The sequence below is a fragment of the Chanodichthys erythropterus genome, chromosome 21 (genome assembly GCF_024489055.1).
Source record: "Chanodichthys erythropterus isolate Z2021 chromosome 21, ASM2448905v1, whole genome shotgun sequence".
In the NCBI taxonomy this organism is placed as follows: Eukaryota; Metazoa; Chordata; class Actinopteri; order Cypriniformes; family Xenocyprididae; genus Chanodichthys; species Chanodichthys erythropterus.
The window spans coordinates 37,290,959-37,434,092 of NC_090241.1; the positions used below are offsets into that span (position 1 = coordinate 37,290,959).

The 143,134-nt window shown below is 37.5% G+C and overlaps 11 protein-coding genes and 1 long non-coding RNA gene across 16 annotated transcripts in view; 4 read left to right on the forward strand and 8 right to left on the reverse strand.

Annotated features, from left to right (window-relative positions):
- Positions 1-9,731, forward strand: part of kif5ab (kinesin family member 5A, b) — a 26,037-nt gene extending 16,306 nt beyond the window's left edge. The window contains exons 14-28 of the mRNA XM_067372641.1: positions 229-435; positions 743-889; positions 2,979-3,167; positions 3,261-3,378; positions 3,656-3,705; positions 3,793-3,887; positions 3,979-4,080; positions 4,166-4,226; positions 4,772-4,843; positions 7,438-7,542; positions 7,729-7,945; positions 9,160-9,304; positions 9,360-9,457; positions 9,546-9,573; positions 9,644-9,731. Of these exons, the coding sequence (XP_067228742.1) occupies positions 229-435; positions 743-889; positions 2,979-3,167; positions 3,261-3,378; positions 3,656-3,705; positions 3,793-3,887; positions 3,979-4,080; positions 4,166-4,226; positions 4,772-4,843; positions 7,438-7,542; positions 7,729-7,945; positions 9,160-9,304; positions 9,360-9,457; positions 9,546-9,573; positions 9,644-9,731 (1,722 nt within the window). The remainder of the gene's footprint in view (positions 1-228; positions 436-742; positions 890-2,978; positions 3,168-3,260; positions 3,379-3,655; positions 3,706-3,792; positions 3,888-3,978; positions 4,081-4,165; positions 4,227-4,771; positions 4,844-7,437; positions 7,543-7,728; positions 7,946-9,159; positions 9,305-9,359; positions 9,458-9,545; positions 9,574-9,643) is intronic.
- A 3,061-nt stretch (positions 9,732-12,792) lies between these two features.
- soat2 (sterol O-acyltransferase 2) lies at positions 12,793-25,489 on the forward strand. 2 transcript variants are annotated; one of them, XM_067373674.1, is made up of 16 exons: positions 12,793-12,844; positions 14,121-14,279; positions 14,355-14,407; positions 16,452-16,585; positions 16,683-16,733; positions 18,879-18,986; positions 19,062-19,344; positions 19,938-20,013; positions 20,117-20,201; positions 20,290-20,335; positions 20,918-21,047; positions 21,359-21,456; positions 21,627-21,725; positions 21,811-21,946; positions 22,072-22,217; positions 24,398-25,489. In XM_067373674.1, the coding sequence occupies exons 2-16, from the start codon at positions 14,186-14,188 to the stop codon at positions 24,443-24,445; spliced, it is 1,587 nt and encodes a 528-aa protein (XP_067229775.1). In that variant the 5' UTR covers positions 12,793-12,844; positions 14,121-14,185; the 3' UTR covers positions 24,446-25,489. The 2 variants fall into 2 exon arrangements, with proteins under 2 accessions (XP_067229775.1, XP_067229774.1); XM_067373673.1 differs by having other exon boundaries at positions 12,811-12,844; positions 14,149-14,279.
- Positions 25,490-26,795: 1,306 nt separating this feature from the next.
- On the reverse strand, positions 26,796-41,022 carry igsf8 (immunoglobulin superfamily, member 8). The gene is made up of 6 exons (XM_067373694.1): positions 40,676-41,022; positions 36,250-36,630; positions 33,947-34,399; positions 33,169-33,579; positions 29,896-30,321; positions 26,796-29,798 (listed from the first exon to the last, which is right to left on the reverse strand). Exons 1-6 carry the CDS (start codon positions 40,713-40,715, stop codon positions 29,665-29,667), a joined length of 1,845 nt encoding a protein of 614 aa, XP_067229795.1. The 5' UTR covers positions 40,716-41,022; the 3' UTR covers positions 26,796-29,664.
- An 11,248-nt stretch (positions 41,023-52,270) lies between these two features.
- sp7 (Sp7 transcription factor) lies at positions 52,271-55,859 on the reverse strand. The gene is made up of 2 exons (XM_067374282.1): positions 55,784-55,859; positions 52,271-54,169 (listed from the first exon to the last, which is right to left on the reverse strand). The coding sequence occupies exons 1-2, from the start codon at positions 55,802-55,804 to the stop codon at positions 52,847-52,849; spliced, it is 1,344 nt and encodes a 447-aa protein (XP_067230383.1). The 5' UTR covers positions 55,805-55,859; the 3' UTR covers positions 52,271-52,846.
- A 16,739-nt stretch (positions 55,860-72,598) lies between these two features.
- Positions 72,599-87,168, reverse strand: helz2a (helicase with zinc finger 2a). Its single transcript, XM_067374391.1, has 21 exons — positions 87,021-87,168; positions 85,839-86,440; positions 85,572-85,755; positions 85,310-85,420; positions 84,306-84,432; positions 83,796-84,186; positions 83,057-83,698; positions 81,859-82,654; positions 81,663-81,738; positions 78,101-81,548; positions 77,845-77,933; positions 77,568-77,711; positions 77,334-77,474; positions 76,937-77,081; positions 76,695-76,811; positions 76,363-76,555; positions 76,138-76,272; positions 75,676-75,885; positions 74,279-74,432; positions 73,844-74,011; positions 72,599-73,574 (listed from the first exon to the last, which is right to left on the reverse strand). The coding sequence occupies exons 2-21, from the start codon at positions 86,417-86,419 to the stop codon at positions 73,453-73,455; spliced, it is 7,974 nt and encodes a 2,657-aa protein (XP_067230492.1). The 5' UTR covers positions 86,420-86,440; positions 87,021-87,168; the 3' UTR covers positions 72,599-73,452.
- LOC137011502 (uncharacterized) lies at positions 74,451-94,526 on the forward strand. The gene is made up of 3 exons (XR_010893480.1): positions 74,451-75,058; positions 92,500-92,587; positions 94,398-94,526. It is a non-coding gene; the product is annotated as an uncharacterized lncRNA (long non-coding RNA).
- Positions 87,922-96,662, reverse strand: stmn3 (stathmin-like 3). Of its 2 annotated transcripts, XM_067374394.1 has the most exons (6): positions 96,620-96,662; positions 94,525-94,621; positions 93,584-93,679; positions 92,483-92,661; positions 91,350-91,541; positions 87,922-89,735 (listed from the first exon to the last, which is right to left on the reverse strand). In XM_067374394.1, the coding sequence occupies exons 2-6, from the start codon at positions 94,541-94,543 to the stop codon at positions 89,676-89,678; spliced, it is 546 nt and encodes a 181-aa protein (XP_067230495.1). In that variant the 5' UTR covers positions 94,544-94,621; positions 96,620-96,662; the 3' UTR covers positions 87,922-89,675. The 2 variants fall into 2 exon arrangements, with proteins under 2 accessions (XP_067230495.1, XP_067230494.1); XM_067374393.1 differs by lacking the exon at positions 96,620-96,662 and having other exon boundaries at positions 94,525-94,659.
- arfrp1 (ADP-ribosylation factor related protein 1) lies at positions 94,596-100,465 on the reverse strand. 2 transcript variants are annotated; one of them, XR_010893479.1, is made up of 8 exons: positions 100,094-100,465; positions 99,694-99,781; positions 99,531-99,613; positions 99,370-99,451; positions 97,771-97,841; positions 97,578-97,678; positions 96,620-96,791; positions 94,596-94,735 (listed from the first exon to the last, which is right to left on the reverse strand). XR_010893479.1 is itself a non-coding variant. In XM_067374392.1 (7 exons), exons 1-7 carry the CDS (start codon positions 100,184-100,186, stop codon positions 96,704-96,706), a joined length of 606 nt encoding a protein of 201 aa, XP_067230493.1. In that variant the 5' UTR covers positions 100,187-100,464; the 3' UTR covers positions 94,742-96,703. The 2 variants fall into 2 exon arrangements, 1 of the variants encoding a protein (XP_067230493.1); XM_067374392.1 differs by lacking the exon at positions 94,596-94,735 and having other exon boundaries at positions 94,742-96,791; positions 100,094-100,464.
- Positions 100,466-108,845: 8,380 nt separating this feature from the next.
- pck1 (phosphoenolpyruvate carboxykinase 1 (soluble)) lies at positions 108,846-115,308 on the reverse strand. Its single transcript, XM_067373103.1, has 9 exons — positions 115,176-115,308; positions 114,387-114,635; positions 113,916-114,100; positions 112,304-112,507; positions 112,041-112,228; positions 110,964-111,126; positions 110,529-110,753; positions 110,221-110,448; positions 108,846-110,111 (listed from the first exon to the last, which is right to left on the reverse strand). The coding sequence occupies exons 2-9, from the start codon at positions 114,608-114,610 to the stop codon at positions 109,660-109,662; spliced, it is 1,869 nt and encodes a 622-aa protein (XP_067229204.1). The 5' UTR covers positions 114,611-114,635; positions 115,176-115,308; the 3' UTR covers positions 108,846-109,659.
- A 4,201-nt stretch (positions 115,309-119,509) lies between these two features.
- Positions 119,510-127,807, forward strand: ccndbp1 (cyclin D-type binding-protein 1). Its single transcript, XM_067372785.1, has 11 exons — positions 119,510-119,652; positions 119,888-119,947; positions 120,025-120,104; positions 120,191-120,272; positions 120,345-120,441; positions 121,404-121,477; positions 121,716-121,792; positions 121,877-122,145; positions 125,113-125,173; positions 125,491-125,537; positions 125,737-127,807. Exons 1-11 carry the CDS (start codon positions 119,565-119,567, stop codon positions 125,846-125,848), a joined length of 1,047 nt encoding a protein of 348 aa, XP_067228886.1. The 5' UTR covers positions 119,510-119,564; the 3' UTR covers positions 125,849-127,807.
- Positions 127,808-127,942: 135 nt separating this feature from the next.
- On the reverse strand, positions 127,943-137,627 carry tgm8 (transglutaminase 8). 2 transcript variants are annotated; one of them, XM_067372781.1, is made up of 14 exons: positions 137,609-137,627; positions 135,597-135,700; positions 135,329-135,493; positions 133,957-134,196; positions 133,755-133,873; positions 133,531-133,659; positions 131,988-132,165; positions 131,744-131,879; positions 131,558-131,667; positions 129,958-130,200; positions 129,606-129,878; positions 128,463-128,626; positions 128,210-128,343; positions 127,943-128,129 (listed from the first exon to the last, which is right to left on the reverse strand). In XM_067372781.1, the coding sequence occupies exons 2-14, from the start codon at positions 135,655-135,657 to the stop codon at positions 127,946-127,948; spliced, it is 2,136 nt and encodes a 711-aa protein (XP_067228882.1). In that variant the 5' UTR covers positions 135,658-135,700; positions 137,609-137,627; the 3' UTR covers positions 127,943-127,945. The 2 variants fall into 2 exon arrangements, with proteins under 2 accessions (XP_067228882.1, XP_067228883.1); XM_067372782.1 differs by lacking the exon at positions 133,531-133,659.
- Positions 137,628-138,339: 712 nt separating this feature from the next.
- gpr180 (G protein-coupled receptor 180) overlaps positions 138,340-143,134 on the reverse strand; it is a 5,761-nt gene continuing 966 nt past the window's right edge. The window contains exons 3-9 of the mRNA XM_067372783.1: positions 141,726-141,926; positions 141,465-141,645; positions 141,337-141,386; positions 141,106-141,263; positions 139,986-140,177; positions 139,285-139,362; positions 138,340-139,210 (exon numbers count right to left, since the gene is read on the reverse strand). Coding sequence (XP_067228884.1) covers positions 139,064-139,210; positions 139,285-139,362; positions 139,986-140,177; positions 141,106-141,263; positions 141,337-141,386; positions 141,465-141,645; positions 141,726-141,926 — 1,007 coding nt within the window. The 3' untranslated portion in view covers positions 138,340-139,063. The remainder of the gene's footprint in view (positions 139,211-139,284; positions 139,363-139,985; positions 140,178-141,105; positions 141,264-141,336; positions 141,387-141,464; positions 141,646-141,725; positions 141,927-143,134) is intronic.

The window sequence follows — 143,134 nt, forward strand, 5'->3', positions numbered from 1 at the left end:
AAAAGCATAATGTGGTAATGCTTTATATTGATGCTCCCCGAGAGACTGTTGCTGCGTCTTAATTCACCTGCTCATACTGCGCTCTGTTTTACTGAAGAAAAAGTACATACTTTTGAGTCTGCAGCAGAACAGCTGACAAGCTTTGAGACAAACTACTTCAGCATAGAGGATGATCTGAGTTCAGTCTTGTTGTGTAAAATAGATGTGTGTGTGTGTGTGTGTGTGTAGCTGCTGGCGTCGTCGCGTGGAGACAGTGAGCGTGTGACGAGCGAGTTGAGTCGTCTGCAGACGGAGAGCGACAGCGCGAAGGCCGAGGTGAAGGAGGTTCTGCAGGCGCTGGAGGAACTCGCTCTGAACTACGACCAGAAGAGTCAGGAGGCCGAAGACAAGAGCCTTCACAACAGACGGCTGACCGAGGAGCTGGCGCACAGAACCGTACGGCAAACACTGGATCTCTTAACAGCCGTTCACAACAACAACTATACAGATGACTATAAGCATAACTGTATTAGTGTCCACACCAGCGCACTGCAGTTCTGTTGTCAAATGATTTTATTCTTGCTGCATAGTATTATTTGAGCAGCAAAAGTCTGATTTATAGTACAGTATAAACATCAGCTGTAATGTTAGCCGTAACTGCTTTCCTTGAGCTTGTAATTATATCGCCAGTGCTCCAACACACACACAGTGAATATTTAATCACGCTGATCATTTCAGATGTAATTCTCTGTCTTCCTCTCAGTCGGATCTCATGTGTTTGGAGGCGGAGTTTTCCCGGCTACAGGAAGTGAGCGGCCAGCAGAGGAAACGCATCACTGAGGTGTTAAACACCCTCATGAAGGATCTAAACGACTTCAGCTTCATTCTGGGAAACGGTGACCTCAGACTGGTGAGAGAGTGTGTGTGAACGCATGAGGTTTTCTGAAGAAAAGCCATATAAAAATCATATAAAAAGACTAAAAAGAAAAAAAGTGACAAGTAAAATCAGAATTAAAAAATCTGGAATTTTAACAAAAGGAATCAATTACAAAGCAATTACATTATTGAACGTTACTTCTGAATGTTACTTCTGAACGTTACTTTTGAACATTACTTCTGAACGTTACTTTTGAATGTTTTGAACGTTACTTTTGAACGTTATTTTTGAACGTTATTTTTGAATGTTTTGAATGTTACTTTTGAACGTTACTTTTGAACGTCACTTTTGAACGTCACTTTTGAACGTTACTTCTGAACGTTACTTTTGAACGTCACTTTTGAACGTTACTTCTGAACGTTACTTGATTGTTACTTTTGAATGTTACTTTTGAACGCTACATTTGAACATTATTTTTGAATGTTTTGAACGTTACTTTTGAATGTCACTTTTGAATGTTACTTTTGAATGTTATTTTTGAACATTACTTGATTGTTACTTTTGAACGCTACTTTTGAACATTACTTTTGAACGTTACTTTAGAACGCTACTTTTGAATGTTACTTTTGAATGTTTTGAATGTTACTTTTTATCATTATTTTTGAAAGTTACTTTTGAACTTTACTTGACTTTTGAAAGTTACTTTTGAACGTTACTTTTGAACGTTACTTTTGAACGTTACTTTTGAACGTTATTTTTGAATGTTTTGAATGTTACTTTTGAACGTTACTTTTGAACGTCACTTTTGAACGTCACTTTTGAACGTTACTTCTGAACGTTACTTTTGAACGTCACTTTTGAACGTTACTTCTGAACGTTACTTCTGAACGTTACTTGATTGTTACTTTTGAATGTTACTTTTGAACGCTACATTTGAACATTATTTTTGAATGTTTTGAACGTTACTTTTGAACGTAATTTTTGAATGTTTTGAACGTTACTTTTGAATGTCACTTTTGAACGTTACTTCTGAACGTTACTTTTGAACGTCACTTTTGAACGTTACTTCTGAACGTTACTTGATTGTTACTTTTGAATGTTATTTTTGAACGCTACATTTGAACATTATTTTTGAATGTTTTGAACGTTACTTTTGAACGTTATTTTTGAATGTTTTGAACGTTACTTTTGAATGTCACTTTTGAACGTTACTTCTGAACGTTACTTTTGAACGTCACTTTTGAACGTTACTTCTGAACGTTACTTGATTGTTACTTTTGAATGTTACTTTTGAACGCTACATTTGAACATTATTTTTGAATGTTTTGAACATTACTTTTGAACGTTATTTTTGAATGTTTTGAACGTTACTTTTGAATGTCACTTTTGAATGTTACTTTTGAATGTTATTTTTGAACATTACTTGATTGTTACTTTTGAACGCTACTTTTGAACATTACTTTTGAACATTACTTTTGAACGTTACTTTAGAATGCTACTTTTGAATGTTACTTTTGAATGTTTTGAATGTTACTTTTTATCATTATTTTTGAAAGTTACTTTTGAACTTTACTTGACTTTTGAAAGTTACTTTTGAACGTTACTTTTGAACGTTACTTTTGAACGTTACTTTTGAACATTCTCTGAATGGTTTGAAACACGTAGAAACATTTAAAAAATGTCAGACAAACATCCAACTGAAACGTTTCAGAAAAACATTCCATGAACAATATATAAATAATGTTTTTGTGCTAATGTTTTGAGAACATTATTAAAGACCAGATAACTTTAAATGAATGTTCTATTAATGTTACTGGAAGAATGTATGTTCATAACATTGACAGAACGTTGCCAGAACCTTCTGAGAACATTCCCTGTTAGCTGGATATTATCTATGTCTGTCAATATAAACAAAAGCACCATAAAATATTATTAAAGCACCATAACAGTCATCAACTTCTGAAAAGTGATTTTGAATGATCAGAATGCTGCTGGTTTATTTATGAATGAGATTTGAAGGGAAGATGAATAATGACAGAATTTTAATCTCTCTGTGAACCTATTCTTTAATAAAACAAAAGTTATTGGAAAGTATAAAGTAAGTGTGAAGTGTCTCCGGCAGCCGTGTGACCTGTCGGGTGTGTTGGAGGAGGAATACGCCGTGGTGCGAGTGTATGTGAGCAAAGTCAAGTCGGAGCTGAAGTCGGTGGTGAAGCGCTGCAGACAGCTGGAGGCGTTACAGTCCGACTGTCACCGCAAGATGGAGGAGACCGGCCGAGAGCTGTCGTCCTGTCAGCTGCTCATATCACAGGTCAGGACACACACACACACACACACACACACAAATACACATGCATGTTCAGATGCCAAAGTCTCTGTGTGTGTGTGTGTGTGTGTTTTCCAGCATGAAGCGAAGATCCGCTCTCTGACTGAATACATGCAGAACGTGGAACTCAAGAAAAGACAACTGGAAGAAAACTATGACTGTCTGAGCGAAGAACTCGCTAAACTACAGACCGCAGGTACACACACTATCATCAAAAATGTACCCTAGTAATACCATGGTATATAAGGTACAACAGGAGGCTAAATTGAGTTTTATTGTCATCTAAACCACTAGATGGCAGAAAAATGGTTGGATTCAAATGGAAAATACTTTTAAAAAGTTGAGATAATGGGTGTCTGTCATAGAGATAGTCATCATATGTATATATATTATTATCTATGTGTATATATATTTGTCATATTATAATATTATATATAATTCAGATTGTACAGTTATTGTCTGTATGTTTGCAGACAGCGGTCAGGATAATCCACTGGACACGGACGAGTCTGGAAACATGAAGGTAGTTTTGATTTATTGCTGGTGTGGGCGATCTGTTGCTGCTGTGAAGATGTTTATTTCTATTTTTGTGTCTCAGAAAGCGGAGCAGAAAGCAGACGTTCACCGCGAGCCGCAGCACAAGCAGCTGGGCCGTCTGCGCGACGACATCAACCACAAACAGAAGATCATCGACGAGCTCAAAGAGTCAGACGCGTCTCCAACCCTCTCAATGATTGGCTGTCCGTCTCTGAGCGCCGTCACGCGTGTAACCGTGTGTTTGTGTGTTTGTGTTCAGTGATAATCAGAGGCTGAAGCTGCAGCTGGAGCAGATGAGCGTCGAGTTCAGCGTTCTGAAGAAACGCGAACACGAGAAATCCAGACAGCTGGAGGAGCTCAGGTGAGACTCCAGCGAGAAAGACTGAAATCATGAGGACACGTTCATAAACACTGCTGTAGCTGATGCTGAGGGATTGTGTCTGCAGATATCTTCATGAACGACAGGAGCAAACCAAGCAGGACATGAAGGGTTTGGAGGAGACCGTTGTGAGTATCTGCCCTTGTGACGTTTAACACAACATGAATGTAATGTTTTTGGACACTTAATTGAATGTTATTTACAATTCAATAAAAAAAGTAGTATAATTTAAATACTAAATGCAGTTAGTTCAACTAAACAGTGCTTAACGAGGACTTTAGTACATCTTTATACACTAGTTTGGGGTTGGCAAAGTTTTTTTAATGTTTTGAAGCAAGTCGAAAATACAGTAAAAATTGTGAAATATTTTTACTATTTAAATCAGTTGGTTTCTATGTGAATATATAGTAAAGTGTAATTTATTCCTGTGATCAAAGCTGAATTTTCAGCATCATTACTCCAGTCTTCAGTGTCACATGATCCTTCAGAAATCATTCTGATATGATGAAACATTTATGATTATTATCAATGTTGAAAACAGTTCAGATTTTTGTGGAAAACGTGATACATTTTATTTTTCAGGGTTCTTTCATGAATAGAAAGTTTAAAAGCACTGTTTCTTATAAGAATATGAAATATAATGGCATGTTTGACACACAGTTTCTCTTTAAAGGCTCGTGAACTGCAGACGCTCCACAATCTGAGGAAGCTGTTCGTTCAGGACCTCACGGCTCGAGTTAAACGGGTGCGTTCGTCCACACCTGAAACACGAGAGACTCATGAATCATCTGAGATTAAAGAGGAACGATGAAAACATGCTGAGTTGCTGGAAAATGTCATGAAACATTAAATTATGGCTGATTTTAGCACACAAAAACTTAAAGAGACACGGTGAAGGAAAATGCATTGAAATATAATTTTTCCATTGCCATGTCCCTTTAAGGGCTCCGTAAGGTCACATTAGTTAATTCATTAACTAAAACATTACACTAAAAATGCTGGGTTAAAAATAACCTAAGTTTGGTTAAACCCAGTGGTTGGGTTAAATGTTTGACCCAACCTGCTGGGTAGTTTTATTTAACTCAACTATTGTTTAAAAAATACTGTATTTCTTGCTTAAAATAAACCCAAAGTATGTTGGAAATTAACATTTATTAATCCCAATCGCTGGGTTAAAACATCCCAATCGCTGGGTTAAAACATCCCAATCGCTGGGTTAAAACATCCCATTCGCTGGGTTAAAACATCCCAATCGCTGGGTTAAAACATCCCATTCGCTGGGTTAAAACATCCCATTCACTGGGTTAAAACATCCCAATCGCTGGGTTAAAACATCCCATTCACTGGGTTAAAACATCCCAATCGCTGGGTTAAAACATCCCATTCGCTGGGTTAAAACATCCCATTCACTGGGTTAAAACATCCCAATCGCTGGGTTAAAACATCCCATTCGCTGGGTTAAAACATCCCATTCGCTGGGTTAAAACATCCCAATCGCTGGGTTAAAACATCCCATTCACTGGGTTAAAACATCCCAATCGCTGGGTTAAAACATCCCATTCGCTGGGTTAAAACATCCCATTCGCTGGGTTAAAACATCCCAATCGCTGGGTTAAAACATCCCAATCGCTGGGTTAAAACATCCCATTCACTGGGTTAAAACATCCCAATCGCTGGGTTAAAACATCCCATTCGCTGGGTTAAAACATCCCATTCGCTGGGTTAAAACATCCCAATCGCTGGGTTAAAACATCCCATTCACTGGGTTAAAACATCCCAATTGCTGGGTTAAAACATCCCATTCGCTGGGTTAAAACATCCCAATCGCTGGGTTAAAACATCCCATTCGCTGGGTTAAAACATCCCAATCGCTGGGTTACAACATCCCAATCGCTGGGTTAAAACATCCCAATCGCTGGGTTAAAACATCCCATTCACTGGGTTAAAACATCCCATTCGCTGGGTCAAAACAACCCATCCCATTCGCTGGGTAAAAACAACCCATTCGCTGGGTTAAAACATCCCATTCGCTGGGTTAAAACATCCCATTCGCTGGGTAAAAACAACCCATTCGCTGGGTAAAAACATCCGATTCGCTGGGTAAAAACATCCCATTCGCTGGGTTAAAACATCCCAATCGCTGGGTTAAAACATCCCAATCGCTGGGTTAAAACATCCCATTCGCTGGGTTAAAACATCCCAATCGCTGGGTTAAAACATCCCATTCGCTGGGTTAAAACATCCCAATCGCTGGGTTAAAACAACCCATTCGCTGGGTTAAAACATCCCATTCGCTGGGTTAAAACATCCCATTCGCTGGGTTAAAACATCCCATTCGCTGGGTAAAAACAACCCATTCGCTGGGTCAAAACATCCCATTCGCTGGGTTAAAACATCCCATTCGCTGGGTTAAAACATCCCATTCGCTGGGTTAAAACATCCCATTCGCTGGGTTAAAACATCCCATTCGCTGGGTTAAAACATCCCAATCGCTGGGTTAAAACATCCCATTCGCTGGGTTAAAACATCCCAATCGCTGGGTTAAAACATCCCAATCGCTGGGTTAAAACATCCCAATCGCTGGGTTAAAACATCCCAATTGCTGGGTTAAAACATCCCATTCGCTGGGTTAAAACATCCCATTCGCTGGGTTAAAACATCCCATTCGCTGGGTTAAAACAACCCATTCGCTGGGTAAAAACATCCGATTCGCTGGGTAAAAACATCCGATTCGCTGGGTTAAAACATCCCATTCGCTGGGTAAAAACAACCCATTCGCTGGGTCAAAACATCCCATTCGCTGGGTTAAAACATCCCATTCGCTGGGTTAAAACATCCCATTCGCTGGGTTAAAACATCCCATTCGCTGGGTTAAAACATCCCAATCGCTGGGTTAAAACATCCCATTCGCTGGGTTAAAACATCCCAATCGCTGGGTAAAAACATCCCATTCGCTGGGTTAAAACATCCCAATCGCTGGGTTACAACATCCCAATCGCTGGGTTAAAACATCCCAATCGCTGGGTTAAAACATCCCATTCGCTGGGTTAAAACATCCCATTCGCTGGGTTAAAACATCCCATTCGCTGGGTTAAAACATCCCATTCGCTGGGTTAAAACATCCCATTCGCTGGGTTAAAACATCCCATTCGCTGGGTCAACTCAGCTTTTTTTTTGAGTGTGTGAAGCATGTTTTAAAAATACTGTAATATATAATGAAAGGTGTGTTTGATTTTATTTCCCTCTAAACCACCAGATGTCACAAAACTGCATTGGATTCGAACAGTCGATGCGTTTCTGAATGTGTTTTGTATGAAGCTGTGTTTGTGTGTGTTTCAGAGCTCTGAGCTGGAGCCGGATGAGAGCGGGGGGTGTTCAACACAGAAACAGAAGATCTCCTTTCTCGAGAACAACCTGGAACAGCTTACAAAAGTTCACAAACAGGTTAGTTAAATATGTTGACTCTTGTTCTTCACCTTGACTACAGTTACATTTTTTACATCTTGTTTTCTCGTTATTAATTGTATCATAATAGCCTCATTTACATATCTGAAGGATGTGGGAGACATGAATGTAACGGTTTCCACTGCAGGATTGTGTTTTGTTTGATTGTGCTTCTCTCTCGCTCAGCTGGTTCGTGATAACGCAGATTTGCGCTGCGAGCTTCCGAAGCTGGAGAAGCGTCTGCGCTCGACGGCCGAGAGGGTTCGGGCGCTGGAGGACGCGCTGACCGAGGCTAAAGAAGGAGCCATGAAGGACCGGCGCCGCTACCAACAGGAAGTAGAGCGCATCAAAGACGTCATGAGGGCCAGAAACCCATTCCGACGGCCTCATGCTGCTCTTATCGGTCAGTCCAACTCCCAAGATGCACTGCATGGCTATTTCTGGGTTGGTGACCGGCCATTAGTCTCTTCTGGGCAGTTAAACCAAATGAATCTCAAGCAGCGTCTGAGATCGTTCATTTGTGAAGTACTTTATTCACTGAATTAGCCTTTTTAGTGCACATTCAGTTCAATTAAGTGCACTTCTTTTACACAAGGGTGTCTGAGTTTCTAAAGAGGGATCATACTGGAGTAGAATAATATGATAATAATATTTTATTCAATTTTATTCACTGTATAAGCCAAAAATAGCCATTATCACATGATTTTTTTTTTTAAATTTCAGCACAAATTAACTGTATCATGATGTATAATGTTACTGATATATTGATGATTCCTCAAATCATGAAAAGAATGATAATAAATATTAAGATTTAAATATAAGAACATATTTAAAAATTACTTTATTAAATTACTGTTATAAACTATTATGATTATAATACATTATATTTAATAATACATAAATATTATAGTTATATTATTAAATATTTAAAAAATATATATTAAATTACTAAATATAATAAGTAATAAATATATTTCATGTATAACATTTTATTATGATAAATATATAATATTCTAAATATAATATTATGATTGTATAAATTACAATACTAAAAATATTATTAAATATGACAATACATTAAATATATTTAATAACATTTATATGATAAATAAATGTTATATTCTAAATTATATTAGTTTTATAAATAATTGATTCAATTTCTAAAAAATATTAAATGTGAATATAAATATAATAACTGCATTTTAAAATTATAATAAATCATACATTATATATTTAACATTTTATTATAAATATATATTATGATTGTATAAATTATTACATTACTAGAAATATTATTAAATATGATAAGTAATACATCAAATATATTTAATAACATGTATATTATAAATAAATGTTATATTATAAATATATTATACAATTTTATAAATTACTAAAAATATTTTAAATATGATAATGCATTAAATATAGTTAATAACATTTATATTATAAATATAAATATAATATTACTAAATATTAAAATGTTATAAATTAAATCACAAAAGATATTATTTAACAGATAAGTAATGCATTAAATGTTTAATAATGTGTATAATATGTAAAATAAATATAAATATTATAATATTATTACAGTTATAACTGTATTTTTTTTGCCCTCAGCCAAACCGATTCGTCCAGGACATTACCCCGCCTCCTTACCTGTCAATCACATGTTCATGCGCAGCAGAGATGAGCCAATCACATTCAGCAATGTGATGTTCAACAGCGCCAGGGAAAAACCCAAAGTAACTTCAGCCAGAGCCGAGTCCAGCGAGTGAGTAACAGAGTTTATGGATCACGTCTGACTGTGTTTTTACTAGCGCTGATGTCAGACGTGTGTGTGTTCCTCATGTGAACAGGACGCCGTCAGCGGACGACACACACCTGAACTCCACACACAAACTCAACGCCACCAACGGTGAAGACGCTTCACGCATCTTTACTTTTATCATTATTTTTGTTCTCATTATCAGTATAGTAATACATATTCATACTTATTTCAACAGGAAATGGCAGAGATGTGAATGATAACAGGTAAGCATGCAGGTGTGTGACAGTAAAGCTCATACTGTGCTGTAATAACTGCCTCTGATGATGTTTCCAGTGTGTGTCGCTCTGCGTCCGTCACTGATGAGCGCTCAGATGACCTCCAGCACAAACACACGGGTCAAGAGCTGCCCGCCGCCAGCTAAACACCAGCGGTACAGCGACACGAACAGGTGATCTGACCCAGAACTACTGCAGAACTGGACCAGCTCTGATCAAATAGCAGAACTGTCCTATTTTTCTGGTAATACCATGGTATTTTCAAAAAAAAAAAAAAACATGGTATTGCTGTTATCGTTTCAAATGAACAGTATTTGTATATCAAGAAATAGTTTATTAAATTACTTATTACTTACTAGTATTACTTATTAAATTGTATAAATAATTTATTAGATTATTAAAATATTATTAAATATATGACCTTTATTATAATACATTTAATTATTTTTGTGTAATTTAATCAATTATGAAATAAAATGTAATATATGTACTATATTTTTATAATATAACTGTTATATTATAAAATAAAAATACAGTAAATATATATTTATTATATACAAATATATATTACATTATAAATAATATTATTAAATATTGTAATTAATTAATATTTAATTACAAAAACATTTAATATTTTTAGTAATTTCATTATTTATGAAATTACAAAAACAAATTAATATATTTATTATATGTTATTAATTAATTAACAATATTAATTAACAATACTGTCCTTTTTTTCTATATACCATGGTATTTTGTATTTATATACCATGTATTTGTATATTAAAAAATATTTTATTAAATTACTAAAAACTATATAATACATTAAATATTCAATAATATTACATTATAAATATAATTATGATTTATAAATAATTTATTAAATTATTATTACATTAAACATTTAATATATTAATATGTATTACATTATAAATAAGTATAATATTAATAAATATTGTAGTTTTATAAATAATTAAAATACAAGTATTAGTATAAGTATTAAGTTACAAAAAACTAAAAGTACAAAAGCTTTAATATTTTATAATATATTTATTGTTATTAAATATATTTAATTATCATATATTTTAATACATTTATAAAAATATATTTATAATTTATTTATATTATGTGTTATTAAATATCATTATAATACATTGAATATATTTAATAATATCAACATATATTACATTATGTATATAATTAAAATATGTTATTATATGAATAAAATATGATAATACAATAAATATATTTAAATCACGATATTAAATATTTGTTATATTATAAATATAATTTAGAAATAATTAATTAAATTACTAAAATGTTATTAAATATGGCAAGTGATATTTACAGTGTTGTTTTTGTTTCTCTCCAGGCGACCTGTACTTCTGAATTCTCCTCTGTATATATATACATATATATATATTTATATTTGTGCATGTTGCCTGCAGTTCCAGTGATGAATATGAACCGTCAGCTCACTCGAATCCATCACATGACATCAAATTCAGCTTTCAAACTCTGACACAAGCGCTCGGGCTGCATGTAGTCCAGAGATGAAGAGCTTCTGCTGCGAAAACCGTGAGATGGAGGAGGTGGAGCGGTCATCAGCAGACGGGTCGCTCTCAGAAAACATTAATGTGGGTTTTCAATGGCTGATTTACCCACAATCCTACAGGCTTTCTACATATTAGTACCAACAGTCATTCATCTTTTCCAGTAGCATCACAGTAATCATTATTACTAGAGAAAATGCAGAATCAAAATTCAGTGATAAATGAGGACATGCAGATATTCTAATGAAAAAAGCATGTGATCTGAGATAAATGCGTTTCCTGAGAACGACCCAGAATCCGTCTGATGCGGAATCGTCTACATTAGTGTGTTATGATCAAATTCTGTAGCTATTTTTCTGTAGCTGTAACTATTTTTATACTCATATTTAAAGGACAGAGTAGCTTTTGTTGCGATTTGTATGCATTATTTATGTTATCAGTATCGTTGGATAAAGAAAATAACTTTATTATTACCTGTAATAACGAACTCTACAGAGAACTGAAGCTCGTTTCTGCCACAGAATAAAATATAAAAAGGTAATAGCGACTGTTTCTCTCGCATTTCTGAGAAAAAGCTGCAATTACCCTTTTCATTTTTGTAATTTGTGGCAGAAACGAGCTTCCATAAGAGACATTCGATAATAAAAGATTAAAAATATTACGAATTCTACTCAGTAGATCAGATTGTTCCTAGAATCAGGATTTTATACATCATAAATGGAGTTGACATTTTATAAATTTAGATGTGTGAGAAACACACACACACACACGTGATCAGACACGTCACATCAGTTAGTGTGAACTCTGATCAGATACTGAGACATTCTTTTGTGTGTGTGTGTGGTCTGACCTTTGACCTGTCCACATCTTGATCTGTCAGTCAGGATAAGCGAGTCAGGTTACGAGAAGAATATATATTTTTGGTAACACTTTAAAGGTTCTGTAAGTGATTTCAGTCGTTCTGCAGCGTTCACTGAGGCTCGTCCAGTAACTCGTGAGCAGGAACAGGTTGATTAGATAACGCATTCATAAAGATATAATACATGTGGGCGTTTCTAACCTTAAAAAATACCGTTATTTAATATCTCATGAGGTTTCTGAACTAATTTTAAAGAGATTCTGTGCATCATCTTATTAAATGTGAATAATGGCACATGTGTGGTGAAGATCTATATGAAGGACTGGAGGATTTGTGTTATAATTTGCCTTTTTGTGTTTGGTTTTTGTCATGCATGATGGACAAACGGGCCTGTAGCAGAACTTTCCATTGAAAACGTTTCAATAAAGAGAATCCAGTTGATGAACATCAGTGTTTTCTGAATCTACACTCTTAAAAATTGATGTTTCCATAAAGAATCTTTTACGTTCACAGGGGAAAAAGTTAAAATGTTCTTCACACTAAAAAAACTATGATTCTTTGGGGAACCAAAAATGGTTCTTTGCTGTGAAAACCACCGTTTAGAGTAGAGAAATATGAAAAAAGTCCAAAAATATAAGATGAAAAATCTACAATGGAAAACATTCAAATAAAGGTAAGAAGAAATTCTGTACATACAGTAGAGTGACTGACAGCGAACAGAGGGTCAGCAGGGCAGATTCAGGGTAAACAGATCGATAACGGTGTGTAGAAGAACTGTGATCAAAGCTCACGTATAAACACTCGTACAGACGACAGAAACACTGAAGCTGAGGAGAGACCAGCGGAGGTGAGTCCATGATCAAGACTCATTTTCAGTCGTTAAAATCTTTATTACTTTAAATATATATAAGGGTGAATCTCATGAAATCAGTCAGGACATATTTCACTTCAAAAATAAATAATACGATAAATGAGGAAAACTTGTATTGTTCACAGAAAGCAAGTTTTAATATTACATGACAATCGTTTTTCCCTCCCAAATTCTTATTCAACAGAATTATGCCATATTTAATTGTACTGTTTAAACATCATGGTGCTACTTTCAGCATTGCTTTTAATTTGTGATAAGAAGTAATTTTACTGCAGAATAATACCATATTATAGTAATATTACAGTATATATATAATTGTTTTTCTTTGATTTTTGGTTGAAATATGATCATGAAGTCTTGTTAGGAACACTTTGCTTGATTGATTTGCTTTCTAATTGAAAACAAATTAAGATATTTTTGATGAAATCCATTGGCTCAGTGAGGCCTGCATAGCCAGCAATGACATTTCCTCTCTCAAGATCCATTAATGTACTAAAAACATATTTAAATCAGTTCATGTGAGTACAGTGGTTCAATATTAATATTATAAAGCCACAAACACAAAATGACGGCTTATTTAGTAATTGCCGGTTTCAAAACACTGCTTCAGGAAGCTTTGGAGCGTTATGAATCAGCATGTTGAATCAGCGGTTCGGACAAATATATAGTGGTTCATCAAAAATATCTTAATTTGTGTTCTGAAGATGAATGAAGATCTTACGGGTGTGGAACGACATTATTAATGACTTTATTTTCATTTTTGGGTGAAGAAGTAACTTCTGAATTATCTCCGGTTTCATCTCCAACATCATTTATTAGCCGTGAACATGAATTCGATTCATTATATCTGCTCCTGACTCTGATGCGTCTGTGAGACGAGCAGCGCTTCTCTCGGTTCAGTGAGTCTGAAGGTTACTGTCGGTCGTGAAGTGAACAGACCCTCCCCAGCCAAAGATCAGCTCTGTTTACATGCAGTGTTAGAGATCAGGGAATACAGCACAGGTAACTTCAGGTCATTTCTGCAGGGTTCAAAAGGTCATATGATGCATTAGAATGAAACATCAAGAGCTTGTTTCATCTCCACAGAACCAGAAACATAAAACATCATAATCCCAATAGATCAGCAGTTTCTGAAATACAACCACGTCACATTCAAAGCCACTTAAATCAGCTTTCCTCCACATTCTGATCGTCTTCAGTGTCTATATGCCTAAATGTAATGAAACATCAAGAGCTTGTTTCATCTCCACAGACAGAAGATGTGTTTGTTTCTATCTCAGACACTTCTGATCGATTAAACCCCTCAGCGACGTCACGATGTCATCACATGACAGCAGCGCGGTGCGCCGCACCGGTGGCCGGACAGCCGGTGGAAACCAGCGTCCCTCCGAGAACGGCTCGATCAGACAGCGTGAGTCTGCGCTGATCACATGATGCTTTGTTCTGCTCAGACAATGTACATGAATACTGTATTCTGTGTCTGCAGATGATAATCACACAAACATGAGAGAGAGGACACAGAGAGAGGAAGACATGCAGGTGAAAAACAACAGGATAATCCAGATTAAAAAAGACTGGAAAAAACCATTAGGTTTTTTTTTTTGTTTTTTAATTATTCAAAAAAATGTTATGGCAGTATATATATATATATATTGAAATTTATTTAAAAATTAGCAATTAAAATAATATATCCACATTTTTTAGGAGAGTTTGTGAGAGAATCTGATTGTTATGAAAATAAAAATAAATAAAGAAATAAATAAAGTCCCTACATATATATATATTATAAATTACTTACTATTAATAATTTTTATTTTAATTTTTTTTTTTAAATCAAGAAATATACACTGCCTGGCCAAAATAATAATAATAAAAAAAATAATAATAAAAACAATTTGGATTCAAGTATACTCAAAAAATAACTAAAAAAAAAAAAAAAAAATGAATAAAATTTACAATTTTCCATTGAAACCATAATATACTATAAAAACAATACATACTGGGTAATATTTGTTACAACAGGATAATCCAGTTTAAAAAAAGACTGGAAAAAATGTTTTGTTAAAAGAAAATTGATACCATTAGTATTTTTTTTTTTTTTTTTTGTCTTTTAATTATTCAAAAAATGTTATGGCAGTATATCATTTTATTTCAAAATTTGCAATTAAAATAATATATCCACATTTTTCAGGAGAATTTGTGAGAGAATAAATAAAATAATTAAAAAAATAAAGTCCCTACATATATATACACGTATATAAAACTTACTATTAATAATTTTTTTAAAAATCTTAGATATAATTGAAGTATTTTTATGAAGAAATAAAAACTGCCTGGCCAAAAAGTAAAAAAATAATAAATAAATAATAAAAAAAAAAAGTATCACTGTTTGGATTCAAGTATACTCTAAAAAATAACTGTAAAAAAATGAATAAAGTTTACAATTTTCCATTGAAACCATAATATATTATATATTATTATATATTATATATATTATTTGTTGTTTTAGAGCAAGTTACCTACAGGCTACTTTCTTGAAAATGACAAATATTACCCAAAATGCATTGTTTTTATGGTATATTAGTGTTTCGATGGAAAACTGTATTTTACTATGTAAGTGTTATTCATTTTTTTACAGTTATAACTGCTTAAGAAGGATTAGATCATTATTATGGCCCCGGTATACTTTCAAACGAAATCGAAGAAGAACTGATGTGACGTCATTTCGAACAAAATCAGGCCAAAGCGAAGTTCGTTTTGTGTTCTTTTTGGAAGTTCGAAACGGCTTGCCAAAGTGAACTATCAGGAAAAGTTCGCTCCAGCTGCAAAACACCTTCGTACTGCCATTGGTCAGTGACGATAACGTATCAGGAGGCGTGCGCTGAGGCTCCGCCTTCTCTCGCGTGGGACGCATCTTTGACTTTGACAAGTTCGTCGAGGTAAGATCTCTGCGGGTGAAAACATGAACACACTGGATAGCCGCTTTATAGTACAAAATGAAGTTGTGCTTGTAAAAAAATGAGGCACTGACACTGTTTCTCATGTTTGATGCTGTAAAGCTGCTTGATTTTAATCAATCTATTGAATAAAGTGCGATATGAAGACGTCACGTGACTGGAGCGCTAATTTGCAGAGCTCATGCTAACATACCCATGTTCGTTTACAGTATATCGCTGGTCACGCTTTTCGAACTTCGTTTTACCCCTAAAAGAAGAACGAAAAAGAACTTCGTTTGAAGTATACCGGGGCCTTTACTGTGATTATGTTTCTAGCATGGAGGACACTTTACAGTGTTCAACTCTTGCATCGTCATACAAGATCTTGACCAAAAACTGATGCACCTCCTGATGGAAGTAACTTCACAGCATTTATGACAATGCAAGAGGTGAGCACTGTGTAAAGTCTCCTCCAGCACAACCCTTTGACTGACACAGTCTGAGGTCTAAGATCAGCTTGACTAGAGCTCCTCCAGCAGGGTTTAATGGAGCAGGTATTGCTGTAGCTGATGTTCTGATCATGTGACACTGCTCCATCACATGATCTGATCATGTGACACTGCTCCGTCACGTCTGTTTCCGAGCAGAGGATGAAAGCGGCGGTGATCAGACACGTTCAGACTCAGGTGAATGAGGCGTTGGAGCGAGCGCTCACAGACTCGATGCAGTCTCTGTCCACAAACACACAAACACACACGGATGAGACAGGAACCGACAACAGGTGAGAGCTGCTGTGATGTCACATCCTGCCAATCAGTTGTCATGCAGAAGGTGTTACGCTCTGGAAAATGTTTCTGCTCATATATTTTGATTTTCAGGCACAAACTGGAGCAGGGGAAGGTGTTTATAGCCAGATGCTCACTGCTGGAGTAAGTACTATTAGTGCCGATTATGAAGTCGATCGATGATAAAAGAGGTGAAAAAATCCAGCCACCTTATCAATCACATAGCAACACCCTAGCAACCACCCAGAGACTCAGCCTATTATTATTATTACATCATTATATTAATATAATTCTATGATTATAGCTACTATCAGTATAGATTTGTCAAACTGTTCTTGACTAACGTGCGATCAAATTTTACGTAGCGTTCACAAAAATGGACATTAGGCTGTATCTCGACAATGCTTTATCGTATTTAGACCAAACTTGGTATGTGTCATCACAAACATGACCTGAGGCTACATGCGCCACCTACTGGCCGATAAGAAAAATAGCTATTTTTGCTTTAACTTCTGAACGGCTTGCCCAAAAATCATAAAATTGGTCACATGCCGAGTGAATTGATATCCAATTTTCCATGGCAATGTAAAATGTTGTACTTTATTAACGCATCGTTACGGAACTCGGTATGGATCATCAGCACGATGCCCTGAAGGACCCTGAGACGTTTAGGACCAGCACCACCTAGTGGTGAATACAAAAATATGTACATGCAACCCTAACTTTGATGACTCACGAGAGTCATCTCCTTAGATTCCTGAATCTTTCCCGAGTCCAATGATACCAAACGTGCAAAGTTTTGCTTTATGGTTAGTGCAACGTTGCGATTTAACATTTAAACAACTTTCATCGCCTCATTTTTTGTGCGCTCATAAATGTAAATGTCTATAATTGAGATATTTTCACCGAAATTGACACTTATGTATGGGCTGAAGACACATTAAAAAATTGGCGTGATTGCATCACTTGGTGGCGCTATAATTGAACAAAACATGATTTTGCCGCTAACTTCAATACAGTATTATGATATAAAATGCTATACTTTACGAATTCATTGGTGTATCATTACGAAACTCGGTATGTGCCATCAGCACCAGGCCCTGAAGGTACTCAAAAGTTTCAAGACAGCGCCACCTTGTGGTCAAAAGTGAGGCTGTATCTCCGCAACGCTTTATCATATTCAGACCAAACTTGGTATGTGTTATCACAAACATGACCTGACGCTACATGCACCACCTACTGGTCCGGAGATACGAAAATTGTTATTTTTGCTTATAACTTCTGAACGGTTTGCCCAAAAATCATAAAATTGGTTATATTCGGGGCCGCATGCAGAGTCAAATGATATCCAATTTTCCCATATCAGCCATGTAAAATGTTTTTTATGTTATTTTATTAACGCATCTTTACGGAGCTCGGTATGGGTCATCAGCATGATGCGCTGAAGGACCCTGAGAAGTTTAGGACCAGTGCCACCTAGTGGTGAAAACAAAAATATGTTCATGCTAACCTTAACTTTAAAGACTCACGGGAGTCATCTGCTTAGATTCCTGAATCTTTCCAGAGTCCAACGATACCAAACGCTTTGCTTTATGGTTAGTGAAACGTTGCGATTTAACATTTAAACAACTTTCGTCGCCCATGGGTCATTTTTTGTGCGCTCATAAATGTAAATGTCTATAATTGAGATATTTTCACCGAAATTGACACTTATGTATGGGCTGAAGACACATAGAAAAAATTGGCGTGATTGCATCACTTGGTGGCGCTATAATTGAACAAAACATGATTTTGCCGCTAACTTCAATACAGTATTATGATATAAAATGCTATACTTTATGAATTCATTGGTGTATCATTACGAAACTCGGTATGTGCCATCAGCACCAGGCCCTGAAGGTACTCAAAGTTTCAAGACAGCGCCACCTTGTGGTCAAAAGTGAGGCTGTATCTCCGCAACGCTTTATCATATTCAGACCGAACTTTCTGTGCATCATTGACACCTTACTGTGACCACGCCACAACAGTTTGGACACAGTGCCACCTATTGGTCGAATGTGATAAACCATTAAATAATATTACTAGTCATTGTATTTATACTTTTTCAGCCTACAATCATCTTAAAATGTCTTTAATTGCTCAATGCTGCAGTTGGTCTGACTTTCCCAGCCAGGGTGGCGTGAATTATCGTGCCTTCTTTGCGCTTGGCCACTTAATTGCTGCTTGCAGCTATATTTATTATCATTATTAATATTTTAACCAAAGGACAACCTGTTCTTCTCTCTCCAGTGAGTTATTTGAGATCAGTCACATCAGGACCATCTACCACATGTTCATCGCTGCTCTATTCCTGTTTGTCATGAGCACTTTAGCAGTGGACTACATCGACCATGGCAGGTGAGTGTGCATATAGCATCAAAAACAGACAATTACACTGAAATATTCCTGACAGCGAGTGTTTGTATATTTCAGGCTGGTTCTGGACTTTGATCTGTTTTATTACGCGTTCGGTCAGTTGAATACGGTCATCTGGGCCTGGACGCTCATGTTCGGCTACACTCTGCTCGGGCCGTACCACGTTCTGCGCGTTTGGGGCGGACTGTATCACAGCAGCCGCTGGAGGACGTGTGTGTCAGCGGGGTCAGCGCTCGTACTGTGTGCGGCTCAGATGAGCATGCTGGGAATATTTCCAGTGTATGTCATCCTGCATTATCAGCTGCCACCCGCATCACGATTCATCATCATATTAGAACAGGTACTGTATACTCAAAATACTTCAATTATGAAATTACATATACAGTTGCAATAAAAAGTATGCGATATCTTACTCAGGACAGTACTAAATAAAAAATAACATGCATTTTGTATGATCTCTCTTATTTTATTAAAATTATTCACATTTTCACAGATTCTGCAAGTGGTTCACATACTTTTCATGCAATTGTATATGCAATATATATAAATGTATATACATGTAATTTAATAAATTATATCATATAATATTTAATGCGTCATTACATCAAATACTGTAAAGATAGACATTTAATATATTAATGGATAACTAACCGGGTTTTAATAATATTGTGCCAGAATCAAAGCAGTGGTTTGTGCCAACGATGACCAAAGTCTGCTGCCCTTTGCCAAATTAAATAAATCACAAAATTATTGGCAGCATATCATGCATATCAAAACAGTAACACTCAAATAGAGCAGAGGTCAGGGAAGAGGTCAGCGGCCTAACGGACAAAACTGGGCAGATACATTTTGACTAACAGAGAACTGAACCCGTAGTTTGTGAGTCGAGATGTTTTCTCATGTCTGTGTGCAAATCCTGCTTTTACTCCACAGATCAGATTTTTAATGAAGAGTTACTCGTTTATCCGTGAAACCACACCAGCCGTCCTCAAACACACGCCACAGAAGGGTAAAGCTGTGAAAACCTACTGACACGCTTCAGATTCTGACTGCAGAAAGAAAAAGTTTTATATACTGAAACACAGCTGATCTCCACGTCTGTTTTTCCCCAGATGAATCGCTACGGTATCCGTCCCTGTCCAGCTATCTGTACTTCCTGTTTTGCCCGACTCTGATCTACCGTGAGGTCTACCCGCGGTAAACGCCTCTTGTTGTGCCGTACAACTGTATTACATCTTGACAGACTTAAAAATCAATATCCTCACTGTTTGTTGTTCCCTTTCAGAAACCCGTACATCAGATGGAACTACGTTGGCATGAACTGTCTAAAGGTGGGATTGACTAACACATGCCTGGGTCATATTTCACCCAAAAAAATGTAATCAAAAATAAGAAATCGTATTTTGCACAAAGAAAAAAAAGTTTGTTTTGAATTGTAATATTTTCATGGTAATGACACACATTCCCCCCTCAGTCAGTCAAAATCAACAATTTATATTTTTTAAATAGCACAAATTAAATTTAGCGGATAGGTGTCAGGACCAAAATATAAATAAACTAAGAAATAAAAAATAAAATTAAAAAAGGTCTGCAGATGGTTTTATACTCAATCTGTCAGTATTATCAGGTGTTTAATTGTCTAATTAAAAATAATAATAAAAAAAAAATTATATATATATATATATATTGAAACAAAATTAATATTTAGTGTATATTTAACATAAAAAAAAAAAAATATATATATATATATATATATATATATATATATATATATATATATATATACATATTGGTGTCAAATGTGCCACAATACAAAATATAACTGTATAATTTGTAAATTGTATAACTGTCAGAAAAGCAGTGTTAGTTTCATGAGATTCGCCCACCTCTCGTGTTCCTCTGTCTCCTCACAGATCTTGGCCAGTCTGTTCTATCTGTACTTCATCCTGGTGCGCTTGTGCATCCCTGTGTTTAGGAACAAGAGCAACCAGCCGTTCAGCACACGCACGCTCATCCTGGCGCTCTTCCACGCCGCTTTCCCAGGTACGGTGTAAGGCTTCTGCAAGAGTTTCACACACACACACACACACACACACACACACACACACACACACACACACACACACACACACACAGAGTCAACAAGAAATAAAAATGTACTTTCTTACTACATGTTTCTGATCCAATTCATCAGTACAAACTATTCATTAACTTTAATCAAAATGCAATAATTCACCTCTGGAACAACTTTCCATTTCGGATGATGTCACCTGGGATGTGCAGACTATTAGTTAATATTAAGAAATAACTTTAGCATTGAATTTCTCAGGCGGTGTGTGTGATTTTATGTTCAGGGATGCTCATATTCATGTTGGGCTTCTACGCATTTCTGCACTGTTGGCTCAACACTTTCGCTGAGATTCTGCGTTTCGCTGACCGGATGTTTTACAAAGTAAGTGAACTCTAGTAGTTTTCTACTATATTCTATTTAATATTTTCTCCATATAAACATAGAAAAGTTGGAAACGCTTCACAATAAGGTTCCATTTGTTAACATTAGTTCACATGAACAATGAAAAATCATTCTAAAGCATTTAGGGAGTGTCTCACGTCTCTCATCAGGACTGGTGGAACTCGACTTCCTTTTCCAATTATTACCGCACATGGAACATCGTTGTCCACGACTGGCTTTATTACTACGGCTACAGAGACTTCCTCTGGGTGAGAACGGACACTCCTAAATCTCTCCTGAAATGCGTGTCGTGTTTTAATATCTCTGACCATGAATCTCTGCTGAACCCCTCAGCTGTCAGGCTCTAAACTCCGCTCGCTGGCCACACTCTCTGTTTTTGGCGTCTCTGCACTAGTTCATGAGTACGCCTTCACCATGGGCTTCGGATTCTTCTATCCGGTGATGTTCTGTACATTCGCGGGTATCGGTGGTAAGAGAGCAAGAGAACCTGTTGCTGAACATACAGAACTGAATTATGAAAATTCTGATCTCAGTCAATGCATTTCTAAAACTTTCACAAACAGTCATGCAGAGTTTACCTTTTCACCTTTCCAGTGGTGTTTAACTTCGCCATGAACGACAAACGGAAGAGTCCGGTGTGGAACATCATCATGTGGACGTGTCTGTTCATCGGTCAGGGCATCCATGTCTGTCTGTACTGTCTGGAGTGGTACGCGCAGATTCACTGCCCGCGAACTGGGGTAAGAACTGAACAGTACGGAAGCTTGCTTCCGCCAAGGTATAAAAAATTATAAATTTTTTTTTTTAATTAAAAAAAAAAAAGAAAGAAAAAAAAAAGATAACCGCAGCTTTTCTCTCAAAATTCTTTTTCCCTCCATTTTGTTTACATCTCGCAATTTCGAATTTTTCTTTTCATAATCCCAAGTTTACATCTCGCAATTCCAATTTTTTTCCTCGTAATCCAGCGTTACCATCTCACAATTCCGGCCTTTTTCCTCGTAATCCAGAGTTAACATTTTGCAATTCCGACTTTTTTCTCGCAATCCCGAGTTTACATCTCGCAATTCCAACTTTTTTTCTTGTAATCCCGAGTTTACACTTCGCAATTCCGACTTTTTTTCCTTGTAATCCCGAGTTCACAGCTCACAATTCAGACTTTTTCTTGTAATCCAGAGTTAACATTTTGCAATTCCGACTTTTTTCTCGCAATCCCGAGTTTACATCTCGCAATTCCAACTTTTTTCCTTGTAATCCCGAGTTCACAGCTCACAATTCAGACTTTTTCTTGTAATCCAGAGTTAACATTTTGCAATTCAGACTTTTTCTTGTAATCCAGAGTTAACATTTTGCAATTCAGACTTTTTTCTTGTAAACCCGAGTTTACATCTCGCAATTCCAACTTTTTTTCAAGTAATTCCGAGTTTACATATCACAATTCCGACTTTTTCTTGTAATCCTAAATTTACATCTCGCAATTCCGACTTTTTTCAAGTAATCCCGAGTTTACATCTCGCAATTCCAACTTTTTTTCTCGTAATCCAGAGTAAACATTTTGCAATTCAGACTTTTTTCCTCACAATCCCAAGTTTACATCTCACAATTCAGACTTTTTTCTTGTAATCCAGAGTTAACATTTTGCAATTCAGACTTTTTTCTTGTAATCCCGAGTTTACATCTCGCAATTCAGACTTTTTTCTTGTAATCCAGAGTTAACATTTTGCAATTCAGACTTTTTTCTAGTAATCCTGAGTTTACATCTCGCAATTCCAACTTTTTTTCTCGTAATCCAGAGTAAACATTTTGCAATTCAGACTTTTTTCCTCACAATCCCAAGTTTACATCTCACAATTCAGACTTTTTTCTTGTAATCCAGAGTTAACATTTTGCAATTCAGACTTTTTTCTTGTAATCCCGAGTTTACATCTCGCAATTCAGACTTTTTTCTTGTAATCCCGAGTTTACATCTCGCAATTCCAACTTTTTTTCTAGTAATTACGAATTTACATATCACAATTCCGACTTTTTCTTGTAATCCTAAATTTACATCTCGCAATTCCGACTTTTTTCTAGTAATCCCGAGTTCACATCTCGCAATTCTGACTTTTTTCCTAGTAATCCCGAGTTTACATCTCGCAATTCCGACTTTTTTTCTCGTAATCCAGAGTAAACATTTTGCAATTCCAACTTTTTTCCTCACAATCCCGAGTTTACATCTCACAATTCAGACTTTTCCCCCCTAGGTTTACAGAGTTTACACATCAAAGTTGACGTTTTTTCTCTCGTAATTGTTTTTTGTTGTTTCCTCCAATTGCAATTACCTTTTTTTATTTTTTTATTCTGTGGCAGAAATAAGTTTCCACACGCCAGAACCCACTTCACTGTATCACTGCAGGATTCCCCGGTCCTCTTTAATCGCTGCACAAGGCCAAAGTTCCCAAGCGCACAATAAAAACTTTGATTAATGGATCACTGTTTGATCACGAAGGCTCAAAGTGCAGATGCCTCACGATTGACAGTGACGATTAAGTTCTGTGTCCAGGATTAGGTCACAAGAGCAGCAAAGCTAACTGAAAAACACAGACAGATGGTGTACGATGTGGTAACAGCTCAGAAATAAAGCAGAACAATTTTGAAAGCTATATAAAGTTATGAAATAAGAGATAGCAGAATAGAGGTGGCAAAAAACGTTATAGAACTGTACAAATGGTATTTTAAAAAAATTAAACAACATCCACTTGGTGGCACTGCAGGGTCACTTTGAGCAAATCACCCTTTCAATGCAAGTCAAAAGAGTTTGGTAAAAAAAAAATAGTTGGTAACAATTTACTATAAGGTTGTTAAATATTGTGTTTGCTCTCTCTTCAGAGTACAGTAATGCCATAAATCATATTTAACAAGTGTTTGCATTTTCTCAAAACAGACAAGCTTCTGGGAGCTAGTGACGCCACGATCATGGACGTGTAGTTAGCAGTGACATCTGAACGCTCTCAGTGACCGACATCAGCCTCTTCAGCAGCATCAATATTTGCCTCTGTTAATTACCATGTGTGCTTTGTGGGGGATCAGGCATGACACACTGTGCTATTTGAGACGCATTATGAAATGTGTTACATAACATACTTGAAATGACATTCACATGCTTAATGAAGCACTTCAGCTTCTCTGTAAATGCTGCTTACTTTAATTGAATGTTCTTAACTTCATGAGTGTTTATATTTTAATGAATGTAATAATGCACATTATTACAAAAAAGTTATACATTCATAGTACTTTAAGCTTATGGAACATAGCACATGCAATCATTTTATATCCTCAATTTATATTGTGTTCTGAAAATACAAAACCTATAAAATCATATATATATGGTAACTTTACAATAAGGTCTATTAGTTAATGTTACTTAAAGCATTAACTAACAATGAGCAATACATTTGTTGCAGTATGTACAGTATTAATCTTTGTTAATGTTAGTTAATAAAAACAACTGTTCATTGTTAGTTTTAACAATGCATGCAAGTAACAGTGCATGTTACTGAGGCTACAAAGAGATTAATCGTCCTGAAACGCACTTTAAGCATTTATGGCTGTCAGTGTTCGTGCATCTCATGTGCAGACCCATTAATGTCTGGTTTCTCTTGCATTATCATGTTTAATCATAATTAAATATATCTGCAAGCAGCAAATAAGGGGCCAAGCACAACAGAAGCAAACAAGGAAGCTAGTAGCAGACCAACAATGTCATAATGGACTGTAATAGCAACTGAGACAAAGACACTGCATGTCAATTTTGAAGTCAGTAAGACCAACAGTACTGTAGTTACAGCCAGTTTCATATTTTGTTCAATTATAGCGCCACCAAGAGGCGCAGTCCACCACTTTTTTGCGTGTGTCCTCAGAGTGCCCCCATACATAAGTGTGCCAAATTTGGTGAAAATATCTCATTTCATTTAGGAGTTATAGACATTTATATGTATGAACACATAAAAAATTACCCACACCTGACTTTGAGTGCATTTTTTTGCCACTTACTATCAAAATTTCGAAGATATTCACAAATGTTGTTTAAATGCTAAATCACAACGTTTCACTAACCATAAGGCGAAACCTATCATGTTTGGTATCGATGGACTCGGCAAAGATTCAGGAAACCAAGGAGATGAAAATAACATGAAAATAAGTCAGCCACACTCAAAGATATTTGATTTTACCACTAGGTGGCTCTGATCCGAAACTTATCAGACACCTTCAGGGCATCGACGACCCATACAGAGATTCGTAATGATCAGATCATTTTCAGACCACGATGACAAAAAGTTGTGGAATTCAAGTTGCGCGCAAACACATTTTAAGTAATGCATGAATGTATCATGCATTACTTAAAATGTGTTTGCGCGCAACTTGAATTCCACAACTTTTTGTCATCGTGGTCTGAAAATGATCTGGTTCAATTTTCGTGAAAATCAGAACAACGGCCTAGGAGGAGTTCGAAAAAGTAGGTTTTTCAGAAAATTCTAAATGGCAGGAAAATCTTTATGACAGAAAATAACGTCACACGGTGCAGTTGAGCCAGTGAATTTTGTTCCTAACACTTATGGTTCAAAAGTTATTAGCAAAACATGAGTGAAATTTTGAACAGGTGGTGGCGCTACAGGCATTGATTTAAAGACTCCAAAATCGGTTTGATTAATGTTGGGACTGAGCTCCATCAGTGTGCCAAATTTCATAACTTTCCCCCAAACGCTCTGGAAGAAGAACGCCAACAGATACAATAAGTGCCCCTAATAAACATGTGTGACCTTCTGTATAGTTCTAAACTGATACATATTGTTACATTTTTGTTTCGACACGATATATAGTTACACCCCTAACACTTTTAATCTTTTAGCAGAAGCTGACTAAAATGAGGAACAATCACATAAAGAAATAAAACTTGAGATACTAAAAAGGCAGTTTCAAGAATAAACCAGACTAATGCAGAAGCTAAAATGCAGAAAAAGACAGAACTTTTTTGAACAATGTATTTAAAAGGAGGAAGAAGTGCTTTGTTCCTCAGGAACGTGGGGTTTTTGAGACGTGACAATTTCAGGAGCTCATTTAAGAGAGGCCGTTCAGAACGTGCGAATGGTCAATATGTTCCCGCTGTTTGACTTTAGCAGTTTCTATGGAGAGGTTGCCAGGTGATGATGTCACCACACACCACCGCATCAGAATACGATGCAAATTAATGAGTGCAAAACACACGGAAAACGACGTAGCACTAGATCACATGCAACTTTCTGACTGTGTGTCAAACAATAATCTGAAACTCTTATCAGGGCATGTTTTATTCAGGAACCTCAAAACAGAAGCAGACAATGAAAACCACCGACTACAAAACGCAGTGCAAGAAAACAGTGTTACAGCTTCAAAACCAAACATGAGCACCGCATTACTGCATATTATGTAATGCACACAAAAAGGTAAGACAACAAACGTTGGTGTTTCAGCATGATCATTTCCAGCTAAAAACATTTAATCCAGCCTACAACTCTGAGCCAAATTCACACAGTCGGGGTCAAAAACGCAAATCTTGAGCATTTCATGCACAATTTATCACGGCATAAATGCTGTAATTATTGAAATCATGTTACATCACAACTGAGGAAAGAGAACAAGATGGCTACTGTCTGAAACAGTCGGCATGACACGAGATGTTTCGGACCGTAAACAAGAGGATTAATATCCAGAGAATATTCTGTTGACTGTCATTCAGCGTTTAGTCACGTGGCATAAGAGGATAAATCAGATTTCAGCGTCTGAACGCTGTAAATAAGTACAGAAACACAGAATCCCTGATGTTAATGTGGCTTTCACATTAGTACAATCCCAGAGAGACCAGCTGCAGAAATCACATCAGCCGAACGATTCTGAGACTCAAAAACCACAAACATCTCTAGTCCATCTATCTAACCTACTGTCTAACCCATGTTTCGGTGAATGCATGGAGAAAATGAAGTAAAAACAGTTCTTCTATCATCCATTCCTTCAAAAAAACAAACAAACACTATTTTAACAAATGGGTCATTCTATGAAACGGGTGGTTTCGATTTCAAAATCTGATTCTCAAGCTAAATAATAAATGTTGGGACATTACGATGCCTTTAAAACAGGCACAACATGTAAGTGGGTCATGTTTCTAAAAACATAATTTTTCAAAAACACTTACTATATAAAATAGATTACAGTCACAAGTTTTAGATCATCTTCTAAAAAAGCTAAGATATTGATTAAAGAGGAGACTGTACGCCAAGTTCACTTATAGAACAGCACAATATTGTTGCCTGGAAACACTTTATTTCATTCCTGAAGTCATTATTCACACGTTAATGATGGACACAAAAGGCACCTGTTTTGTAGAATGACCCAGATGCACAAAACGGTACAATTACAGTAATGCCGAAGAGCGGTTTAACATTAGGACGATTTTCAAATGTACAAGATTTGGTCCTTGTCCCACTTTGGTCCTTTAAGTGCAGTTGGAAATCCTGGCAGCCTGAACGGCATTTCAAGTAACTCTCGGCTCAGAGCTCACGTCGCGTTTACATGAGCGACTCCATTTATCATCATGTGAGGAGAGCCGTCTCGCTTCAGAGCTTCTCTCCTCTCAGTTCTGTGTCTTTTTAAGGTAACGTGGTTGTGTTTCAGTAAATTCTCCAAGTGGTTGTTTGATTTTTGGAAGTACCTTTAGGTAACATGGTAAACTAGCTTATTCGGCCCTTGTTTCTCAGTGGTTCTGATCACTGACATCATTCATTTATTGTATTCTGGTGAATTTCACAAAAATGACAAGAATTGTCTGGGACGTATTTCACCCAAAAAACAAAAAACATTCTTCACATTATTTCAATATTTTTCAGTATTGTAATGCGAAAAATATATATACATTTACAAAATTATTTATATTTTTCTTACAATTATATATATATTTTTAGTACATAAATCACTGCATTTGCACTGAATTTATGGGGGAAAAATATTGGTTGTAAATTGTTTTGTTAAATTTCCATGAAAATTTTATGCAAACTGCGAAAAAAAAAAAAAAAATAATAATCTTACGACCGAAAATATAATTTAAAAATGATTTCTTTTAAAGATTTTCTTCACAATTTTTCATCCACAATTTTTATTACTGTAATGCAAAAATTATACATTTACAAAATTAGATTATTGTATACTTTCTTAAATACAATTATTAAGTACAATAATAGGTTTTTAGTGCAATCACTGCAATTATTGCACTGGAAAAAAAGAGATGTATTTTATTAGATGTAAAATTAGATGTGTGTGTGAGAGTATATATATATATATATATATATATATACACACACACACACACATTAAAAAATAAATAAATCACAATGTCTAGACCAGATGCATTACAAAAATAGAAAAGAGAAATTTAAATATAGGTTGCAAATTGGTTTTATATTTGTTAAATTTCCATGAAAATATTATGCAAACTGTGCAAAAAGAAACAAACTTATGACCACCTTTTCTTTAGATTTGAGTTAAAATATGACCCGGACATTTCTTAATCTTGTAAAATTCACCATTCACAATGTAGAACAAAAGAACCGTTTAACATCGAACTATAAGAACATGTCACTGTGAAACAAACGTGCACGAGGCAGGAACTGCTCAGTATATTCAATATATCTCACACACTTTTTGAATACAAAAAGTGAAAAATTATGGCATGCCGTAAAGTGCCATAAAAGTATTTTATACGAACATGTATTCTGTTTATCTGACACTGAATTATGAGCACATTTTATATCACCGTAAAACAGTAAGTGATTTCAGTGCTGGACATCTGTGGGTTTACTTTAGTGGTTCTGCTAGTTCTCCAAAACAACTGCATTCAGGTTCTAGTGGGAGAGAGAGAGAGAGAGTGGTTTATATCCACCATGTGACGCACTTTCCTTCATTCTGAGCAAAGCGAACAGAAACGGTACAGATCACAGTGTCACAGCTTGAAGTGAATCTACATGCGTTTGTGTCCACATCCACATAAACGTGACGCTCCATTACATCATCAGGATCGTTATGATGCCGTTTCCAATTGCGAGTACGTCAAAATACCTGCTTAAAACCCGTTTATTGTTCTTTGTTCTCACTGGTTTTCCATGAAAGTCTCTTTCATACTTCCTACTTCCTGATGTGAGAGCGCTGTCTAGCCAGTCTCTTCATGAAGCAGCACGTCACCGTCGCAATAATCAACACACCCACAAACAGCGCCGACGACACGCCGACCACCAGGGGAATGAGCAGCAGATCCGCAACTGGGGAGAAATACATCAAATCTCTTTCAGTTCAAACGCCGCACACTCCGTCACACTATTTCCTGTATGGAAACAGATCTGATATAATCAGACTCACCTCGTGCGTACAGGTACAGGTGTGCGGTCACCGACTCTGCTCTCGCACCTGTGTTGTACCATCCGCCGCGCGGATCCTGCGACCAAACCTCCGCCTGACACTGATAGTGTCCCTGATCCTCCTCACTGGCCGAGAAGATTCGTAACCTGTAGCTGGCGGCGGACACGCGGTCGACGCTCAGATCGCTGCCGTTGCTGTAGATCCGCGTGAGCCCGTCGTAGGTCAGGGTCGCTATCAGGCGGCCTTTGCTGTCCTCAGAAAACGTGACGTCTTTCTTCGCTGGTTCCTCCGGCTTCTGAAGCCACTGCACCTCCACCTGTGAAGAAGCGGTCGTCTCCACAGAGATGTTGCAGAGCAGAGTGACCGTACTGCCGCGCCTCAGGAGCGGCCGGCGAGGGAGATCGATGGAGGCAGAAACACTCACGTCTGAACGGGCACATGAATCAATAGATGTGAATTAAACAGATGAAGCTCATGAAAATAAGTTTGGGTCATAAGTCACTCTAAATAATTTTATCATTAAAGACTATTTTATTTATTAAATTAAGATTTTTTTTTTGCATTTTGTTTAAAATTATGTATCAATAGCTCTCTTCTGCTCACCAAGACTGCGTTTATTTGATCGAAAATACAGTAAAAATTCTGAAATATTATTACAATGTAAATCAGCTGTTTTCTATGTGAATATATAGTAAAGTGTAATTTATTCCTGTGATCAAAGCTGAATTTTCAGCATTATTACTCCAGTCTTCAGTGTCACATGATCCTTCAGAAATCATTCTGATATGATGAAACATTTATGATTATTATCAGTGTTAGAAACAGTTCATATTTTTGTGAAAAACATGATTTTTTTGGATTCTTTTATGAATAGAAAATTCAAAAAACAGCATTTATTTGAAATACAATCTTTTTAATATTATAAATATCTTTACTGTCACTTTTGATCAATTGAATGTGTCCTTGATGAATAAAAGTATTACATTTCATTAAAACAAAATTTACTGACCTCGATTTTAACTTATTTACTTAAAGTGAAAACTTCAAAAATGATTCAAGAAAATTTATTAACCTCTAAAAGTTTCTTTTGTGTCATTTATTTATTATTAGTAAATATCAGATGTTATTATAATAATAAAAATACAATTTATTAATAGTAATAAATAGTAGTAAATGATTAAAGCTGCTGTACGCAACTTTTTTTGTGTTCAAAATGTACAAAAATTATATAATGAGAATGTACAACATGAATCCATTTTCCAAACCGTGTTTATATATATATATATATTTTTTTTTTTTTTTTTTTTCTTACAATTGTAGTTTTTTTTAGTACAAAAATCACTGCAATTGCACTGAATTTATGGGGGAAAAAATATAGGTTGTAAATTGGTTTTAATTTGTTTTATATATGTTAAATTTCCATGAAAATTTTATGCAAACTGTGCAAAAAAAAAAAAAAAAAAAAAAAAAATCTTACGACCGAAAATATAATTTAAGAAGTAAATTGTTTCTTTGAAAGATTTTCTTCACATTATTTAAACACTTTTTCAAACACTTTTTTTTTTACATTTTCCAAACTGTTTTTGTCTTACCCTGAATCATTATGGTACACTTACACTGCGTTCCAAATTATTGTGCAATTGACATATCAGTAAGATTTCTGTACAATAAACATTCAGATTTTAGTTTTTCTAAGAAAATGTTTGTTCGTTTATTTATCCATGTCTTTTTAGATAACTGGTATCAATCTCAGACAAAATAATTTGCCAGATCTAAGGAAACCCTACTTAGAGGTTGTTCCACATTATTAAGCAAGTCACAGTTCTCATGCCATATGGGGAGGAAGAAAGATCTTTCTGAAGATGAAAAGCATGAAATGGTGCAATGTTGTGCAAAAGGCATGAAAACAACTAATATTGTGTGAAACTGAATGGAGATTATCGAATTATCATAAGATTTGTGAGTGATTTAGAGCACAGCAGAACTCGGTCAGATAAAGACTTATTGAGGAAAGTTCCTGTCAAAAAAATTGATTGTATTAAAAGGGCAGCTATAAAAAAGCCAGTGTTGAGCAGCAAACAGGCATTTGAAGCTGCTGGTGTCTCTGGAGTCTCAAGAAGCTCTCCATGCAGGCTGGTAGTTGTGCGTAAAGATGCATTTCAGCCACTCCAAACCAAACCTCACAAAGAGAAACATTTACAGTGGGTGTAGAAATACAACAGTTTTATTGCTGTGGTGTTTCTTTGCAGCATGGGATAGTGCATAGTGCCTTGTATTTCAGAAGGCACTATCCTCCTTTTTATACCATAGCTGAAAATGGAGTTATGAACTCCACATATCTTGCAAAAGTCATTTTAATACCCTCCATCTCACTTCCCAGTATTCCAGCCCAAATCATCACCCGCCAGCTCAAATCATCACCCGCCAGCTCCTTGCTGACGTCGCAGTCTTGTTGGAACGTGGAGCCATTCACCAACCATCCAGGAATCCATCCGTTTAGACCATCTATTGTAGTACGGCATTATTCAGTGAATAAAACTATTTAAAAATGAGTCTTCATGTATTTCTACACCCACTGTAAATGTTTCTCTTTGTGAGGTTTGGTTTGGAGTGGCTGAAATGCATCTTTACGCACAACTGCCAGCCTGATGGAGAGCTTCTCAAGACTCCAGAGACACCAGCAGCTTCAAATACCTGTTTGCTGCTCAACACTGGCGTTTTTATATCTACCCTTATAATACAATACATTTTTTTGACAGGAGCTTTCATTAATAAGCCTTTATCTGACTGAGTTCTGCTGTGCTCTAAATCACTCACAAATCTTATGATAATTCGATAATCTCCATTCAGTTTCACACAATATTAGTTGTTTTCATGCCTTTTGCACAACATTGCACCATTTCATGCTTTTCATCTTCAGAAAGATCTTTCTTCCTCCCCATATGGCATGAGAACTGTGACTTGCTTAATAATGTGGAACAACCTCTAAGTAGAGTTTCCATAGATCTGGCAAATTATTTTGTCTGAGATTGATACCAGTTATCTAAAAAGACATGGAGAAATAAACAAACATTTTCTTAGAAAAACTAAAATCTGAATGTTTATTGTACAGAAATCTTACTGATTTGTCTCTTGCATAATAATTTGGAACGGCTAGTGTGCAGTTCTGTTTATTAACCGCTAGAGGGCCAAAAGTCACGGACTGCAGCTTTAATAGTAATAAATTCACTCACAAACTCAAACAAACACACATATACACACTTCCTCACGCACCTTCAGTCTTCAGGCTCACAGTGACCCACTCTGATCTCTGGGTGATCGTTGCGGGACTCGACGGTCCTGGCGTCTGTTTCCCGGCGTAGACGCTCACGGCGCACCGGTAGAGTCCGGCGTCAGAGGGGTGAACGGAGAACAGGCGCAGACAGAACCTCCCATCAGCCTCTTTCTCCATACTGCCGCCTCCCGCTCTGCTGACATCATCGCCCCAGGTCACCACGCCGTCAGGGCCCACGCGCGCCACCTCCACCTCCACACCGCCCGTCGGCCCGCGCCGCATCCACTGGACGAGCAGAGCCGAGCGGTTCCACGCGCCCATGCCGGACACCTGACAGGTGAGGCTGAGAGGAGCGCCGGGGCGGAGCGAGACGTCGCCGTCTGGAGCCGAGCGCACCGTCAGCGTGTCCACTGCACGAGGAAACAGAATTACACAGGCTGTATGAAATGTGTGTCAACACCCAGCCCTGCTAATTGTCACTTAATTCTCAGGTCAATAAACATCGATGCTGCATCGTAATTTAGTAGAAGCACATAAAACAACATGCATTAAAACACGCAAGTGCGAGATCTAATGCACATATCCAAAACACAAAACAAACCCAAGAGATTTACTATGATCAAGGTGCTTCACTATGCAACATCCACAGCAGCTTGTGCAGTCATGAGACGTTTACACTAAGATGAGCGAGAGCAGGCGCCCGTGCCAAAGCCTGCAGATCTGACGCTTGTTGTTTCACATAAACCAATAGATTAAATACGAGAGTTTGCCTCTAACCGAGTGGTTGAACGGTGAGATTCCCAAGCTCCATGGTCCTCTGCGCGATGCGTTCCCACTGGCCATCCGGATCTCTGATCCACTGCACAGCCTCGCAGAAATATGACCCAGAATCCTCCGGTGCCAGAGCGCTCATCTTCAGCACGTACAGATCCCTGCCTCCGTCCCCCTTCCGCTTTTCCAGAGCGATCTCTCCATCTCTGTATCTCTTTCCGTAACCGCCGCTGTGGCCCGGAATCACGCGCAGCTCGCGGTCGATGGCGATGATTTCTCTCAGGTTGTGTCCCAGAGACTCCGCCCCCCTGCTGCTCCGCATGCCGAATGTGACGGACACGTGAGTGTGCTGAGCTGATTGGACGGACGCTGCGCATGTCAGCTGAAGCTCCGTGCCTTCGATAACAGGCTGGCCGCTCAGGATGCGAGAGTGTGTTATCAGCAGCGTATCTGGAATCACTGCAGAAATAAGAAACATATTTCTGAATATATTTTAATACATTTGGTGTTTAACATACAGCACCTGTCAAAAGTCTGGAAACAATACAATTTAATGCTTTTGTTATCATACACACTTGTGTAGTCCGTTTTGATGTTTAATGTGATTGGATGTCTTGCGTTCGGCACTATCATTTTGAAATGGTATAAAAGTTTTTATAACTTTATGAAACCAAGATGAATACTAATTAGGGTTGCAAAGGGGCGTAAGGTTTCCGGTAAATTTCCACGAGAACTTAGCGTGGGGAATTTTGGAAATACTCCAATTTGGAAACTTAAAAGGAATTTACGGGAATTTTTGAGAATTAATTGGAAATTTATATAAATTTCTATATAAATGTATATAAAATATATCATAAACAAATATAAACATTTAGTTTGGTCATAATAACATGCAATAGTTATTTCTTATTTGCATCCAATTCATTCTAATTTAGTAAATATGTAAAATAAATATATTTTATTGCAGCAATTGTTATGCGTGTGTTATTTATTTCAGTGTCACGTAATCCTTCACAAATCATTCTAATATGCTGATTTGACACTCAATCATTAACGTCAGAAATTTCAGTTGTGCCGCTTAATATTGTTTTGGAACCTGTGATTCTTTTTTCAGGATTCTATGATAAATAAAATGTTAAAAAGAACAGCATTTATTTAAAATAGAAATCTTTTCTAGCAATACAAGTCACAATCAATTTCAATTTCACATTTCCTTGCTGAATAAAAACATTCATTTTCTTTTAAAAAAATACTGACCCCAACATTTTATTGTTATATAAGATTTCTATTTTAAATAAATGCTCTAACTTTTTATTAATCAAAGAATCCTGAAAAAAGGATTCACAGTTTATAAAAAATATTAAGCAGCACAACTGTTTCAAACATTATCAAATCATTATATTAGAATTATTTTTGAAGGATAAAAATTTAAAAACAGGGTAAAAATTTGAACTGAAATTGCATAAAATCTGTTGTAGTTTTTTCAGCTACATTTATGTTCCCTGTTATAGGCTCACCTGCAATTCCCTGTATTCCCATATATTCCCATTAATTCCCATACATTCCTGTTAATTCTTTGAAAATTCCTTGAAAATTCCCGGAATTTTGCAACCCTAATACTAATTATATATGGTGTAATAAATATTATATTATAATATTATATTTACGGTGGTTTAGTTCGTATCTTAAAGACAGGATTTTTACTGTAGAGTTGGGCAAGTTCTCTTCATCTTCTGCTCCTATTATTAGTGGAGTACCTCAGGGCTCTATTTTGGGTCCGCTTTTTTTTTTTAACTTATATATGCATCCACTGGGAAATATTAATAAGCACAATGTTTCATTTAATTTTTATGGCGATGATACACAGCTGTACCTGCTGTTAAAAGCTGGCGATTCCATTCAGCCTTTGTTATAATGCATCCAGGACATTAAGAAATGGTTATCAAATAACTTTGAGGACAAAACGGAAATAATTGTTTTTGGTCCCCCAAAATTAAGAAGTAGTCTCATTAGGGAGGTGGGTAATCATTTCCCCTCAGGTTATGAACCTTAGGGTCATCCTGGACTTGAATATTATCATACTCCTGTTTTATTGTCTTTTGTTTGGCTTTACTGTTTTATTTTGATGTTTCTTTACTCTGTTCAGCACTTTGGATAGCTCTGCTATGTTTAAATGTGCTATATAAACAAAATTTACTTACATATTTTATAGCATTACAAATTAAGAATTTAGTACATGCATTTGAAAATATTTTTAAATATTCTTCATCATCATCATCGATCTATCTGTTTTCTGATACACCACCTACCTTTGACTACCACTGATGAACTGTAGTTCCCCAGGAAGCGTGAGTCAGTGCTGGGCGTGTAACACTCGTAACGGCCCTGATCATCTGGACGGAGCCTTTGGATTACCAGTCTGGCTTTGTCGCCCGAGTCCCTCTCGACCCGAACCTCGCCCGCCTGTACGCGACCCTGGAACGGCGCGAACGGAAACCCTGTGTCTCGCGTGGACACCACACCGATGTGCTGAGTCCCAGCATCCTCCCGGTACTGGAACCACTCAAAGTCCTGACTCCGTGGGCCTTCGTATCCCGAAACGGTGCAGGGCAGGGACAGCGAGAAACCGGCGACCCGGTAGAGTGGACCGGCAGGAAGAGTGACCTCACGGCACACACAGCACTGGAACTCTAACACAGAACCAAAGGAAACAGAGACAGAAGGTAAATAAGTGGATGGATAGATACAAAGCAGTTTTCCAAACTTTAGTTAGTGTGTAATGTTGCTGTTTGATCATAAACAAAATCTGCAAAGTTACGACACTCAAAGTTCAATGCAAAGAGAGATATTTTCTTTTACAGAAATCACTTTTTAAGGACTACAACGAGCTTCTTCCCAGGTTGGTGACATCACAAACCCTAAAATTTGCATAAACCCCGTCCCCGAGAACACTCAACAAAGGGGGCGGGGCCATGTTGGGCTGCTTTAGAGAAGAGGAAGAGTTGTTGTAGGAGAGTGTTGTTGTCATGCCGTCATTTTACACCAAACGAGGGTCAATTCAACACAAAAGATGAACATGACGGCACATGCTAGTGGATGAGTTGAATCAACTCCACAGCAACTACATCAATTTATCCACTAACCAATCAGAAACGTCTAAAAGTTGTAACTTCTTCCTGAGTCTCTCCATCAGTGTCGACTCCGGTTTGAACAATGTAAGGCTGAACACTTTCCTCATTTTGGCTGCTTGAGATTCTCCAGCTTTGTTGTTGTTGAGCTGTTAAAGCTCCGCCCTCTTCTGGAGCAGCAGCTCATTTGCATTTAAAGGGACACACACAAAATCGGCGTGTTTTTGCTCACACCCAAATAGGGGCAAATTTGACAAGCTATAATAAATGATCTGTGGGGGATTTTGAGCTGAAACTTCACACACACATTCTGGAGACACCAGAGACTGATATTACATCTTGTGAAAGGGGCGTTATAGGTCCCCTTTAAAATAAATGCAACTGGGTGATACAGACATATTCACTGATTTACTGTGCATCCCATTAATATTCAGCTAACATGGTCTCAGCACTCCTACCACCCCATATTCAGGACTGGGCGCAAGTATTGTTTATTCATGTCCGCTCTGTTTAGTTCCCACGCCCTCCATATGTGTGTGTTGTAACCCGTTTCTGAATAAAAGGGTCTAAATAACTAACAGTAACCCCATTCTGCCAGTCTACAACCTCTGATGTCACAACTGAACTCATCTTTTGACTCATTTTCCTCATGGGTTATTTACAAACCTAAAGGAACTAAACCAGACACTTTTAACCAACTTCTGTTTCATATGCCTCTAAATGATGACCATGATCTGATAAACCTGTCGCACACTCCTGCAGTCCTTCTGTCATCTGATTGATAGTTTAGACTCTTTTATCAAGTAAAAGTCTTTGTCTAATTGTACAAATGTCCTCATGCTTAGATTTTCTATATATTAGATTTTTCAAACTATTATTTTATGTGAAGCTTTACAAGGTTAAATTAGATCTGAAACATTTCTTTTTTTTACTAAAATAATGTTTATTTGAAATCATTACTTTTAACCAATTAAAGGGACTTTCAGAAGTAAATATGGATTTGACATGCACTAGGCAGCAAAAGGTAAACTTCTGAATCCGATGCAAAACTACTCCCACAGTTAATATAAGCTGACCGTGTGACTCACACAGATGCAAACAAGATCAGATAAACTAAGCTATTGTAATGCAGTTGAGTGTTGACATTAAGAATGATGTCATCTGAACTGTTTAACCACAACCTGAGAAATGAGACCGGTGTTGACAGATTTCCCCTCACAAACATTTACTAGTTTATCCCAAAATACCATAGTATTAGTCTCTGCAGTACGCAGCTGACAGCGTTTGACATCACATTACTACACTATTTAAAGGAAAGGAAAGCTTCAGAGCATTTCTTTTAAAGATATATTTCTGATTTATTGTTATGACAATAACTATAACCATGGGAATTTGCAGGAAACTATGGTAATTTCTCTAAGGTTTTTTTTAGTTTTCTAGTTTCGGTGACTCATGGGAAGTGACCACACACCCTCACCCTTCAATAATGACCAGAGAACAGAAGCTTTAAGCCGATCAGACACGTAATTAAAGCGCAACCGGAGCAGCAGGCCAGTGGAAATCCTGCACAGCTTATACCTATATTATGAGGTCATTATTATACTGTGTGGAAATGAAGAGATCACAGTACTGTATAAACCAATGTAGAAAGCTCATGTGACACTTCAGGGCCAATCGGTACAAATTATCTAAAGACAAAGTCTCAGTTTCTCAAGTATCTGTAATGAAATTAAATTGCGCACATAATAAGACTGTACAAAAAAAACAATGTATTAGATGGAAATACCAATGTACGTTAATATGGTAGCGAATTACCATAAAACAATGTATACATACATGCATCAAGGTGCTTCCTAAAAAAAATGTATCCCATCAAGATTGTGGGTTCGATTCCCACTGTTAATATGGTAGTGAATGACCATAAAACGACGTATTGGATGGAAACACCAATGTATGTTAATAAATATGGTAGCGAATGACCATAAAACGACGTATTGGATGGAAACACCAATGTATGTTAATAAATATGGTAGCGAATGACCATAAAACGACGTATTGGATGGAAACACCAATGTATGTTAATAAATATGGTAGCGAATGACCATAAAACGACGTATTGGATGGAAACACCAATGTATGTTAATAAATATGGTAGCGAATGACCATAAAACGACGTATTGGATGGAAACACCAATGTACGTTAATAAATATGGTAGCGAATGACCATAAAACTACGTATTGGATGGAAACACCAATGTATGTTAATAAATATGGTAGCGAATGACCATAAAACGATGTATTGGATGGAAACACCAATGTACGTTAATATATATGGTAGCGAATTACCATAAAACAATGTATACATACATGCATCAAGGTGCTTCCTAAAAAAAATGTATCCGATCAAGGTTGTGGGTTCGATTCCCACTGTTAATATGGTAGTGAATGACCATAAAACGACGTATTGGATGGAAACACCAATGTATGTTAATAAATATGGTAGCGAATGACCATAAAACGACGTATTGGATGGAAACACCAATGTATGTTAATAAATATGGTAGCGAATGACCATAAAACGATGTATTGGATGGAAACACCAATGTACGTTAATAAATATGGTAGCGAATGACCATAAAACGACGTATTGGATGGAAACACCAATGTATGTTAATAAATATGGTAGCGAATGACCATAAAACGACGTATTGGATGGAAACACCAATGTATGTTAATAAATATGGTAGCGAATGACCATAAAACGATGTATTGGATGGAAACACCAATGTACGTTAATATATATGGTAGCGAATGACCATAAAACAATGTATACATACATGCATCAAGGTGCTTCCTAAAAAAAATGTATCCGATCAAGGTTGTGGGTTCGATTCCCACTGTTAATATGGTAGTGAATGACCATAAAACGACGTATTGGATGGAAACACCAATGTACGTTAATAAATATGGTAGCAAATGACCATAAAATGATGTATTAGATGGAAACACCAATGTACGTTAATATATATTGTAGAATGACCATAAAATTACATATTAGATGGAAACACCAATGTACGTTAATATATATGGTAGCGAATGACCATAAAACAATGTATACATACATGCATCAAGGTGCATCCTAAAAAAAAATGTATCCCACCAGGGTTGTGGCTTCGATTCCCACTGTTAATATGGTAAAAATCTATACCTTGAATTCAATGCAAGTCACTTTGGATAAAAGCATCTGCCTAATGTAAATAGACATGCATAAAAAACAAGTTAAAAACTAATTCTGTATGTGTACATTATCATTAAAACATAACCAAAAATCATTCAATATAGTTCTGAATGATTACCATATTCCTATAGGCCTACCATGGTATTTACATTCTACACTAAAGTACTCCAATGAATAACATGGTAGACAACATGATATTCACCATAAATACCACTGAATTTCCAGATTCATGCACTATATTATTTACTCGGAACATTAATATTAGTCCATGTCAAAAAATGATGCAATTTCCATAAACATGCGAATGCAATATTATCCTATTGTTATTGGAGGATTGACAGATGGACATTAAACATGAGCTGGACTCACCCCACAGTAAAGCGATGAACGTGATCCACCGCGGAGCCATTCCGCCTGATCTCACAACACTGTCGCGTTTACACCGATGTACTCTGTCTGACACTATAGTACAAACACATGTTTGCTAGTGTGATGTCCTCGGGCTGGAGCTGAAATCGAAGATTCATTCACTCACTAATGACTGGATAAACCAGCAGCCATCAAACAAGCGCGGGCACGAGCTTCTAATTCAACCCGAGAATTATATCCGTGTTTTTAAACCAGCGCTGCAACTGCGCTAACGTTTCGGTGTTATTCCTCTTTTAACATCCCTCTTTTCCCTCGCAATCACCGCGTCCAAACGATTCATACATAAATTAGGCTGTTCACTGAAAGTAGTGCATCACGTCACGCGCAGGGAGACAGACGCTTAACAGTGACGCGGCTCAGCGCGGACGAACACAGCCAATAGGAGGTCAAAGCGAAGAGATTCAGATCTGTGATTAAAGGATTAGTTCACTTTCAAATTAAAATTTCCTGATAATTTACTCACCCCCATGTCATCCAAGATGTTCATGTCTTTCTTTCTTCAGTTGAAAATAAATGAAGGTTTCCAAACGGTCGAAGGTCAAAATTACAGTTTGCAGCTTCAAAGAGCTCTACATGATCCCAGGCGAGAAATAAGAGTCTTATCTAGAGAAACCATCGCTCATTTTCTAAAAAAAAATAAAAATTATATACGTTTTAAATGCTCATCCTGAACTAGCTCTCTTCTTCTTCTCTATAAGAATTCCGGCAGACACTGCTAAGTGTATTACTGCCCTCCATAGGTCAAAGTTCAAACTAGTTTTTTGCATATTGTATGACAATTTAGTTCAAACTTTGACCTGTGGAGGGCAGTATTACACTTAGCAGCGTCTACAAGCTAGTTTAAATGAGCATTTATGGTTAAAACGTATATAATTTTAAAGTTTTTTTTAGAAAATGAGTGATGATTATGCTAGATAAAACCCTTATTCCTCGTCTGGGATCATGTAGAGCTCTTTGAAGCTGCACTGAAACTGTAATTTGACCTTCAACCGTTTGGGGTCCATTGAAGTCCACTATATGGAGAATAACCCTGGAATGTTTTCATCAAAAACCTTAATTTCTTTTCGACTGAAGAAAGAAGGACATGAACATCTTGGGTGACATGAGGGTGAGTAAATTATCAAATTTAATTTGAAAGTGAACTAATCCTTTAAGGGTTAAATGTAGGCCAATCCCAGTCCCCATGACCCGAAACACAAATTTCATTGATTGACATTTATTTATTTGTTTATTTACTTATTCACTCACATTTTTCATTTCTTTTATTCCCTCTCACATCTTTAATATTTTTTATTTATTTTCTGTACTGTAGTTATTTGATATTATATGCTTAGACAATATTATAAAGCTTTGTTGACTTGGTTGACTCTGACTCATGAAGCCAAATCCCCCACTGAACCACACATTAAAATCAAAACAATAATTTTATACCTAAATAAAATTTAAAGGTGCAATATGTAATATTTTTGCAGTAAAATATCCAAAACCCACTAGGCCAGTGTTACATATTTTGTTCGTACTTACAATATCCCAAATGTTTCCAGCTATTTGTAAATTGTGAGAAAATTGCAATTTCAATCAAGGCTCCGGGACGTGTGAGGAGTCGCCTGTCAATTGCGTCATACCCGCGTTACCCTTGGTTTATTTTGTAGAAACCATGGAAACACCAAAGACGCTTTAATATATTACACGTTTTAATAGACAAAGGAACAACTGTTTTGATATTTTCATTTTTGGGTGAACTATCCCTTTAAACAGCCATGTAAAGATGCCTTTAGAATCTTAAATAGTCACTTATACCACAAGGCTGTTGAATGCTGGATATATTTAGATAATTTGTACATGAACAACAGAATATTGTTCCTCTAAACTCTGCTAATATTCAATATTATGTTTTAATAAACACAGATAGGAAAACTGCTGTCCTTTGATTTGTACATAATTTTGTAAAAACTTACATACATATATACATATATTAAAATAACATTAATTTACATATATATATCCACAGCTAACCACAAAAACCTGATCTTAATCTTTATTAGCAACATCATTTGATCCTAAAATGGATCAAATTTACATAATTTATATTTAATTGAAATATTTAATTTTACATTTATTGTTTCTATCACTTTTCAAATTGGTTACCAAATACATATCTATGGCTCCACCTAGTGGATAAACAATTATTTGCTCATTAACGGACAAAAATTCAACCCTATTATTCAACCTTACTCAGGTGAAAAAATACTATAGTGATTTAGAGTAAATACTATAGTGTTTTTGAACCATACTATAGTAAATTGTAGTATACTGTATATTATAGTATTTACAACACTTTGTTAATGAATGCTACAGCATACTGTAGTATTAACTGATAAACTGTTATAAATACTGTAGTATCCTTTAGTTTTTACTGCAGTAAACTTTAGTGTACACTGTAGTATAAAGTTGTAGAAAACTTAGTACAGTATTGTGTAATTTGTTTATATTACTATAGTTGTTATATTATCACAGCAACTATAGAATTACCACAATAAAATAATTCAAGTACTTTACTATAGTATCGTTCAAAAACATTATAGTATTTACTATAAATTACTATAGTATTTTCACCTGGGTAGCTTTGAATCGTTTACTAAACTCTCTCTCCCATGTTATTAAATCAGAGTTTTCTATATTTTGTTGATGCAATGTTCTTTCTAGAACCTAAACCAAAGGTAATGTGTGAATAACCCTAATAAAGTCTGCTGAGCCCACTTACACATTACATTGCACATAATTAGTGATTTAAACAAACCCCTGAGCCAAGTATCCTTTTTAACTTTTACCTCGAGGGAGATAAAAATGGGTAAAAGTAGGAAAATCCCATTCACTTACATTATATATATATATATATATATATATATATATATATATATATATATATATATATATATATATATATATATATAAAGTCATACTGTAAACTTTTGGGCCTTTTCACTAATAAGGTAAACAACCGCCAATGAGCGACCAGAACACCCTAGTAACCGCATAGCAGCGCTAAAAACCCAATCAGAACACCCCAACAACCGCATAGCAACGCTAAAACCCAATCAGAACACCCCAACAACCGCACAGCAACGCTAAAACCCAATCAGAACACCCCAACAACCGTTTAGCAACGCGCTAAAAGCGCCTCATGGCTTCGGCAAGAATATAGCAATGCATTTTTGCACGAGGCTCTATTTTTTATTGATTATTTTATATATTTATATTTTAAAGTAAAGTTTGATTTTTTTCTCGTTCTCCACTTCTCTCTGTTTATGTGCAGCTCTCATGTCTCCTCAGTGGGGCAGCATTGTGTTTCATCATGACCTTCCTTCATATAAAATGGCTGCTAAACCAACTATTTATTGTTGGTCATTACTGTCACTACAATGGTGCTCAAATAGAAATACATATCTACCCTGCTTAATTAAATATTTAAAAATAGTTCTTTACAATTTTTTGTGAGCTCTAATGAATCCCATAAGTTATACCACTTTATTTCAATAGTCCACTTTAGATATTCTACTAACTATAAGTAACTTTCCAACTACAAGCAGTCATTAGAGTATTATTAGACCATCTAACACTTTATTTTGATGCTCCCCAACTGGAGAGTAACTTTGCAACTACATGTCATCTTCTATACTAACCCTAACTAATACTCTAATGAGAGTCAGTTGACTCTCAAAAAATAAAGTGTAACCGTAATGTGTTTGATCATGCACATGAGCATTACAAGAATGATAAAATTTCTTTGCATAGAGCTCCACGAGTCTCCATGTATAAATGATTCTTTCACTAGCATTACCATCTCATTTATCAAGCTTTAATCTGAGCATTTGATGAGCTGTTCACTGCCGTCTGAATTGTTAATGTAATTGCCATTGCTGAATGACTTTACTATGAACCACCACCACTGCAGGCAATTTATTTCATCAAATCTCCATTGAGCTCACAACACACTAACACACACACACACACGCACACACATTCTCTGCAGCCTTGGCCCCGTCTGTAGATTCGATTTTGTGGCTTCACCAGGAGCCAAAATCATCAGCAGATTCTGTGTATCTTATAAGAAGTCGAGTAAAGTTATATGAACAATTTTTTCCTTCCCCCAATATGCTGTGTTTCCTTTTTTGTGTGTGTTTTGATCCCGGCTCTTGCGGCGGGCCGCTCTGTGGTGAGGCGCGGGCTGGAGTGGCGCTGCCGTGTTATTTTTGGCGGCAGCGGCGGTTGGTGGCTCTAGAGATGGAGTGGAGCGTTCCGGATCCAAACCCAGGCTGTTTAAGGGAATTCTCATCTGTAATGATCAGCGTCATTATGGGCTCACACTAACTGCAGGACGAGCCGCGCGTTAATTTCAGCACGTCCCTCAACAACACATCGCCTCTCCGTATGCATCTTGACATGAATGCAGGAGACAAAAAAATCTTCTTAAAGAGGAAATGACACATCATTTTAGACTGGGTGGAACTGAAATACCGGTACATAAGTTTTTGTATTTTCATTTTAAATTTAGTTAAAAACTTCCAGTAATTTGTTGTGTTCATCATTCTTATTAGCTTTTTAAAATACAATCTTCATTTATGTACCTTTAGTGACCTCCAGGGGTCAACGGATCCATGTTTGAACACCCTAGTTTTATTCAGTTCTATTAATCATGCGTTCCACATACATACAATGACATGGTCTGGCTTTCATGAATAGCTTTAAACGAGACTGCAGTGTTTATTTTATTTTAAATGTTTTGTTTTTATTATACTCTTTGCACTTTTATGTAACTGTTTGCCTAATTTAAACCATGTCAACTTACTGTATAAATGAAAAGCTTCTCTGAATGTGTGTTCAGTGTTTCAGCCCCTGTTTCAGCCCTCGCGTTTTGATTGTTGAACTAGAACCGTTTAACAGACTGAATGAAGATCCTCGTAAGCAAAGTATATTTTTGCTGTGCCGACACTCAAATAAACACAACGAGGAAGGCTTCCGACCAGCGTAACGCGGCACACGCTAGGTCAAGCGTTGCAGTTGTTTAAAGTCTGTCTTGCTATTAGAAGCCAAACTGCTTTGTGCAGCGTCGAGCATTTTTCATCCTCCCATTACGTGCTGTAACATCATGTTAAAATGTCTCTCTAACCACTCTTGGCATTAAATGAGAGAATGAGATGATTTCAGTTTATATATTTATTTTTGGTGGTGAATGCGCGTAAATGCATGTAAAGTCCACATGCTTGTGTGTGCATGAAGCCAAACGGTTGCGTCTGAGTGTGTGTATCATGTGTGTATCAGGTTATACGTCGGCGTGCATGATGGCGCACACTTGTGTGTGAGCGAGTTTGTGTGTTAACCCACAAAGATATTTCAATTTCTGCTGGATATTAAAGAAGCGTGCGGTGGCAGCAGCCCTCGGCCTGCCAGCGGGTGAGTTTAGGGGGGCGTTGTGGCCGTGACTCCGGGGGGGAGACGAGGGGGAAGTGGCTCATGGTCAGGGCCCCTGCCGGACACACTGGCGCCTCTTTCTGGAGGACTTCAGAACCACCACACTCCTCCACCAGAACCCTGCCAACCCAAATCACTCACTTCAACATCCTTCCACTTCTCTCTCTCTCTCTCTCTCGCCCACTCTGAGCTCTCTTTAAAGCTATTTTCCTATCAAATTTTAATTTCTCTGAACATTTGTTTATGCAGTTTTCTTCTAATGCGTTGTGCTTTAAGCTTCCAGCAAATCCAATGCTGCAATCAAAGATCGCTTGTGCAATTGTAAAGCTGTTAGACAACAACTTATATTAATATCATACTTATATAGCAATCAACAACAAAATTAACTTTACTTTCATAACTTCATCTTTGGATTGTCTGTTATGATTAGAACACATTCAACCTTTTATATTTGATGTGCACATTCTGCTCATTTCTTAATTTTCAGTTCTTTCTGACAGCTTTGCAGTAGAAATTAATTAATGTCTCAGTCATTAAGGCAAACATTTTTGTCATCTTAACTTAATATATTATTGTGCTTAAGTTAAACTCAAAGTTAAAATAACAATGATTTTGCCCTTGGACATGGTTTCACTTGTTGACAAAACATTTGTTGACTGGACAAGGAAATAATATTCAAGTCAACTTATGTAAATACACTCTATAAAAAGCTGAATTAGTTGTTTTAACCCATTGATTGGGTTGTTTTAACCCAGCGAATTAGATGTTTTAACCCAATGAATGAGTTCTTTTAACCCAGTGACTGGGTTGTTTTAACCCAGTGAATTGGATGTTTTAACCCAGCGAATGAGTTGTTTTAACCCATTGATTGGGTTGTTTTAACCCAGCGAATTGGATATTTTAAACCAGTGATTGGGTTGTTTTAACCCAGCAAATTGGATGTTTTAACCCAGCGAATGAGTTGTTTTAACCCAGTGATTGGGTTGTTTTAACCCAGCGAATTGGTGTTTTAACCCAGCGAATGAGTTGTTTTAACCCATTGACTGGGTTGTTTTAACCCAGCGAATTGGATGTTTTAACCCAGTGATTGGGTTGTTTTAACCCAGCGAATGAGTTGTTTTAACCCAACGAATGAGTTGTTTTAACCCAATGATTGGGTTGTTTTAACCCAGCAAATTGGATGTTTTAACCCAATGAATGAGTTGTTTTAACCCAGTGATTGGGTTGTTTTAACCCAGTGAATTGGATGTTTTAACCCAGCGAATGAGTTGTTTTAACCCATTGATTGGGTTGTTTTAACCCAGCGAATTGGATGTTTTAACCCAGTGATTGGGTTGTTTTAACCCAGCAAATTGGATGTTTTATCCCAGCGAATGAGTTGTTTTAACCCAGTGATTGGGTTGTTTTAACCCAGCGAATTGGTGTTTTAACCCAGCGAATGAGTTGTTTTAACCCAGTGATTGTGTTGTTTTAACCCAGCGAATTGGATGTTTTAACCCAGCGAATGAGTTATTTTAACCCAGTGATTGGGTTGTTTTAACCTAAAAAATGAGTTGTTTTAACTCAGCGGTTGGGTTAAATGTTTGTCCACCTTGCTGGGTAGTTTTACTTAAATTTACTTTATTAAAAATTACTGTATTTCTTGCTTAAAATGAAACCAAAGTGTTGGAAATGAACATTTATTAATACGTTTAATGAATAATAATTAAACAATAAACATTTATTAAATTGCTTATTAATAAATGTTCACCTTTTGATTATTATTGTTTCCTCTAGTAATTATGTGTCTGATTTTTAATTTCCAACATATTTTTGGGTTCTTTTTAAGACAGCCATGTAGTCATTTTTAAACAATAGTTTAGTTAAATAAAACTGTCCAGCACGTTGGGAAAATATTTAACCCAACCACTGGGTTTGTCCATTTTCAATCCAACTTAGCCCAGCATATTTTTAGAGTGATACATAACTTTGACCTTTTTTAAAGGTGAGGTTATTCAACAAGAAATGTGTTGTCAAGTTAAAATAAAATTTAAAGGTAGTGTTTTTACAGTGAATTCATTATAAGAATAAAAGGCAAAAGATTGGAATAAAGTCAAACGTTCATTAAGTGAATAACCAAGGACGTAGATGAGTGTAAAACAACAAGGAAGTATAAAACAGAATTATAAACTTAAGGAATTAAGAGTGGATGTCTATTTTGAAATGTCACAGCTCATTTCCCTAACTTCCATTTCTTTTTTTTTCTGGAAGCAATTTGTCATCCAGGGGACATTTAATAGGGAACATATTATCTTTTTACAGGGGCATGGAGTCTGCCACAGCCTGCCCACAGTTCCTATAAACAGAATTGGTCCATTTAGTGGTGCGTTTGATACATTTCAGGGCAGCAGCGAGCTCAGTTACAGACTGGAGCCCATAAAGGCGGCCATGAAAGGCCAGATAAGTGCTTCTATTCACCAGCCCGCTGCCAACGCAGTTAATTTAAATGAGCTAATGATGATCAATCTTCATTTGTGTTGCCAAACTGAATGCTCTCTTTCCTTTTTCTTAATCAGTTTTCCATCTGACCTTCCCTGACCTTGGGTTCTTGTTTTAGGTTACAGGTTTTCTCTCTTCATCATTTGTTTTGCGGCCATTGTTGGATGCAGCAGAGCCCGAGGCAGCAGCCCTAAAACAATGAGGCGCTCACCTGCGCACACCTGCGACCCTTTCCTGTGGAAATCGGCCTCTCCCACTCCCGAGGGCGTCACGAGGGGAAATAAAGGCCGTATTCGGCTGTAGATTAGTGTGAGGGCCATTGTCACCTCTTTAATCAGCTACAACACAATTAGACAAAACGTTTTAGAATCTTCATAGTTTTAATCCTGGAGATCTTTCGGCTAACTAAATCTTTCGTTACATTTAATTAGTGTCGTTTGTTAAGTCATTGCTCATACTAGGGGTTTGCTCATATTATGTTGATTCTTAAGTGGTCAGAAAGGACTTTTTTCTCATTAGGTTCATGAACACGCATGCAAGTTTTCAACAATGTGAAATGTGTGTTCAAATCATTTCTGTTTTATGAATATGATGTTTTTGTGGTTAAAGGCAGCAGCAGCACACAACAACAATACTTCCGCATGTAACTCATTCCACACTGTTTGTGCTTGACCAGCTAGGATCCTCCTAAAAAGCCCTCAGAACACCCTGGCAAGCTCTCACAAGAAGTCATGCACAAGAAATGGTAAAAATCTAGTTAGTATTTATCCAGTGACCGGGAGGAGTTTGTGCTTCTCTCTTTTTCTCTCATGGCTCTGAGTATATTTATCTTTTTATGGCTTCACTCAAGGCAGATCCTCGTCTTTCTTTTTTTCCCCCCTCCAACATAAAGATATAAAAATAAAACAAGGTTACCGCCACCACAGGGGAGTATAAAAGTTCAAAAATAATAGTAGAGGCCGAGTCAGAAGCCACGGACCCTCCTGTACCCCCCATATAAACCTCCTGCACCCCCACCCACGGACGCACACCCCACCCAACCCTCCGCCCGTGTCTTAAAAGCTGCGGACGCGACCGCGAGCCCACTTCAGACCACCATAAACATGTCAGGCCCTGATGACAGAGCCGGCCCCGGGACGCTTTATACCAACTGACCTCAACTCCAGCTCATTAGAGCCAGAAAATTAGAACCATACATCCCAAGTAAAAGAGGAGTCGGATGAGAAGAGAGCACAGTATATGAAGGGAAATGCATGTATATGATCATAATAATGTGTGTTTCATGTCTGTTATGCTTCCGGAATTCACAGCTTTTGCTATTGCAGCATTTCAAAGCTGCATCTTGTAATGTTTGTAATTCAGACACAGGAAAAGTCCATTGCTCTATTCCAAAATCGACTCTTTTTTCCAAAATCAAAAATCTACTCTTACTACATATAAAATATATATATAATTAGACATGCTGACGTCATCCTGTCACTTAAGATTCCAAACGCAAAACATTCTAACAATGTAAGCGAGAAATTTTAAAACATTCTTGAATTTAAAAAAAAAAAAAAAAACGATAAACATTAGACATACATATTTTCATGATTTGTTATCACAACATTTTTTTCATTTGTCAAATAAACTTCAATAATTAATGTGGTTCAGATAACATAATATTTTGAGTTTCTGTTGATTAAACCAATCGCCTTCATTGTAATAACTCAAATTTTTAATTTCAGTGAACTCAAAATTTTAAGGAAACCAGGAAACTTACTTAAAAACCAACAATTCTTTTTGTGGTGTACTTATGGCTGAGATGAATTAATTGAAGTAATTTGTAAAGAATAAACCGAAAAAAAAAAAAGAAAAAAATTCAAATGCTGCCACATGAGCATGTGATTAAATAAATACATAAATAAATAATAAAAACTCTCACTAAAAGAAGTTTAATTTCAATTCTATATGCAAACATGTTGACGCCATCATCCTGTCACTTAAGCTTCCGAACATTCTAAGTGATATAATTTCAAAATTTATCTTGAAAAACTAAAGATAAAAATACACCTACTGCTGAGCTGAATTAATTGCATAAATTTGTAAAGAATAAAAATGGGACATTTCAAGTGCTGTAATAAAATAAAATAAATGCAAAAATAAAACCCTCTCACTATATAAGTGCTTGAGCGGTCAGTCCTGCGGGGGTAATTGTCCAGTGCTGGGGCTGCTGGGGGTAATTGGTCCTCGCAGACAGCGGGGGAGGTTTAATTTCCTTGAGTGTCCTTCTGAGAGACTCTTTGTGTCGACTGAGAGCTCTGCTTTGTTTGTGCTGCAAAAACTAATTAAAGCATTTGTTGAGCCATAGGATAGCACGACTGACAGAGCAGGAGCAAAGAGCAAAGAACCGAAGGCAAGTTATATAAATTAATATTATATGAGCATGAGGAAAAGTTATGCATTTTTATACTCTTTCCTTCTGCAAACCATTACTCACGGGCCAAACATTCAAAGCAATGACACTTCATTGTTGGAGAAAAAAGGTTTTACTCACACTTTGTGGTCAACTTATTCTGAGCATTCATACATTTGATTTATGACATCCCACATGCAGCGTTTCTGGATTCAATATGCTGGTGTGATATAGAGCATTTTCAAGCCAAACCTCACAACATGACATGGCTGAACATAAAGTTGTTTTCTTGCAATTATTATTATTTTTACACAAACAGAGAACATTTCCATACCGTATCCGCAGCATGAGGATTTTTCATCTTTCAGATGGTTAATGTCTTTTTTAGCATATTAAAAACAGATGCATTGAATCTCACAAAACAAGCCATACTTCAACCCAAAATTAAAAGAAATACAAAAATGTTTTGCATTTTGAACTGCCAAATTCCTCATTGTATTCGATTATTCTCAGAGATGATTCTCATGACTGTGATACGGTGTTTTGTATTGCAGTAAAAATACTTTACAGTTAAAATGTTTAATGTAAATTAACATAAATGTACAGACAAATGATAAGACCATGATGTATAAAACATTACCATTGACTTTACCATAACAGTATGTGTTTATTTTATTATTTGTATTACAGCAATATAATTTGAGGAAAAATGTGCTTAACTGATAACAAATGATGGAGAAAAATTTTATAAAATTAGGCTAATTCTTATTTCTTTCCTTTGATTTAAGGGTGAAACAGAACCTAGTGATGTTCTTGAAATGTTTTGTGAAATTCACACAAATATTAATAATAAAAAAACCTCCAAATGTTTCTCCAAAATAGCCACACGTGGTGGTTTCAATGCTTAACTAAATGATATCTAAAATCAATTATTCAAAATCTATTTCACTGATCTTATTTCCACAATAAAAAGATGATGTTTCATACATAAATGTCTTTCTTAAGATTTCAATTCTGTTTGGTTAAAAGATTCAGACCCAGACGAAATCAAAAAGAACAAAAAAAATTTTTTTTAAAAATAAATAAAACCATCACATGAATGAGAAGACTTAATTTATTCATAAATGACTTGCTTCATGGTCTACCTCCATTCAGCAAAACCAGTGAAACACAACATTGTCTCCAAACTGCTCATAATTTAAGACATAAATTAGATTTGATGTAAATAGGAAATTAAATAAAACAATGATACGCGACAGGACCAATAATGACACAGAAGAATATGGTTCAGATTGCCTCCTAAACTGAAGATTACGTCCTATCAATGTAATGAGTCCTCAAGAAAGTGTTCTAAGACACAAAAATAAAAGAAATCCATTTTAATTAAATAAAAAAAACATCACAAGGACGAAATGTGCATCGATCAGAAGCCCAAATGTCTAACAGAAACTCAATCTACTGAACGTTGGGCTTCTAAAACAGCCGCCCCTGAAAGTTAAAACAAAGAAAGAGACATGAATTCAATAATCATTTTTAAACATAAAAATCTTCAAAAATACTCCCCAGAAATGTAGGCCACTCCAGACGAACATGTCTGAAGTTCTTGTGTGAAACGATTAATGTTTTTCTTTCAAAACCTGCCAGTCTAGAAAACGTGTTCATGATACACGGCTCTCTCTGGAGCACATTCAACTATAGTTCCTAAAAAACAGTTGGTAAAATCATTTTCTTAGCACCAATGCAACAGTAGCTCCACTCGTCAGCGGTTATATCTCCAGAAGCCCGCTGCTGTTGTCCACACCATTCCCCGTGCTGCTCTTCTCTTCCCCACCGACGGTAGGGTCCTGCATGCCGCCGGCGGATCCCACAGGAGCCACTTTACCGGAATCTGTAGGCTCCTCGGCTCCTCTGGGCTCGGCTTCCTCTTCCGGCCCTTTCCCTTGCATGCTAGCTTCCGTGTGCGTCTTCTGATGTTTGCTGAGGTGGTCGCTACGAGTGAAGCGCTTATTGCACAGGAGGCACGTGAACTTCTTCTCTCGTGTGTGGGTGCGGACGTGGCGCTCCAGTTCGTCGGAGCGAGTGAAGCGTTTCCCGCAGAACAGCCAGTTGCAGACGAAGGGTCTTTCGCCCGTGTGCCAACGCAGGTGAGCTTTCAGATGCGAGGCCTTGCCGTAGACCTTTCCGCAGCCGGGAATGTGGCAGCTGTGGACGGGCTTCTTGCGCAGGGATGCGGCGGACGCGCCGAGCCTTTCCAGCTCCTGGCAGTTCGGGCAATCGCAAGAAGACCTTCCGGTGGAGGAGCCGCCCGTGTATCCGCCCGAGCCTCGGGTTGGTTTGAGCCCCATGGAATTGTCCAGGATTCCAGAAGTGGTTACAGGCTTGGGCTTGTACATGTCCTGCGGGATCATGTGCTGTGAGGACTGGAGCAAGTGTGAGGACGAACTCAAGCCTACGGACGGGTATGGCGCTGGGTTGAGAGGCGTGAAATCGGGAGTGTAGCTCGGCATCTGGGGATTGAGGGACGCTTGCGGAGCTACCGGCTGCAAGGGCGCTTGGAGGCCGTCGGGTTGAGGTTGCCCAGCGCTAAGCCAGTTCGAGTTGGTGTGGACGTCCCACCAAGAAGAAGTGGCGTTCGCAGGTGCGGCTGTGATTCCGGAATGGATGCTCTTGTACCATGAGCCATAGGGGTGCGTCATGTCCAAGTAGGTATTGACGCTGGCCAGGCAGTCCGCAGTGGCTTTGCTCCCCAAGAGCGAAGGGTCCTGAGAGGCACTCGAGGTCTGGAAGGTGGAGAACGGGTTGTAGTCGGAGCCGTACGCTCCCGTGGGAGCAGGTGGAGGGCTGCCCGTTGGGGTGAGCAAGCCACCGGCGGAGCTGAAGGAGCCGCTGTAAGTGTCCGCGACGCCCTCGTTGCCTCGTCCATTCTTAGGGCTCTGGAGTTCAGAGGTCATACTGTAGGCTTTCTTAACCGGTGCTGTGCTTCCCGCTTTACCAGGTGTGGCGGAGTCTCGGACTGGACTGGTGCTCCCAAATTTGTTGCAGGTGGCGGTTAGCATAGCCAAGGGACTGGATCCATAACGTGTTTCCTCCTGAGAAGAGAATGAGAGGATTTCAGGATTTCAGAAGTAGCCATTGCAATGCTCTCCTCAATAAAAGAGGTTGCGCAAACATCATTCCTGCGCTATTAGTCTAGACAGAAATATGCACCACCACTGACAACACAATAATTAATGTCACCACACATGGAGTTCCTGTTTAACATGTTTACATCTCCATAGTGATCATCCGTCTGTGGAAAACAGCAGAGTGATTTTCAACAACATGATTTTGTTGAGAAGAATAAACAATTGTTTGGTTTAGAACACTCCAATTATGTTGTCAATCATTTAAACAGATGCACAAGAACGAAAAGGAAACAATACTCAACAATGATTTAGAGATCAGAGATGTTCCACCATTTTCTAAACAGACACACTCAAAACTTTTCAAGTACTGTTTTCTCCTACTATATAATAGGTAAGTAGGCATATTCGAACGCAATGTTAGTCAGAATCTCGCCACCTAGGTATTTCTCGCCCTATACTAAGGATTCAGATATACTATTCGTTCGCCTACTGCTTTTTGCCTACTATGCATGTAGTATAGAAGAATGCAGTTTCGAACGCAGCCTGAGTGTGTAAGTTTTAATCTTAAATCACAATTCACTAATCTATATCTTTCGAACAGTTTCTAGTGACACTTTATGAAACAATTTAGTCATAATCAGATTTAAATATCTCGTCATTGACAAACATGGCCTTATATAGTCTGATTTTTAAGACTACACGATCTTTAAAAAAATATTAAAGTGTGGATTGAGTGGATTACTCCAAAACAAACTTAAGATGTTGAGTCAAAATGTCACCTAGACTGCGCTTGGACTTGGCTTCATTCGGAATGGCAGTGGTCTACCCCGTTTTCCGTTGGGAAGTGATGATAAATTAATGAGTAAGGCACAGTGTGTGTGATGATATTTCCCGCTGAGTGTGTGCGGTTCATCTTGGCACAAGTTCTGCTCCCGTTTCCAGGTTAATTGCTCCCCATTACCGCGTGGAGCTTAAATTTGATGCCTGCATCCAAAACCATTGCCGCAAGAGTTTTATGTGTCTTAGTCTCGAGAGTTTTTCATAAGTCACTGTCTAGGTTACAGACTGGCTTATATTGATTATCTTGCAACAAACTACACAATAAAGGTTCCTCAATGGTTCTTAAGTTTAGCAATTTTGTTTTTCCTCTATTGGGTTCATTATTGGTCCTTCAGATCAGTGAACTTTAAAACACCATAACATAAAACAACTACAGAATTACACAAAAGTTTCTTCAGTAAATGCAAAACCTTCAATGATTCTATCTGGGATGCTTATTTCTAAGAGTGGATAGAGTCTACTTCATCTCATTGTTTTCTTTACATTTACTAAGACATTATTACATAATTCATTCTACTTTTAATTTCTTATTGAAACTATCCAATAACTTGTAAGTGAGTATCCTATATCAAAACATGAAAACCAATAAAGCTACCTTATCTGAACAAAACATCATAAAGTGCCAATTCAAACTCGCCTGTAGAAGTTCACTTGACACAAATATTTGAAGAATCCGATCTAGGCTAAAAGCAGAGCGATAACATGCGCAGGTCTCAGATCAGATTGTGTATTCCATACCTCCAGAATCGACGCGGCCATCCCGGAGGAAACAGTCCTGTGAAGTTCAGTCCAAAAGCAGGAGGGAGAAGCTCGCGGTCCGGGAGAGTCTGACTGAAATAAACTCCGTACGAGCAGCGACTCTTCTATGAGGAGACCCGGATACCGGGAGACCCGCCTCCTGATGACCGGAGAGAGAGAGAGAGAGAGAGAGAGAGAGAGACTCACATTGCGGATTATGGGGGGGTTCGACACTCTTAATTAGATATAAACTCGCAATTCTCAATTGTTTTTCTCAGAATTGCGAAAAAGTCCGAAATGCGATAAAAGCGGTAAATAAATGCGAGGGGGAAAAAAGGTAAGAATTGTGTGATAAAAAGTCATTATTATTATTATTACATGGTGGAAACATGCTTCTGTCCACATGATCCCTCAAAAGAGTTAAAGTAAAACGTTTGGGGGTCTCAAAACAAATGTAGCCTGTTGTTTTTAAATGCACGCAAAGAGCGTATACTTTTCAAGAGTTTTCAAACAATGTAAAGTTTAAATCAAAAGTTAAATCGCGGCTCGCGAACAGAAATCGCATTAGCGTAAAGAGGTAACCATAGCAACAGCTGCTCGATCGCCGTTTCAGTGGAACATTACTGAAATTAGGCCTACTTATCACATTATTACTTATTTAAATATCAAAAATTATTTGTGTTTTGTTTAAAATGTACGTTCACATCCACACATTAGACTGGGATGTTTGTAACAAGCACTGCATGTATCAGCAACAAATTGCACAAATGCTTGTTGTCTTTATTAGTGGTTTTGCATGTTGGTTTTACATGATAGTTCAAAACTGTGTTCATTCATTTCGGGAACACTGCGTAAAAAAACAACAACCTTGCAGCCTATAAATTAAGTTTTAAATTGAAAATTGCTTATTTTGATGAGTAAAATTAATGTAAATCATGTTTGTCTATTATATACACATACACTATATGTAGATATATATATTGTTGTGTGTGTATAAAGTTAATATGCTTTGAATTGTTTTTTAATATAGGCCTTTATATAGCAAAGTTTTTTACATTTTAAAAGAGAATAAAAGAAAGCACTTGTCAATATGCAGTATTACTTTATATGCAAATGTTGTGATGTGTGCTTGAATCTCCATATTGTCATATTGTAATGAAAATATAACATGGTGAACTCAGAGAAAAGTAAAATTCTTTTATTAAAACACATATGGACTTATAAGCACTGCTTATGATCAAAATGGTAGTTTTTTTTATTGTTTTATTTTTCTAAAACTATGTGAATATAAGCATGTGATTTCAACGACCATCCATTTAAAACTTTTTAGAAAAAATCAGTGCTAAAATCAGTAAACTAGTTGAACCCATCACAGATATATAGGCTTATAGCATGTTAGTTTACAAAGTGTTTTTTTTTTCTTCTCAGATTTATTATTTTGTACACAGATACACTTCGAGCAGCCAAGTTATAAGTATTATAGTTTCATGAAAGAAATGTTTTCACATGTTAATAATAATTTTATGTACAACGATCTGTTCATTAATCTGTTTGCAAAAAATGCTATGGAATGCTACTAACACGTTTCAAATAGTGTGATAAAAATGAACGGTGATCAAATCTAATCAAGGGAATCATACAGTGTTTCAGTCTTTCTCAACTTCTTCACAGTTTGAGGGTTTCATCAGGAGCTTCATAAATAGAACCTTTTAGGGTTTCCATCATGGGAACATTTTATGGATTTAGTTTTAATCAGTCTATTTTGTTTTATTTCATTTTTTTATTTTATGAATTAAACAGTTCATAAACACATTTAATCACTAGAAAAACGGAAATAAGCCATTAAACATCAATGTATGCAATCATTTCTCCTTTTTAAAACCTTTTTAAAGGGTTCTTTAAGTCTGAGTCAAGAACCCTGTGTGAGGTGCAGAGACGTAAATGTATGTTACCCTGCAATTTAAAGGCTAAAACAATCTCTCAGATAATCATTACACCCTGATTTCATACACACGATTATGACCCAATTTGAGGAATTGTCAAGAAGAAAAAAACTTTAAAAAACAATCATTTAAAAGATGAAATGATGTCTTTCATGTTGGTTTTTGGGGACAAACTTATCAAATGTATGAAAGTCAAAGATGTTTTATTTAACGCCTAATGCTGATCTGTTTGTTTTCTTTATACCGACTTAAGTTTTACTCTGCTGACCAAATTAAACTGAAGTATTTAGCTTTTTTCCCTAATTCTTCCATACTAGAACACCTATAGTTTCGGAGAACACATGCGCTGCACGGACGCTGTCAGCTGTTAAGAGTCTTTTCTCTGGCTTACAGACATCCATCAAGTGAATAAACAGTTGGAACAGCCTTCCGACAGCCCATCTTGGTTTTGAGTGTCCTTGTGGGTGTTGCTTTTTTCCAAAATGAGGGGAGAGAAGATTAAAATTGTTTTCAAAAATAAACATGTAATTTCATTCTTTATTTTCTCCCTCAATTACAAGGCATGGTCAGAGCAAGCTTGTAGTTTGTGAGAGTTTGGCCCTTACAGTAACACACAGACTATATTTAGCAGTCTGCTCTTCAACTGACCCTGTGTCTCTCTCTACCTCGCTGAGCACAAAGTCAGATACACACACAATCATGCAACACATTAATTTCTGCAATCATAGTATTGAACTGCACTGGCTAATTAGATTGGTGCCATAGGGGGCACTGTTATTTCTAACGACATGAATCACGTTGCTGTCAGAAACACTGCAGTAAAGACCACACAGTGATTTATTGGCAGATTTAAATGTTAGATTAGGTCATTTTTGGACCTCTTAGCAGCTTAATCCACAGTCCTACTTTGGTGGTAGTAAATAAGACCGTAAACTCACCTGTGTTTGCTGGTACGAGGAGAGATGAGATAGGAAAACTATTTAGAACCTACACTGAAAAATGCTGGTTTAAAAACAACCCAGTTTGGGTTTAAAATGGACAAACCCAGTGATTGGGTTAAATGTTTGCTCAACCTGCTGGACAGTTTTATTTAACTCAGCTATTGTTTAAAAATTACTGTATGTCTGGCTTAAAATGAAACCAAAATTGGTTGGAAATTAAAAATCAGACACATAATTACTAGAGGAAACAATAAAAATCAAAAGGTGAACATTTATTAATAAGTGTTTATAACTTATTAATAAATGTTAATTTCCAACATACTTTGGGTTCATTTTAAGGAATACAGTAATTTTTAAACAATAGCCGAGTTAAATAAAAACTACCCAGCAAACTACCCAGCAAACAAACATTTAACCCATTCGCTGGGTTAAAACATCCCATTCGCTGGGTAAAAACATCCCAATCGCTGGGTTAAAACATCCCAATCGCTGGGTTAAAACATCCCATTCGCTGGGTTAAAACATCCCATTCGCTGGGTAAAAACATCCCATTCGCTGGGTTAAAACATCCCATTCGCTGGGTGAAAACATCCCAATCGCTGGGTTAAAACATCCCATTCGCTGGGTAAAAACATCCCATTCGCTGGGTTAAAACATTCCAATCGCTGGGTAAAAACATCCCATTCGCTGGGTTAAAACATCCCATTCGCTGGGTAAAAACATCCCATTCGCTGGGTTAAAACATCCCATTCGCTGGGTAAAAACATCCCATTCGCTGGGTTAAAACATCCCAATCGCTGGGTAAAAACATCCCATTCGCTGGGTTAAAACATCCCATTCGCTGGGTAAAAACATCCCATTCGCTGGGTTAAAACATCCCATTCGCTGGGTAAAAACATCCCATTCGCTGGGTTAAAACATTCCAATCGCTGGGTAAAAACATCCCATTCGCTGGGTTAAAACATCCCATTCGCTGGGTAAAAACATCCCATTCGCTGGGTTAAAACATCCCATTCGCTGGGTGAAAACATCCCAATCGCTGGGTTAAAACATCCCATTCGCTGGGTAAAAACATCCCATTCGCTGGGTTAAAACATTCCAATCGCTGGGTAAAAACATCCCATTCGCTGGGTTAAAACATCCCATTCGCTGGGTAAAAACATCCCATTCGCTGGGTTAAAACATCCCATTCGCTGGGTAAAAACATCCCATTCGCTGGGTTAAAACATCCCAATCGCTGGGTAAAAACATCCCATTCGCTGGGTTACAACATCCCATTCGCTGGGTCAAAACAACCCATTCGCTGGGTTAAAACATCCCATTCGCTGGGTCAAAACAACCCATTCGCTGGGTTAAAACATCCCATTCGCTGGGTCAAAACAACCCATTCGCTGGGTTAAAACATCCCATTCGCTGGGTCAAAACAACCCATTCGCTGGGTTAAAACATCCCATTCGCTGGGTAAAAACAACCCATTCGCTGGGTTAAAACTTCCCATTCGCTGGGTTAAAACAACCCATTCGCTGGGTTAAAACTTCCCATTCGCTGGGTTAAAACATCCAAATCGCTGGGTTAAAACATCCCATTCGCTGGGTAAAAACAACCCATTCGCTGGGTTAAAACATCCCATTCGCTGGGTTAAAACATCCAAATCGCTGGGTTAAAACATCCCATTCGCTGGGTAAAAACAACCCATTCGCTGGGTTAAAACTTCCCATTCGCTGGGTTAAAACAACCCATTCGCAGGGTTAAAACAACCCATTCACTGGGTTAAAACATCCCATTCGCTGGGTTAAAACATCCCATTCGCTGGGTTAAAACATCCAAATCGCTGGGTTAAAACTTCCCATTCGCTGGGTTAAAACATCCAAATCGCTGGGTTAAAACATCCCATTCGCTGGGTAAAAACAACCCATTCACTGGGTTAAAACTTCCCATTCGCTGGGTTAAAACTTCCCATTCGCTGGGTTAAAACATCCAAATCGCTGGGTTAAAACATCCCATTCGCTGGGTAAAAACAACCCCTTCACTGGGTTAAAACATCCCATTCGCTGGGTTAAAACATCCCATTCGCTGGGTTAAAACTTCCCATTCGCTGGGTTAAAACAACCCATTCGCAGGGTTAAAACAACCCATTCACTGGGTTAAAACATCCCATTCGCTGGGTTAAAACATCCCATTCGCTGGGTTAAAACATCCAAATCGCTGGGTTAAAACTTCCCATTCGCTGGGTTAAAACATCCAAATCGCTGGGTTAAAACATCCCATTCGCTGGGTAAAAACAACCCATTCGCTGGGTTAAAACTTCCCATTCGCTGGGTTAAAACGTCCCATTCGCTGGGTTAAAACATCCAAATCGCTGGGTTAAAACATCCCATTCGCTGGGTAAAAACAACCCATTCACTGGGTTAAAACATCCCATTCGCTGGGTTAAAACATCCAAATCGCTGGGTTAAAACATCCCATTCGCTGGGTAAAAACAACCCATTCGCTGGGTTAAAACTTCCCATTCGCTGGGTTAAAACAACCCATTCGCAGGGTTAAAACAACCCATTCGCTGGGTTAAAACAACCCATTCGCAGGGTTAAAACAACCCATTCACTGGGTTAAAACATCCCATTCACTGGGTTAAAACATCCCATTCGCTGGGTTAAAACATCCAAATCGCTGGGTTAAAACTTCCCATTCGCTGGGTTAAAACAACCCATTCGCAACCCATTCGCTGGGTTAAAACAACCCATTCACTGGGTTAAAACATCCCATTCGCTGGGTTAAAACATCCCATTCGCTGGATTAAAACAACCCATTCACTGGGTTAAAACATCCCATTCGCTGGGTTAAAACATCCCATTCGCTGGGTTAAAACATCCCATTCGCTGGGTTAAAACATCCCATTCGCTGTGTAAAAACATCCCATTCGCTGGGTTAAAACATCCCATTCGCTGGGTTAAAACATCCCATTCGCTGGGTTAAAACATCCCATTCGCTGGGTTAAAACATCCCATTCGCTGGGTTAAAACATCCCATTCGCTGTGTAAAAACATCCCATTCGCTGGGTTAAAACATCCCATTCGCTGGGTTAAAACATCCCATTCGCTGGGTTAAAACACCCCATTCGCTGGGTTAAAACACCCCATTCGCTGGGTTAAATAACCCATTCACTGGGTAAAAACATCCAAATCACTGGGTAAAAACATCCAAATCGCTGGGTTAAAACATCCCATTCGCTGGGTAAAAACATCCCATTCGCTGGGTTAAAACATCCCATTCGCTGGGTGAAAACATCCCAATCGCTGGGTTAAAACATCCCATTCGCTGGGTTAAAACTTCCCATTCGCTGGGTTAAAACAACCCATTCGCAGGGTTAAAACAACCCATTCACTGGGTTAAAACATCCCATTCGCTGGGTTAAAACATCCAAATCGCTGGGTTAAAACTTCCCATTCGCTGGGTTAAAACAACCCATTCGCAACCCATTCGCTGGGTTAAAACAACCCATTCACTGGGTTAAAACATCCCATTCGCTGGGTTAAAACATCCCATTCGCTGGGTTAAAACAACCCATTCACTGGGTTAAAACATCCCATTCGCTGGGTTAAAACATCCCATTCGCTGGGTTAAAACATCCCATTCGCTGGGTTAAAACATCCCATTCGCTGTGTAAAAACATCCCATTCGCTGGGTTAAAACATCCCATTCGCTGGGTTAAAACATCCCATTCGCTGGGTTAAAACATCCCATTCGCTGGGTTAAAACATCCCATTCGCTGTGTAAAAACATCCCATTCGCTGGGTTAAAACATCCCATTCGCTGGGTTAAAACACCCCATTCGCTGGGTTAAAACATCCCATTCGCTGGATTTGTCCATTTTCAACCCAACTTGGGTTGTTTTTAACCCAGCATTTCTTAGAGTGTATGAAATCAGTTTTGTGGCTTTTAATACAAGCTCATTACTAATAACACAAACTTTTAGCGGGTATATGCATTTAAAATGCAGTCTCTTCCTGGAAAATACTGATGATGACACTGATGAAATATTTCAACAAAGAAAAACATGCTCATCAAGTCATTTAACTGATATACAGCACGCTATAATTGGAGGAGTTTGAGTGAATGTTGAGAGGTGAATCTATAGCTAAGAATCATATCCATTTTCCAAACACTGATGCATGTGTATCTGCAAATGGCTGGGATGGCCTAATACACATCCATTCATGCATTTATCTCAAGTCTCGTCTGCTCATTTGATCTCATGACTTTTCCTTCTCAAATGAGCGGAAACATATGCAAAGACATGAGTGACTGAAAACAGTGATGCAACTGGAATAACAGAATGATTCACCAAAGAAGAAATGTAGACTTGCAATGTGGCAGCTCATGAAAGCTTCAAAATGCTTGATTTGTCTTTTACTTTGCTGCAGTGAACAGCATTTTCACAAATGTGCCTTGTGCATTTTTATTTCCTGTGATAATGTATGATGCACGCAAAGCAATTATAAGCAGAATCTCACGTTCCTCTCAAACTCAGAAGTCTGCACTGAACAGAGATCGCAGTATAAAATCAAACTTTCGCTCATTTGTGTCTATTTTAATTTCTTCCAAGGAATTTTAGGAGAAACATCTGATTTGTGTACATACAGGACCACAAACATTACATGATCATCAGAGTGAAAAAACAAGGTTCAAAATGGGTGTGCCTTCACAAAACTTACTGAACACACAAAGATATAAACCGTGGAGCGTGGTGCCACATGTGGAGCGTTCAGCGCAGTTTGAGGGAACTGCCTTCCCAACGATTTGCATGTGGTTTCCCCATTTGGACTAATAGCTTTCCTATTTCCCTTTGAGGATCAGAAATCCCACACCCTGAACAGGCTGAAATTGAAAGGAGAGGTGCAGCAGTGGATGTAGTTTATTGGGATATCCTTTATCACTCTGAAGAGCTGTAAATGCTTTATCCCCACTAACAGCTTCCTTCAAAGTGGCAAGACAGGAATCTATAATTAGAGATTTACAGGGAAACTGAAGGAAAACATTTTGTGTTTTTTATCTTTTCTATTTTTGAATTTTACATAGAAAAGTCTTCCTCTTTGGGCGAGGTAATGGGTTGTTAAAAGCACAGTAGATTATTGTGTTAATGAAGGGCGTTTGGGAGTCATAAAGTGGTTTTTCCTAATAATTTACATGATGTAAATCTGTGGTTCTACACTGGTTCTGCTTCAGAATCCAGATTTTGCTTTGGACGTCAGATGGCAACCAAACCATTATCAAAATCACTTCTATAGAAATTGGTGCAAAATATCACTAATAAAAATGGAAGTTTTTTCTTCCATCATAAATGAGTTGCATCTCAGAGCGGCAGATGAAACACAATAAACGCTGTCGTGTTCTTTATGCACATCTTGGCATTTCCATACAGCGTTTATTATGTGATAGGCCAAAATGCGCATAAAAATAGGTGGATGGATTCATTGTTTCTTTGTTCTTGATTTGCATCATTCACTCAGAACAGACTTGAAACCGATTTATGGTTTGTGACACACACCGTAATCCCTGATAAGTTGACAGAACTCAAAAAATTTGATGTAATCATTTGCCCCATTTTTTTTTAAGTTAACAAACTCCAAGATTAAATAAGTAGAACTTTCCATTTTACAACATGTTAATTGCAATTTAAATGAAATGTTCACTCATGTAATTTGATTTCATAAACATCATATTAACTCAAACCTTTCAGTCATTGTGACTGAAGCCTGCACCATTAGATGAAATATCAGCATTTCGGCCAATTTATAGATATTATAAGGTCTTTTAGTGTATGCACGACTCATTTTGGAACAGTTGTACAGTTTGGGGTTTTAAGGTCTATATGCTTTCATCATTAGACTCCGTATCAGAGTACCGAGGATTTCAGTGTGGTTAAATGGGAATCAATGGAATAATTCTCCCTGAATTCCTCTCTGAGCCCGGGCCCTCAGCAAATTAAACTTCTTAATAACGCTGCCACGCAAGGAAAAAGTGAAATGATTAGACGTGTGTGAGTGGCTTTGAGATGGAAATGTGGTAAGAGGGAGATACAGGGTCAGGGACAAACTCGCCTCACAGCGAGATGGCTTTTTCCAGACCGTGTGGTCACAGAAACACAAGAATTCCTATGGAAAAACAAGTGAGAAAAATGGGATAAAAAAAAGAAAAAATCTTAATATCATCTACAACAGACTTCTCTGCAATAAAAAAACAGCTCTGGTTGTGCAGGTCATTAACTGAAGACAGTAAAATACTCATGAATTGGATGTCAAACTGTGTGGGGCCTGAAGGAGCCAGTATGATCATAACAAAGAGGGCAATTTTATGAATTGCTGGTTACTCAGCACTCTAGACTATACTAAACATGGCACCGATCTACCACTAGTGCTGCTGTCCGCCCCCATGAGCTTCACCACAAGTGTCCTCCACAAATCATCAGTTTAACAGAGTTTAACATCACTCATGCAATGGACTCAAAACACAGAACCAATCAAGTAGTTTAAAAACAAAAATTCTGAAGATACGCATTGCATGGATGGAGGAAGTTTAAGATAAAGTCGAGAATATGAGTGAAACCGGTCAAGAAATGTCTAGGTCACATTTCACCCCCAAATCAAAATAAATCAGAAAATTTATTTTGCATAAAAATATATATGCATTGTGACACTTTCATTAGAATTAAGCACATTTCCCCCCAAATGTTCATAGCCATAATGCAAAAAAGACTAATTCTTATTACTCTAAATTTTATTTTTATACTTTATTTGGCTTTAATGGTTCCGTGAAGAAACTTAAGTAGGGTACAACGGGGCTTAAATGCGCAAAGGTTTAAAAGGAGCATTTGATTTTATTTTCCTCTAAACCACTAGATAGCACAAAAACTTGCTACAGCACTTTCCAAAACATCCACTTTTCAAGATGCACGTGGAAAATCGTCCGATCCTTGACACGATCACAGGAAGCAGCGCAAAATTGATTCTGTTCTAATATCTGATGTTTTTAAAAATGCTGTCGATTTATGTAGCGAATGAGAATCGCTAAAATTATTGAATATTTATTTTGGGACAAAGGTCTTGTTAATGATTTTCAGTTTTGTTCAAGGTATTTAAAGCAACAGTTTTTCAATAACTACTATAGTACACAATAAAAATTATTTTAATGAATTATCACAATATTTTTTCTTTTGTCAAACCAACTTAAATAATTAATGTGGTTCAGATAACATAATAATTTGAGTTTCTGTTGATTAAACCAATTGGTTTCATTGTATTAACTAAAATTTTTAATTTCAATGAATTCAAAAATTTTACGGCAACAAGGTAATTTACTTTTTTAAAGCTGCAGTCTGCGATTTTTCCTCTTTGTCGCCATCTCTTGTTTGAAACCTGCAATTGCAGTCATATGCGGAACAGTTATCTGTACGAAAATTGATTTTTTAACATTTTTAACCAAAAAAAGTTACAGACTGCAGCTTAAAAATTAAACCAACAATTATTTTTTACAGTGTATGGCGTTTGGGTTAAACAGCGCCCCTGCTGTCTTGCGAAAGGCACAATAACTAACATGATAATAAACAGCTGAGGATATTAATCATATCATATAATAAAATGTCATTTATTTTTACTGTTGTAAATCTATATTAAATTATAACATGATCTCCTTCAATGCTTTCAGAATCTTTACTTTTTAAAATATTTTTGTTTCTGTATTTTTATATTAACATATTTTAATGACAGTATATTTATTGAACAAAAATGGATTATTTTACTTATCAAAAAAAAACAGAAAATAGTACAAACTTTGCTAAATTGATTGTTTTGAACAAGTATTACTGTGTCTGTGGGGTAAAAGGCCTCTTGCCATCTCATACATTTCACATTTTTCTTAAGGTGTGCATTTAGATATTTCTACTATACCATTACTATACCATTTTATAGTATTTGCAGTACTGCCTTCAATCTAATATGAATAAAAAAATCACAGTAATGTGAAATCAAAATTGGGAATTACAAATAAAAGGTCTGGATTACAACAACGAGAACTTGGAGGGAAAATGATCTAACATGCTTAAAGCGGCTATATGTAGAATTCAGAAACCCTTGTTATTAGCGACACCGGTGGCCATTAAGTGAACTGCAGCCACGTAACTACTCATGCACATGTAACGCAAAAGAGACTGAATGTGATTCAATACCGTGATATAAGCTGTGAGGCTGCATCCTTCAAAGGCCGCAATCGAAGGCCGACTGTGTCGCAGCGACGCAACGAAGGCTGTCCCAATTCGAAGGCTCCTTCAAATACGTCCTTCGTTTCCCGGGCAATGAAAAACGCTGCTGAGAGCCAAGTTTATATGAATTGCACAATATGTAAATATGAAGATGTAAATATGTGCTGAGTGCTTTCCTCTCTATTACAAATTAAACATGACAGCGGTGAGGAAACAGCATCATCTGATCAGAGCGATGTGGATGTGTTTGCATCATGTCGACAGATGAGGTCATTAAAATTACACTGTTATGACAGTTTGATTATAAAGCATTTTTAAGACTAATATAGATCTGGTTATAGTTTGAATTAATCCCTGTTCTTTGCATGACGCATTGACATTACAGCATGACTCTTTCGTCATTATCCTGAACATTGTATAAGCATTAATTTCATGTCATAGAACACGAGGCTCTCGGGAGCATGTGACCGTCACATCCTTTTGATTTTTTCCAGCAACAGGCTTTCAAAGGCAACCTAGGAAGTTGTAAAGGTCTGGTGTTTATGTTTCCTTACAAGCTGTTCACACACTGGCAATAAAAAGTGATTAATAGACGAAAATTCTGCAAAAAAACAAACATAAAATACATTTCACTTATTTTTGAAGGGCAACCTGCACATTTTCATGAGATTAAGCCATATAGAAAGAACACCAGCGAGTGGTCCAAGTAAAAATAAGCACATTTTACCTAAAAAGAGCCCTTCCTTTAAACACCAAAACAAAACACGGCAGGTCAGAAACCCACACCATACGCTGAAGGAGAGCTCGGACCACCCAGCGCTGCACCCACACCCTGCAGCTAAAGCAGTGATGGTGGTGAAATATAGCCATCACTAAAGAAAACACCGTTTCCACCTCCTCACCGTATGGCCATTCTTTCTCACTCGTACTCAGGAGTGCTATAAATGTCAAGACCACCATCAAAAAACTGACATTTGATGTTTAGGTCAAGGACAGTTGGAGTTTCTGGTCTCAGACTTGAACGGAGGAAGTGATTGTAAACAGACTTTCCCAGATGTGCATGTGATCTACACGCGGATGCTCGGAGCGAGCGAACGCCACGCAGTCTGGGCTCCAAAATAAAGCCGAATGCTTTCACTTCCACTGGCTGAGGCGAGCGGTCTCGGAGCCGCTCTAAATCCGGAGGCCTGGCCTGAAGTAACACGCCGTCCCCCACAGAGAGCGAGCGCGGTGGGTGTGGCCCCTGAGGAGATGGTTTTTGAGGGGGCCCCTCCCGAATGCTGCGCTGCATGCCAGCGCCCAAGGGCTCCAGTCTGCCTGACCAAAACCACCGCGAGCTACCCACGCCACGTTACACGGGCCTGCTTGGTGAACGACGCCCCCTACTGGAGCTGCCAGAAACGGACACCATCCACCTGTAATGTGCAAAACACACGCATGCAGAATTATCAGGAGGCTGAATGTTCACATCTGATTCTTAAATGTTTTATACGTTTGCATTGTCCCCCAAAATTTTCACTCAACTCACCTTTATTTAGACTGAGCATTATACATGTGAACAAACTTTAAGCGCTCAGATAAGGTTTAGTTTCAGACTGTAAGGTTCACGTTTCGCAATACAACAAAAGCACAAGCAGCCACTGGAAAAATGAATGAAGAATTATTCAGAAACATGACAAACAGACACTTTTTCTGATAATCTCTTATTAGCTATTAACAGAAATTACATAGTTTAACAGTAGTAAACTTTAGAATATGCATATGCATGATGAAACTATTAATCAAAGTTTACTAATGTTTAAACATTTGAATTTATTTGAATAGACTAATCTTTTAAACATTATATAGCCTAAATGTTTGTTATTTTAAAGTGTTATGGGTATAGACTCTCACATTCATAACTGGAATCTGTGTACCATAATTTCATAAACATTAGCTACGTCTTCTCCTAGCAGAACTTACATTTCTAATAGTTCAAATGTTAATTTCTTCATCAATATTCATGAGCTACTTGACTTTACCATGTTTACCACGCTGTGTCTGCATGACTCAATAGTCACACACTATTATTCATTTCACAATCATTTTTTTGTAAATCATAATTATGACATAAAAAAAGAAATTATGAGTTAAGTCAAAATTATGTTGTCTTAGTATGTAATAATTTCGACTGTTTATGTCGGGATGAAACTTTACCAAAGCACTTTCTTTCTTATGTGGCGGAAATTGGCTTCCTTTTTCACATTTCCGGGTTTCTCAGAAGCGAAAGTCGTCATTATTGGGAACATTTTATAGCGGTGAATGAGAGACTTCATTAAACATATTTTTTGTGTTTCCATTTGCACAAATAGTAAAAGAAAAAACTCCACAATACTGTTTTCACAACTTTCAAAAAGAGGAAAAAAATAGAGATAGCGGCGATCAAAAGAGAGAAATGTCATTTTTACCGTCACCATAGACGCTGTATTAGAAACAGCGTTAAATAGTTATTTTTTGTAAATTGATGCAAAGGTAATATAATACTAAGTACAGTGTTATAAATATACAAAGGCCTACATTTAAAACAAAAATGAAAATATGAAAAACTTTTTACGATTTACGATATTGATGACCGTTAACACGCATCACAGTCTGATTGATGGACGCAAAAAACAGCGAGACGACGCCTGCGCGCGCTTACCATGGAAATGAACGCAAACAGCCAATCACAGTGTTACATATAATTTGCGTACAGTTAGATTATTTGCGAGTTTATGTATTTGTGTGTGTTTTTATGTGCCTTACTTTGAATCAGTGTGTCGAATCAGCGGTTCGGAGCGCCAAAGCCACGTGATTTCAGCAGTTCGATTCAGCATGATTCGACACAAAAGATTCATAACGCTCCGAAGCTTCCTGAAGCAGCGTTTTGAAATCGGCCATCACTATATAAGTCGTTATTTTGTTTTTTGGCGCACCAAAAATATTCTCGTGGCTTTATAATATTAATATTGAGCCACTGTACTCACATGAACTGATTTAAATATGTTTTTAGTACATTAATGGATCACTGAGTCACCCTTTTTACTTTTCTGACACTTGTTTTTAGATTTAAATGTCAACAAACACCACACTTGAAAGTCTGAAAAATGTGAAAATCCAGCTTGTGTTATTGAAGTCACACTAAACATTATCTTTATTCATCCATGTTTCCCGTTCACTCACAGCAGGCTTAAACAATATTCTTCCAGTGACCTGTAATTATTTGATAGATTTTTTGAGCTAACTGCTCTTTAGTAAGTTTGTAAGTGCTTCCTAAACAATCAGACATAATATGGGACTAATTTAAAGAGTAAGGCAGGCAGATTTGGCCGAGCCCGAGGGGCTGGTTTGAATCAGCGGAGGCCCCTCGCTCCAGCTCTGGTTTTAAACTGCTCTTCGTGTTTGTGGAAGTGCGGCTGGCGGTCGGCTGCGAGGCAGCGCTGTTTAATTGGTCTTTGTTGTGGAAAGAAACGGGGGAGCACGGTTCACTGCGGTCACATCTGTACAACGGTGGCGAAGAGACTCACACATGTACGTACGCACGCATACACGAGCGCAGATGACGAGACGACACAGGATGGCTCGCCATAAATTATCACTGATGAAGCGATGCAGTCAGGTGAACTTATTGAATATGAGTTATTTGAGGGCGTGATTCGGTGTTCAAACAAAATGATGCGTTTCCTTTGTGCGAGGGGATTTTTGCAGCGTATAATTATCACATTTACAAAACAGAGCTTCTGAATAATCAGATGGTGGATTTGTACATGTGACTGTTTGGCCTGCAACGCTGTACTGAAACTAAAACTAGCATTTACTGTAAAATCATGTTTTATGAGCTCAGTCTACATGGAATAGTGGCACTACTGGTACTTATCAAGATAAGAAAAGTTTCTATTCCGTCAGCTGCTTCATATTTAGGACCTATTAGGGGTTCCATCATGGGATCATTTTATGGATATTGTTTTATTTCATTTAGTTTTAATTCATTTTTAATTGCAATGAAATGTTATGGTCGTACACATGCTTTATCACTAGAAAAAACCTGTTAAACATAAAAATATTACCAAAGACTTTATATTAAGACGGTGCACTCGTATTATTATGAATGGGAGAAAGTGCAATGCGCAAAATGGTGGAATAAGTCCCGCCTTCTAAATAAGAGCCATTTGCTGATTGGTAAAGTCATCGCGTCACTGCAGCGGCCGTTAGAAGCTCCGGTTCCTTTAGAAACAGTCGGACACATGCTTCCGCGCATTTATAATTGCGCATTAGCTTGAAATGCCGTTTTTTGTCATGATTTGAACGTTAAGAAACAAAAAATATAGGACAGTTGTTGTCAGATTTCATTGCTGATTTCAAATATGAAATTTAATCAAAAGCTTTGTGAACAGCTTTGGAGAATTTGATGTTTCCTTATTTAAAGAGATAGAAGCTGCATTTGCATGTCTGAGAGGCGTTTACAAGATGGCCACTGGGTGAAATGACTTGTCTTAAAGGGACTTTGGTATTACGCAGACAATTTCTCCTTATATAGAACCTGTTTTGGCATAAAGGGCTCTTTCATATTGAGTCAAGAACCCATAGGGTTCTATTTAGAAACTTTTTTCCTAAAATGACCTTCTATAACGAAGGCAAATGGAATAGTCTAAGAAACAATCGCTATTTCTTTTTTCTTTTTTTTAAATAATATCATAAATTACTCAAATTACTTTAAGAAAATGCCTGTCAACAAAATTAAATGTAAATAATAACTCTAATTAACAAGAAATGGACCAAAAAAAGTGAGAACAGACCAAGCAATAGATCCTAATGTCCTGAATTTCATCATGATGCAAACGATTCTGCCCACTCCCAGAATCCCCCTTCCTTATATTTATATATATATCGCTCCTACTTTTCATCCCACATCTTTTCCCTCCATTCTCCACTTCATCTCTCCTCCGTCTCATGTGGCGCTGATTGAACCCCATCAAAGGCTGCGGTGAGAGTAGACGGCCTGCTGCAGCTCCAACCTCTCACAGCCTAATGAGACACACACACACACACACACACACACGTAATTCCAAACAAGTCAGCATAAGAAATGCACACAAGCACATGTTCAGTTTCTTGGTACATACTTTTCATGCAATGAAATGAAAAAAAAAAAATCTGTAAATATCTTTAAATCAAGATGCATTTACTTTAGAAAAATATTTGTTCATTTTTCTCCCATAGGATTAGAAAAATAAATGCAATGTCTTGAGATATTCTCTCAAAACAAATCTTTATATTTTAAACAATCGGGCTTCTCAAGTAATGTCTTTTCTTCATTTACCCAGTCCTTTCTGCCCTCATCAGTGTTTTCTCTCTTTCTTCTTGCCATGTCTCGTCACACTCCCGCAAAACCACAGCTCTCTTCAGAGTCTTTTCCAAACCAGCCTGGCGTCTGTCTCCCCCTTACTAACACGTTTCTCTCTCTATCTGTGTGTGTGTGTATCAAAATATAGACCTAAAAGTATTTGGACATGACAGAAGTTTGTTGGGTTTGAAATGATTGATCAATAGATGTAGTGTTGACGTTGCCTCTATTAATCACCTGATTCAAACACACTTCAGACATGATGAAGAACAGCGATGTTACTGAAGAAAAAAGCACTTGAGACTCTAATCGATTACATTCATATTTTTATTTGTGACTTCAGTGTCCACATAGGCATACTTTTGCAGCTCCTGTATGAACAAATGTTGTGCAAATTATGTAAAGAGCTGCATATTAAACAAACTTAAATAAATTACATACACAGATACATTCTTATACATGTAAACAAATAAATACATTGGAATGTTAAGGATTTTGCATTTATTTGTACAGACACATCTACAACACATCAGAAAAAATGTGACTACAACTTGTTTCACTAATTTTGGTACAAATTATTCAACAACATCTCTAAATCAACAGAATCCAAATGTCATATGCTAATTGCCTTTCAATTTGATTTATATGCTAGTATAGCACCACTAAGTGGTCAAATTTTAACATTGCAAGTATTTAGATTATAGTTATAATCTAGTGGTGCTACTGTGGTCAAATTGATCTATATTTCATAGTTACATGGAGAAAAATCTCACTATCTTTGCTTTCTGCTTTTATATATACTTTTTTTAACAAATACAATGCACTTTTTTCTTTAATTTATGGTTCTCATGAAACTTTACAAAAAAAGAATAGTAAAATCTTATTTCTAAGGGTAATATACTGTAGTAGTTACCTCATTATCAGTTTATAACATAAAACAGACTCAAACATTTTTTACATTTAAATATTAAAAGCTACTGTACACTAAAGTGCCATCAAAAATGGTTATGAAATTATGAAAATAATGTACATAATAGCTTATATGAGCACATCTGGCCCTGTCTTACCACAGTAATGCATAAATGTACAGTAGAATATATGAGTGCACATTTGACACTGCTAGAGAATAAAGTAAATGCGGCTACAAAAAGAAAACTGCATGAAGCACATCATTTTCTGTTGGGTTTGCGAACCTGGATGTTCCGGGCAGGATTCACTACACATCCTTTCTCCTTATAATGATCCAGAAGTTTTCTCCACAGAACACTGCAGCGCAGCAAGTTCTTATTACCTGTCAACACCAGAATTAAGACACTGTAATCCAGACATCAAGACTGTAGATGACTATAAAATGCATAATGAAGATATTGTATCATTATAATGGCATTTGACTTATTTTACATATTGCTTTGAAATTTTTGTTAGGACTGAATAATAATTATGTTAAATGACTGATGTGTGCATTATTTTGCATAATTCAAACTGCAGGTATAACTGTATTAGATTTACACATAACTGACTCCCACAAGCCTAGATTTGTTTATTTATCAGCAAACTAACCAATGATGCACAGTCCTTCTTGTGCCCTGGTGATGCCCACGTTAACTTGGTGTGGGTCCATGACGAATCCAAGTCGTTTCATAATCCAGGATTTCGTTGGTTGTCTCTCTATATCAGACTTTGGCCATGAGCGCACAGTTGACATGATGACATATTTCCACTCACTTCCTGTGGCCAAGCAAACAAAAGAGAAAAGTTCAGAAATAATATAAATAGACTATATACACCTTAATACAGAAACAGTATAAAAATGCCTATGTCTTGCTTAATATTTACTAAGTTTAAATAAGGTCTACCTTAATTGTGCCCTAAACATTCCTTTATGTTATACATGCATATATATATATATATATATATATATATATAATTTTTTTATGTTCTATCATAGGTCCAGGTCCATTAATGTAAAATGGCATTTGTTAAAAATGTTATTACCTTGACTCCTCATGATGGTGTTGACTGTGATGCCACGTATACCATTTTCAGACAGAGAGTCACTAATATTTGCAACTTGAGCGTTATAAGGCGTGAGAATGGCGATGTCCTTCGTCTGTATCCCAGCCTTAATCAAAAGAATGGCGATCCGCACCTGTTGGATGAATTATTATCATCAGTGGTACAACAAAATGTTTTTCATGATTAATAAATAAATAAACAAACAAATAAATTCATTTTAAATAAAATAAATCAGTGTATTTTAATAGGTGGAATTTTGAATTTAAAACAATAAAATTTTTGTGCCAGAAAGAGGTGGGTCTTAGACATTTAAATATAATTTTATAACTTTATTTTATTTATCTTATCATTGTGTATTTTCAATTTGTCTGTTTTATATATTTTATTTTATTTTATAACTTAAGCATAGAGACGACGCGGTCACGTGATGCATTTTTTTAATTATATTTTATTTTTACAAGATCAGAGCTGATCTCGATCAGTCTCAAGTTATGTCTTTAGAACTAATATTTTTTTTTTTTATTTAAAGGTACTTTTATATTATTATTGTATTCCATCCAATAACGTCCATTTAGGACAAAACGTTCTAAAATTTGAATGTTACGAAATGTAGCATTCGAACTTCTAAGCGCGCGCTTTGAGGAGGAGTCGTTATGTCTCCTAGGAAATGTAACCGCCAACACTTGCCGCCCAACGGCACTTACTGAGGAGAATCTGGAAGAAGAGTGTAATGATCTCTGCATCAGATGGAGTTATTAGGTTAGTAGGTTTAAATATCGGTGTTTTGTGAAAATAACGTAAGTTACACAGTATTTGTTCCTTTATTTGGTAACGGTTGTCAGGTTTTAGTAGTTTTATTTTGACGGATGTGTTAAAGATGGATGAAGCCGGTTGATGATGTGTCAGGTTAAAATTACTAACGTTACTCCTTTGAGACCATTTAGTGACTATATTGAATCGCAAGATGGCGCTAATTAGCTATTCTAGCTCGTGTTGTAATGATATATAGAAACCGTGGAGTGATATGAGAGACAAGGTAGTAGCAACTGTAGTAGGCTATGTGAAATATCTAAACTAGGGGGTCAGTGGATATTTGAGGCTTAGCTCAGACCTATGAATGTATATATGGAGCCATCCTTTGATTAAATATCGGAATAATATAATGTGTATACTACGCTGTGTAGGAGTTCAGAGATTTTAGGTTTATGATCTTAGATAATAGTTCCTTCATTTACTTTCTAAACAAACACGCATATTGTACCTGCAGCAGCCTACAAAATGAAAGAACCCCTGTTATTTGTGTAACTTAATAGGCTATATATTTTAATTTATACTATAGCCCACTTTACACTTAATTGACTGCACTTCTAACTTACCACTTCTTCTGCTTCTTCCACATTTGCCTTTGAATTTTCATTCCCACGTTCAGTCGAGACCACCAGACTTTTCTCCTGTCCTTCAACATGACCAAAGACTATACATGTTTGCCTTGATGTAGTATGGAAGAGACTTGGTTTGGGTCTCGTTCCGGTTTTTAACTTTCCTGCATAGAACTCCTTAGACGGAAATTCGCAAATGTCTTCTTGCTGTAAGAGACAAGTTATAATTTAAACTAAGAGAAACTGCAATAGAATCACTGTGTAATTGATTAGATCATTGGTTAATATCACTACTAGATATAAAAATTTAAATTAAATAAAAAACAATTGCTGAATAAAAACTATAGATAAAAAACAACAGAAATGCCCTTTCTAGACATCTTAAGCAAGGGAAGAACAACTGACAGAAATCTGTAGATACAGATACAGTGTTAAATCTATATTCTGATAATTGATTACCATTCTGTACTGAGTGTCAAGCATGAGTGCTTTCTCCATGTAACGTTCGAAAAGAGATTTGCTCATTCCCAATCGCTCCACCACTTCACAGTGCACTACAGGTTGCAGCTGCATATGATCGCCCAGAAGAACAATCTACGAGATGGAAATAATAGGATAAGAACCCATGCTGCTAATTTCCAGGTTTTACTGTTTGTCTAAAAGGACTTTGGTTTGGAGTCATACCTGCTCAGGCTTATGAGCCACTAGGGGAATAAAGGCTTCAGGTTCAGTTGCCATTGCACATTCATCAATGATGATCTGTTTGAAGTCGAGGGCTTCAGATAAGGCCGGGTGTGAGGCTGCAGTGCAGGTGCACAAGATGACATCGTGCTGCAATAATTCGTGTTTGCGAGCCATTTTGAGGGTTTCTTTGTAGCTTTAAAACAAACAAAAATAGCTTGTGTGAACTTTAAATTAGCTTTTCATTTCTATGAAATTGTGTCCAAACAATTTCCAACAAACGAGAAACAATAATTTGGAACCAAAAAGAGATTTGTAGATTGAGCCATACATACAGTTTTTTTTCTTCTTTAGTGAGTTGATCTCCTCTTCCGATTTTCAAATCAAATGCATGTATTTGATCAGAATATCTGTTGCCAGGCTTTCGAATCAGGTGGTGTAATGCAATGGAACTAATAAAACAACAACAATAAACATGTTAGTGGAAATCAAGTTTAATCACACACACCCACACACACCACTGATAGTTAGTATCTACACCCAAATAAGTGACTAATGGTCAGTATTTGGGGAATACCTGAGTTCCGTGTTTGGTTTTTCCCCTCTTTTAGAATTGCGCGACAGCTTCAGATTGCATCCTGGGTAAGGAAACTCCAACATCTCCATCTGATCACTGTAGACTCTGAGAGGTTTAACGTCTCTCCTAACTTTTAGGAGATGACCTGCAACACATTTAAAGTTGCAGTGATCCTTGATCAGATAATGTTCTTTTAAAAGGAACTGGCAAAATGTCAAATAATAATTGGCTATATGGGATCGCGTACTAGATACTACTATACTGCACTACTGCTGCAACATTTACTGGGAATACTTCTGTATTCAAAATATTATGTATGTACCAATTACCTGAATGACCTACTACTTTTTCCAATATGCAAAATAACAATATTTTTTATATGGTTTGCAAAATGTACCTGCTACAACATCAACAGATTTATTTGAAGGCCCACAGTACAGAATAGCTCTCTTCTTCTGTGAACTGAGGGTAGGAAGCTGTTGGATTTTCTTGAGCAACCAGTACACAATATAGACACCAACAACAGTTTTTCCAGTCCCTGTGAAAATGCACAACAACAATATTGTAGGAAAGGACTGGAAGTTATAGTAGCCTTTGTGAAAACCAAAGAAAAACAGAAAATCTCTCTCACCTGGTGGTCCTTGGATAAGAGTGAACGGGTTGGTCAGTGCTTCTCTTATAGCTTTAGTTTGACTGTTGTTTAGATGGGAAAGCCCAGAAGGGAGATAATTGTCAATCTCAAATCTGGCTGTGTTCTGCTCTGGAATTGTACATCCTTTGAGGAGATATATTGTGTTAAACAAAATTAAACTACATTTGAAAAGATTTTCTGAAAAAAAAGGGTTAGTAAGTCACTGAAGTTTGATAGTAGAGTTTGAAATACAGATATGCAAGATGTTATGCAGTACCTTCTCCAGAGTTGATTCTCCTGCCCATGGCAATAGTTTTTACAAGTTGGTTAGCTTTGGTTAGACTGTTAATCGCATTCTCTTTACGTCTGCAAAGTAAATTAAAAAGCATAATGAAGCATATTGTTTGAAGATGTGCTCTCAATCTGGGGATACACATTATATAATACATACTCAAAAGAGTAGCTTTAAAATGATACAGTCTGTATTCTTGAACATTTTAGTTAGTTATAGTATATATGATTTATAGTCTTACACGTCTGGCAGAAGCTTTGTAATCAGCTCCAGAGTGAATCTTGTCTTCTCAGAGAATATTGCTTCTGGAATATTTGTCATGGGCTTGTGGTTGATCAGAAAATCAATTTGTAAATTCTTTGGTTCTTTGGAGTCCATTTCCTTAACTTCTGTTATTATGCCATGGACCACCCAACTAATAGAAGGAATGTCCATGAGATCTGTGTTTTCCAGAAAGGGACTACTCTGACTTTTGTGAATCCGAGTTCGAATGCAGAGGAAACTGTTCTTGAGGTCACATTCAATAGACCACTGAGATTGCTTGTCAAGCGGGAGGAGAAAAAAACCTTTAAGCATTTTTTGAGGAGAGATTTCCCATTTCAAGGCTACATCTTCAAGAAGAATGCTCTCATTTTCAGCCACAGCACTGAAGGCTGACTCCATTTCACACATAGGTTTCCATATTTCCTGATAATCCATGTATGTCTTGTATGAATTTCTTGATGAGTGGAATGCATATTTTGAAAAACACTTGATTGGATCTTTCACATGCTCCAAGCAAATCTCAAATTTTGGATGCACAACAAACAGCTGAACCGCTGGTGTCAGTAATCCTCGAGCTGTGGCTGGACCTAGCTGCACCTCGACTGCTTCACCTTGCTTCATTCTCAGCGACAGTTCGGCATAATGCTCAGCGTGCATGGGATCAGAGTTTTCTGAAACTGTAGAGTTTCTCATTCTTTCCTGGAATTGTCTTGTATGGATTCTTGAGGTAGCATCAAGCTCCTCAATCAGGGGAATCATAATGTCCCAGTTTTCTTCTCTAACAGCAGCTGCTAGGCATTTCCAGGTCTTTGTAGGGACATAGGCCATGACTGAGTTTGGATTTTGTTGTTTCACTTCAGCAAGGATGTGAGGGTTGGAGAATGAATATATCCTTCGCACCCATTTCAAGATCATGCAGTTGTTTGCTTCATCAAACTCTGGTTGATCTGCCAGCTGAAGATCCCTGTACATAATGTCTAAGTTTTCTGATATAGAGCTTCTGTTAAGTGGGAAGGATATTCTGAAGTTTGTCCCTGACGGATTGAGTTCCACAATGTATGCCACCTTCCTTTCACTTTGGGTCGACAGTTTTAATGCGAAATGTAGAGCATTCGCTTTCCTCTCATATGCTGACTGTTGGTCATTTTTCCTGGAAAATTCCATACAAGAGAGGTTAATGTCACGAACTGTGTACATAATGTCTGTCTTGTCCATCAGAGAATGAAGAAGGCGCTGCACAATAACATCTATGTACCGGCGGACTGGAGACGAGGCCCAAGTATAGCTGTCAAGATCCAAATCATAGTGCCCAATTCTTGAGACATGTGTTGAGTTTGAGCGCAGAAAACATGCTTTTTGAAACAGTCTCCTAAATGCAATAGCAAAAGGGAGAAGTTTGGGGTGAATGTCATCAGTTGCAACAAAGTCAATTACTTTGTAGATATTTCTCTGCTCTGCTGCTGTTCTCAGGCATCTCAAAATCGATTTTAGTATAGGGAAGGCTTCAGAATCAGAAATGTGAGCCTGAGGGTTTGGCATGGCTTCATGGTTGATCAAACATGAGTTATTCACTTCATGAGCTCGACTTGAGAAGTGAACAGATAGTGGAATCAAGGTGGCATTTTTGACAAAAAGTTCAGTAAGCTTTTCACTTTTTGGCCCGTCCTGACATCTCAGTGGGGTTAGACTCCTTGTTGTTCCATCAAACAGAAGGCGTTCAGCAACTGTGTGGTTAAACATGATCATCAGCTCTTCCACCATTTGGTGAGATTGTCTTCTTCCGAGGGTTACGTCCTCATCTGGCTGTTTGTAGCACCAGTCTTCCTGTTTCCTGTATCTCCTGTGAACTTCAGCAAACTTCCATGCTTTCACAAGGCAGATTTCAAGTGGGTCAGAATGCTGACAGGTGTTTTCAAGGATGTCCTCAGCTTCATCATAGGAAAACTTTCTCTTGGAGTGAATGATAGACTTGCAGAAAAATCTTTTCTTTATGCAGTTTGTTTTTGCATCTACTTGTATTATCAAGGAGATGGCTCGTCTGTCATGGTTAGGGATTAAACTGAAGAAATTGGCACTCAATTCATAAGGGAACATGTAAATTGGCTCCTTCCCACGTGGATAGAATGCAGTGCACAGCTGTCTTGCATATTTGTCCAGTTCACTGTCTTTAGTCACAAAACTTGCAACATCAGAAATGTGAACTCCTATTTCGTAGAACTCACCTAAATCGCATACACTGATTGCATCATCAAGGTCTAGTGAATCGGCAGGATCGACGGTGAATGTTGGGAGCATGCGAAAATCTTTTCGTCCAACTTCAGATAAACTGAGACCTTGAACGTCTTGCATCTGTTTTTCCAAAGATGAAGAAAGAGTCCTCCTCAACTGGAACTCTATGCTGAGTACATTCAATCCATCATCTAAAGTTGCTATGCTTGGAAACAGTCCCACAACTATCCCCAAGGGATATCTGGAATACTTTTTCCACTTAAGGACTTTGACAACATAAAGATATTTTCTGTGTGCCTCCTCATTGATTTTGATGAACTTCTCTACTTTGAGGTTCTCAGGATTTCTTACAGCAATGTGGTCTGGTTTGTCTTTCCAAAATGGTGTGTAAATTTTGGTGATACATTTGTTGATGGGTGTCATCACTTGATTGTCGTATCTTTCAAGGGTGCAGACAAATTCTTTGACATTATCCACACTTTCAAGAACGTTGATTACTTTTCCCATAGGATGATCTGAGTGATTCTCACTCAGGATCTCCACTTGTACTTTGTCTCCAGGGAATGCCTGTCCGATATTCCTTCTACCCTTGATATCGATTCTCAGAGTGGAATCATCGAGTGGTCTAGCATAACCTTGATGAAAACTCTCTATGACAATCTCACAGCACTTGTGGATGGTAGAGTTTGTCATCAATTGCTCTTCATCTGCTTCTGTAATCTGGTTGTTCACACTGGTGACAAGATGCCCATTGTTAAAAACTGGAAACAGTCCTTCCTCTGTCAATGCAACATTGATGTCTTTGCTCTCATCAAGAAGCTCTTGAAGTATTGGGTCTTCTATGTCTGGTATTTCAGATGTAGATGATTCACTATCACTGCTTTCTTCATCCTCACTTCTGCAGAGCTCAGATATCTCAAGGAGATCTTGTTTCAAAGAATCCAAGGTAAAGTCATGGGCACTTCCCTTGTTGATGCAATATTCTATGTAAGATCTCCATAGCCTTGAGCACATACCAAAGTGATGGAAAGAAAGAGCAGCCGCATCTCCAACCACAATTATTTGGGATTGGGCTCTTGTCATAACAGTATTCAGCACTCGCATGTCATTGAAAAACTCAAGACAGGTCCGGTCCGTCTCCAACAGGCTGTCCTTCGTGTGCACAGTGGAAATCACAATTACTCTGAATTGTTTTCCTGCAAAATATGGGAAAAGGCAGTACACTCTGTCAATCATATTTGTTTATGCTAGTGTGTTTGTATATAATTATGTTGGCATAGCATTAGATTTGAGTAATGCATCATCCTTACCTTGCACATTTTCAGCATTCTCCACAGTGAAACGGGGCAGTCTAAGCTGACGCAGTCTTTGCCGTATTTCATACACCTGAGACACGAAAGAGGCAAAAGCATCTGATATAAACACACTGCCGTGAATTTTAAGAATTAGCAACATAACATTAATAAAAGCATTATATAAATTGGTAACTAGTAGTATGTTTGATACCTGTCTGCCTTGAGAAAGGACACAGACTGATTCTGGATCTTGATCACCCCACTCCTGAGGCCATTCCTCCATTATTCCTTGCACAATATCAACAACACTTAGAATCTGTTCTGGATTGAACCAGGACATGCTTGTTGAGTCCAAACAGCATTCTCCTCTTACATGATGGAACTGCAAGGCATGCTGGTTTGGATGAGAAGGCACATCTCCTTTAGCCTTGATCACATCACTCTTTCCCACATAAAAATAAGTTGACACAAAGTCCACAATGTCCTTTGTGGAACGGTAGTTTTCACTGAAAATGATTCGACTCTGTTTGGCCGCATTAGTGTTTTCATCTTGGTAGTAATAGAAGAGGCGATTGAGCAGGGTCTGTTCTGAGCATTTGTCTTGTCTCACAGAGAAGAGCTTGGGTCCCATCTGCATGTGATCTCCTGCTAAAACAACATGTGTATTTTTGCTAGCCAAGCCCAATGCCATAAGAGCCTCACACTCCAACATCTGAGAAGCTTCATCAATCAGAATGTGGCTGAAGTAGTTTTCAGGGAAGTTCATGTCAATGAAGAAACGAGCCAGCGCAGTTGTTGTTATGATGATTCTTGTGGAATCTAGAACCGCTTTATCAGGAAACTCAAATTGATTGCCGCCTTTGGATAAATGGCAGTACTGTAGAGTGATAGGATCAGTGGATCTGAGATTGCTTTCCATTGCCTTGATTCTCAAAGGTTTGGCTTCACGATTGCCTTCAGTTGTTACATGTTCATGGAAATGACCTCTTATATAAAGATCTGCTGAACTGCATTGGGGAAAAAATAGATAGTAGCTGCTACAATTAAACATTTAGAACAATGCATTTGGTAGACATTTTTATGCAAAGGGACATTGCCTTCAAGGTATTAATTTAATCACTTTATGAACCCATAACCTCAGCATTGCTTGTGCAATACTCTACTGTGTGAGCTACAGGAATGCAAATGTATTTTAAACAAATGATATGAAAGGTCAGTGCCCTGTTGAAAAGACCAGCATATGTTGTGTTTTGGAGGTTGGTGTGTCAGTATCCACCAGCTAGGCCTGAACCAAGCAGTATCCAGCATAAATCAGTATTGAAATTCAAGTAATCCTGAGCTGGTCGTTTCAGCAGGATGACCCACTTCTGTGGAGCAGTACTCTGTGCCACAGAATTGCGATGCCTTACCTGTTTGTGTGTGTGCAAATCAGGATTTTGTTCTGTGGTTGCTGCACAAGAGCCCGGGCCATCTTTGCAAGGGTTCGAGTTTTCCCTGTTCCAAAAGGTCCATAGATCAACAAAGGTGGGATAGTGCTTCTGTTGTCTGTTACACCCAGGACAAAATTCATTGCTGCTTGCTGCTTCTCATTTAACTCATTGTTATCTGACTGGGAAGAAATACAGAAGTTGCTGCTTTTCAGATCAGGCAAAACTTTGTCCAAGTCGGAGAGATCATCAATGGCCTTGTGCATCTCGCAGAACCATAGACGATTTATTTGGAACTGGACTTCCATCTCACATTGCTCTTCATTCTTCAGATTAAGACCAGTGCAGCAGTGTTTGGAAAGCTGAAGATGGACTTGTGTCTCAGTGGCAGTGTCTTTCAGAATTTCAGCCTCATAAATAGGTATACGATCATTATCGTTTTTCACGACACGAACAAGAGGTCTGATAGCGTGTCTTTTCAGTATGAAACCTTGAGGGGAATCAGGAGTGAGTGGGTGAGACAAAGGCACAACAGCAAAAAGTTCCCCTGGATAAGCCAATTTCATTCCAAACCATTCATCAATCAGTTTATTTTTCAACTGTACAATCCCTCGTAGATTCAACCTAAAAATATTTTGGAACAAAGAGAGTTCATTAGAGCCGTTATAAATTGCAATAGTCAAATATTGGATCTAGACCTAAACATGTATATATACTGTACCTGGCAAGCAGTTCACCTACTAACTTTTCCTCCTGGTATAAAAAATTGTGCATGCTCTGTTTGTAATTCTCACGGTTAATCAAACTGTATGACTGGCATTTCATGACAAGCGGGAATCTGTTTAGCAGCTCTCTCTGTGCCTCATCTCTTTCAACAAAAGGAATGATTTCCAGGCTTTCCTCACTCCAGGGCTCAAAATTCTTGGCAGTCTCTGGTATTTCTTGTGGAACTTTGGCTGATGGACATGTGACTGATGTTCCCTTACACTCTTCATCTCCAACTCGGACCTTGAGTTTTTGTCGCAGTACGGGTCTCGTATTGAAGTCAAACACTACCCACTGCTCATACAGGCCTGGTCGGTCAGATTTGAAGGACACTGGAATTTCATACTCTGCAGAAACAATTTACAGTCATTATTTGAATGTTTTTTGTACATTGCAGTTCAATAATGAATGAATATTTATTAATGTAAGTTTTATTACTGAGGTTTTTAAGAAATTGAATCTTCACCTGTTTGGTCACTATTCTTTTTAAACCAAACACTAGTGGAATACGACCGTTCCTCATGGGGGTTTTTGCTGAGGCTGAATGTCGCCCCCTGTTCCCGTCTGAGTAAAGCAATCACATCTAGAGGTTCCTGGAGGGATTGAGTACAGATCAGTGTACATAGGGCTGCTCGATTATGGCAAAAATCATAATCACGATTATTTTGGTCAATATTGAAATCATGATTATTGGTGGGTGATATGATCAAAGTCTTATTTCATGATATGAGTGATTTGAAATGGCACAATTAGCACTACTTTAGCAAAAACTAACACTAGGTTAATTAATGTACGTAAAAATTCCTAAAAACAGTTACAGAAGTAAACCGTCAGCAAGACGCCTGGTTTCTTTCGCGACATAATTTACTTTTAAATGACACTTTAATATCAAATCTCACTTATTTGGCTAATTTAAATGTTACATTTGGCTTAGGGAGGAACGAAAGCGCACTGCCGTGAAGGAAAGGACGGAATGCAGCAGCTGCACAATAATCATTTTGCCTTGATTATCTTGTTTTCATAATCATTGGAAGCCAAAATTGAAATCGAAAAACCAATTACAATTAATCGCACAGCCCTAATCTTACACTACAAACACATTAGACAGCTGTCTAAAAATGTTTAGGAAAAAAATGATAAAAAAGTTATACGATCAATAAGTCATGACAGCATGTTTTTATTTTAACTCATTAAAATAAGTCTTAATTTTTAAAATAAGCAAATTTTGTAACTTTTTTTGCTTTTCTTGATTATGCATATGCATTATTACACATTTATCCCACACAACATCATATAGACTTGGTAATAAAAACAACTTTGCAAGAATGCCTTGAACCTTTTTTATTACTCCGTAAGGATAAAGTATTCCTCAGGGTTCATTGATCATTTAGCTGATCAAGAAGCACAAAACTCTTGCTTTTCCTAAAAATCAAGAGCATATGTAGTAGTATCATTAGTTAATGCACAAACCTTGGAAATAATGGTGAAATTCCATGTATACTGTAATCCCTTTTTCCTTACATAGACGCTGTCTAAATCTGGGTCACAGGTGACGGAAACATCAGGAAAGGTGTCACTGACCTGCAGGAATATTGATTCAATCAATGTTTAAGATGTTGTAAAAAGCAAATATGTACAGTAATAATCAAGCTTTGGTTTTAAATATATATTAAAAGGATTTAGTACGCACTAATAACATTATACATCATTCATTACAGTACGGCCCACTTACAATCATTTCCTTGTTCTCTTGTTTCCTGTATTCCTCCAAGAGAGTGTCCTGATAGGACAGTAAATCCAGATCGCTTGCATCACTGGCTTTCTTCCGTAAAGCCTTGATTCTTTTCTGCCATTCACGAAGTTCCTCTTTACTGTGTGCGTTTCTGCAGTTATCTCCATACTCACATACCAGGGATCTATGGGAGAACATTTTAAAGGCTCCTTTAACACTTTGAATCAAGCAAACATCTAAATGTCATGACACACTTCTGATAAATACCTTTCACACAGTTTCAGGTCCTTGTATGTTAGTGGAGGATCACGATACTTCCATTTCAGAGAGGTGTCTTCAAAGATCAGTCTCCTGTGCTTCACCGTGAAACAGTGGTTCATGAATTCCTCACGTGATGGGAAGTGCTGCCGACATAACATGCAGTCTAACAATCTTCCTTTCTCTTGAGGCTTTGACTGCAGTGTCCTTTGGTTTCGTTTGATCACTTTCACAAGCTGAGGAATAGTCAGATCTTCATCCTTCATGACGTTCCACACCGATGCTTCCTCTGGGCACCTAGCGAAGGAACATCTACTTTCATGCTTTGTGCATCCACTTCCTTCAGTGTAGAACCAGCAAGCAACATACACTGCAGGTTTGGGAAATTCTGGCAGGGGAGCAACTGGCCTCCATACTGAACTTTGACCTTTCTGCCTGACCAGTAAGATGTTTTCTGAGCATTTATGGATGGTCTGGTAAAGGGAGTATTGAATATCACTCAGTTTTCTACAGCACTTCTTACATCTCACACACAAATCGAACTTCTCTTGTAATGTTGGAAGATTATGATGATTTCCTCCATGAGCCATGATTTAGAAGATGAGAGATTCCTGTGAAAATAAATAATTCGTAATTAGAATAATTATTTTATTTGTTGTTGTTGTTTTTAACACTGAAGTAATACACAATCTAATGTTGATTAATTTCCTCAAGCTTCACACTAAATTAACATCAGTTGTAAGAAACATATTTACACACAGTAATTCACATCTATAAAGAGGGGTGTGGTAATTGAAAACGATTAGCCTGGTTTATGCCAAAACACATAAGAGCAGTTATGACACAATAACAATTTCTCCACAGAACAATTTCTTATTTGTATTTAAGGATATATAAACAGCTGATTAAACTAAACTTCTAACAGTAATTTCAGGTCACCTTCTTTTAAAGAAAGTTCAATTCTGTAATAATTTACTCATGCTGAGTATGACTTTCTTCTTCTATGTAAAACAAAAGAGGATGTTCAGCAGAATGAGATACTTGGTCATCATTCACTCTATAGGAAAAAAACAACTAAATAAATAGTGGCTTTTGAATTCCACGATAACATAATTAAATGATATTTGAATGATTATTTTCCATTAAATAAAATGAGGTAACATGAATTAGTAATGCATAGTGTCATCTTACCTTCTAATACATCTCGAATGTATTCCAATACACAACGATCTTCCTGTAACACTGGTTTCAGTCTCAGTCATGTGCATCTTGCTAGAGGCTTTTAAGCAATTTATAGAGATGTTGCTGAGTGACGCTGGTTAAGCCACTCCCTTCCTAGAATTAAAGAATAACTTTCCTTTTCCTGGACAGTGTGTTTGTACAGAACAGTGCAAATGCAGTGTTAGCTTTCAGTTTCAATACCGATGAAAACAACAGGAAGCAAACAGCAGAATCACAAACAAACTCAAAGTCAGCTGTAATATTTAAGGTAAACTGAGGAATGAAATTGGTGTAGATGTTATAAATTAGTATGTTTTTGCTGTTATACAAACAAAACTGGATATTGATGTTTGCATGAAATGTGCATTTTTAAATCATGATGACTAACACAAATTACACGTTTCCCACATTGCACAAGCTTAAATTGTTTTACCATGAAACTTATCTAGTAATATCCTGAACATTGCTTTTCTCACATTTAAATGTCTCTTTTTCCTAATAAAAGAAAAATAGAGATCACATATATGCACACACTCATTAAATGAGAACACTTTAAATGCAAAGTTGAATTACTTTGGGACATTTTCAAAAACAGTCAGCACTGAAATGTGCTGATAAAAATGTAAATATTGTTTCCAAAGTTAAAGTCCTTCGAAAGGATTCACAGAAACTGCACAAGATAGCATTTTTACTAATTAAAGACCCAGTTTTCTCCAAATATCTTGAAGTGAAACAAACACTAGGAAATGCGTGTGATCTGTGGTGGTCTGCGGCTTGAGGTTTATGTCTCTGAAGCCTGAACATGCCGGAGATGACGACAGTTCCAACAGTTACAGACCGGAGCGACAAACTTAAACAAAGCAGGTGATTGAAACCACTTTAATGATACCTTGAAGACTGACATTACATGCATTAGGAGTGTTAATATTTCCTCGTTTACCACCTGACCACTCCCTTTTAAATGCCATATTATGTAAGATTACATACATTTTGCCACAAACAAAACAGGTTTATGTGCCACGTGTCTGAATGTCCCTTATTCTTCTGCCTCTGATTAAAGACCTAGGAATGTCATAATTGTGTGCACTTTTAAATGTGTTTTTAGATCCATCTGACTCACAAGAACCCAAGACACACACACACACACTTTCTAGGCCTGCTGCATTGTGACCTAATCTGAGCAAACAAAACAACGTCAGTTTCATTTATCTGTAATTTGCACCACACTTCGACCAGTGTTGTCAGATGACACGTATGCAAACACACCCTTATTTTACTGAGATGTCATGACAGTTGAGAGCATATGAGTCTTATCAGCAGCAATACAAGTCCTAATGACTTTACAAACTATATTGAGAATCTACTGCGTCAGTAATTTCCATATTCAAAACCTCATCAGAACCCAAAAAACTCAGAAGACAGGCTAAACCATTAGTTTAGTTTGACAGAAATAAATTACAGATTTACCTGAGAGTGATAAACATCAACAAATCTAAGAAGTCTTGATCATCATGAATAATCATTTGGGTACGCTCTTAGTTGCAAAAATGACAGACTCCTCATTACGAACATGTTATGCTTTAATCTTGTCGTTTTAAATGGTTTTCAGTAATCAGTTAGCAGCACATAGCTTAGACATTTCTCTTTCAGGTCACTGAAAACAAACCAGTGACCCTTGAAATGCACCTAAACTACCCACGTGAATGAATCATATTCTATAAAGTGCAGTGTAAATGTGGATACAGAGTCAAGGTTTTGTTTTTGTGAGATTCAGCTCTGCTAAATTACAACCAAGACCAGAATAAATGACCAGATCATTGCTGGTGTCAGTTCGAACACTTTCATGCTGGTTTTAGCTCATCCACTGGTCTAACTGGTCAACAATAATACTGTTCATCTAAAACAAGTTCAAGTTTAAGCTGGTCTAAGTTGTTTTTTTTTCAGCAGGCTGATAAACTTCATGGCCAGAAGTATGTGAGCACCCCTTCCTAATAAATGTGTTTGTCTAATCCAATGATTTTAAATCTTGATGTTACTTAATATGATGACATTCTGGATGACGCTTGTCTGTTTCAGCATGACAAAGTCCTTGTGCACAAAACTTACTGTGCCAAGTAGGGCATAGATCAACACGAGCCAATCAGATTTCAGGAAAAGGATTTGTTTAGGGTTTCTTCAAATCATGATCAACATTCTTATAAGTGTATAATCACACTCTGATTTGAGCCTAAACTTTTAGTGAAGGTTGGGTTCAGAGAGGGATATGACTTCTAACATCTCAAGGATCATTAAGAAATGTGGAAGAACTTGACTGGCTAGTCCTGAATACCTTTGGGATGAGCTGGAACACTGACTCACAGAAGACTTGGAGCTGTTAGGAAGGACGAACGGCCTATTAATGCCCAGGCTTCTGAAATTAAACATTAAACAAGCACGTGTGTGTGTGTGTGTGTGTCTGGGTGCTCACATACTTGTGTTCACGTAGTGTATGTGGGATGTTGTTGACATTTATTGATAAGGAAAACTGATACGGTGAGTCTGATATGACCTCTTAAGACAGTGTGGCCAAAGAATGACATATTCTCCAAACGCAGCCGTGACTGGACGTCTCGTGGCTCTGTGTCCTCAGCCAGAGATCTCAGTGTGAAGTTCCTTATTCTTACGGACTTCTGCAGCGTGAATCTCCTGACAGAATAGCGAGAGAGAGCATGATTAATATTCAACAAATAAGAATTGTTTTGCAGTAAGCAGGAAGGAATCATACTATCTCTAGTTCTCTTTTTTATTGATGGTAAAGTACATTTCAAAGCCATTTACTCCAAAAAAAACAATACGCAATAGGAAGTGTGGTAAGATTCAAACCTATAGTTCTTCTGTATCTGCTTTAAAGGGATAGTTTGCCCAAAAATGAAAGTTATCCCATGATTTACTCACCCTCAACCTTCTTTCAGATGAACACGATCAGAGTTATATTGAAAAATATCCTCGATCTTCCAAGCTTTATAATAGGAGTGAATGGTCCCCAAGATTTTGAAGCCCAAAAAAACTCATCCATCCAACATAAAAGTAATCCATACGACTCCAGGGGGTTAATAAAGACCTGAAAGGATGCGATGTTAGTTCCACAACTAAACTCTCTCGTGAACGCGTGTATGACGGTTACTGAATGCCAGATATTATAGTTTATAAAGTTATAAATATGTATATTTTTCTTGCAAAAACCCATCGCTTCGCTCCAGAAGGCCTTTATTAATCCCTTGGGGCCCTAAAATACACCCGACGCAATGCGACGCAAGGCACAGCGCAAGTGGGTTTGCGTCCGGCACCGTTCGCGTTTTCCCGTTCAGCGCCATGTCCTTAAATTAGTAAATGCATTTGCGGCAGTTAGTGTGCCCATGTGCGTGCTGGTCTAAAAAAGAGGTGTGTTCAGGCGCATTGCTATTTTAAGGAGCTGGAAATAGACGGTGCCAGAGACCAACTCAAACCTGGTCTAAAGTCTAAAGGCTACCTATTTTCAATTCAGCTTATTACTACTTATAACGGACACAATCACTGCTAATTCATCCCACACCTTCTTCACCTCGGGAAGCTTTGGTGGATTCCTGCTTGTCCCGTAGATGATCTGCTCGCCCGCTTTAACTTCGCGCATGAGCAGATCGGTTTCTTCACTTGAAAAGCGTTCAGCTTTTCCGCCAACAAATTCCGCCGTGTAAATAGCAATCCGCCATGGCGCGAGCGCATCTCGCTCTTAAAGGGAATGGGAGATGACACTCTGATTGGTTTATTGAACGTTACACCCATTACTCATTAAGAGAATAGGGACAACCCATTTCAAAAATGCGCCCCGGCGCACGGACCGTTTTTCCGTCGTTAAAATAGCAAAAGTGGATTTGGACACGCCCTGAGTGCACCTGCGTTGTGCGCTTTACACTTTGCGTTTAGATCGTTAAAATAGGGCCCTTGGAGTCATATGGATTACTTTTATGATGGATGGATGCACTTTTTTGGGCTTTAAAATCTCGTCCTCTATTTCAGTACGATTATAAAGCTGGGAAGAGCCAGGATATTTTATAAATAAAACTCAGATTGAATTTGGCTGAGAGAAGATAGTAATATACACTTAGGATGGCTTGAGGGTGAGTAAATTATGGTTTAATTTCCATTTTTGGGTGAACTAAACATTTAATGTCAAAATAAAATGGTATCCCCAGCCCATTTTGCTGTAACATGACTTTCTGGAGTTCATTTTTATCCACTGGATCATAAAAACATACAGTAAGACCAGAAACATAGACTCACCTTCTCTCTCAGACGCTGCTTCAGGGCATTGAGACGGGCCATGCGGTTTTCTGTGATCAGCTCCATTTTCTGGTTGAGTTTCTCCTCTGTCATCTTGCTGTAGTTGTTGTTGACCTCCTGGGCCTTGTTGAGCACTTCCTTCTCACGCTCCCGTTTCTCCGCCAACTGCTTCAGGACCTGCTTCTCTTGGGACTGAGTAGATGACATGTTTAGTGTGAGACAGTGAGGAGAGGCTTCTCTGACATTAAGCCCAAAAAGGGATAAAATCATGAAAATATCCCAACAGTGATGGACACGTAACAAAAGAGGACTGTGCTTTAGAGAAGAGGAAGAGTTGTTGTAGTCGAGTGTTGTTGTCATGCCGTCATTTTACGCCGGACTGCTTCACAAACGAGGGTCAATTCAACACAAAAGATGAACATGACGGCACATGCTAGTGGATGAGTTGAATCAACTCCACAGCAACTACATCAATTTATCCACTAACCATTCAGAAACGTCTAAAAGTTGTAACTTCTTCCTGAGTCTCTCCATCAGTGTCGACTCCGGTTTGAACAATGTAAGGCTGAACACTTTCCTCATTTTGGCTGCGTGAGATTCTCCAGCTTTGTTGCTGTTGAGCTGTTAAAGCTCCGCCCTCTTCTGGAAAGCGGATCTCATTTGCATTTAAAGGGACACACACAAAAACGGCGTGTTTTTGCTCACACCCAAATAGGGGCAAATTTGACAAGCTATAATAAATGATCTGTGGGGGATTTTGAAAAAACATTCTATTAGTGTTAGAAGAACGTTTGTTTATAACTTTAAGAGAACGTTAGCTGGAAGGTTCTTCAATGAATCACAGATGCCAATACATTTTTATAGAGTGTGAAGATGCGCTTGTGCTTTTCATGAACATGTCTCAGAAGATAAATGCATCTGCTAAATAATTCAATGTTATTCTAGCCAGCTGGATGTGTTGAAGAAACACCTGCTGACTAACTCTACTAGAACTAGTGGTGCAACCTTGGTACTACGTGGCACTTTTAAGTGTAAACTTTGTTTATGTGCCGTGTTCCACGTAAAACAACTCAACAGATGAAATAAAGCATTATATAATCATGTATAATTATATAATGGCCTCATCATCTTACCTTCCGTCTCTCCTCAGCGGCCTCCAGCCTCCTCTGGAGCTCCCCCAATGACGGCTCCTTCTTCTGGGCTGGCAGCGCCAGAGTCTGGGGTCTCTCTGGAGACAGGTCAGTCGGACTCTTGAGGATGACCTCAAACGCCTGGCCAGAAGCTCGCTTATTCAGTGACTTCACCTCCATATCTGTGGAGGCAAGATGAGGACAATGAATGTGTGTCCATACTTAAAAGATTAGTTCACTTCAGAATTAAAATTTCCTGATAATTTTACTCACCTCCATGTCATCCAAGATGGAAAAGAAATTAAGGTTTTTGAGGAAAACATTCCAGGATTTTTCTCCATATAGTGGACTTCACTGGGGTTCAACGGGTTGAAGGTCCAAATGTCAGTTTCAGTGCAGCTTCAAAGAGCTCTACATGATCCCAGACGAGGAATAAGAGTCTTATCTAGAGAAACCATCGGACATTTACTAAAAAAATAAACATTATATTCTTTTTAACCACAAATGCTCATCTTGCACTGCTCTGTGATGCTCACATGGTCACGCGTGATGTAGGTGGAAGTACTGAGCAAATATTTACAAAGCGAATGTCAAAGACTAAGTTAAACTGCCTTTACAAAAAAGGCAGTAAAACAACAATGTCGGACGATTTTGAAGTTGGAGGAGAAAATGAGACGGAGTTTTTCATCCTACGTCACGCGTGACCTTTCCAACATGATTACGTCATGCGTGGAGCATCACAGAGCAGTGCAAGACGAGTATTTGTGGTTAAAAACTATATAATGTTTAGTAAATGTCCGATGGTTTCTCTAGATAAGACTCTTATTCCTCGTCTGGGATCATGTAGAGCTCTTTGAAGCTGCACTGAAACTGACATTTGGACCTTCAACCCGTTGAACCCCAGTGAAGTCCACTATATGGAGAAAAATCCTGGAATGTTTTCCTTCATTTCTTTTCCACCGAAGAAAGAAAGACATGAACATCTTTGATGACATGAGGGTGAGTAAATTATCAGGAGATTTTAATTTGAAAGTGAACTAATGCTTTAATTATTCTTACAGCGAGGCCTTCAATTATTATCCGTTCAGCTGCTGAAGCTCCTACCTTCAAACTGACCGAAGGTGTTGGGATGAGGCTGGGAATACAAACAAGAGCAGATGAGAGACAACACCGACATCTCTCTCAGCTTCTCAGAGTAGGCTGCAAAAGAAAGAAAGAAATCGCACTTAAGATCTTGCATGGGAAAAGTATAGACAGCTTTGTTTCTAGCACTAACTCCAACCTTACAATTTAGTTACAAAATATTTAAAGTCGCTGTATTGACATAATACTTTACAAATGTTAACACTTCACAATAAGGTTGCATTTGTTAACATGAATGAACAATGAACCGCACCCTTAACCTGCTTCATGCATTATTGATCTGGTCACCACAGCAGAAAATACTTCAGCTCGTGTGAAGGTGAACTGCTTGATCTGAGGAATAGATTCTGAGTTCTGTGTGATGTGTGCAACCGAGCCGTGCCATCTGGAGTGTGTGTGTGTGTTTATCACACATGAGCTCAAAGGAGAGCTGAGATAGCAAAGATAACTCAAATCCTGCTGCATCCGCCAGACATTAGGACGAATCCCATGACATAATGTGCACAATATCCTGCTGCAGAGAGGATATCAGGGTCATCGGCTGCTCAAGGTCTCATCAAAGACAACACGAGATCATATAGTGGATGTTCAAATGTGATCCAGACAGTCACATCTACAACATTGCATCACATTTTGCTGCACTGCTACCCTCCAAATGAACCCGTGTTTTTATACATCTGCAGTGTTGAGCATCAGCACACAATAAATCCTGTTTAAACAGAAACACCCTGTTTTAAAATGATATGCCTGTGTATTTATCTCTTGGATATTACAGACCCAACAGCATCATGCTGGACAAAGGACAACATGTCATGCAAACAGAACATCAGCAGCACAGTCGATTCTGTGGTGAAAAACCCTCCTAGAGTCTCTCAGCATCCAGAGATGATTGTGGGTCTTACCTGAAACTGTGCTGTCCATTCTGCTGCCGGAGCCGACGGATGCAGAGCAGAGAGATGAACGGAATGAAGCACTGAAGGAGTGACGCACAGCGATGGTCTGTGTTATCGGGGGAGGAGGAGGAGGAGGAGGGGTGAAGGTGGAGAGGACGAGAGATGGAGAGAGAAATAAAGAGACGCTGACGAAGCTGGAATTTTACCAGATCGAGATAAACTGAGAAAAAAAAGACAATAATAAAGTGATATAGTGCCATCGCCTTGGAAACAAGAGCTATTTTTATTGCTCACACACACATAAATACTTTCAAGAAACAAGTTTTGCAGTTCATAAATGTGACCAACACTAAAAATCAGCTAAACAAAGTCATTACATGCCCGTGCAATGTTTGATTGATTTGAATCTGATAAGCATCACACACACACAAAAAGAAAATCATTTCCTTTACAAATATCTAACTATTCTTAAAACAATATATAATTTACTTGAATTAAATGATTTTAAGCCTAAAATAAGGGAAAAAAAATATGCAAATGTTTCAGAAAAATAAACTTAATTCAAAGGAAAACAAATTTATTTTTCTGACCACGCTAGCAGATATTTGTTCTTGTTTTAAACATAAATCTGCTTAATTTTTAAAAATCTTCATTCATTTCTCTTCTCCAGTAAATGGATCTTGATTTAAGAACGTTTAGATGTTTGTGCGAGACAGAAACACTGAGGAAGAACATCATTTTTTCAGTGTGATGCAGTGATTTTTGGCCTGATGTATCTGGTAAATATTTCCAGATATTGTGGTCTTTTTCAATAGATTACTGTCGGTCCAGTCGATGAGACAAAAGATGACAAACACTCGAGACAATCAGCTATTGATCTGAAATGGACACGTACATCACTGCTGCTATTAACCAAATGGATCAAGCTTGTAATTTAAGATGGAAATAAAAATAGAAGCTGTTTATTTATGACAAGTACTTCTGCAGTAAGTACAGGGTCATTTTCATAGATCAACAAATGAGCAAGATAATGTTCAAGTCGCATTTTGTTATCATTATGCTATTACTAAAATGCTGTTATGCAGATTATTACTAATCCAAATTAAGCACCCTTCAGTGTAAACAGTGTTTCATCTGGCAAACAAACAAAATGGGGTGAAAAAACAAGCTAATCCAAGATAAAATTCAAATCTTACAATTCTGCTTGAGGAAATATATTTTGTTTTCCAGTAAAATAAATACTGCAAATCCCTTTTTTTTTGCAGCGTAACCAAAAGTGCAGCTCTAATGTTCAAGCTCCAGGTTCACGGATGCGCTGTTACACAAGTCTTCATACACAATTCATGGCCTAACCCTCAGCTGAAGGCTTGCGTGCGAAGACCGGCTCGATTTAGCCTGCTGTCCTAAAACAACTGCGCACGAGAACAGCCAGATTTACAGCAGTTCAGATCATCCGTCTCAGAAACTCAATGAACTTTAAGACTTGAGGAGATCTGAATAAACATGTGACACTACATGTGAACATTAGTACTAGTGATGCTTGTGCAAACACCTGATTAATCACATGACATCTGCGTCCTTAAACTGGGAATGCCGACAGATGATCCTGAAGGGCAGCACACGTGTTAAACATCATATCGACTCTCTTTCACACGCATGTACAGGTGTGATCGATCAGGGTCACAGAAGTGATGCCGATTATTATTGATTCACTGCTGCCTTCATGCAAAATGCATTCAGCTTAAACAAGAGGAAAATCAATCCAACAGAGTCCCGAGAGAAAAAGGCATTTCCTGGATTTGAGAAAACATCTGTCGTGCAAATTAATCCGAGACACAAGTGCTTTGTTTTCCATCTCTGCTGTTTATTATATAATTGGTTAGTACTTAGAAATGAGGTTTTGGGTCTTAGAAACACCGTTTGAAATTCTACATGAGGAATGTCTTCATTATGTTTAGTAACTACTGATTTAATCTGAAGGTGACTTTAGCAGAGAACCTAAAAACTCCTGATAAATCAAGACTGACAGTGTCAGTTCAGCATATAAATATCACAGCACAGATATCAAACTCTGGAGGTCTGCAAATGTAATATCATAACTTACATGTCCTCAGAATAACTGCGTCCTCTATGCATTTACAGAAAACACCCGACACACACACACACACACACACACACAGATGATGTTCTATGTGATGTCTTTCTGTCTGGGAGGGCGGTGAATGTTCCGGATCACACATTTGACCATCCATTCAATGCCGTCATTCACTCCCTGCCTGAAAAACACAGAAATCACACGGATTTAACAACCATCAAAACAAGATTAGAGCAAGACATAACAGTAAAAAATGATCAAAATGATTTTTATCAAGCATTTCATGCACTAATATAACAAAATCAAACAACATTTACACAGATATATTTTTTACAAAAAAAATTAAGCATGTGAAATGTCTCTTCTGTGATCATTTCTGATGCTGAATCAGTTTCAAAAATGATTTGCAGATGTGATCTTACAAATTTAGCCTGGAGGTTTGAATCGGAGATTATTTTAATGCTCTCGTACTAAAGTTGCATCTGGCCCGACCTTAACGAAACACGAAATTGACAACAAAATATTAAATATATAATTAATATAATGTAATACACTGAAAAAAAAGGTGTGTTGGATTTGCATGATAAAATCACGTACATCAATTTTCCATGAATAAATTAAGTTATATAATTTATAGCACCTCTAAATATTAATATTTATTTTATGTCAGTGCAATATGTACCAGTCGAAAGAATTAAGATGAACTCTTCGCCTTGAGCATTAAACACCATCAAATCATCCTTTTCTCTTCTTCCTCAATAATACATAAAACACTGCTTAATTGTTCTCATCCAAGGCATGCTGGGAACTACAGTTTCAATCATGTCAATTGTAAAAATGATTGGAGCTCCAGCATCCCTCGACCCTCACAGGATGACCCGTAACCTCTTCACAGACTGAACTGGATCGTTCTCAGAACCGCAGCATCCAGCAGGTCTGAATAATAGACGATCGAGGACAGACGTACCCTGATAAAGCACAGCAGGGCTGCACCAGACAATCTCTCTTCCCGATTTTGGGAGCGCAGTCACTGAAGGCCGTCTTAATGTCGGGGACGGACAGACAGTTCTGAGGAACAAGAGAGGAGCGTTACGATCATCGGTGTGTGTGTGAACTCGACTGGGCATGAAGGAGCTCCAGACTCATGACTGACTTCATACCTCGACGTCCTGTTTGTTGGCCAGCACAAGAAGAGGAACTCCTTCCAGAACTTCACTGCTGATCATTTTCTCTGGATGATGGGAAGATGAAGTCAGTTCAGACACTGATTCAGATTTTGAAGAGTCAAACTTTGGTATAAACTGCCTCCAACTTAGAAAGTCAGCTTTAATTCTACAGCATTTTATAGAGTAGAGATCGTTTCAAAGCAGCTTCACAGTGAATAAGAGGAAAATAACAGAATCAATGATGCTAATTCAGATTCTGCTGTAAAGCAGCTGTAGAGAAGATAGAGTCATTATTCAGATCAATTCAATAACATCGTCGACGATGCCAAATTTGAAAATTATGAAAAAGTCAATGTAAGGAAAAAAAAATTGCAATTAACAACTTTAATTTTGTTTGGTTTGTGTGTGTGTGTGTTTTTTTTTACTTGGAATCATATATAATAAAAATATAATAAAATAGGCCTATATGATTTACTTTAATGTTGTGAAAATTAATATGTAATTAATTATTTATAAATAAGGTTCCATTAGTTAACATGAATTAACATTGAAAAATACTTTCTAAAGCAGTTTATTTCAACATTTATTATGCATTATTAACAATAAATACTGTAACAAATGTTTTGCTAGATGTATTAGTTAAGGTTAGTTAACGCAGTTACTCATGTTAACTAATGGGACCTTATTGTAAAGTGTTACCGAATTATGTAATAAAATGCAATATAACTTAACAAAATATAATGTAATAAAATAAAATATATAATATAATAATGTAATAATAATGTAATAATAGTGTAATAAAGTATGATATAATGTAATATAATAAAGTAATATATTAAATATAATCAGGTCATGTGAGTACAGTGGTTCAATATTAATATTATAAAGCCACGAGAATATTTTTGGAGCGCCGAAAAACAAAATAACGACTTATATAGTGATGGCCGATTTCAAAACACTGCTTCAGGAAGATTCAGAGCGTTATGAATCTTTTGTGTCGAATCATGATTCAAATCGCGTGTCAAACTGCTGAAATCACGTGACTTTGGCAATCCGAACCGCTGATTCGACACACTGATTCATAACGCTCCGAAGCTTCCTGAAGCAGTGTTTTGAAATCGGCCATCACTATATAAGTCGTTATTTTGTGTTTTTGGCGCACCAAAAATATTCTCGTGGCTTTATAATATTAATATTGAACCACTGTACTCACATGACCTGATTTAAATATGTTTTTAGTACATTAATGGATCTTGAGAGAGGAAATGTCATTGCTCAGGCCTCACTGAGCCATCGGATTTCATCAAAAATATCTTATTTTGTGATTAACGAAGGTCTTACGGGTGTGGAACGACATAAGGGTGAGTAATTAATGACAGGGTGAACTAACCCTTTAAGCACTTAAATTTTCCTTATTTGCACAGCAAAATGGGTTCATTAGGTCGAATAATCAGGATCAAACGATTAATCAATATTGCAGACTGACTGCAGATTGTGTTTCTGTGCTGATTGGAGATCAGTGGAACTCTCTGAGCTTCTCTTCTGCTGAAGTCAAGCTCAGATTTTGATTGATTCCTGCTGAGCAAAACTCACCGAAAGCGTTCTTCGACTCGCCCAAGCGCTCCTCATCGGTGGAGTCAATGACGTAGATGACGCCGTGAGATTCTGCATAGTACTGAAACAGGTAAAACATGGTAAATATGACATTACAGACAGAGAGTTGCGTTCCTTCATCAACAGCATCAGGATCACACCTTATCCCACAAAGACTGAAGTTCTTCTTGTCCTCCAAGATCCCAGAACATCAGACGAGCTTTTCCCACATCGATGGTGCCGACTGAAACAGACAGGAAACACGTGTTAAACTGCTGCTGTATTAGTGTTCATTTCATTGAGTTTTCCAGCTGAATCACTCACTGTTGAGGCCGACTGTAGTCGTGATCTTCGAGAGGTTCATGCCCTTGTAGTTTTTGCTGAATTTTGTTTTTGTTTGTTCCAGAAAGGTCTACAATATTCAAGAAAAAAACAAAACATTTGTGAGCTGCAAACCTAAACTGCACTTTTGGTCTCTGAACTGAATGCCAATACAGAAACAGTGTCCAAACCTAGTGTGCTTCCTAACTAGTGAGAATATTAGTTTACTCGAATCCTAGACAGTTTTCCAGAGGATTGTAGTCTAATATTTGGTGAGCACCCTACCTAGACAGCACTTTCTGAGCTTCACAATAACCTTGCCTAGGTAGGCATCATGTTACTAACGCACTACATGGACTACAAGTGCACTAAAGTGGCGTGAAGTACACATTACTAGCCTTACCGTTTTCCCTGCATTATCCAGCCCGAGGATCAGGACGCAGTACTCGTCCTTCTGGAACATATATTTGTACAGACCCGATAATAAAGTGTACATCCTCAATAACAGACTGTTTACATCACAAACACAGGTAGCTTAGCTTAGCTTCAGAGCTAAATAAACAACGTAAACAGTCGCGAGATCCAGTGAAGATTGCGATAAAGAACACGGTTTTTATCCTCATATAAATACAAATTAAAACTTCAGTGAATAAGATGTAATTTTTGAGATTCTGGTTTGCTGTTTATGTCCATGTTGGCAGCGGTCAGTCATAAACGCTTCCCGGAAGTTGTTGGCGAATTTTAGTGCATTGTGGGAAATGTAGTTCATTATCTGTTCGGCGGCAAAGATCGTTTAACTACACTATTTATTTCACCATTGTAAATATATATATTTGTGCTATCGTGTTTACACTTTTGCTTCTATAATAAAAGAAAACGTCACTTAGTTTACAATGTATTGACTTGATTAAATAGTCTATTTACTGTCCACAGATATTAAGTTGTGAGGTGTTTTGCTTCTTTTAATAATAATAATAATAATAATATATGTACATGTATATAATATATATATATATATCAGGGGCGTTTTCTCCGAGGAGGCAAGGGAGGCAGTGCCTCCTCAAAAATAAAATAGGATGAGAAATAATCCATATTACATATAAAACAACACAAATATTACAAATTATGACATTAAAAAGAGTGCAATGCGTATTTCTAAAGGAACACTGCCCAACAGCGACACCCGCAGGTAAAGTTACAGCAGGAGTCATGCCTCCCTTTGCTCTCATAGAAAACCATAGAAAATCATAAGACCCCCAGCATGTGGTGGGTTTTGTGGGGGATAATAAAATATATCGTTTAAATTATTATTGCCTTTAGTTATTATTTTGGAATGAATGTAGAAATGCTCAAAACACTAACTTGAGATTGACTTGGTTTTGATAAATAGAACATTTATTACAATACATTGTTAATGTAAAATTATAAAATAGAATTTTCTTTGGTTTCTTTTTTTCTTTTTTGATGTAATGTAAAGTAATGTTCATTAACAAGGAAGATGTGTCAACGTTAAGAGTAATGCATGAATTTACATTGATTCAATAAATAAAAAATATGCCTCCTCATTTCAGAATACCACTGCACGCCACTGAGATATATATATATATATATATACACACACACACACACACACACACACAGAGAGAGAAAAAAAATGTGGTTTGGTTTATAAGCAAGCGCTCTTGTTCTTCAGTGATCTCCTGTGCTCGTGTGTTTACAGCTGTAGATCCAGCAGGTGGCGCTTCAGATCAGTAAATGTCCACTGCTGAAGTTCATGCTTCTGTCCAGTAGATGTCAGGCTCGTGTCATCAATGATTTCTGTCCTCAAACTCTCATCATTTTCATACAATCACTCATGTTCTTCATCACGGAGCCCACAACACTGTAAAAAATCAAAAGTTGAGAAAACTTAAAAGTTTAAGGCAACAAACTTCAGCAGATTTTTGAGTTTTCTCATGTGTGGGGCTCCATACTTAACTTAATTTAACACTTGGTAATACAGAGTTAACCAGAAATTATTTCGTTTGTTTAATAGAGCATAACTGAAATGTTTTAACTATAGGTGTTTGGTAGGAAATATAATAATAATAATAATTAATTAAATACTTTAATTCCTTAAAACTGACACAGTATTTCAGCAAGTAAAGTATAGGGTAAGAAATAAACTCCATCATGCTGGTTGAGTTCAGTCCTGCTGATCCAGACGTTTCCAGTTCAAACTGGTTTCTGAAATGGAGAGTTTCTGTTCTTCTATCAGCGCTTGAGCAACAGCTTCACCTCGGGTCACAAATCTGCATCTGCTGACCATTACTACCATCAGCTCTAGATTCAGTCTGTAACCTGATGAACGGCTGTTTTAATGAGAAAAGTTTGCGAAAGAAGGGGTTTTATTCTCCATTCTGTCACCTGCTTGCTTAGTTATATTCAGTAATATTACTGATCTGACTGTACTGACACTATTGGATGAGAACTGAACTGAGCTGATGATGACATCACTGCTTTATAGCTGAACTGAACTCATTTCATAATTGATGAACTTCATATAGTCATTGGACTGAACTGAATCAACACTGAACTGATTTCAGCTGAATAATGACTGTTTACTATCATCTTTTTAGAGCTTATTTACAGCAGAGTTTAATTCTGTTTGCATCACTGGATCGATATTTTCCTGTTTATCACAGTGAATCTGCTTTGAAAAAATAAAGGTGACTTGACTAAAAAGGAACAATTTGTCCCAGACTTGTTGCCAGGTTTTCACAACAACTCAATTGATTCTAAACAAATGATTCGTAAAGCTTCATGAATCAGTGTTTGGAAATCGCCCATCACTAGATATTGTGGAATAAAGTCGCTATTTTGTTATTTTTGGTGCACAAAAAGTATTCTCGTCACTACAGTATTAAAGTTGAACCACTGTACTGTTTTGTTTTTAGTAGCTTTCTGGGCAATGAAAAAGGGAGTGTCATTGCTGGCTATGCAGGCCTCACTGAGCCATTGGATTTCATCAAAAATATCTTAATTTGTGTTCTGAAGATGAACAAAGGTCTTATAGGTGTGTAACGGCATGAGGGAGAGTAATTAATGACATTTTTGGGTGAACTAACCCTTTAACACGTTCCAGTTCCCGCTGGATTCGTACTCCGATCCTGAACCTCGTCTGCGATCAAACTTATTTTTTAAACTCCATTGTTGATTTGAATAGTAAACAACTCTTACTGCACGCACCGCAACAGACTTTTAAAAATGATGATTGAAATAAAATGCTACGTGAACTCAACCAATCACCAAGTCCCACGCCGAAAGTCAATGAACTTTGAAAAAGTACTACCTCGTGAGCAGGGACTTTCTGAGGGGGACTTTTTTACCCACAAAGTCCCTAGTTCCTGCGGTGGAAATGCAGCTTTTATGAACATACATTCTTCCAGTAATGTTAATAGAACGTTCATTCAGAGTTATCTGGTATATAATAATGTTCTCAAAACATTTGCACCATTGCAACTATTATTTACACATCATTCATGGGATGTTTTTAACTGAAGCGTTTTAGTTGGACAGTCATCTAACTTTTTTAAATGTTACGCCTTGTTTCAGAGAACATTCAGAAGTAACATTCCCATAATGTTTGCAAAATGGAGTGTTCCCTTAATGTTAGCATAACCAAGAAAAAAAAAAAAAGTGCATTTTGTGCGTTCAGAAATGGAACATATTTTTGTCAGGGATCCTCCTCCTCATCTGATGATCCGACTCAAACTGGATCAAGTGATTCATCGGAGTCTCAGTTTGAACTCCAGCGGCTCGTAAACCTTGACTCGTGTGTTGAAATCTCTTATTGGTGCGATAAGGCGCTTGTACCCTGAATTATGGAATCTCAATTATCCAATAAAGAGGACGAGAGGAACAGCGTGTTCATTCAGAGGTCGTGTGCCGTCAAACCACCTGTCACTGCGCTAGTATTGGTCACACGAGTGAGTTAATGTCTAAACAGCTGCTGAATGCAGAACTCGCTCAGATAAGAGGAGAAAAACATGTTGATCTGCTTCGTCTTGATCTCCGTCAGCAGAGACAGAACGTCTCAGTGTGTGTGACCTGCAGTAAACAAGAGCTACACACGCTTCACACACATCTGATCAAAATAATCAGTTCATTCCAGTAGCAAAACATGTCAGTAAAGCTGCAGAAAGAGAGTTTTGTGGTTGCTGGTTGGTTATGTGAACGTTACATTGTATCGTTCTTCAAACATTATGGGAACGTTACCTTTGAATGTTCTCTGAAACAAGTAGCAACATTTAAAAAAAATTAAATTCATAACGTTGAAAGAACATTCTGAGAACGTTCCCTGTTAACTGATAATCAAATTCAAAGGAATTTCTATCATATCAAGTCATTTTTGTGTAGTTGTAATAAATGAGGAATTCCTGATTGACTGCTGCTCTTTCCCCTCATTTCTCCACTATATGGACGCCGTCCAACACTTTTCTCGTTCCCTAGAAAGACTCTTATTGGCAGCAGAGCAAGTCGAGCGTCAGCAGCTCGTGGTGACGTTATATGAGGGTGAGAACTTGCTCCATTTACCCAGAATGCTCTGCTCCGGGCAGATAACGCTCCAGCTGAAGTCCATGTTTCTGTCGCTGCATTGCAGATACGCTTGAGTATATGAACGTTACGCAAGTTTTACGAGCGTCAGCATGAATGAACTCCATCACTGTCATTGATGTGGATGTGATGTAACATCAGCAGTGAGCTTCACTGGAGGTCATGAACCTCGTCTCGGCCCAGTGACCTCAACAGAGACACTAAATGCTATTAAAATTCATTGCAGCACATTATATTCATGTGCAACTCACTGCAAGACATGATGTTCTTCCTCAGTGTTTCTGCCTTGTTTTCCAGCACAAATATCTAAACATTTTTAAATCAAGAACAGCTTCATACTGCCACCTGCTGTATGGGAGCTTCATCAGTCTGCAGCGCTCTGTTAATTACTGCTGTGTCGTTAATGCTAATGCTAACTTATTTCTGATCCCATCTGCTCCAGTGTCAGATGTTTCTCTCAGTCAGTTCAGGTTTATGATGATCATCTAATGAAGATCAGCGGCTGCATCAGAACTAACATTTGTTAACAAGATTTGCTAGCATGATTAGCATGATTGCTAACCTGATTTAGTATGTTGCTTGCATGATTTAGTATGTTGTTACCATGATTAGCACATTGCTAACATATTGTAACGTTGCTAACATGTATTAACACATTGCTAGCATGTTTTAGCATTTTGTTAGCATTGTTAGAATGTTGTTATCATGATTAGCATGTTAGCATTTTGCTTACATGATTTAACATATTGCTAGCTTTTTAAATATATTTTGCTAACATGATTTAACACGTTGCTATCACGCTAACATTTGCTAACAAGATTTGCTACCATGATTAGCATGATTGCTAACCTGATTTAGTATGTTGCTTGCATGATTTAGTATGTTGTTACCATGATTAGCACATTGCTAACATATTGTAACTTTGTTAACATGTATTAACACATTGCTAGCATGTTTTAGCATTTTGTTAGCATTATTAGAATGTTGTTAGCATGATTAGCATGTTACCATTTTGCTTACATGATTAAACATATTGCTAGCTTTTTATATATTTTGATAACATGATTTAACACGTTTCTATCATGCTAACATTTGCTAACAAGATTTGCTAGCATGATTAGCATGATTGCTAACCTGATTTAGTATGTTGCTTGCATGATTTAGTATGTTGTTACCATGATTAGCACATTGCTAACATATTGTAACTTTGTTAACATGTATTAACACATTGCTAGCATGTTTTAGCATTTTGTTAGCATTATTAGAATGTTGTTAGCATGATTAGCATGTTACCATTTTGCTTACATGATTAAACATATTGCTAGCTTTTTATATATTTTGATAACATGATTTAACACGTTTCTATCATGCTAACATTTGCTAACAAGATTTGCTAGCATGATTAGCATGATTGCTAACCTGATTTAGTATGTTGCTTGCATGATTTAGTATGTTGTTACCATGATTAGCACATTGCTAACATATTGTAACTTTGTTAACATGTATTAACACATTGCTAGCATGTTTTAGCATTTTGTTAGCATTATTAGAATGTTGTTAGCATGATTAGCATGTTACCATTTTGCTTACATGATTAAACATATTGCTAGCTTTTTATATATTTTGATAACATGATTTAACACGTTTCTATCATGCTAACATTTGCTAACAAGATTTGCTAGCATGATTAGCATGATTGCTAACCTGATTTAGTATGTTGCTTGCATGATTTAGTATGTTGTTACCATGATTAGCACATTGCTAACATATTGTAACTTTGTTAACATGTATTAACACATTGCTAGCATGTTTTAGCATTTTGTTAGCATTATTAGAATGTTGTTAGCATGATTAGCATGTTACCATTTTGCTTACATGATTAAACATATTGCTAGCTTTTTATATATTTTGATAACATGATTTAACACGTTTCTATCATGCTAACATTTGCTAACAAGATTTGCTAGCATGATTAGCATGATTGCTAACCTGATTTAGTATGTTGCTTGCATGATTTAGTATGTTGTTACCATGATTAGCACATTGCTAACATATTGTAACTTTGTTAACATGTATTAACACATTGCTAGCATGTTTTAGCATTTTGTTAGCATTATTAGAATGTTGTTAGCATGATTAGCATGTTACCATTTTGCTTACATGATTAAACATATTGCTAGCTTTTTATATATTTTGATAACATGATTTAACACGTTTCTATCATGCTAACATTTGCTAACAAGATTTGCTAGCATGATTAGCATGATTGCTAACCTGATTTAGTATGTTGCTTGCATGATTTAGTATGTTGTTACCATGATTAGCACATTGCTAACATATTGTAACTTTGTTAACATGTATTAACACATTGCTAGCATGTTTTAGCATTTTGTTAGCATTATTAGAATGTTGTTAGCATGATTAGCATGTTACCATTTTGCTTACATGATTAAACATATTGCTAGCTTTTTATATATTTTGATAACATGATTTAACACGTTTCTATCATGCTAACATTAGCTAACAAGATTTGCTAGCATGATTAGCATGATTGCTAACCTGATTTAGTATGTTGCTTGCATGATTTAGTATGTTGTTACCATGATTAGCACATTGCTAACATATTGTAACTTTGCTAACATGTATTAACACATTGCTAGCATGTTTTAGCATTTTGTTAACATAGTTAGAATGTTGTTATCATGATTAGCATGTTAGCATTTTGCTTACATGATTTAACATATTGCTAGCTTTTTAAATATATTTTGCTAACATGATTTAACACGTTGCTATCATGCTAACATTTGCTAACAAGATTTGCTACCATGATTAGCATGATTGCTAACCTGATTTAGTATGTTGCTTGCATGATTTAGTATGTTGTTACCATGATTAACACATTGCTAACATATTGTAACGTTGTTAACATGTATTAACACATTGCTAGCATGTTTTAGCATTTTGTTAGCATAATTAGAATGTTGTTAGCATGATTAGCATGTTAGCATTTTGCTTACATGATTTAACATAATGCTAGCTTTTTAAATATTTTGCTAACATGATTTAGCACGTTTCTATCATGCTAACATTAGCTAACAAGATTTGCTAGCATGATTAGCATGATTGCTAACCTGATTTAGTATGTTGCTTACATGATTTAGTATGTTGTTACCATGATTAGCACATTGCTAACATATTGTAACGTTGCGAGCATGATTTAACGCATGTTTTATCTTGTTTTGCTAGCATGATTTGCCTGTTGTTAACGTGTTCCTAACATGTTAGCATGTTTGCCAGCATTAATTATCACATTGCTAGCATGTTTTAGCATGTTTTGTTAGTATTATTTACTATAGTTGCGTCCCAAATGATGTACTATACACTATGCACTTATACACTATGTACTTTTGTACTCATCCATGTAGTGTATGAATTTTACACGTTTATTTTGTAATTAAACAATGGAGTCCGCTCCGCAACGTAATTAAAGCTGCGACAGTCGAGTGCATGAAGTGTCCAACATTCCACACTTCATTTTTTCCGTTATTTTAGTGCATCATCCGGGTATTTAAAGTGCACTTTTTATTTTTGGAATTTTCAGTGTGAACGCACTACTCACACTATTTGTACTTAAAAATGTCATAGAATAGTGCAAAAGTACTCGAATTGGGATGCACCTTATGTTGTTAGCATGATTAGCACATTGCTTACATGTTGTAACAAGTTGCTAGCATGTTTTTGACTTTGTCAAGCCAACATAACTATATTAGCATCCACACACCAGCGCACAATATCGTTGTTTGTTATAAGCACGCTGCCACTTTAAATGCTCAAGCTCTTTATTTAAACCAGGCTGGATTCTGATTGGCTGTCAATGTTTTTATCATTCATCATCTGGGAAAATAAATCCCTCTGAAAGTGATTCTAGTGATATTGTTCCTCTGTGCCGTTATCGTTATAGTCGTTCTGTGATTCTGCTGTTCTTTTACATTTATCGTTACAGTTATCATCCTCGGTGTGAACAGGCTTTTAGGCTGATTCTCTCCATATTTTCTTCACATGTGGTTCAGTAATGTCATATTTCCCCTCTTGTTCATGTTTCCTAACTTTCCTGTTTGTTTGTAGTTATATTTGGGATCATCATTAGTTTCTTCAACTAAACACTGTGTTAAACTGACCATCAGTTTCACTTATTATCATCATCAGATGTGTCTTTCTGCGTCATCTGCTGCTGAATTCACACTTGTGTTTGTCATTTGCTGTGAAACATTTTGTCACTGGTCTGTTATAATAATTAATTCACACAGTGTTAAAATGTAAGTAATCATAATTGCAAACATTACAGTAGTGTTTCTGTTTGCACTGAATGTTTTTCTGTAGCGTGTGTAAATCAAAGCATATGTGAAGTATTTACTTCTTCAGTGGTTTATGTATCTGTATGTTTATATAGAGCACAACATTGCCATCGTCTCCACATATAAAGGAATGAGAATAAAGCTCACTGTGATTGAGAAAAAACACAAACAACAGATGTACATTTAAATAACTTTATTATTAATATCTAGATATAAGACAGACAACAAGAGTCATAGAAATACAAAAATAATTTAAAGCATTAAAAAAATGAAATGGATGCAAACAGTTTAAAGTTTTCCGTCTGGATATATAAATGTGAACATGTAGTTGGACATTTTGCATCAATAATTTATAAGGTTAAATAACAAACAGTCCTTTAATTTCCTTTCTTCATACAGACGTCATCAGATCTTCTGTCAGCTGAAAAATTAAAGGCTCAAATCTATGGAAGCTCTTTTTCTGAATTTGTTTTCTCAGAATTTAATACAATACTGAAAGAGTTTCAATTCCCAATTTTTCCTCGGAATTCCGAGTTTATATCTAACAATTCCCAATTTTTCTTTGGAATTCCAAGTTTATATCAAACAATTCCTAATTTTTCCTCGGAATTCTGAGTTTATATCTAACAATTCCCAATTTTTCTTTGGAATTCCGAGTTTATATCAAACAATTCCCAATTTTTCTTTGGAATTCCGAGTTTATATAAAAAAATTCCCAATTTTTTCTCGGACTTCCGAGTTTATATCTAACAATTCCCAATTTTTCTTTGGAATTCCAAGTTTAAATCTAACAATTCCCAATTTTTCTTTGGAATTTTGAGTTTATATCTAACATTTCCCAGAAAAAAGGCAAAATTGCAAGATAAAAGTGAGCAATTACCTTTTTTTCCCCTGTGATAACAAACAAGTGATCAGCCACTGATCAGAGGACTAAAAATACTAAAAAAAGCTCTACAAATGTCTAAAATAAGAGTTTCATGAAGGCTGACGAATAGGTCTAAATCTGCTCAGGTGTTTCTCACAGCTGTCTCACTCTCTGAGCCAGCAGCTCCAGCTGTCTCTTCATCTCTCCGGGCAGGTCGTCATTGACCTCGCGCTGGAAGTACGCTCGGATCTCCTCCACCTCCTGAGACCAGAAGTCTGCTGAGATGTGGAAGAGCTCCTGCAGATCCACGTCCTCCGGCAGGCCGCTGAGGTTCAGGGCGGAGGGCACGTACCCGACAGCGCTGGGCATCGCTCCGGCCTCGCCGCTGATCCTGCGGAACATCCACTCCAGCACGCGGATGTTCTCGCCGTATCCGGGCCACAGGAAGCGTCCGGACGAGCTCTTGCGGAACCAGTTGACGTGGAAGATCTTGGGCAGTTTGGCGGCGGGACGCTGCTCCATACTCAACCAGTGGGACAGATACTGACCGAAGTTGTAGCCGAAGAACGGACGCATGGCAAACGGGTCGTGCATGATCACTTTACCTGAACACAGACATGAATTTACTTCATTAAACCTGACAGTCGCACTAATCCAGTTTTATTTCGATATATGGCGCAGCACTAATGCCAGTACACAATCGGGTCGTCTCACCTTTGTGTTCGGCGGCCGCCGTGGCTTCAGATCTCATCGCGGCTCCCACAAACACTCCGTGTGACCAATCGAAGGCCTCGTAGACCAGCGGGACGCCCTGCGGCCGCCGACCGCCGAAGATCACAGCCTCGATGGGAACGCCTTCGGGAGACTCCCACTGCGGGTCGATGATGGGACACTGAGCAGCCGGCGTGCAGAAGCGAGAGTTGGGATGAGCGCACGGTTCACCTGGAAGAGACACGGAGAAACGTGAGCGGCGGGACGAGATCGGGACGACATGAAGCGGTGCTGAGACAGACGGCACCTACCTTCCTCTGGTGTCCACGGCCGGTTCTTCCAGGACGTCAGTGTCGCTCCCTCCGGCAGTTCCTCGTCCATGCCTTCCCAGTAAACGCCTCCATCGCTGGTCTCGGCCACGTTGGTGAAGATGGTGTTCTGGCGGATGGTGTCCATGGCGTTCGGGTTGGTCTTGGTGGAGGTTCCTGGTGCCACACCGAAGAAACCGTTCTCTGGGTTGATGGCTCTGAGATTCCCTTCGACACAAACAACAGAGTACGTCAACTGAAGGATCAAAAACGGCATATTTCTTCTCAATAATTCATATATGATGATGTGTTTTAGCTGGAACGCCTGTAGAGCAGAGATGTGATGTATTTCTGAAGTTGTAGCATTTTTACCCTTCCGTTTCCATCGTCCTAAAGTCAAATGCACAGGGTTTATTATCATCACTGAACTATCTGTACCTTCTTTGTCGAACTTCATCCAGGCGATGTCGTCTCCGACACACTCCACCTTCCAGCCCGGCAGCGACGGGTTCAGCATGGCCAGGTTGGTCTTTCCACAGGCGCTCGGGAACGCCGCCGCAAAGTACTTCTTCTGTCCCGCCGGGTTAGTGATGCCCAGAATCTACAGGAAACGCATCATATTCATGTTTAACGGAGCTGTCAATCTTCGTTCAAAAATTCTGTTAATTATTCTCATGTTATCTGCAGATATTTGCCTCTACACTAACCTTTTTGCATTTAATTTGAGTTCATTTAGTTACTGTTTTAACATTTCAATTTATGCATTTGGCAGATGTTTTTATCCACAGTGATTTGCATTGCAGTCGAGGTGCTGTTTTTGTAACAATCAGTTCAATTTTGCTTTGTATGACCCAATCCACCTTGATTTTAATACTTTTATTTTTAACTTGTGCAAGGCTTCTATTCTTATCTGCTTCTAGTTATTTTAGCTGTGCAAAAACTGCCTGTTATGCTGCTTGATATTACAAACTTTATTTTTAATTTATTAAAATTGTATTTATTTTTACTAAATATATATTTAATAAAAATACATATATATGCTGCTTGACATTGCAAACTTTATTTTAATTTTTTTATTTTTTTTTATATATATTTAATAAAATATGCTGCTTTAACCATATTAATTTAATCTATTAAAATTGTATTTATATATATATATATATATATATATATATAATGTATTTAAACAAATTATTTTTCTACTTTTATATATAAATGATTCATCATTTTTTATATATAATCATATAGTTATTTTGTTATAATTACTATAGTTATAATCTGTAGTTAATAGTTTGCAGATCTGTAGTTATTTCATTTGCAAAAAAGCTTAAAAACAAAAAAGCTTGCTTTTAAAAATAAGGTGAATATGTGAAGTTTTCTTGTCTTCTCTTTGAAGGTGTTTGTCCTGTCATTGATATTTCAGACTAATTCCACAGACTTTAGCTGTGTTAACGCTCCATCTGGATGTGATTAGAGTTCACTGAATCAGAATGACTCTGCATGTTTCTGACTGACCAGCATGTGTTCGGCCAGCCAGCCCTCCTCTTTAGCGATGCGGGACGCGATTCGAAGAGCGAAGCACTTCTTTCCCAGCAGTGAGTTTCCACCGTAGCCGCTGCCGAACGACACGATCTTCCTCTGGTCGGGGATGTGAGCGATCAGGGTGAGATCCGGGTTACACGGCCAGTTATTCACCAGCGGCTCTGAGAGAGAGAAGCTGAACGTCAGTGTCTCTAAACGAGCGTCGAGTCGAGTTCGTGAATCACATGAGTACTTACTCCTGAGGGGAAGCGGGCAGCCGACCGAGTGCAGGCATCTCACGAACTCTCCGTTCCCGAGCGCGTTCAGCACGGCTTTGCCCACGCGGGTCATGATCCTCATGCTGGCCACAACATACGGAGAGTCGGTCAGTTCCACGCCGATCTTAGAGAGCGGAGAACCGACCGGACCCATGCTGAACGGGATCACGTACATGACCCGACCTGCGGCAGACACATGAACACTTTATTTCTGAACCTCCTCAGAACATTCAAAACATACATTTTTATATGAGCATTAAGAGAACATTCCACTGTATCATTCTTCAACCATTATGGGAACGATACTTTTGAACGTTACTTGTGAATGTTACTTTTGAACGTTACTTGTGAATGTTACTTTTGAACGTTACTTGTGAATGTTACTTTTGAACGTTACTTTCGAACATTACTTGTGAACTATACTTTTGAACGTTACTTGTGAATGTTACTTTTGAACGTTACTTGTGAATGTTACTTTTGAACGTTACTTGTGAATGTTACTTTTGAACGTTACTTGTGAATGTTACTTTTGAACGTTACTTTCGAACATTACTTGTGAACTATACTTTTGAACGTTACTTGTGAATGTTACTTTTGAACGTTACTTTTGAACATTACTTGTGAACGATACTTTTGAACGTTACTTGTGAATGTTACTTTTGAACGTTACTTTCGAACATTACTTGTGAACTATACTTTTGAACGTTACTTGTGAATGTTACTTTTGAACGTTACTTGTGAATGTTACTTTTGAACGTTACTTTCGAACATTACTTGTGAACGATACTTTTGAACGTTACTTGTGAATGTTACTTGTGAATGTTACTTTTGAATGTTACTTTTGAACGTTACTTGTGAATGTTACTTTTGAATGTTACTTTTGAACATTACTTGTGAACGATACTTTTGAATGTTACTTTTGAACGTTACTTGTGAATGTTACTTTTAAACATTACTTTCGAACATTACTTGTGAACGATACTTTTGAACGTTACTTGTGAATGTTACTTGTGAATGTTACTTTTGAATGTTACTTTTGAACGTTACTTGTGAAAGTTACTTTTGAATGTTACTTTTGAACATTACTTGTGAATGTTACTTTTGAATGATACATTTGAAACGTTACTTGTGAATGTTACTTTTTAATGTTACTTTTGAACGTTACTTGTGAATGTTACTTTTGAATGATACATTTGAAACGTTACTTGTGAATGTTACTTTTGAACATTACTTCTGAGCTTAAAACTAATCTGTTTCGAGAGCACTTGATCTCATCATAAAAAATTAATAAATGTAAAGTACTTTTGAATGTTACTTTTAAACGTTACTTTCGAACATTACTTGTGAACGTTACTTTTGAATGTTACTTTCGAACGTTACTTGTGAAAGTTATTTGTGAACGATACTTTTAAATGATACATTCAAATAATACTTTCGAAGGTTACTAATAGTAACATTTAAAAAACTGAAACATTTCAGAAAGAATATGTATCAATATGTTTTTGAGCTAATGTTTTGAAAAATGTATTAATGACCAGATTGAACGAACGTTCTATTAACGTTCCTGAAGAACATCTGTCAGGTTCTGTACCTTTCATGCATCCGGGGAAGCGCACGTTCATGGCTTTGTCCCATTCCTCCGGTGACATCCAGCGGCCGAGCTGACTGACGCCTCCTCCTCGCGGAGAAGGAACCGTGTCTCGCTGCTCCGGAGTCACAATGACCGTCTTACTCTCGACTCGAGCCACGTCCCGCGGGTCTGTGCGCGCCAGCCAGCTGCAGAACATCACACCGCATCACATACACTGTAACACTGCAGCTATTCCACCTGATCCATATAACACTATCGGAATATGAAGTGCTCCAGGACTGATGAAAACACTATTTAAATCAGATCATTGTTTTAATGTAAGGTATAGCAGATTTAATCACGTGTCTATGTGTCTTATTTACATTCTGTGTGTAGAAGCAATAAAGCTCTTTCTGATTCTGAAGCTAAACTTTGATTTCTTCTCTATCATGTTCATATAGCAATCATTCCTGCAACAGTTTGGTGTCGTACCAGCTGTTGTATTTGTGGAGTTTCTTGATGACGCCCTGTTCCTCCAGCAGGCGCAGGACGGCGCGGTTCTCCTCGTCGGAGCCGTCGCAGATGTGCAGCGCGTCCGGCTGGCACAGGTTCACACTGTTCTCGATGAACTCTCGCAGCGCCGGACTCAGAGACGCCAGGTCGCCCTGCAGGACTCGGGCCGCGGACCGGTTCTGTGACTGCAGCTGGGGAGGCATGATGCGTTTACCGCGGTAAAGAGTCCTGCAGAAAACACAACAGTCAACCTTCATTATGTGAATGATCATGCTTTAATACAACCACAAGCTATCTATCATTTATAAACACCCAATTTATGCAATGAAACATTAATATTACACAACTAAAATTACTTTCTATTAAGTTACAGTATTATATATTTTTTGTACAACGTACTTAAGTAACATTTCAGAAAACATTCAAAAGTAACATTCCCATAATATTTGAAGAATGATACAATGAAACATTCCCTTAACATTTGCATAACACTTTAGAAACGTTCAGAAATAACATTATCATCATTTAATGGAATTTTAATGACTGTTAAATGATTTCTTTATTTATTTTAATCTATTTAACAGATTAATAACTAATCTTTTGGTATTATAATCACATATGTATTCATTAATTTACTTTTTATTTCATTTTTTACAGTTTTTCTCTAGACTTTTCCCCAGTTTGAAACACCTGCACTAGAATATAATTTATGAACACAGAATAAAACAATCTCATCATCTCCTTCACATAAGAGTGGAGAAAGTTTACCTTTAGTGTAGAAGTGAATGTAGGAGAGATTCAGCAGCTCTTCATCAGTCAGTGAGGATGAGGAGGATCATCAGTGTTCTGCTCATTGTGTGGGGCAGACAGTCATATATATACAACACTGAGGAGGGGGGGGGAGCAAACACACACACACACACACACACACACTCACACACAGTGAATCATTAATCCTCAGAACGCATGCCGTAGTTTCAGTTAATTATTGAATCATTTCACTGTCCGTTTGGGAAAATACCCGTTCGGACTTGAGCCTAAACCGACCTTTGACCCGTTCCGACGTGATGCAACAGTTGAACATGCAGCATCACGGAGTGACGTCATGGGCGGCTGCAGCTCCGCGCGCTGATTGGTCGGTGAGCTGGAGGCTCGTCCGCGCGCTTACTCAGCGCTTTCTGTGAGGAGAAACACATTTGAACATCTTATGTGCTTTCATCCATTTAACACACTGTCTGACATTTCTGTAAATGAGTAAAGATTTAAAGCTGCTCAGATAAAGTGAACTGAATCGAATGAAGCACTAGTGAGCAAAATCAGAAACTTGGTTTATTTTCTACTCTGGACTCTCCATATATGAGAGGATTAAATAACTCCAATTAATCAGTAGATTCAGATTTAAAAAAAAAAAAAAAAAAAAAAAAAAAAGAATAGGCCTAAGCCTTTATAAGCAGGATTTATGAGCATTATGTGCCAAAAGCCGCTGCACCGCCGCCATCTTGTTTAAATGTTTAATTGACACGGACCGGACGACGGCAGTTTTTTGAATAACATAAATGGAAATAAATAACAAAAAATATTTTGCTAATGTTCCCATTAAGTTATGAAAACGTTATTTCAGAATGTTCTCTGAACATTCCAAACGTTTTTTCTTGGTTATGCGAACGTTAAAGGATTAGTTCACTTTCAAATTAAATTTTCCTGATAATTTCGTCACCTCCATGTCATCCAAGATGTTCATGTCTTTCTTTCTTCAGTCGAAAAGAAATTAAGGTTTTTGAGGAAAACATTCCAGGATTTTTCTCCATATAGTGGACTTCACTGGGGTTCAACGGGTTGAAAGTCCAAATGTCAGTTTCAGTGCAGCTTCAAAGAGCTCTACATGATCCCAGACGAGGAATAAGAGTCTCATCTAGCAAAACGATCTGTCATTTTCTTAAAAAAAAAAAAAATTATGTACGTTTTAACCATAAATGCTCATCTTGAACTAGCTCTCTTATTTTCTCTATTAGAATTCCAGCGGTGTAGACACTGCGTATTACTGCCCTCCACAGGTCAAAGTTTGAACTAAATTGTCATATTCAATATGCTAGTGCAAGTATATAACTATTTAGTTCAAACTTTGACCTGTGGAGGGCAGTAATACACTTAGCAGTGTCTACACTGCTGGAATTCTAATAGAGAAGAAGAAGAAGAGAGCTAGTTCAAGATGAGCATTTATGGCTAAAACGTATATAATTTTTAATTTTTTTTAGAAAATGAGCGATGGTTTCACTAGATCAGACTCTTATTCCTCGTCTGGGATCATGTAGAGCTCTTTGAAGCTGCACTGAAACTGACATTTGGACCTTCAACCCGTTGAACCCCAGTGAAGTCCACTATATGGAGAACAATCCTGGAATGTTTTCCTCAAAAACCTTCATTTGTTTTTGACTGAAGAAAGAAAGACATGAACATCTAAGATGACATGGAGGAGAGTAAATATATTAGGAAATTTTAATTTGAAAGTGAACTAATCCTTTAAGGGAATATTCCATTGTATCGTTCTTCAAACATTATGGGAACGTTGCTTTTGAATGTTCTCTGAAACAATTAGTAATATTTAAAAACATTAGACGAACATCCAACTTGATGATGTATAGATAATGATTTTGTGCTAACGTTATTAAAGACCAGATAACTTTGACGTAACGCTTTGAGAGAACCTTGCCAGAACATTATCCAATATTCCAAAGCATGAAAAATTAGTACAGTTTGCCAATATTTTATTCATAACTGGAATAGTGATTAAAAAAGTCTGGACCTCAGCTTAATAAAAATATATTGTTGAAGAAATGAGACGTGATGTGACTGTCATAAGATGAAAACAAACATGTAGAACAGGACAAGAAGAGTACGTGACACGCTTATCTGAAGAATTGTGCTTGTTTTGGTTAAAGACCCTCTAATTCAAAGCCTTCAGTCACAAAGACCGCAAAACACTGAAAGATAAGAACCGGATGGCTTTAACGGCGGCCTTTCTCAACAACATCTGATAAGCTGTGATAAATACAGTCAATGAACAGCTGTGTGTTATTCAACAGTTTGTGTCTCACTTCAGTTATTAATCAAACTCTCCTGAGATTTCTGTGTCATGTAGAGATGGATGAGTCAAAATGCCTGAGATATAAAGCAGAGGAATTAAAAAGGACAGTGAGTGAATGTAATGTACACAAAATATGCTTCAAAATCACTGAAACAAGATTTCATATTTCGTGGGTTAAAACCAGATCAGATGTTCTTGTTCTTCTGAGGTGGATCATCTCAAATCATGCACTGAACATTCAGTTAAGAATGCAAACGAGATAATTAAAGAAAATTCAACACAGGTTTGCCATCAGATGCACGAAAAAAATATATGTTTCATCCACATATAGAAAACATTACATGCTGCACAGCTGCTAAAATCTCAGCTCATTATATTTTTCTTCTTTTTTGCATCTGCTTTTTTGAGTTTTACTTACTTACCAAGAGTTGAGATAACTTCTTAATTTTGTAAATTGAAATACACTGGACAAATCAGTTGGACAAACAAAGTCATTAGTGTGTATGCTATCATCTTTCATGCTGACTGTGACTCAGGAAGAGCAGATAAGAGCTGTAACTCTTGTGAATGAACACACATCTCTCTGATAACCTTCTGCAGATGTTTGTCAAGAATAAGTAGAGTTGAAGTGAATAATATAAAGCTGCTCTGATCAAACCATGCAAGAGCAGATGTGACAGAATCCAATGAGTACGTGTTTACGTGAGACAGACTCTGATGACACACACAATCTATAGAATATGTGATGCAATTCATATGTAAGCATCTTTTTTTGGTGCCGCATCTGTTTTGGTATCTTGTTTACCAGCAGTTATGATGTGGAATCATTTACAGCATGTATGGAAGTATGAATAGTTCACAGAAAACAGCGTTTCCCTGAACAGAATTCCAGCCGAGAGCCTCTTGAAACTGTCGAGCCACATTTATTTTATACAGTAGAAGTTTCTTAAGCACATAACAGTGTAAAATTCATCAGCCTAAAGCAGCTCGTGTCATTATTCAGATCAAGTCATTTGAACGACGGAAAACTGCTTCTGTTTTTGATAAATATTCCTGCTATGGTACATTGATGATATCACATAATAATAAAAATGTATTATGAATCATGTGTCATTTATAATCATATTTTGACGTCCCAGGTGAAAAAATACTATAGTAATTTATAGTAAATACTATAGTGTTTTTGAACGATACTATAGTAAAATACTTGAATTAATTTATTGTGGTAATTTTATAGGTTAGTTACTGTGATAACAACTATAGTAATAGGCCTGTAATCAAATTACCCAATACTGTACAAAGTTTTCTAAAACTTTATACTACTACAGTTTACTGCAGTAAAAACTAAAGTATACTACAGTATTTATAACAGTTTATCAGTTCATTATAGTTAATACTACAGTATGCTGTAGCATTCATTAACAAAGTGTTGTAATTACTATAATATATACAGTATACTACAATTTACTATAGTATGGTTCAAAAACACTATAGTATTTTTTCACCTGGGGTGGTACTTTAAAGTATCATGTTTGAAAAACCATACTTGATTTTGAACTGATTTAAATCATAATCCAGACTAACAGGTCAAAACAAGCTGTTGAACTTGTTTCGCTGCCGTCGAGCGCCACCTGCCGTCCAAATCACTCCTGTACGCGATTAAATAGAGTCTCTTATTTATTAATAATTAAATCCGCATATTAAATTGTAAACTCAACAAGTAATATTTATAATTTTATTTTAAGCATTGAGTGTAGCAGTTGTTGCACGAGACCCTAAAACATCTTGACAAAATGAACGTTTATATATTTAAACAGAATAAACGTTCATTTTAAGCATGAGTGTAGCAGCATTGAGTTCATTTTGTGAACATATTTTTGTGAATTATTTTTTAAATAATTATAAATATTCTTGTTTACATATTTATATTATTATAAATATGTAAACAAGTTAAAAATAGAACCGACGGTGCAAAATGTGCAACCACAGACTCGCTCCGGTACGATTATCACACAAACTTAGTTCCGCTTGACGTTCGTTCCACGGATCGAGTGACAGGAGCGAACCGAGTCATGAGTGCCGATAATTCCCGTTCAGATGCTCTGCTGCCGTTAAGAAACCTCAGTAACTCGGTGAAGAGCAGCAGAGATCGAGTGAGGGGTATGATGGCATCCTGTCGCTTTATTTCACCACAGACTTTAACTGTTTTTGTGTGATGGCTAACGGCTAAATGTGTAACACATGTACAGTGCTGTATAAACTATATATTACACCCTCCAAACACACACACACACACACACACACACACACACACACACACACACACACACACACACACACACACACACACACACACACAGAGTTCCTCGTGTTTATACTCTCTTTATGTTTTCAGATGGAGAGTCGAATGAAAGCAGCGGGACGTTCAGTTTGTCAAACTTCTGGGAGATTCTGAGTTCAGTGTTTATAATGATCTTCATCTGAATATCATCATCATCACACTGACTCACTCGTGTTCTTCATATTTCACAGGTGAAGCTGTAAAAGCAACGTCTCAAGAAGCAACAAAACTCAGTTTAATCTTCTCGAAGCCGCCGCCGCCGTCAGAGGAGGTGCTTCTGCTCTAGAGCCCTGACTGACCTTTGACCCTTTGGTGTTTTTGTCCTCTGTAATATTGCTCTGTTTCTTCTCACTGCAGGACTGTGCAAAAATAGCCGAATCTGTTCAGAAGAGCGTGTTGACCTTGTCTACGGTTTACTTCTGGTTACCGAAGAGTCAGGGTAACTGTGACACTAATGTAACGAACTCTAAATGACGAGCAGAGAATAAAGCGAATGTCCTGTTTGATGCAGGAGTTACGCTGAGGAAGGCGGTCAGAGACGCCACAGCGGAGGTGCTGGACGGACTCCACCAGCTGCTGGACGTTATTCTCTCCTCTCCTGTACAGAGGTATGAACTCCTCATGAAAGGGTCTTTTCTTCTCCACAGTGTCATATATCCGAGTGAAACGCTTCACAAACAAGAACAAATGTTGGGCCTTCTTATCAGAGAAGAGAAGCTGATTCAAGATTATGAGGAACATGAATTTAAAGGGTTAGTTCACCCAAAAATGAAAATTCTGTCATTAATTATTCACCCTCATGTCGTTCCACACCCGTAAGACCTTCATTCATCTTCAGAACACAAATTAAGATGTTTTTGATGAAATCTGAAGGCTCAGTGAGGCCTGCATAGCCAGCAATGATATTTCCTCTCAAGATCCATTAATGTACTAAAAACATATTTAAATCAGGTCATGTGAGTACAGTGGTTCAATATTAATATTATAAAGCCACGAGAATATTTTTGGTGCGCCAAAAACACAAAATAACGACTTATTTAGTGATGGCCGATTTCAAAACACTGCTTCAGGAAGCTTCGGAGCGTTATGAATCAGTGTGTCAAATCATGATTCGGATCGCGTGTCAAACTGCTGAAATCACGTGACTCTGGCGCTCCGAACCGCTGATTCATAACGCTCCGAATCTTCCTGAAGAAGTGTTTTGAAATCGGCCATCACTAAATAAGTCGTTATTTTGTGTTTTTGGCGCACCAAAAATATTCTGGTGGCTTTATAATATTAATATTGAACCACTGTACTCACATGAACTGATTTAAATATGTTTTTAGTACATTAATGGATCTTGAGAGAGGAAATGTCATTGCTCAGGCCTCACTGAGCCATCAGATTTCATCAAAAACATCTTAATTTGTGTTCTGAAGATTAATGAAGGTCTTACGGGTGTGGAATGACATGAGGGCGAGTAATAAATGACAGAATTTTCATTTTTGGGTGAACTAACCCTTTAACACAATAATAATGATGTGTATGGATAAGATGGGTGTGTGATTATTGTCATGTGTTCCTTCAGTCTCTCTCAGGAGCAGCTGATGTCCACCGGAGGAGTTTGGGCCGCATGTGACCAGTTTAATCAGCTACCAAAAGGTTAGAAGGATACTAACCAGTACTAGAGTTAAGACCCGTTCACACCAAGAACGATGTCTGCATTTATTTGATCAAAAATACAGTAAAAATGTGAAATATTATTAAATGTAAATCAGCTGTTTTCTATGTGAATATATAGTAAAGTGTAATTTATTCCTGTGATCAAAGCTGAATTACTCCAGTCTTCAGTGTCACATGATCCTTCAGAAATCATTCTGATATGATGATTTTCTCACAGATAACCGCAGTGCCGTGTCGGGCGTCTTGACTTCATATGTTGGTTTGGTGAAAGATGCCCTGGAAGAAATGGAGCAGGTCAGAGAACATCTGCTAATAATGAAGATTGTTTTTGTCCATTAATAAGTCGTTTGAGGTTGTTTATTACTCTGTGTGTTTCAGGCTCTGGCTGAGGCTCAAGACCCGTTTGGTGACGTCTTAGACGATGATGATGATGATGACGAAGGAATCGGTGGCCGTGGTAACCAGGACACGTACTGGTCAGAGTCGGACCGGCAGCTGGTCTGTCAGTGTCAGGGTCTGATGAAGGCGTCCGGAGCGAGTCTGCGCAAACTCTCCTCTGCTGTCAGAAACAACGGCGATACGGATACGGAGGAGAACATTGCGCAGTTAGACGATCTCGCAGACGCTGCTAAAGACGTCAGTCCCAGGTGGGTCGATTAAAATGTTGAATTAAATATTGATTGAATCAAACTATTAAAACTGTGGCTTCAAGTCCATGCTGTAGCTTATTCTGTGAAATATAACGTGACTGAACACAGTTTGTGACATTTAAAGAATGGATTTGATGACTCTGTTGAATGAGGTTGAAATGTTTTTAATCATTGTAACATGATGAACACTACTGGTCAAAAGATTGTGGTCAGTTTTTTTTTTTTTTTGTAATAAATAAATACTTTTATTCATCAAGGAAAAAGAATGTATTACAGTTTCCACAAAAATATGAACTGTTTTCAACATTGATAATAATCATAAATGTTTCTTGAGCATCAAATCATCATATCAGAATGATTTCTGAAGGATCATGTGACACTGAAGACTGGAGTAATGATGCTGAAAATTCAGCTCAGATTTTATATCTTGCAATTCCGACTTTATAACTCACAATTCTGACTTTATAACTCGCAATTCCGACTTTATAACTCGCAATTCTGACTTTATATCTTGCAATTCCGACTTTATAACTCGCAATTTCGACTTTATAACTCGCAATTTCGACTTTATAACTCGCAATTCCGACTTTATAACTCGCAATTCTGACTTTATATCTTGCAATTCCGACTTTATATCTTGCAATTCCGACTTTATAACTCGCAATTTCGACTTTATAACTCGCAATTTCGACTTTATAACTCGCAATTCCGACTTTAAAACTCGCAATTCCGACTTTAAAACTCGCAATTCCGACTTTATAACTCGCAATTCCGACTTTATAACTCGCAATTTCGACTTTAAAACTCGCAATTCCGACTTTATATCTTGCAATTTCGACTTTAAAACTCGCAATTCCGACTTTATATCTTGCAATTCCGACTTTATATCTTGCAATTCCGACTTTATATCTTGCAATTCCGACTTTATAACTCGCAATTTCGACTTTATAACTCGCAATTTCGACTTTATAACTCGCAATTTCGACTTTATAACTCGCAATTCCGACTTTAAAACTCGCAATTCCGACTTTAAAACTCGCAATTCCGACTTTATAACTCGCAATTCCGACTTTAAAACTCGCAATTCCGACTTTATATCTTGCAATTCTGACTTTATAACTCGCAATTCCGACTTTATAACTCGCAATTCCGACTTTATAACTCGCAATTCCGACTTTAAAACTCGCAATTCCGACTTTAAAACTCGCAATTCCGACTTTATAACTCACAATTCTGACTTTATATCTTGCAATTCCGACTTTATAACTCGCAATTTCGACTTTATAACTCGCAATTCCGACTTTATAACTCGCAATTCCGACTTTATATCTTGCAATTCCGACTTTATATCTTGCAATTCCGACTTTATATCTTGCAATTCCGACTTTATAACTCGCAATTTCGACTTTATAACTCGCAATTCCGACTTTATAACTCGCAAGTCCGACTTTAAAACTCGCAATTCCGACTTTAAAACTCGCAATTCCGACTTTAAAACTCGCAATTCCGACTTTATAACTCACAATTCCGACTTTATATCTTGCAATTCCGACTTTATAACTCGCAATTCGACTTTAAAACTCGCAATTCTGACTTTATAACTCGCAATTCTGACTTTATAACTCGCAATTCCGACTTTAAAACTCGCAATTCCGACTTTATAACTCGCAATTCCGACTTTAAAACTCGCAATTCCGACTTTATATCTTGCAATTCTGACTTTATAACTCGCAATTCCGACTTTATAACTCGCAATTCCGACTTTATAACTCGCAAGTCCGACTTTAAAACTCGCAATTCCGACTTTAAAACTCGCAATTCCGACTTTAAAACTCGCAATTCCGACTTTAAAACTCGCAATTCCGACTTTATAACTCGCAATTCTGACTTTATATCTTGCAATTCCGACTTTATAACTCGCAATTTCGACTTTATAACTCGCAATTCCGACTTTATAACTCGCAATTCTGACTTTATATCTTGCAATTCCGACTTTATATCTTGCAATTCCGACTTTATATCTTGCAATTCCGACTTTATAACTCGCAATTTCGACTTTATAACTCGCAATTTCGACTTTATAACTCTCAATTCCGACTTTAAAACTCGCAATTCCGACTTTAAAACTCGCAATTCCGACTTTATAACTCGCAATTCCGACTTTAAAACTCGCAATTCCGAGTTTATAACTCGCAATTCCGACTTTATAACTCGCAATTCCGACTTTATAACTCGCAATTCCGACTTTATAACTCGCAATTCCGACTTTATAACTCGCAAGTCCGACTTTAAAACTCGCAATTCCGACTTTAAAACTCGCAATTCCGACTTTAAAACTCGCAATTCCGACTTTATAACTCACAATTCTGACTTTATATCTTGCAATTCCGACTTTATAACTCACAATTCTGACTTTATAACTCGCAATTCCGACTTTATAAGTCACAATTCTGACTTTATAACTCGCAATTCCGACTTTATAACTCGCAATTCGACTTTAAAACTCGCAATTCTGACTTTATAACTCGCAATTCTGACTTTATAACTCGCAATTCCGACTTTAAAACTCGCAATTTTGACTTTATATCTTGTAATTCTGAGAAAAAAAGTCAGTATTGTGAGATAAAAAGTTGTAATTACCTTTTTTATTAATTTCATGGCAGAAATGATCTTCCATAGAAAACAGCTATTTTAAATTGGAATAATATTTCACAATTTTAACTGTATTTTTTTATTCATTAAACATGTTCAGTTCTTACCAACCCTATGAACAGTAGCATAAGTGTTGTTTCTGATTGGTTAAGAGTTTCTAATGGTCTCACATGATGTTGAACACTCATAATTTCCGTTCACAGTGAGTGTTTTACCCTACAGCTCTCTGTGCCACACCAAACATCCATCCTGCCAAACCTCCTCATGGCACAGTGACGGTGATAATAATTACAGCTTGTTTTGTGTTTTCAGCGTCGATGACCTCGCCCTCAGTCTCTACCCCCCTGTGGACCGCGCGGCTGTCAATAATAACGTAAGTTTCGACAGAACGCTCACTCTCGCCTAGCTTTATCACGCACAGGGGACGTGTTCAGACGAGCCCCTCGGCTCTGTTGGCCGGCGCCCAGAATGACATGTTTCATCTGTCACATTATTGATGGCATCACGAGAACGCAGCGGTGTGTGTTTTCAGGTGTGCCAGTTCATTAGTCATGAATTACAGGTGAGTCGTGGGCGTCGTTGTTGACGTACGTTTTCAACAAATGATCCAGTTAAGTTGGGGTTCATGTGTTTGGATTCTTAGGATCATGGCAAAGTTTCCAGTGCTAATGGATGATGTGATTGTTGTAGGTGTGTAAACTGGCATGTGTGCTGAAGAAAGTGCTGGAGATCACTAGGTAAGTCACTGGTTAAGTCTGATAATCACTAGTTTGCCTGCGGTTTACTAAATGTAATTATTATTTTTATTAGGTCCAGAGCACAGTCACATGATTCTTTCTAATTGATTCTTCCACCCTTCATCATTTTTCCCACATCAGTCACATTTCTGTCCCCTCCTCGTGTAATGAAGCATCTGAACTTCTCCTCTTTCATCAGGTCCAGTCATGTTTGCGTGGAGGCCGATATCTCCTGGGTGGAGTTTCTGAACGGAGCCGTTGAACACAACCTGGAGAAGGTCAAATCGCTGCTGCACGACTGCGGCTCATAGCAGCGAGATTCAGCGTCAACAACACAACCCGCCAGTATCTGATCAGACAAACCAGCTTCCAGTGCTTCTGCTGCTCTCGCAGAAGAGCGTCACGGATGCTGACGGATTCCAAACAGCAGAAAGTGTTTTATATGGAATCTGGAACTTTCCCTTACTTTCACAAAAGCCATGAATTAGTCCATCTTTCTAAGTGATGTTGTAATTCATGATGTTCACAGTAGTTTGACCTCTGAAATGATGAAATCTATTTTGAATATATAGTGTTATTCATAAAAACTCCATGTCTGAGTGTAAGATTCTCTTTCTGTAAACGCTCAAGTGTTTTCAGTGCAAAACCACCTTTATTAAATCCACAATGACTTTTACTTATAAATTACATAATATAGCTGCAAGCATCAGTTAAGGGTCCAAACACAACAGAAGCAAACAAGGAAGCTACTAGCAGACAAAGACTTCCATAATAGACTATGAGACAAAGACGCTGCATGTCAATTTTGAAGTCAGACAAAATTTCATATTTTGTTCAATTGTAGCGCTACCAAGTGGCACAGTCCCACCACTTTTTTTGTGTCCCCATACACAAGCGTGTCAAATTTGGTGAAAATATGTAATTATGTTTAAGAGTTATAGACATATGTATGAACATAAAATATTACCCACACCTGACTTTGATTGCATTTTTGCCACTTACTATCAAAATTTTGACATTTGGCCTTTAGTGTTTCTGATTTTTGTACGGTGGTTTCGTCTTGGACTAACGATTTCAAAGATACTTTAAGTCACAACGTTTCACTAAGGCGAAACCTAGCATGTTTGGTATCGTTGGACTTGGCAAGGATTCAGGAGTCTAAGGAAATTAGATCTCATGAAAATAAGTAACCACATCCAAAGTTATAAGCATATAAATACTTTTCACCACTAGGTGGTCCTGGTCTGAAACTTCTCAGAGTCTTTCAGGGCATCATGCTGATAACCCATACTGAGTTTCGTAAAGATACGTTGATGCGTTTATAAAATACAGCATTTTATTACAAAATTCAAAATGGCTGACGCCCAAAATGGCCGATATGGACAAATCTAACAAGCCCAGTTTAAGATTTTTTGGTAAACCATTCTGATGTTATAAGCAAAAATATCAATTTTCTTATCTCCGGACCAGTAGGTGGCGCTGCACCAAAACGCAGCATGTAGCCTCAAGTCATGCTTGTGATGACATATAGTGTTGCCAAGTCCGCTGTTTCCCGCTACTTTTACACTGTTGCCGTGGGTTGTTTTTCATGTCCGGGGGATGAAGCGACCCAAAATAATGCGAATAAAATGCGAATTTTACCGGGGGAGCCCCGCCAAGAAGCGAATTTTACCCGCGGCACTCGATTTTTACCATGGGAATGTGATTGGGCTACTTTTGAGGAGCAATTGGGCGGGTTTTGTTGTGAAAACCTGGCAACCCTGATGACGTACCAAGTTTGGTCTAAATGCGATGATGCGTTGCGGAGTGTCTATTTTTGCAAGCTCTACTTAAAATTTATTTGCATGTTTTTCAAAAAACGGTTTGAGAAATCTGCTTGAATTCCACAACTGAAGATGATCTGCTTCAACTTTCGTGGAAATTTTGTTTTTAGTTCATACGGTTCAACACTTATTAGCATAAATGTAAGTGCAACTTTGGACAGTTGGTGGCGCTAGAGCGATTGAGTTAGAGACTCCAAATTTGCTATGGTGACAGTTCAGACTGTCCTCTATCTGTGTGCCAAAATTCATCAGTTTCCCACAAGCGGTTCTACGGGCTGCCGGAGCAGAAGAAGAAGAAGACCTACAACAGGTACACACCTAAAAATAATTCAAGCAAATATTACATCAAAAGGACTCGACTGACAAAAACCTTTAGGAATGCAGAATATCACATAAACAAAGTGAAATTTTAGGCCATTTAAAAGTGTTGTATTGCAACTTTTTCAGCCTATTATGCATTCTCGCTGTTTTTAATGGTGATAATCGTTAGATTACTGTTAATTATTCAGCTCTTTACATGATAAAACATCTCTGCTTTGTACATGCAAATAAAAGCTTCAAGCAGCTGATTCTTCGTTCTTCGTCTCATTTTCTGAAGTTGAGGTATCCCAGAGGTGAGCTCGCGGGTCTGACGTTGATGTCCAGACTGGCTTTAATGTCTCTGAAGGTGGAGCTGTCAAAGTTGGCCACCAGTTTCCTCGGTCCGAGTCTGTAGGGTCTGAACGTCACCCTCAGCGTGATTCTCTGTCCCGGGCCGAGCTCAACGGCGCTGCAAGACACAGACAACCATCAACACACAGCAGACGTGAATGAGAGAGTTTAGCGTGAGGAGGAGAAGCTGAAGCTCACTTGGACTTCTCGGTTTGTTTCAGCAGGCCGCTGCCGGTGAGCGTGATGGAGCAGTTCTTCAGCGCCGTGGGGAGAGGGTTCTCAAACACGACCTCTGCGATCATCTCCGCGTCCCACAGAGGAGTCCCGGTGACCTGAGACACGTCACAGCGCTCGGGTCAGAGATACACTCAGAGTGTGTGTGTGTGTGTGTGTGTGTGTGTGTGTGTGTGTGTGTGTGTGTGTGTGTGTGTGTGTGTGTGAAGATACTCACAGAGATCTTGAGGGTCGGACTGTGTGGCACGATGTCTTTCTCCGCCAGATACGTCTCTTTCGGCTCGTTTTTTTCCGTTGAGATCGCAGACACTTTGATGCAGTTGTTGTCCAGCATTTTTGGTCCGTACGCAGCGAACGGGACCGTGAAGGGAAGAGTTTGTTCTGAAACGAGCACATTTACATGAATGTTATTATTGTGCGCCTTATACTGAATGTTGTAATGAAACCAAGTCATGTGGGTGAATCTCTCAGAAAACATGCCTGGATCATATTAAACTGTGAATTCACCAGAAATTGAAATGAATTTTACATAAAGAAAATGAAGTGTGATTTTAGGACCATTCGTGAACATGCAAAATATTAACTTAAAATCTCAGGGTGCTTCAAGTAAATATTAGATCAAAGTGACTACAACTGGGTTGGTGACATCACAAACCCTAAAATTGACATAAACCCCGCCCCCGAGAACACTCAGCAAAGGGGGCGGGGCCATGTTGGGCTGCTTTAGAGAAGAGGAAGAGTTGTTGTAGTCGAGTGTTGTTGTCATGCCGTCATTTTACACCAAACGAGGGTCAATTCAACACAAAAGATGAACATGACGGCACATGCTAGTGGATGAGTTGAATCAACTCCACAGCAACTACATCAATTTATCCACTAACCATTCAGAAACGTCTAAAAGTTGTAACTTCTTCCTGAGTCTCTCCATCAGTGTCGACTCCGGTTTGAACAATGTAAGGCTGAACACTTTCCTCATTTTGGCTGCGTGAGATTCTCCAGCTTTGTTGTTGTTGAGCTGTTAAAGCTCCGCCCTCTTCTGGAGCAGCAGCTCATTTGCATTTAAAGGGACACACACAAAAACGGCGTGTTTTTGCTCACACCCAAATAGGGGCAAATTTGACAAGCTATAATAAATGATCTGTGGGGGATTTTGAGCTGAAACTTCACACACACATTCTGGAGACACCAGAGACTATCTTGTGAAAGGAGCATTATTGGTCTACTTTAATACTGTCCTAAAAACATGCTTCATTTTCTTTATGCGAAATATAATGCTTTATTTTCTTGTCATTTCTGTGCATGTGTTCTTGTTCTGGTGTTGGTGGTGAAGGAGGCGGCACGGGTTAGTTAGCGCTCGCACCTGTGTTGGGTTGCAGTCGGATGTCAGTGTTGTCACTCCAGACGCCGGCCGCTGGGATTCCCGTGTATCTCATGACCTGAGCGCTCATCTTAAGCGACAGTTCTTGTGCGTTCTCGCTCCTCAGAATGAGCTTGAGTTTGATGTCGGTGCCGTTCAGCGGCGGCTCGTCCAGACTGATCTTCATCTGCAGGGTTGGACGAGACGTCTCGCTCGGCTTCAGGTCAGTCACTCGCTTCACGGCCTCGTCATACACGGCTCTCTCCTTCACAGAACCTGAGGAACAGATGCATTGATATGAAACAGACGGTCAGATATCAGCAGCTGTGTGTGTGTGTGTGTGTGTGAGACGGACCCTCCGGGTGCTTGTACTGATCTGAGATGTCTCGTCGGCTGTTGCTGCCCACAGCTTTAGTGCTGATATTCTGCCCGACAGTTTTCGTGTCTGAGAGAATCTTCTTCTTGGAGCCGTTGGCCATGATCAACCATGTGATTTTATCTGCGTTGACCTCTGCGTACACAAAAGGCACGTCATACTTGACGTCGGTGTGACCCTCCAGGATGGCCTTCAGGGGCGCTGGACCACAGCAGTAAGTGCCTGGATGTAGTGGACAGATCAGGGGTTAAATCACTCCTCTAAGGTCAAGCTCATAATACTCCTGAATATTTTGCTGATGACACTCAATCATAATTTATACATTTATAAATATATATATATAGCATATATTAAATAAAACAGTCAAAATAAAATAAATAAATCATAAAAATGTAAAACTAAAATAATCAATAATAAAAAATATATAAAAACCTTAGTAAAAAATTGATTAAATCATTATTTATTACATTAAAAATAATTAATTAAATTAAATAAAAAAAATGTAAAACTAAAAATATATATAAAACTATATATATATATATATAACCCTTAGTTAAACTGCATTCAGTCATAATTCATAAAATTAAAAATGAATATCTTTTAAGTAAAACAATAAAAATAAAATCATTAATTCAAAAAAATGTAAAACTAAATCAATATTAAAATATATATATAAAACTAAGTAAAACTGTATTAAATCATTATTTATTAAATTAAAAATAAATAATTTCTAAAATAAAAGTCAAAATAAATAAATGAAATTAAATAAAAATGTAAAAAAAAGAATATATATATATATATATATATATATATATATATATATATATATATATATATATATATATATATATATATATATATATATATATAATCTTTAAAAAAACAGTCGAAATAAAATCTTTAAATCATAAAAATATGAAGTTAAAATAATAAAAAATATATATAAAATCCCTAGAAAAAATGTATTCAGTTATAATTTATAAATTTAAGAATAAATATCTTTTAAATAAAACAATCAAAATAAAATTAATTCATAAAATTGTAAAACTAAAATAAATAATCAATATTAAAATATATATAAAACTCTTAGTAAAAATATATTTTCTTAGTAAAAATTTATTCAATAATAATTTATCAAATTAAAAATATTTTGTTTTTAAATAAAACAGCAATAAAGACATACAACCAAAATAAATAATTTTAACATTAAAAACACTACATAAAACCCCTAGTAAAAATTAATTTAATCATTATTTATTAATTAAAGATAAATAATAAAAAAAAAACAATGGCCATAAAAATGTAAAAATTAAAATAAATAATTTTAAAATAGAAATAGATAATTAATAAAACCCCTAATAAAAAAAAAAAAAAAAAGAACACTTACTAAAAAAGATAAAATATTTAAGTGTTTACGTCATGTGAGAATTAACTGGCATTTGAGAAAATGTGTTGTTAAACTCTTATATCTCCAGGTGGAATATTTTAGCTCAAGGATTTCGGCTGACAGTTCCTGATGTAACTGTAACATGTGATGCATGTGATGTAACACTGGTGATCTCTATATGCAGATGAGGACCTGAGCTCTTCTCCTGCGGCGTCGGGTCCAGAACCTGCCAGCCGTCGTAGAGCGAGTCCCCGGAGAGATCCGGACGCCTCATCCAGCCCTCCACCCAAACATGGAAGTTCCTGCAACACATTCCTCACGTCAGGGATTTCAGCAATGAGACGAAATCAAACGAACTGAAGCTCAGAAGACTCTTACCAAACACTGTCCAGGTTCTGTTTGGGTCTCACGCCGTAGTCGCTGAAGAACTCGTCGACGATGAGGTTCTGATCCGTGTCGTGAGCCGACTGAAAGTTAGTGACGACGCGACACGGGATCCCCAAACATCTCAACACTACAGGAGAACAAGATAGTTCACTAAAGCCATAGTGTGTGTGTGTGTGTGTGTGTGTGTGTGTGTGTGTGTGTGTGTGTGTGTGTGTGTGTGAGTGTGTGTGTGTACCTGTGCACATGACCGCAGCAAACACCCAGCACTGTCCGTATTTGACCGGATGACAGTCATATTTGATCCAGCGTCTCAATATTTCCACACTGCTGGTCCAGCTGGACGGAACGACTCCTCCGATGTACCGATCGCCCCACTGACCCATCAGAACACCGTTATCGTCGTCCGAGTTTATCTAAACAATTAACACAGAAATTAATATTCATCACTGCTTATCTGCATATGATAATGAGGCAGTTCATGATTGAGTCCTAAAATAACCCAAAATCAGGAGTTGTTTTGAATCTCAGAATTACTAATAATTCATAATTCTCTTCAGAATTACTAGAAATAAACTCGGAATTACTAGAAATAAACTCGGAATTACTAGAAATAAACTTGGAATTGCGAGAAACTCAGAATTGCTAGAAATAAACTCAGAATTACTAGAATGAAGTCGGAATTACAAGAAATAAACTCGGAATTGTAAGAAACTCAGAATTGCTAGAAATAAACTCAGAATAGCGAGAAACTCAGAATTGCTAGAAATAAACTCGGAATTACTAGAATGAAGTCGGAATTACTAGAAATAAACTCGGAATTGCGAGAAAATCAGAATTACTAGTAATAAACTCGGAATTACTAGAATGAAGTCGGAATTACTAGAAATAAACTCGGAATTACTAGAATGAAGTCGGAATTACTAGAAATAAACTCGGAATTACTAGAATGAAGTCGGAATTACAAGAAATAAACTCGGAATTGTAAGAAACTCAGAATTGCTAGAAATAAACTCAGAATAGCGAGAAACTCAGAATTGCTAGAAATAAACTCGGAATTACTAGAATGAAGTCGGAATTACTAGAAATAAACTCGGAATTGCGAGAAAATCAGAATTACTAGTAATAAACTCGGAATTACTAGAATGAAGTCGGAATTACTAGAAATAAACTCGGAATTACTAGAATGAAGTCGGAATTACTAGAAATAAACTCGGAATTGCGAGAAAATCAGAATTACTAGAAATAAACTCAGAATTGCTAGAATGAAGTCGGAATTACTAGAAATAAACTCGGAATTACTAGAATGAAGTCGGAATTACTAGAAATAAACTCAGAATTACTAGAATGAAGTCGAATTACTAGAAATAAACTCGGAATTACTAGAATGAAGTCGGAATTACTAGAAATAAACTCAGAATTACTAGAATGAAGTCGGAATTACTATAAATAAACTCGGAATTACTAGAATGAAGTCGGAATTACTAGAAATAAACTCAGAATTACTATAAATAAACTCGGAATTACTAGAAATAAACTCGGAATTACTAGAATGAAGTCGGAATTACTACAATGAAGTCGGAATTACTACAATGAAGTCGGAATTACTAGAAATAAACTCAGAATTACTAGAATGAAGTCAGAATTACTAGAAATAAACTCAGAATTGCGAGAAACTCAGAATTGCTAGAAATAAACTCAGAATTGGACTCCAAAATCAGGAGTTGTTTTGAATCCTGAACACTCGTGTGGATGTGTGTTTAGATCAGTGTTAGTTTTACCATGGCGCTGACCACTCGACTGATGTAGACGGGGTTACAGCGCGCCGAATAATCCTCCTGTGCATCTTTCAGACACTTCGGGTTCAAATCCAGCATCTTCAGACAGATATCCACTACATCCTCCTCAAACTAGAGAAACCAGAGACATCGAGCTCACTGCATTCATGCACAAATCCGTCATATTCAGTTCATGTCGTCTTATGATACGTTTATGCTGTTCTCACCTGACCGAAGTCCCAGCTCATGTTGGTGATGTATTCATCCACTCCCTTATACACGATTCCCTGTTCGTTCATGACGTACTCCTGCCTCTCCGCTTCGTTCGGCAGATACACCAGGTCATCTGGAGACAGAATCAGTGCGGTCACACTTAAATCTGGAGTGAATGCGGATTAGAGGATTAAGGTCTGAAACAGACGGACGCACCTTCACACCAGGGGTTGAACAGCACCGTGACGGCTCTCTCACACCGGACGGAGCAGGAGCCGCTCCTGACCGACAGCGAGTACAGGCCGACGCAGGCGTCTGACGGACACATGACGGACAGGGTGACGCTGGAGACGGATCTGTTCAACACCTTCACGCTCCAGCGGTCACCGGGACTGCAGCGCTGTGGGTTCGTGCTGAAGGACGAGCGTGTGCGCTTCGGTTCACTCGCACCCGGACCTTCAGGACACACAGATTACTTCAACATGATGTGATAGTAATATAAATGAAGAGCAGGACTGGAGAGTGTACAAGAGCTGGACATAATTCATGCTTTTGATTGAATTCTCTTATGCTAAAAAATACAGTAAAATAGTGAAATATTATTACAATGTAAATCAGCTGTTTTCTATGTGAATATATAGTAAAGTGTAATTTATTCCTGTGATCAAAGCTGAATTTTCAGCATCATTACTCCAGTCTTCAGTGTCACATGATCCTTCAGAAATCATTCTAATATGATGATTTGAACATTTGAAAATGTTGAAAAAAGTTCATATTTTTGATGAAAGTTCAAAAGAACAGCATTTATTTGAAATAGAATCTTTTGTGAAATTATAAATGCCTTTACTGTCACTTTTAATCAATTTAATGCGTCTTTGCTGAATAAAAGTATTAATTTTTTCTTCCTTTTTAAACTTTTGTAAGGTAATGCATGACAGTTTCCACAAAAATATGAACTGTTTTCAACACTGATAATAATCTGATTATTAACAGTTGTGCTGCTTCAGATTTTTTTGGAAATAGTTTTGGGTCAGTAAGTTTTAAAAGAAATGATAAAGTTGAAATGTTCTGAGTGTTTGTAATTCTTTTAAACATTTAAATAATGTACTCTACCGTTTAAAATGGTTTTTAAAGGCTTTTATTCATCAAGGATGCATTAAATTGATCAAAAGTGACAGTAAAGACATTTATACATTTACAAAAGATTCTATTATTAATTAATGCTGTTCTTTTGAACTTTATATTTATTCATAAAAATATGAACTGTTTTCAACATTGATAATAATCAAATGTTTCTTGAGCAGCAAATCATCATATCAGAATGATTTCTGAAGGATCATGTGACACTGAAGACTGGAGTAATGATGCTGAAAATTCAGCTTTGATCACAGAAATAAATTACACTTTACTATATATTCACATAGAAAACAGCTGATTTACATTGTAAAAATATTTCACAATTTTACTGTATTTTTGATCAAATAATTGCAGCCTTGGTGAGCAGAAGAGACTCTTTCAGAAACATTAAAATGGTATTAATTCCTGACATTGGGCCTCATGTGTTTATGTGACTGATGTGTGTTTTCACCCGTCTCCACAGTCATCTCGATGTCGTCTGGATTCAGACACTCGCCGCTGAGGATCAGACTGAAGGCTTTTCCTCTGCGGATGATCAGGCGCTCCGCCGTGATTTCATCTGTGTGATGATCAGTGTTGTTTTTCACACACTGTAAATCCACTTTCATCATCACACCTGCTGGAAACACACGGTTCATTAGTTCACTTGACTCGTTTGGTGAGTTTATATCAGAGCGCTGTCTCAGCACGAGCAGATAAATGACATATTTCATCAGAACCTGCTGGAGGTCGGGTGTGGTCCCTCCTGATGAATGAAGTCTGATAAGATCTCAGAAACATGCCAACACTTTATTTGTCCTTGTTACACGTTACATTGCACTTACTGCAGTAAAAACAGTAAATGGTGCATCATTACAAGCCTAACCCAACAATTTTAACAATTGTGAGATATACACTTGGAATTACTAGAAAAAACCCAGAATTGTGAGAAATAAACTCGGAATTACTAGAAATAAACTCGGAATTACTAGAAATAAACTCAGAATTGCTACAAATAAACTCGGAATTGCAAGAAATAAACTCGGAATTGCTACAAATAAACTCGGAATTGCAAGAAATAAACTCGGAATTGCTACAAATAAACTCGGAATTGCAAGAAATAAACTCGGAATTGCTACAAATAAACTCGGAATTGCAAGAAATAAACTCGGAATTGCTAGAAATAAACTCAGAATTGCTAGAAATAAACTCAGAATTGCTAGAAATAAACTCGGAATTGCTACAAATAAACTCGGAATTGCAAGAAATAAACTCGGAATTGCTACAAATAAACTCGGAATTGCAAGAAATAAACTCGGAATTGCTACAAATAAACTCGGAATTGCAAGAAATAAACTCGGAATTGCTACAAATAAACTCGGAATTGCAAGAAATAAACTCGGAATTGCAAGAAATAAACTCGGAATTGCTACAAATAAACTCGGAATTGCAAGAAATAAACTCGGAATTGCTACAAATAAACTCGGAATTGCTACAAATAAACTCGGAATTGCAAGAAATAAACTCGGAATTGCTAGAAATAAACTCAGAATTGCTAGAAATAAACTCGGAATTGCTACAAATAAACTCGGAATTGCAAGAAATAAACTCGGAATTGCTACAAATAAACTCGGAATTGCAAGAAATAAACTCGGAATTGCTACAAATAAACTCGGAATTGCAAGAAATAAACTCGGAATTGCTACAAATAAACTCGGAATTGCAAGAAATAAACTCGGAATTGCTAGAAATAAACTCAGAATTGCTACAAATAAACTCGGAATTGCAAGAAATAAACTCGGAATTGCTACAAATAAACTCGGAATTGCAAGAAATAAACTCGGAATTGCAAGAAATAAACTCAAAATTGCTCGAAATAAACTCAGAATTGCTAGAAATAAACTCAGAATTGCTAGAAATAAACTCGGAATTGCTACAAATAAACTTGGAATTACTAGAAATAAACTCAAAATTGCTAGAAATAAACTCGGAATTGCTAGAAATAAACTCAGAATTGCTAGAAATAAACTCGGAATTGCTACAAATAAACTCGGAATTGCAAGAAATAAACTCGGAATTGCAAGAAATAAACTCAGAATTGCAAGAAATAAACTTGGAATTACTAGAATGAAGTCAGAATTACTAGAAATAAACTCGGAATTACTAGAAATAAACTCCGAATTGCTGGAAATAAACTTAGAATTACTAGAAATAAAATGTAGAATTGTGAGAAAAAAACTCAAAATTATTAGAAATAAACTCAGAATTATGAGAAATTCAGAATTGCTACAAATAAACTTGGAATTACTAGAATGAAGTCAGAATTACTAGAAATAACTCAGAACTGCTAGATATAAATTCAGAACAACCTTTTTTACTGTTTTATTGTGTGGCAGAAACAAGCTTCTGTAACTCAGTGTAACAAAGACACCTTAAAATAAAGTGTAACTCTTTTTCTTTATGAAGTTTATGTTTAGTTCAGAAGTTTCCACTAAGAAGAAGCTGCTGCTTTAATAAAGACGAGGACAAACGAACCCTGAACACGTTAGTGATGTTTTTAACCACAGACACTAATGAACCAGTGAACTCCTGTTACTCACATCACGTCGAACAGTGTCAAACACTCAAACTGCACAGATAAACTACAGAGGACTGAAGGGTGAAGTTTAACTCGTCTCATCACTTACTGAACACTGAAATCTGAACACATTGAATTTTAAAGTAATTTATAACTAAAATCAGTTCGACTCACCCTGATCTCGGCTGCTCAGATTCTCACTCATGTTTCTTCAGATGAAAGAATGTGTGTGTGTGTGTTTATATGAGCCCTTCCCTGTCACTCCCACGAGCGCTGAATCCTCCCGTCACACTCATGAGTGTGACCGATTTCCAAATCAATGATGATGAAACCATCTGACTGAAGCAGATCATCTCAGTTATGATGGAATTACACCAATGTTGTTCCCATAATCTCCCATTAATTAGTGCGGTAACTAACAATGAGCAACACATTTATTACAGTAGTTATTAATCTTAATAAAGACAACAGTTCAATGTGAGATCATGTCAGCTCAGATCCATGAAATCATATCAACAGATTTAAGTCACATCACACACAGATTAGTTTCTGTGCAAAAATGTGTTTTTGTATTCATCTGTGAATTTCTCTCTGATAGTTTAAAGTCACCATGAAATCAACATTGACTATTCTTATTTTATTGCAGTGTTTATTCTAAATGATTTATCGTTTCACATCATTATTGTGTTAAATTCATGCTCCTCGTAATCTTGAATCAGAATAACAGAATAATTCTGATGATGAATTTGTTCTTTGTTCTACATTTGTTCTTGTTTGCGAAGCGTTTACTCGATATACGGCACAATTTCACGCTGACTTTAACACTACGGCTCAAAGAAACAAATGAATATAGTGTTTTTGTCCATCATCACATGATGCATTACTGTAATTATGACAGTGACACTTACAGACTGTGTGCATGATGTTTATTAACACAATATTTAACAACACATGCTCTAGAGAACAGGATTATTTTCACATCTTTCTTCTCTGACACTGAAATGTGCAGGATCCAGTAAAAAGGATCAATAAATATCCATAGATTTAATATTCAGTCGACACACAAACACTGCAAAACATGATGCTCCTCCTCAGTGTTTTTGTATTTACAAAAATAATCTTGAGTTCATTTGAATTTTCTGACTCCACTGGCGGATACTTGTTCTTGTTTGAAACATAAAGCCTTAATAAATAAGACTCATTCTGCAGTGAATGTGTGTTGAAGAATGTTGAGGAGGAGCGTGATGTTTTGCACACGTCCCACTTCAGATGATTGTCATTTTAGGCACTTATTGGGAACGACAGAAATGAAATCATGTGTGAGCACAAATAAAACACACGATGCAGTGGCGTCCCGTCTGTGTGCGCTGAGAAATACGAGACGTTTCATTTTCTTATTGCTGAACAGAGACGAACACTGAGCTTTAACTTTCCTTCGTTTGCAGCGTCACAGTAGAACGAGGCTCGTTCACCAGGCGTGTCAGACGCACCGAACACATGAACTATGATGAATCAGCCCTGATGATGTAAACCGCGAGTTTCACTCCGTCTCGTCGTCACGTGACTCTCCCTCACGCGACGCGGGACCTGTGATGAGCCGCTCCGGCGTGAAGCCTCCCGTCTGACGGCTCAGTATCGGCCGCGGCGGCTCATGGTGAGCGGGAGCGTGACGGACGACAGCGACGACACCTCCCAGTACAGACTGCGCGACAGGAAGAGCCGGTACAGAACCACCACTGAGATGGACTGGCACAGGATCACGCCGATCGTAACGACCTGCAGACACGAGACAGAGACGAGACGTCCGTGAGAGCGCTCTGCTGCTGCGCCGGAGGAGCGTTTCCTCTTACCTTTTCTTTCTGATGTTCATTGAGCATCACAGAGAACAGGACCAGCACTGGATGACACAGGAACCACAGGAAACAGCCCTGAAACACAGAACAGTGTCAGTGGAGGACCTCAGACTCACTGATTCAGACTCTTCTGCTCACCAAAGCTGCATTTATTTGATCAAAAATACAGTAAAAAATGTGAAATATTATTCCAGTGTAAATCAGCTGTTTTCTATGTGAATATATAGTAAAGTGTAATTTATTCCTGTGATCAAAGCTGAATTTTCAGCATCATTACTCCAGTCATTTATGATTTATTATTTATGATTACATTTGATTATTATCAATGTTGAAAACAGTTCATATTTTTGTGGAAACTGTGAATATAAAAATATGAACTGTTTTCAAAATCATAAATGTTTCTTGAGCATCAAATCATCATATCAGAATGATTTCTGAAGGATCATGTGACACTGAAGACTGGAGTAATGATGCTGAAAATTCAGCTTTGATCACAGAAATAAATTACACTTTACTATATATTCACATAGAAAACAGCTGATTTACACTGTAATAATATTTCACAATTTTTACTGTATTTTTGATCAAATAAATGCAGCTTTGGTGAGCAGAAGAGACTCTTTCAGAAACAGAAACAGAAAAATCGTAATTATTCCGAACTGTTTATGTGAATCAGACAGGAAGAACTCCGTTGTCACCTTGCCGAAGCTGAGGTAGAAGTCTCGTTTGAGCGCGCTCCGCTCCGCTGAGATGATCTGATACAGCACTGACGCCAGAAACAGAGCGAGCGCCACACGCAGCGCCATCAGGAGCCACCCGGACACACTGCTGGAGGAGTGGAAGCTGTGGTGCTCTGCCTCCTCAAACTGCTCCCAGATCAGCAGCGCCCCCTGCAGACACACACACATCCATGCAGTTCACGGGTTAGTTCACCCAAAAATGAAAATAATTTCATTAATTACTCACCCTCATGTCGTTCCACACCCGTAAGACCTTCATTCATCTTCAGAACACAAATTAAGATATTTTTGATGAAATCCGATGGCTCAGTGAGGCCTGCATAGCCAGCAATGACATTTCCTCTCTCAAGATCCATTAATGTACTAAAAACATATTTAAATCAGTTCATGTGAGTACAGTGGTTCAATATTAATATTATAAAGCCACCAGAATATTTTGGAGCGCCAAAAAAGCAAAATAACGACTTATTTAGTGATGGCCGATTTCAAAACACTGCTTCAGGAAGCTTCGGCGTGTTGTGAATCAGAGGTTCGGAGCGCCAAAGTCACGTGATTTCAGCAGTTTGACACGCGATCTGAATCATGATTCGACACAAAAGATTCATAACGCTCTGAATCTTCCTGAAGCAGTGTTTTGAAATCGGCCATCACTAAATAAGTCGTTATTTTGCTTTTTTGGCGCACCAAAAATATTCTCGTGGCTTTATAATATTAATATTGAACCACTGTACTCACATGAACTGATTTAAATATGTTTTTAGTACATTAATGGATCTTGAGAGAGGAAATGTCATTGCTCAGGCCTCAGATTTCATCAAAAACATCTTAATTTGTGTTCTGAAGATGAATGAAGGTCTTACGGGTGTGGAACGACATGAGGGAGAGTAATTAATGACACAATTTTCATTTTTGGGTGAACTAACCCTTTAATGGTGAATGAAGCCCAGTGTTTCATCACAGTCTAGATGTGTACATTTGCTTTTATCCTAATGAATGTGTCATTTCTTCTTATATTATTATATTTCATGTTTGTTTTCGTGCTCCATTAGCTTTATTTCCGTGTATGAGCGCGGCTAACCTGAGCGATGACGACGGCCAGCGCGAGCGCAGTGGAGGCCGGAGACGAGTCCCACTGCAGCGGTTTACTCTGAGACTTCCTGCTGCGGCTCAGAGACCAGCCCACACACAGACTCAGCAACATGTAGAGCATCTGCACCTGCGCGATCATGTCACACACTAACACACACACACACATTTACATTCAAGTGCAGACAGCGGTCAATCAGAACCGAGTGCAGTCCAGACTCACGTTCAGCGAGGCTCCCGGTCAGCGGCGTCCCCACCCCGTCCCGAGCGTACCTGAGGGTCAGATCACACACAGCATCAGCATATTACCTCCTCCTCGTGATGGTAAGAGCAGTAGGACGCGGGTCTGACCGGGCCATGTGGATGTAGTTGAGCAGCACTGATGTTCCCTGCAGCAGCAGCGCGGAGGTCAGAACCTTCAGCACCGTGTGCATCGGGCCGCCTTTACTCAGCGCCTGCCACAGCGGCTGCACGTAGATACACGACGCCACGAAATACGCCACGATCAGCAGGAAGTAGAAACTGTGAAGCCCTGCAATGAGACGTCTGCTGCATTAGAGCAAACTGAGCATCTTGGAAACACACACTGGAATCGTTCCAGCGGACTCTCACCGGCCTCCTCGGCGCTGAAGTGATCCAGCGGGTTTCCCGCGGCGTCGGGGTTCAGCAGGGTGATCTGGAAGCGGACGTCCTGTAGCTCGCCGTCGATCTGCCCTTCCTGACAGGTGTAGCGGTCCGCGTACATCACGTGCCACGTCTGAGGCGTGGACTGCTGCGGGATAGTCTGGTTCTGCTCCTCTTTGCTCAGAGTGACTGAGAATGTCAGACATTATATGATAAAAATCAACATGCTGTTTGTTCAGTTGCTTCATAAACTATTATAAACTTTGTCCTTTTAGACGATTTCATTTAAGGCGAGACACTGCGGGATTTTTGAGCTCTATTTTACATTTACTAGTGGAAAGAAAACATCCAGAAGTGTTTATTTTATTACACTTTATCTATTTGCATCTGTAGATCTCAATCCATATCTTTAACCCTCTGCTGCTGTTCGCGCGTCAGTCAAAAATGGCTTTTTTTTTTTTAATCTTATTTCATTGAATTGATAGTAAATATTTTAGTTTGATAATATTTTTTTATTTAATATTTTGTATTTCTAGAGGATTTTATGTTACTGAATTATATTTAAGCAGTAGCTATAATCCATTTATTCACTGAAAATGAAATTTTCATGTCATAAATCTTGAATGTTTGGATCAAAGACTGAAGTTTGGTCTCTTTTTAAAGAAGACACTTGGCAGATTATTGCTCAAGTGACATGTTTTTTTTTCAAAAAGTGAACTTGAAAAAAAGTTATAAAATGTTACATTTATTCTTATTAAAAAAATGCACAAAAATACAATTTTTAATTTTTATATGAAATATATATTTTCCAAAACATGTTTTACTCAAAACTTTGAGAAAATCCAAGCCATACATCTAAACAAGTTGTGTTCCAAATTTGAGGTTTATATCTCAAAAAATTAGTGTCGAATTATGATTCGGATTGCGTGTCAAACTGCCAAACTGCTGAAATCACGTGACTTTGGCGCTCCGAACCGCTGATTCGTAACGCTCCGAAGCTTCCTGAAGTAGTATTTTGAAATCGGCCATCACTAAATAAGTCGTTATTTTGTTTTTTTGGCGCACCAAAAATATTCTCGTGGCTTTATAATATTAATATTGAACCACTGTACTCACATGACCTGATTTAAATATGTTTTTAGTACATTAATGGATCTTGAGAGAGGAAATGTCATTGCTGGCTATGCAGGCCTCACTGAGCCATCGGATTTCATCAAAAATATCTTAATTAGTGTTCTGAAGATGAATGAAGGTCTTACGGGTGTGGAACGACATGAGGGTGAGTAATTAATGACATTATTTTCATTTTTGGGTGAACTAACCCTTTAATGTAAGAATTTGTTTGGGCGCAGTACCGAACGCTTCCACTAGATGAAATTCATCTCCCATAAATTTCC

Coding starts and splice junctions, on each gene's coding strand:
- tgm8 (XM_067372781.1), bottom strand. CDS start 135,657: ATGTTTCTGAGATCTTATCAGACTTCATTCATCAGGAGGGACCACACC. Junction 129,879..129,957: donor TCAGTACAAGCACCCGGAGG/GTCCGTCTCACA, acceptor TCTGTTCCTCAG/GTTCTGTGAAGGAGAGAGCC. Junction 128,627..129,605: donor CCGACTGCAACCCAACACAG/GTGCGAGCGCTA, acceptor TGCTCGTTTCAG/AACAAACTCTTCCCTTCACG.
- sp7 (XM_067374282.1), bottom strand. CDS start 55,804: ATGGCCGCGTCGATTCTGGAG. Junction 54,170..55,783: donor TGGCCGCGTCGATTCTGGAG/GTATGGAATACA, acceptor TTCTCTTCTCAG/GAGGAAACACGTTATGGATC.
- stmn3 (XM_067374394.1), bottom strand. Junction 92,662..93,583: donor CACCTTCGGTCAGTTTGAAG/GTAGGAGCTTCA, acceptor TTGCCTCCACAG/ATATGGAGGTGAAGTCACTG. Junction 91,542..92,482: donor CCGCTGAGGAGAGACGGAAG/GTAAGATGATGA, acceptor TCATCTACTCAG/TCCCAAGAGAAGCAGGTCCT.
- igsf8 (XM_067373694.1), bottom strand. CDS start 40,715: ATGGCTCCGCGGTGGATCACGTTCATCGCTTTACTGTGGG. Junction 36,631..40,675: donor GTTCATCGCTTTACTGTGGG/GTGAGTCCAGCT, acceptor GTTCTGTGTTAG/AGTTCCAGTGCTGTGTGTGC. Junction 29,799..29,895: donor CCTGTACCTGTACGCACGAG/GTGAGTCTGATT, acceptor ATTTCTCCCCAG/TTGCGGATCTGCTGCTCATT.
- soat2 (XM_067373674.1), top strand. CDS start 14,186: ATGTCATCACATGACAGCAGCGCGGTGCGCCGCACCGGTGGCCGGACA. Junction 21,457..21,626: donor CTGACCGGATGTTTTACAAA/GTAAGTGAACTC, acceptor GTCTCTCATCAG/GACTGGTGGAACTCGACTTC. Junction 22,218..24,397: donor TTCACTGCCCGCGAACTGGG/GTAAGAACTGAA, acceptor TTCTCAAAACAG/ACAAGCTTCTGGGAGCTAGT.
- arfrp1 (XM_067374392.1), bottom strand. CDS start 100,186: ATGTACACTTTATTATCGGGTCTGTACAAATATATGTTCCAGAAGGAC. Junction 99,614..99,693: donor GACTACAGTCGGCCTCAACA/GTGAGTGATTCA, acceptor TGTCTGTTTCAG/TCGGCACCATCGATGTGGGA. Junction 99,452..99,530: donor TTCAGTCTTTGTGGGATAAG/GTGTGATCCTGA, acceptor TACCTGTTTCAG/TACTATGCAGAATCTCACGG.
- helz2a (XM_067374391.1), bottom strand. CDS start 86,419: ATGGCTCATGGAGGAAATCATCATAATCTTCCAACATTACAAGAGAAG. Junction 77,475..77,567: donor TCTTATCCAAGGACCACCAG/GTGAGAGAGATT, acceptor GCATTTTCACAG/GGACTGGAAAAACTGTTGTT. Junction 76,556..76,694: donor ACTAAAGAAGAAAAAAAACT/GTATGTATGGCT, acceptor TTTGTTTTAAAG/CTACAAAGAAACCCTCAAAA.
- pck1 (XM_067373103.1), bottom strand. CDS start 114,610: ATGCCTCCCCAGCTGCAGTCACAGAACCGGTCCGCGGCCCGAGTCCTG. Junction 114,101..114,386: donor CTCCACAAATACAACAGCTG/GTACGACACCAA, acceptor GATGTTCTGCAG/CTGGCTGGCGCGCACAGACC. Junction 110,754..110,963: donor GATGAAGTTCGACAAAGAAG/GTACAGATAGTT, acceptor TTTGTGTCGAAG/GGAATCTCAGAGCCATCAAC.
- ccndbp1 (XM_067372785.1), top strand. CDS start 119,565: ATGAGTGCCGATAATTCCCGTTCAGATGCTCTGCTGCCGTTAAGAAAC. Junction 120,442..121,403: donor CTCTCCTCTCCTGTACAGAG/GTATGAACTCCT, acceptor GTGTTCCTTCAG/TCTCTCTCAGGAGCAGCTGA. Junction 121,478..121,715: donor GTTTAATCAGCTACCAAAAG/GTTAGAAGGATA, acceptor ATTTTCTCACAG/ATAACCGCAGTGCCGTGTCG.